At 47.8% G+C, this 137853-nt stretch overlaps 9 protein-coding genes across 18 annotated transcripts; 5 read left to right on the forward strand and 4 right to left on the reverse strand.

The window, feature by feature from the left end:
• Positions 1–6796: 6796 nt before the first annotated feature.
• OCSTAMP (osteoclast stimulatory transmembrane protein) lies at positions 6797–10943 on the reverse strand. Its single transcript, XM_065645945.1, has 3 exons — positions 10900–10943; positions 8943–9987; positions 6797–7138 (listed from the first exon to the last, which is right to left on the reverse strand). Exons 1-3 carry the CDS (start codon positions 10941–10943, stop codon positions 6797–6799), a joined length of 1431 nt encoding a protein of 476 aa, XP_065502017.1.
• Positions 10944–21675: 10732 nt separating this feature from the next.
• On the forward strand, positions 21676–35872 carry LOC135995023 (protein-glutamine gamma-glutamyltransferase 6-like). The gene is made up of 13 exons (XM_065645987.1): positions 21676–21682; positions 23663–23836; positions 24038–24277; positions 27224–27342; positions 28081–28209; positions 28372–28552; positions 28809–28944; positions 30537–30640; positions 30733–30975; positions 32362–32679; positions 33641–33804; positions 34541–34665; positions 35722–35872. Exons 1-13 carry the CDS (start codon positions 21676–21678, stop codon positions 35870–35872), a joined length of 2091 nt encoding a protein of 696 aa, XP_065502059.1.
• Positions 35873–40519: 4647 nt separating this feature from the next.
• On the forward strand, positions 40520–49776 carry LOC135994987 (protein 4.2-like). 2 transcript variants are annotated; one of them, XM_065645947.1, is made up of 13 exons: positions 40520–40616; positions 41622–41807; positions 42509–42739; positions 43337–43455; positions 44184–44306; positions 44696–44873; positions 45255–45393; positions 45780–45883; positions 46198–46440; positions 47255–47572; positions 47880–48037; positions 48478–48611; positions 49518–49776. In XM_065645947.1, the coding sequence occupies exons 1-13, from the start codon at positions 40607–40609 to the stop codon at positions 49666–49668; spliced, it is 2094 nt and encodes a 697-aa protein (XP_065502019.1). In that variant the 5' UTR covers positions 40520–40606; the 3' UTR covers positions 49669–49776. The 2 variants fall into 2 exon arrangements, with proteins under 2 accessions (XP_065502019.1, XP_065502021.1); XM_065645949.1 differs by lacking the exons at positions 48478–48611; positions 49518–49776 and having other exon boundaries at positions 47894–48032.
• Positions 49777–50253: 477 nt separating this feature from the next.
• CCNDBP1 (cyclin D1 binding protein 1) lies at positions 50254–57068 on the reverse strand. Its single transcript, XM_065645950.1, has 11 exons — positions 56940–57068; positions 56803–56862; positions 56201–56280; positions 55500–55581; positions 54958–55054; positions 53712–53785; positions 53332–53408; positions 52591–52844; positions 52120–52180; positions 51046–51092; positions 50254–50658 (listed from the first exon to the last, which is right to left on the reverse strand). Exons 1-11 carry the CDS (start codon positions 57004–57006, stop codon positions 50550–50552), a joined length of 1008 nt encoding a protein of 335 aa, XP_065502022.1. The 5' UTR covers positions 57007–57068; the 3' UTR covers positions 50254–50549.
• A 69-nt stretch (positions 57069–57137) lies between these two features.
• ZNFX1 (zinc finger NFX1-type containing 1) lies at positions 57138–69254 on the reverse strand. The gene is made up of 14 exons (XM_065645946.1): positions 69192–69254; positions 68535–68654; positions 65803–67815; positions 64869–65000; positions 64460–64608; positions 64101–64244; positions 63648–63765; positions 63203–63450; positions 62943–63082; positions 62473–62627; positions 61643–61788; positions 61164–61274; positions 60384–60479; positions 57138–59623 (listed from the first exon to the last, which is right to left on the reverse strand). Exons 2-14 carry the CDS (start codon positions 68587–68589, stop codon positions 57191–57193), a joined length of 5940 nt encoding a protein of 1979 aa, XP_065502018.1. The 5' UTR covers positions 68590–68654; positions 69192–69254; the 3' UTR covers positions 57138–57190.
• Positions 69255–69335: 81 nt separating this feature from the next.
• On the forward strand, positions 69336–76818 carry DDX27 (DEAD-box helicase 27). Its single transcript, XM_065645554.1, has 21 exons — positions 69336–69463; positions 69595–69729; positions 69820–69879; positions 70817–70976; positions 71330–71376; positions 71541–71627; positions 72636–72741; positions 72825–72998; positions 73320–73470; positions 73626–73725; positions 73825–73966; positions 74041–74194; positions 74310–74391; positions 74471–74648; positions 74787–74893; positions 75056–75161; positions 75258–75352; positions 75454–75580; positions 75760–75844; positions 76053–76127; positions 76446–76818. Exons 1-21 carry the CDS (start codon positions 69374–69376, stop codon positions 76459–76461), a joined length of 2277 nt encoding a protein of 758 aa, XP_065501626.1. The 5' UTR covers positions 69336–69373; the 3' UTR covers positions 76462–76818.
• A 733-nt stretch (positions 76819–77551) lies between these two features.
• SNRPB (small nuclear ribonucleoprotein polypeptides B and B1) lies at positions 77552–80112 on the reverse strand. The gene is made up of 7 exons (XM_065645347.1): positions 79973–80112; positions 79739–79890; positions 79184–79295; positions 78781–78933; positions 78246–78384; positions 77942–78067; positions 77552–77728 (listed from the first exon to the last, which is right to left on the reverse strand). Exons 1-7 carry the CDS (start codon positions 79973–79975, stop codon positions 77691–77693), a joined length of 723 nt encoding a protein of 240 aa, XP_065501419.1. The 5' UTR covers positions 79976–80112; the 3' UTR covers positions 77552–77690.
• A 14-nt stretch (positions 80113–80126) lies between these two features.
• On the forward strand, positions 80127–98512 carry ELMO2 (engulfment and cell motility 2). 6 transcript variants are annotated; one of them, XM_065645342.1, is made up of 22 exons: positions 80127–80241; positions 85184–85285; positions 85852–85977; positions 86115–86155; positions 86637–86709; positions 87042–87092; positions 88053–88234; positions 88838–88937; positions 89145–89296; positions 90185–90263; positions 92991–93041; positions 93373–93495; positions 94133–94267; positions 94703–94807; positions 94887–94995; positions 95638–95774; positions 96096–96259; positions 96342–96454; positions 96739–96846; positions 97193–97275; positions 97607–97684; positions 98253–98512. In XM_065645342.1, exons 3-22 carry the CDS (start codon positions 85900–85902, stop codon positions 98451–98453), a joined length of 2163 nt encoding a protein of 720 aa, XP_065501414.1. In that variant the 5' UTR covers positions 80127–80241; positions 85184–85285; positions 85852–85899; the 3' UTR covers positions 98454–98512. The 6 variants fall into 6 exon arrangements, with proteins under 6 accessions (XP_065501414.1, XP_065501413.1, XP_065501412.1 ...); XM_065645341.1 differs by lacking the exon at positions 80127–80241 and adding an exon at positions 80596–80705; XM_065645344.1 differs by lacking the exon at positions 80127–80241 and adding an exon at positions 84633–84651.
• An 81-nt stretch (positions 98513–98593) lies between these two features.
• On the forward strand, positions 98594–111155 carry SLC35C2 (solute carrier family 35 member C2). 4 transcript variants are annotated; one of them, XM_065645600.1, is made up of 10 exons: positions 98594–98836; positions 98911–99061; positions 100195–100258; positions 100480–100552; positions 100732–100900; positions 101192–101275; positions 101616–101791; positions 102480–102609; positions 102756–102833; positions 110776–111155. In XM_065645600.1, exons 1-10 carry the CDS (start codon positions 98726–98728, stop codon positions 110829–110831), a joined length of 1092 nt encoding a protein of 363 aa, XP_065501672.1. In that variant the 5' UTR covers positions 98594–98725; the 3' UTR covers positions 110832–111155. The 4 variants fall into 4 exon arrangements, 3 of the variants coding, with proteins under 3 accessions (XP_065501672.1, XP_065501674.1, XP_065501673.1); XM_065645602.1 differs by having other exon boundaries at positions 101616–101680; XM_065645601.1 differs by lacking the exon at positions 110776–111155 and having other exon boundaries at positions 102756–103651.
• The last annotated feature ends 26698 nt before the right edge of the window (positions 111156–137853 follow it).

Raw genomic sequence — 137853 nt, forward strand, 5'->3', positions numbered from 1 at the left:
GCTATTCTCCACCACCAAACTCCGTCACTGCACCCTGCCTAACACTCTATGGCATGAAAGTGCAGAAAAACATCTGGCTGCAGCTCACCTCTCTAGTTCTGCTGTCTCAGATGCTCCCCCCAAATGAGCATCTCTAACCCATCTGCCTTCACACCTCAGTGCTGCATGGATTGTGCCTTACCCACTGATTCTGCCAATATGATTAGTCCCAAAGCTCAGGGGGTGACTTTACCGCAGCTCCTGCTGCTAGGCAGCCTCCTCCACCCAATTAGTGGTTTCAAAGAGTTTCAGCTGATTGGTGGAGTTGATAATTTCCCAATTTTTCCTGCAGGCACTGCTCACAGTGTCCAGTCAGAGGAGAAAGCTCTCCCTGCTCTGAGATGAATTTGTTTTAATCGCGGAGAAAGCTCCTTCCTCCCCTCCCGCGGAGCCCAGGACCACACACACAACATCAGCTGCTCTTGAGAGAGCAAAATCCATGCTGGTTTTAGGCACCTTTCGTTTAGGAAAGGGCTAGGTGGGACCAAAGCTCCCCCCTCTCCACAAACCCACTAACTGGGGTTGTGAACTTGGCATTGCCGATGCCCTGACAATGCAGAGCACAAAGCATCGGGCACATGGAGCAATTTTTCCTCTGCCCTGGTAAAAGGAAAAGATGACTCAGCCCAGCCCAGCCAAGCCCTCAGCTATGACCTGCTCTTTCCTGTAATTCTCAGAGTTCCCACTTTATTATCTGCACAGCCACGGCATATTTCCAAATAACACAAGATGAAGCTTTCAGCCTTTGAACTTGGCTATTTCAGCTTCTCAATCTACTTCAAAGGAAAACATCTTAGCCAAGCCATGGATCACCCCTGATTAGCTATACCACTGTGCTTTTTATTTTAAAGCTCTTGGGAAATAAATTTACAGAAATGACTTCTCTCCCTTCTCAGATTTGAAGGCACCTCCTCAGCTATTTCCAGGTAGGATGAGGAGTTACAGAAGGTTCAACTGGAAAAGCGTGTAAGTAAGAAATGTGTGAAAATGTAGTACTTTTTCCCACCTTATGTTTCTGTGTTGAAAACATCTCTTCTGGTGATTTAATTTCCTCAGCTGCTTATCTGCAGAGAAACCCAGAACTGTTTCTGTCTTGGTCCTTGGGAAAGGCTGTTGAAGTGATTGAGGCCAACTTCTGACACTCTATTTCATATTTCAGCATCTTCTCAATGTGCTATGACACCTCATGTCGCCCATGAACCACTGGAGTTGCTGGCTGAAATCACACATCTTGGGGCTTCTTGGACTGCCCCAAAAGTGAGCTGGTGCTCAAATCTCCTGTTACCTTCAGAAATCAGTGATGTGCAACGGAGTCCTGAAAAACAAGGGGCTAAGAAACATGCCTGGAGGATTGGCTTCTGTACTGACATCCTGGATTTTAGCCGTCTTCTGGGACAACCAGCGTTGCTTCTTCCTCATTTCCACTCCTTTTCTTGCAGGCTGAAGGCCTGTTACAACTAATTGGGAAGTTTTCTGTTGCAAAATGTGAGGCATTGAGTTCAGAGTGAAATGCTGACACAATCTGCATTCAAAAGAGCCAGGACTAGGGAAAGTCTCCCTATGAATTGCAAATCTCTCCCTTTCTCCAGCTGTCTCACATCTCCAACTCATTTTGAAACATTTTGGTTCCTCCTTGGAAATAATGTTGGTCTCTAGGAGAATTTGCTCAAAGGAACAAGAACCAGCTGTGATGCCAGCTCCCGATTCGCATCACATCTCCTGGCAGTTGCTGCAAGATAATTCTCGGGTATCATTTCAGGAGTGATGAGATGCCTGGTCATCAGCTACTGGTCCTGACAGTTCTGGATCACATTTGCCAGACCAGTGCAGGTCGCAGACACCACAGGAGTGCAGTGATCCTGGAGGTTTATGGATTTGTTCTTTCAGCCCCAACTCAGACAACAGTCACTATTCACCAGTACCGGGCATTGGTTCAGGATAACATGGTGCTGACATCTCTTTGCTGCTTCGAATCAGCATTTGGCAACCTTCGCACTTAGATAGCAGTTTGTTTATCGCCTCTTACCTCTAAAGATAATCTTGTCTGTTTTCCCTACCTCTTGTTTTGGCACCAGCACCTCACAGCCCATCCAAGGCCCCAGGGTGGGCTGTCCTTGGGGGAATGGCAAGGAAAACCCCATCTGAAAGAGGCTTTCCCCCTCATCAACTGTCTTTGAGGAATTTCCTCATCTCTCCCACCCTTGTCTACAAGATAAATGCCCTGAGCTGGAGCTGCCCTCGCTGGGTGGCCATGCAGTGCTTGGCACAGCGGAGCTGCCTTCAGATGGGGCTACTCATGGACAAAGCAGTCCCTTAAATAAGTGCTGACTCGGCAGTTCTCTGCCCGTTGTCTCCCACCGGGCACTGGTGCTGCTGGCAGCACCCTGCGGGTGTGCGGTGCCAGCTGGCCCTGTGCCCCCAGCCTTGCTGCAATGAGCAGCGCTGGTGACACAGACAGCGATTCTTTGTGGCCAGACACAGCACCAGCTTCTGCAAAGCAAGAGATTGCAGTGGTCAAATCAAAGGAAGATAAGATCTCCCCTTCTAGAATACTTTGCATCAGCATTTTTTTGCCTTCCTTCACTGCAGTCATTTTTCATTTGACACTTTCAACCATGTTACAAATCACCAGGACCTCACATCTCGGAAGGGGGCTTCCCGCAGAGAAGGGTGCTCCAGAAACCCCCTCAGGTTCCATGTCCTTAGTGGGTTACTGCAGCATCCAGCTCTATAACAGCAAGCATCAGCAAAGGGCATCTACAGCTACAGTGGGATGCTCTGGCTCCCCCCAGATCAATGGCAACATTTCCACAGGTGGCAGCTGAAGCAGGTTAGAGTCACAATGACAAGCCAGGACAGCAGGGTCAAGGCTGACATCAGCAAAGATGTGGGCTGGCGTTGGCAAGGAGGTTTGGTACCCACCAGCAAATGCTCCCCAGCCTCCCTCAGACAACCCCAGCCCTGCGTCTGCCTCATTGCACACAAACATCTGACCCTGAACTTTCAACTTCACGAATTTTCAGAACTTGAAGCCAGATGTGATGAAATCCTTTTCTGCAGAAAGCAGTTAGAGACAGTAAACAAGCCACTGTGCTAGCGTGGGAGCAGCGCTGCCCAGCAGGGATGTACCCTGTGGAGGACGGGGACACGCAGGACCTGCCCCGGGGGCTCAAGACCCGGTGCTGGGGGCTGGGGGAGGAAGGAAAGTCCCACAACTGCTTCCTCCTGCCTGTAAGACGGGACGGAGGTGCCGAGCAAAACCAAAGGCAACGAGAGCCGCAATGAGCAGAAGTGAGAGTGGGAGTGTTGAGTGGCTCTGAGGGATGAAAATCCCTTAACAAATAACGAGGCTTGTAAATTAGTCCTATTTAATAAAAATATGTGAATAAATTAACTTTGCATGCTGGTTAAATCTGTTCAATATTTCTCTGTTGAACCATTAAGCAAACTGGCAAAGCAGCTTACCTCTCGAGCACATAATATGACTCTATAATGAGTAACATTTTCTATTTTGTCACGCTCGTATCTTGCAGACGAACAACACCTTGCAGTGAGCAAAGCAATTTCCAGCAGTTCTGTCTCCCACCAGACTCCCCACCCAGGGAAAACATCGCAGCCCAACTCGGCACGAGGGACAACGTGGCTGATGTGCCACACAAGCTGTTCCTGCCGAAGCAGGGACCATCGGACAATCCTCTGCTCCTCGGGGCCTCTCTATTTTTGTTCCTGGGGTCCTGCTGGCACCCCCAGGGAGGTGAAAAAGCAAGTTACTACCAGCTCCTTCCAGCCACGCTGACAGGTCCCCTCAACTCGCCCAGACTGCCCCGGGTCCCTTCCGCCCACACTTCTTCAGGTTTAATTCCATACCTGTTGTTTCCCCGTGACTCTCCTCGCTGGTCCTTCACAATGGAAACCATTCAGAGTTCCTCTTCCCTGAGTTTCCCACTCAAGTATTGCATTTGCCACAGTTCCACGAGTTTAGTTTCTTACAAGAAAATCTGGCCTCTGGGTTAAATGGCATTATGGCAAAGAGCCAGCTTTCAACATCCCTTTTCTCCTCAAAACAGATTCATCACATAGCTATGTATGACAATATCTATACTTGATGACATAAATGCAAGCAACAGTAGTCTTGTGTTAGACCTTTTCATATACATTGATTTCTCTGTGATAGTTGAGCAGCCTTCAGCAAATATGTGTTTTAACATCAGTACTTCACCTCTGAAATAACCAGAATGGGTATCAGAGTGACTTTTTCCTTCTTGCATTTAAAAAAACCCCAACCTTCTAACACTAATGAGATGACATTTCACAGCACACTGTAACACTTCACAACATTCATAACCATCCTTTCTAAGTAACAAACCACAGTATTACCATGACAAAAGCCAGTTTTCGGGCTACCACCCGGCTCTCACCTCCTCACTCCTTCACAAGGTGTTCACCTTCCAAACTCACACTCTTCCCTTGCTGATTTCTACATGGCTATTAAAGCTAAAACCCTGCGTGAGGGTCACAAGGTGGAGGAGATGGATGGCGCCTGGGGCACAATCCATTGATTCCTATGGCAGATGTCCACATGAGGGCAGGAGAATTGACCTCCAGATGCAGGCAGGCAACAAGGGCTCTGCTGCCCATGGTTCCCTGTCACCGAACCCGCTGAGACTGGTGTGATACCCACTGAAGAACTTTATAAAACCTTGTCCTTAGTCTCTTCTGCAATATGGAAATGCGAGCACATCTCTGCTTCATGAAGGGTTTATGAAGGCTGAGACTCTGGGGGCAGTGGCAGAGAGGCAGTACCTCACACTGATTATTATCTTTTCAAGCAGATGTAATTAGGCTAATCAAGGCTTGTCTGATGCTGAATTTTACAGTCTAGAAGTGCAAAGTTCCCGGTATTAGTCTTTAGTGGTTAAAATTTAGTGGGAGCTGAAGGAAACTCCAGAAAAGACAGGGAGAACTGCTCTGGACTGGGCTCAGTTTTTCCCAATAAATAGGATTTTTGAGGCTTAGAAGGGGTGCTTCAGGAGCTGCCCCACATGTTGCTCCACCGCCCTGGCTGGGAGACAGGTAGTGCCTGTCTGAAGGATGCAAAGGGACACTCAGGGTAGTATTTAGTCCTCTTAGTCCATCTCTGTGGTCTCATCAACTCTGAACCCCCATATGAACCTGGAGGGCCCATCTCTAAGGCAAAGCCAGTCCCATGCTGGCCCCCAGCACTTCACCATTTCAGCCTCCTCTCCCCATGCTCCAATCTCCTCTGAAGACCCCCCTCAGAAGGTAAGGAGAGGAATTAGATGTTGCTAGAGGGGGTTCCTGAAATGCTACTGGCCATTAAAAATATATATCTATATATATTTCTGAAAGATTGATGCACATCTCGACAAAAAGATGAGTCTTCCCAAGGAAAAGCATTTTTTAGACATGTGCTTGTTGGAAGGCAACATGCTGTTGGGATGGTTTCCTGGCTGAAGTGAATCCTCTGTTCTCCTCCCAGCTATTTTTACCCCTGGCTAAAAATAATTTTGGCTACTTAATGGGCATGTGGAAATGTTTTAGCTTTCCCCAAACAGAACAACACAGAGCATTTTCTACAAAAACTTCATGACAAAGCCACCTAGTTGCTGTAGAGGCAGGAAGGTTCCTGGATTAATCATCAGAACAGCAGGGAATTAAGAAACCTGGGGAGATGTATGCACCAGGGTTTTGTTAGATAGATGTTTAAAAAAACCCAATCCAGACCTACTCTGTTTTAAGCTCCTCAGGAGCTGAGCGAATTCAGTGCATCTGGCTGCAGCTGCCACTTCACTTCTGTAATTTGATCTCATTGAGGCACATTATGTCAAATAATTACCTTAATGAAGACTCTAATGGAAGAAGGGAGGAAAATAATAGAGATGTTTTGAAGAAATGAAGCTGCGAAGTTGCTTTGGTTTTAAACTGGCACTGATTTAGCTCTCTCTCATTTGGCTCTTGCCCTTACAGAGGTGTCCAATCTCTTTCAAAAGTAACATGTTTCAGATGCTGGTCCAGTGATGGATTTTTTGCATCTTGGATACAATACCATAATTTCTGATTTTGAAACAACCTAACATGTAAAACCAGCTCTTGGCTCAGGCACCACCACCCATGCCCAGGATATGCATCTCATTGCCATATTTGCCTTGAATTTATTTCAGTGGTCTGAAATGACACTTTCTTAGGTGAATAAACTACCTTCTAAAGGCTAAAATTTATCCAGTCTATCCAGGTTTCTATGCATGAAACCTAAAGAAAAACTACATGAAAACTTAATTAATCAACTGAAATGAGTTTCCTTTCTTGCTGCCTGAAGGGATCACTTGAGAAAGAAAGGAAGCGTGTACTTGGGTACTTCCTCCAGTATGGATGTGGTGGGGGAGGTTAATGAGCTCTTCCCCCACCCCGACAGCCTGACTCCCACCTATTTCCCAGTTAGCCTTGCCTAATGCTGTGGATATCATCCAAGTCATATGACCTATCTTCCACCATTCCTGGTAGAGATGACTTCAGACCGTCTAGATCAAAAAAAAAAAAAAAAGGTAAATTTAGCCCATTTTTCTCAAATGAATGGAAAATGTGACATTCCACCTTTTTTTTTTTTCCCACAAATATTTTCCTCAGACTCCAAACCCTTGTCCCACTCTGGAAAATTAAATGCATGATCCCATTGCAGCAGCCTGTGCCCGGCCACTGCCACAGGTCCCAGGCATCCCCTGCATTTCCAGAAGTGCCCTTAGTTTCTCACACCGTTCTGCTCCTCCTTGTGCCTCCTGGACAGCTTCTTATAGAGGTAAAGTGCTCGCTTCTCCTCCCAGCTTTCAAAGAAGGAGCCCGCAATTTTCCTGCACAGGCGGTGAGCATAGGTTTGCAGGAACACGGTGGTGTAGAGGATGCAGAAGAGCAGCCCCACGGCAAGCAGCACCGAGGGGTTGGGAGGTGTTGGGGGGCTGATGCTGCAGTGGGCAGAGCTGAAGGTCAGATAACAGTGGTAGCTTCTTTCAAAGTCCTGAAGTGGTAGTTCTTCAGAACGAAGCTGTAAAAGTTTCGGAAGAAAGGGCAGGATCCCTATTTTAGCCTGGAATAAAGAGCGTTTAAAGTTAAATGAGGTATGAATAAACCAAAATCCACTGGGTACTACAGAAACCTCAGCCTGGAGATGTGTAATCACGGTTACAGCTTGTTTGGGTGCATTAAAAGAAGGGCATTGAAGTGCATATGCACTTCAGGCTGATAGAGAATAACAGCATGATGAACAGGCACTGAGTATTTGCGGTTGAGTCACTGGCCCTTGGAGGTATTTTAAAGGACACGTAGATGTGGACATGGTTTAGTGGTGGACTTGGCAGTGCTAGGTTAATGCTGGACTCGATGATCTTGAAGGTCTTTTCCAACCTAAGTAATTCTGTGATTCTATAACAGGTATTTGCTCTGTGAAATTTACAATGAAAGACATAATCCACACAGCAGTATTAGTGGCTGGATATTTGAATATTAGAGGTTTTTTCTAAGCCCTGATTATTTTACTGTAAATTCATCATAAGCAGGTATCCATGCTAAGGAACTCGGGGGCTGGGGAGGGAGACAGGCTGCATGGTAGTAAAGGAAAGCTAAAAAACTAAACACAAACTAGTCCGGATAAAGGATATTAAAACAGATGGAACCTGAAACTGGGGAGTCTTCTGAAAAGGATTGCACAGAGTGACAACACAGCCAGTGAGCAGAGCTTTCTCTCTAAAGAGCAGCCAATGCAATGAGATGAGGAGACAACCTCACAGCTGAGATGTGTTTATCTGCTCCCCCCTTCCTTTAGTGCCTGCACCCCCTCTGTGGCAGGGGGATGGTCCTGCAGGGACACCCGTTCTTCTACCTTGCCCAGGGAAGGGACCTGGAGATATGGGGACATCTGACAGCTATAATACGTGTTAGCAGTGCCTTTGCAGCATCTTTGCAGCATGAAGCACTACTGCTCCACTCCTCCCTCCCAAGGGGCTGTGATTTGCAGTGGGTACAGGCTGCCAGTTGATGCACTGGAAGGAGAAACGGCAGTTGTGCCTATACATCCTCGCCCACAAGCCTGTTACATTGCTGGTAGGTGTAGGGCTAGGGTCAGGGGTTAGGGTCAGGGGTTAGGGGTTAGGTTTAGGGTTAGGGTTAAGGTTAGGCTTTAGGGTTAGGTTAGGATTAGGGTTAGGTTAGGATTAGGGTTAGGTTAGGATTAGGGTTAGGGTAAGGGTTAGGGGCTAGGGGTTAGGGTTTAGTGTTAGGGTATAGGGTTAGGGTTAGGGTTACGATTAGGTTAGAGTTAGGGTTAAGGGTTACGGTTTAGCCTTAAGGTTAGTGTTTAGGGTTAGGGTTAGGCTTGGGTTAGGGTTAGGCTTTGGTTAGAGGTAGGTTAGGGTTAGGGTTTACGGTTAGGGTTAGGGTTAGAGTCAGAGTTAAGTTTAGGTTAGCGTTAGGGTTAGGGTTTAAGGTTGGGGTTAGGGTTAGGGTTTAGGGTTGGGGTTAGGGTTAGGTTAGAGTTAGGTTAGGGCTAGGGTTACGCTCGGGGTTAGGGTTAGGGTTAGGCTTACGATAGGGTTAGGGTTAGGGTTGGGGTTGGGGTCCTTAGGGTTAGGGTTAGGTTTAGGGATTAGGGGTTAGGGTCATTGGGGTTAGGGTCAGGGTCAGGGTTTATGGTTAGGGTCAGGGGTTAGGGTTAGCGTTAGGGGTTAGGGTTCACGTTAGGTTAGGGTTCGGGTTTGGGTTAGCTGGCTGCTGGGGAGGGAAGTCAGGATTGTGTGAATAAAGCTATGAAGACTGCAATCCGCACTGCCACCTCCTGCGATGTGATACACAGCAGGGTCCCCAGGCAGGGAAGGAGAGGAGACCCCAGCACTTACCCTGTATTTGATGCTGAGAGTGACGGGCACCACGGATAACTGAGCCGCCTTTCTCACCGCAGTGTCTGCCACGCTGAATGCAAAGTGGTCCATGGCCACAACCACCAGCATCAGCATCAGGGCCACGGTGAGGAGCACGGCTTGCACAAGGCACAGCATCACTTCTTCCCGGGACAACTTCAAGCCTGTTGATTGAATGAGGTTCTTGGATGGGCCCGCCAGCAGATGAGCTGCTTTTCTGTCCACAAGTAAAAGCTCCAGCTTCCTGGTGATGTAAAAATTGTCAAAGCGGAGGTTGGTGAGATAATTTTTCAAATACCAGGTAGACTCAAAACAGAGATAAAGCATGGAGAAGCCAGCAACCAGCTTGTTGCCTACTCGTACAGAGTCTTTGACCAGTACCTCGACAGCCAAAAAGTCCTTCCCAATTTTTTCACCAGCAAGCTGCATTTGTTGGTAAGTGAAGGAGCTGTTCTTAAGCAGTGAAAACCGAAAATGTCCATTCATAGGACTAACAATGTTAATGGAATTAACATTTTCTTGGATGGCATCCCCAAACTCCCAGGACGCTGTCCCTAGCAGAGCAGTTGAGTTTAAAAGACTCTCTGAGGAATTCTTACAGATGCACTTAATAACCTGCAGTATGGTTTTAATGTTGCTTATGATGTTGGGTGTTATATTAACCACTACAATCATGGTGCAGGTTGACAAAAGAAGCTTCCGGCCTTGTTTGGTACCTAACGTAGGCATGATCATACTGAAGACACAACGGGCAGGATGCACCAAGAAAAGGGTCAGGAGAAGGAGCAGGCTGAAGGAGATGGTCATCGCAATGGAGAGGTGCCAGGAGTATTCCAGGGAAGCAAACATCCAGTTGTAAAAGAGGCCTCCTATCACCACCGTGATGCAGCAACTCTGCAGAAACAAGGTCCACAGCTCTCTGCCGTTTGCTGGGACAGGCTTGGAGTAAATCGACCAGAGGTTTGCTGTGGTCCTGCGCACCTTTGGGAACAGAACGTCTTCACAGTAGACGCGGGCTCTCACCCTGTACAAAAAAATAAGTACCTGAGTGTTAGCAGAGGAGGCACTGAAATGCACTAATGAGGGGGTTTTCTCAAGATCACCACTCATGGGTCTCTATACTGTCCTTCTCTGAGCGCCTCTGGTCTCACTCTACTCCTCTGCTAAGCTGAGTAGCTGGGACTCAGTTCTTCCCTGGAAGCATGCAGGACGGGAAGTTCAAGGCATTTCTTGAAAGATCAAATACCAAATAAAATGCGACTGCTCCTCCTCTAATGTGAGCACAGGAAAGCGTTGTACTATTCTATAAAAATCAGAATAAAGGCATTCAGAGGGGTCAACTTGTTGGCAGTTGCTGCGTGGCTTTAGTGGTTATTTAGAGGATGCTGAAGGGAGAAAGAGGAGGGTCCTAGCTGCTGTGGAAATTGTTAGGCTAGCTCTGTAATTACAAAAGTGTTCAATAGATAAGAGGAGGTAGAGTGGGAGTTTCTGCTCTCCCTGCCTCTTAAGAGCAGACTAAAGAAAAAATCTGCAGGTTTAAGGGTGACAAATACAAAACCGATAAGAGTAAAAAGTTTCACGCTGAAGCTCCAGTGCCAGAGGAAATCTCCAAGGATAAGAACTTGGCCACTGCAAACAGGATGAAATGTCCCGTAAAGCTATTTAAATGTCTAATGAAAACAAACGTTTAGGAAGGAGTATCATTTCTCAGGCCGCACATCTGGAGTGACTCTCCAGAGACCAGAAAACCTGGTGTGGAGAAGGAGCCTCTCTTGGGATTAAACCCAGCCAGGCAATTCCCATCTCCCCTTGCCTGACAGCAGAATCAGTTATCCTTTGAGGGAGAATTTTGAGCAGCAAAGTGGGGTTTTCAGTGGGAAAGGGCCATTCAACAGCTATCAGACAGAGGAAGGAGATTAAAGCAGACACTACATACCCAGCGGCAGAGAGGCGCCCGAGTCTTGCTTGAAAACCCTCCATGCTCCAGTGCTGTGTTGCTCTCTGAGAGGATCCTGAATGCAGTTGCTGAGAGATGCAGGATAGGAAACCAAGGCAGCTGGCACCAGAGAGCTAGGATTCAAAAAAAAAAAGGATGTTTTAAGGCAATTCAGACCAGCAATGCTGGCAATTCCTGAAGCGAGTGGGCAACCCTGGTCTGTGAAGCCTGAGGAACAACCCCGCTACAGGACAGAGCTGGGATACAAAGCACTGTTTGGGTTCTACACTTCTGATCTTACTGTTGTGTCAGGGAAGGCTTATTTTTGTGATACATAGTTGAAAAAAATGAGTCAATGACATATGGACTGACAAAGATGGAACAGACATCACATGGAACATGGGGTGTCACCATCCCTTGTGGGGAAATCAGCTGTTTCATCCCAGCTGACTTCTCCTTCCACTGCCCACCAGCAAGCAGCAAGACTGGGATTTCTTTCAGTGAGAAGTTTTTCCTCTTTCAGACATCAGTCATGGCCCAAAGGGCACAGTAGGATCCAGTAAACCATGTGCTGATAATTGTTCATCTTCTCTGGCAGGCTGCTGCTTGCTGCTGAAACCATGAGCTTGTGTGCAGGGTTCACAAACTGCTTAAAGGCTCATCTCGTAGTTCTAACAGAGGAAGATAAAGCTTCAAACTTGAACCTTTCCAAATTCCCTACAGCCAGCAAATCCATTGCAAAGCAAGCCCTGCCACAGGCAAGGTTCCCAAACTGCTGAGAAGCTCCCAGCACATGTGGTCTCCATGGGACCAACTCGGCTGACCCTCAGGCTCTGCAGGGCACAGAGCTCCAGCCACCAAACCCACTCAATGGGAGAAGAGGACCAGCCTTTGGTGTTTGCTCTTCAGTTATGTTTCCAAAGAAGAGGATCCCCCCTCCTCCGAGCAGCTGGCACACAAGAAATGTGTATCACCACTGCCTACCCCCTTGCACTGAGCTCATGCATTACAGGAGCTTCCCCTGGCTGCCACCAAACCTGCTCCTTTGCTAAGCCACTGCCTGTGGGTACAGGTGACAGAGCTCACCCAGCTGCCGCCGAGCACATTCCTTACAGGGACCTGCTGTCCTGTGCTGAGCTGAGCCAAACTCTTCGGCTGGGTGGGAACCTCGGGGCCCCGGAGATGTTCTCACGCTCTCCTGGGCAGGAGAGGGCGAAGGGCTGGAGGTCAGTCCTGTCCTGGCCACCCCTGGGGATGGAGCACACGGTGCTCTGCTCTGCAGCAAGCAGTGGGACAGCAGCACCTTCCCCAGGGGACATGGCCGGACCCCACGGCAGCAGTGTTGTCAGAGGATGAGCAATCACGAGCACGAGTGGGCAGAGCAAACACCTGTCCGCTTCCGCAGCTCTTCCCGCAGGTACCAGACAAGGTCCTTTCTGCTCCACTCAACAACTCTGTTTTATTGCTAGAGGGTTATTTTTCCCCACATGGCTGGTAGACCAAAGGTTTCCTCCTGGTGCCCTGGAGCTGGTGCAGGGGGCACAGACACTGAATGAGAAACTCTGGCTCCAGTCAGGCACAGGCACCAGCCAGGCAGGCATGAAAGAAAGTGCCATTTGTTTGGAGCATCCATAGCAATTGCTTGCACAGGCCATGAATTAGGTCTTGAATTCAATTTGCAGGCTATAAAGAACCACCCCAAAAGGCCCACAGCTGTATTCTGCAAAATTCATCAGGTTCTCCTTAGTCACTATTCTGAGATTAAACTTCTTTCTCACTGTATTTCTGAGCTGATTTCACCAGCCCCCAGGACCCCATCCAGGCCAAGCAGGTATCTTTCCAGGCAGCAAAAATATGTTAGCAATAGATTATAGAGAACATAAAAACCTCAAGTCTACACCGTGGTGATGAGCGTTTCCTGAGCCTGCTGCATCACCTGCAAAGTCTGTGGGGGAGCTATGCTTGACCAGTGACTCCAGGCAGCACCGAGAAGTGTTTGTATGAAAAATCAAACTAGATTTTTCCTCTGGTTCAACTCAAAATTGACCTCTGCAGGCTGGACTATCCTAAATCTAGGATATCTTCTATTTTATACCCTGAACTGATAACCTCTAAATGACCTAGAACCATCAATGCCTGACTTTGCCCAGGACAAAATGAACAAGCTTGCTTTGCCAAAAAACAAACCAAACCAAACCAAACCAAACCAAAACAAACTCCACCACCACCACAACAAAATCCCACACCCTCACCTCAATTAAAAGTGTGTGTGTTTGTACAGATACACGAAGAAGAATGTGGTGAAGGCTGGGGAGCAGGACACGGGCAGGACCGTGCATCTCAGCAAGGCAACTGTGACATCTTGTGGTCAGATCCTACGAAAGTACTTCAAGGTCTGTGTTCAGCTCAACAACTCCAGAAGTCTGTGGGTGGGAGACTTCTAAGGAAAGCTGAGGAAGCAAAGGACGAACGGGAGGCTGGTGAGCCACGGTCGGCGATGCGTACGCTGTGGTCCCTCGGGATGCTCCGAGGTGCCTTTTCCCACCCTGTGTCACTGGAGATCTCGTGGCCCAGCTCCTGGGTAGTATAAAAGGGCTTTGCTTTCTTGACAAGCTCCAGTCTCTATAGAGCTCAAGCTCTAAAATTTTCTGACATCCCCAATTCAGACTTTTTAGTATCAGAGTCGGAGACAAAGCAGAGACCCACATGCCTGGAACTACCCTGCAGTAACTACAAGAATACGACACAGGGTTTCATCTGTATCGTAGTCAGAAAGTATAGTCTGGCTTTGCTCTGATTAGGGGTATGGAGTGAGCTTGTACCCACCAGGACACAGATTTTAAATCCATTTCTGCTTTGCAGACTGAGGTCAGCCCAAACAAGAACCTCTTACCAAGACATCTGCAAGTTCAACCCGCAGCGACAGGGTCACCTCTGCAGTGGTGACGGTGATGGGGGTTGCGATGTAAAGGAGCAGCTGTGTCACAGGTAGAGCAAGGGATACATGAACCATACAGCTTAAGAAAATGACTGGGTAAAGAAGAATGGAAGGCTAAAAATAGGATGATTTAAGGCTGAAGACATTTCTCCATGGCAATATCATCAGCACCTGTCAATCACGTTATTCTGCCAATTCAATAAATTAAGGGTGTAGGAACTATTAGCCTATTAGTGGTGATTCTTTGCTTGTTAAAATCCCATGCAAATCAACAGCTTACAGTGATACAGAGCCAAGTCATGTCTTCTTAGGTTTCTACTATAGAAATATCCTTTCTGTGACTGATGAGGCATAAATGTGATAAGAGAACCAAGGTTATCCAATCTGCAATAGCTGAATTTCCCCTATCATGCTGCGCTTACATCTGTTTCAGGAATCCATCTCTCCTGAACTTGCAGCATCGCTGCTGGGTGCAAACAGGCTCTGCACAGCCCCAGAATCACTCACTGCTGTGAAGACTCCTGTAGCAGCTCTTCTGTGTGAACAGTTTGTAAAGCAACTTGAATGCTTCTAGCATAAAAAATACTACAAAATGCTTTCCTACTGTAAATAAACCAGGATGATTTTCCTCCAAGTGTCTCAGGAGAACATGTGCATGTTGATCCCGGATTGGATGAGGAGTATCAAAGGAGTAAAGCAGAGATATTCTGGATGTCGAATTTCAATGTGTGAGTGGCATTTCCTGTTAATTAAAATTCACAAGCAGGCTGCTAATGTGAATGGCTTTTGTGATGGTTCTTGGATTTTTACATTCCTAGAGAAATGGTGCATAGGGAGGAGAAGTTCCTTTAGAATAACACAGTCAAAGTTATAGAAGGTTAGTACAACACTTGATATGCCTTTTCCTGGGAATTTTTACATCTCTACCCACATCACAGACCCTTCAAGAATAATGGGGTTGACTTACCATTAAAAGCTGCTTTTGGCAAATTTTAGTACTAGCAGCAGCAAACAGAATTAGAAATTATTCACACAGGCCAGTTCACCCTTTAACTCCAGAGACAATAGATTAAAATATCTGTTTAAAAAAAAAAATAAAATAAAAATCAAGCATGTCAGACTAGTCCTGCTCTCACAGATGCCCAGATATGAAAAAGCAGAATTAGGTAATGCTGTCATCCACATGCATTAAAACAGATCCTCTGGGAAGCCCTGGGAAATGCAGAGGCTGCTGACAGAGCTGGCAGAAACCAGATCTTCAACTAAAGCAGAGGTTTAAGATCCAGGTGCTCTTCACACCTTCCCCAAGTCCATCTTCACTAAGGCAAGACGAGGAGCATCCGTGCAGAATGACGATGCCCAAACCCATCATGGAGCTGACCCAGGGAACTGGGACATTGACACAGGGTGTCCCCAGCAAAGGCGGCTGCCAGGGCTGCACCTCTTTAGCACAGCAGCCCTGAGACTCTAGGCTGGGAGCCTTCCCAGTCTTGTTACTCCTCTGCTTAAAAGGCTCCGTTTTGGCTCAGACTGGGAGTGAGACCTCACTGCCCTCCCACTCCTCCTGGGGAACCACTGCCCACATCAGGGGGTGAAGCTAAGGGAGGAGGAGGCTCGGGCTTTGCTTTTCTCCTCTCATTCTACAGAGCAAACAGGACGATGTGACATGCTAACAAACGTGCTTTATTGTATGTTTTCCACAAACATTAAGGATTTTGTTGAAGTTAAGGATTTTGTTGGACATTAAGGATTTTTTTTTAAAACTTGACTGATTAAAGTTCCACATTCAATTGGTTTTGGTGGTTTCAGTTCAAACCCCACAAGTCCCCACCTACCATGCAACCCGAGGGTAATCCCCACAGCAGCATCTGTGGCTGGTGAGCATCACCCTGCCCGCTCTCCTACCTGGTCTATCAGCAGCACAGGAGCAGGGGAGATGTGATGGACCCCTGCCCTGGGCCAGTCTGTCTTGCCAGTTCCACCAGTTTACATTGTCAGAGAAATCTGTCCCAGCACAGGGATCCAATCGCTCACCTTCCCTAAACCAAGAATCAGACCCTTCATCATTCGGTCCATCTATTTCAAATGACTGATCTTTTAAATTAAATCTTTTTGATTCTTACAGAAAATAAAATAAGTTGGATAAAGTGGTGATTAAAATCACAGTCAATGTGCATTGCTTTCATTGAAAGTACCCAAGCAATCTGATTTTGAAAGATGTTAAGAATTAAAGCCTATTTTTCAGAAGTGTCAATAATATTCCAACGCAACTTGTCCACTGACCTGTGACTCCACGGGCGGCTCAGGAGTGAGTCAATCTCACAAACCTAAGACTGGCCTCACTCACCAACAGTGAAACACCAGCCATGTCCAAAGTTACATCAGAAATTAATTTGATCCCAAACACCCATCAGTGTACTCAGTGCAAAGAACCAGGCAGCAATTACTGTCCCAGGTTTTCCAAACGTGGAAGAAGTTTGAAAACAAATTGTTGCCTTCTTGTTGCCCAAGCATGAAGTAATGCACCGAGTCTTACTGACACATCTCCTGAATCATCCCTTCATAAGAAAATTACTCATGAGATGGTAAGGAGACCCCAACCTTCACATCCTGCTAGAAGCACCCGGGCACGCCGCCTTCCCCTCGGCCAGGTTCTGATACACTCACTCACATTGGGTTGCACATAACTGATCCAGTTGCCTCCACTCTGTTCCCAGGGCTATTCTCCAAAACGAGGCAGGGTATCAGAAGCTAGAGCAGCAAAGCTCACTAGCTCTCATGGGGGCAGAGGCATCTGCCCAAAGATGCTCGACGCTTACAGCGTTGTCCAGTTAACAACCACCTGTGGCAGATGGACTCTGAGAGAGTCTGATTGGTACCTGTGGAAGGTGGAGAAAGGTCTTCAGAGAAAATAGCAAATGGATGTCATAACGCTGACCAGTATTTCTAAAAATAAAATTAAACCAGGGGTCCCATACAGTGTGAGCAGCCACATGGCTTTCCTCCTGTGCATACTCTGACGATTCCAGTGCCCAAGTCCTAACTGAGTGAGTCCCTCCCCAGGGATGGCTTTGTTCATATTTTATTTCATGCACTTAAAGTGACATTTTCTACAGCTGTCAAGAGTGAGGTGTCATTTTCTGCATGGATATTGGCCCATGCAGGGAAGGTCCCCAGCTGGAAGATGCTCTTGGCCCATGTGTTCATAGCCAAGCTAAGCAGCAGAACTCCCATAAGATTCATGAGCAACGCAGTTCTTGCCTACAAAAGAAACACAAAGACAACTGTTGAGTTTAGACTGGACATCAACAGCCTGTGAAGCATGGAGCTATTTGAATATAAACATTTTAAAAACTGAAGGCTTAATTGCTGCTAATTTTAGCAACATCTTAAGTGGGCTTTCTTAAGCCAAAGACCATTCTGCAGATGCTTACCAAGCTTTGATCCATCAAAAACATTAACATCTGTTTAGCCTCAGGAATGTGAGCAGGAACTGGGACTGAGCCTAATTTTACTCCTAAGATTTCCCTGTGCTGGGGAACTTTTCCTGCATCTAGAAACCTATGAAAGTTGAGCTGCTGACACTGGTAGGAACAGGAGTAGGGTCTGGGAGATGCTGAGCACATTCAAGACCAGCTTTGTCACCATTTGAAGCCACAGTGGCTCCAAATTTCACAGGGACAGACTTTATACAGGCTCTTTCCGCATACCTGTGCCTTCAAATACTGCCGAGAACAGTATTAGACTTCAGCCTTTTCACTTTAGCGCATGTTGAACTGGTAACACTCCTGAAAATTCCTTTTTTACACAGACTAATTGTTTTCAGCATTTTCTGTGTCTAAAATCTTACTATATCCTTGACCATCAAGTGTCCAGAAGAAAACGCACTTGAGTAGGGAGGTGTTGAGACTGGCAGCATGAATGCATAGCAGCATCCTATAGTTCCTGGTATCATTAAACAGATAGTGAAGATAGCCAAGTCCTGTATGGTCTTTTCATGGCCACTCTACACTGAACCGATAAGAATTCTTACTTAAGATGGGAGATGGTTAGTGAAGAAACCCAAGCATGATGTATAAACCTGTTTTCAGCTTGTATTTTTCCCTTTATTTCCTATTTTTAGCATGCCGCCACTGAAAGCTGGTGAGAAATCCAGTGAAAGTTTAAACTCATCCCTTTTGAGATGGGTCCCAAACATCTACTTGTTAAGTTCTCCTGTGATAAATTTGCAGATATCAAGGCCTTTAAGATGGTAAACATAACTGACTAACACGAAGATATACAATTAATGTTCTGTGCATGTATAAATTGAACAAATCATCATAAGAAATCTTGTATAGGAAAACAATGAGAAAATTAGAAAAACAAAATCCTCACTTCCTGTAATAAGGGGTTACCGACATCATATCATTAACATTTTACGTTGTAATTTTAAATGAACTGAGGAATAGTTGATTCTTCATTTACTGTTGTGAGTGTCCATGTTATTAAAAAGAGCATCTTACCTTCTATTCAGAGACTGACTTTCATCTGGTTTTCTTTGGAAATCATTCTTTCTGGGTCCAGATGTCTCTACACAAACATTCATAAACTGATTTTTACACATTCAAAGCCTTATACAGCAGACTTTCAAAGTGGTGTTTCTTGTTACACAACCATATATACTAGAAAGCTGCCAGGATGAGTTGCATGATTTATGTCATTTAACTTTGTCTTTTTTGCTGCAAAGTCTGTCCTGACATTTTTCACTTTTGGTAAATCACAGTGAGCAAATGAGGCATAGGAAACTTCCAAAAGGAATTTCAGTAGCGTCCAGTTTGAGAGCCATTTGACAAATATGTTGAGATAATTGCCCAGCTCAACAGATGATATTTTTGCATGCTGATATTTTGCACTTGCTGAAAGTCTTCTTTGGGAATCAAAGTGAGGGCAATCTCAAGTCTAAGGGTATTTTAACTTGAGAAGAGTTAGGAATCCTTCACTATAGATTTTATGTCAGGAAGTCATCTTCCAGAGTTCAAATTTAGTAAATCTTACTTAAACCCTTTACGGGAGGATAGGTACAGGCCAAAAGCTGAGTTCCAGGAACAAGTGAACTAGGTGCAGTCCAGTGAGTGCCTTGGTTTATGGCCAATAATTGTACAGCAGTAAGTCAATCTCTGACTGAAAATGACCGGTGTAGATGAAGGGAATGGGAAGTCAAGCTACTGATCTACTGTACTTTGGACCACTGGGCCAGGAAGACATTAAAATCTTAACGAGTGCCTGGAGTCAGATCTGTGCCCCCGCTCCAGCACAGGGTACCTGTGACTTGTCCCAGGGACTCCTCGCTGTCACTGAGCAGCCTAAGCTCAGGGGCTATAAACTCCTTTTGTCTCTGTGGTGTGCAAAACCGCTTTAGGAGGGCGCTCGCAGCCACCTAGTTTTCCACTGCCAGTCATGGTGTCACAGTACGAGACCATACTGGACATACAATGAGACGAGCTACAGACAGGCCATACAAGTAGCCCACGGTGGAACCCTCTCGTTTTCTTCTGATGTTCCTCAAGGGTCACAAGAGCCAAAAGCTCTTGTCACGGAGACCAAACAATAGAAGCTCAAGCATAGCCTTGGATTTAGAATGTGGATACACCCTTAATGACTTCTTTTTACACCTCATGTATGCGGGAAAACAACCAGACTACACTAAAGTCAAGTGAATTGCAGGAACATGAATGAGAGAAGCTTGTAAATTGCACCTCTAGGGGAATTAAAAGCAAGGCAACACCCTTCCCCTGCAACACTTCACAGCACAGGAAGTTAATGTGTCTAATTAAATGTCCCTACTTGGAAACAGACTCTCAAAAGGAATTCTGCAACATTTTTTGTGGAAGTTATACTGATCTCTTTCTAGCAAAGAGCAGCAACAGTGCAAGTGTAAAGTGCAACAAGGTTACCCTGAGGATAGGACAGTGCAATACGTGAACAACAGGCAAAATTATTAAGCAGATGAATGAAATAAAAGTATGTTTTTCTCTGAAAGTTAGCAAACTGCACTACAAGTCTCTGAAGCAAGGGAAAAGGAGGAACAAAATATTTTGAATCATTTTGGACAATGAGTGGGTAGAACTGAGCTAGGAAAAACACCCACGACAATGTAAAGTCATTAGTCACTTAGGAACCATAACTGCTTCATTCCAAAGCGATTACAAAAGCAGCTGCTGATGCTTTGCTGTGGTGAAGGTGTGGACTGGCAGGTGTCAGTTTAGGATGTAGGCCAGTCTGAGAGAGAGGTTCAGGTGGCTTGGTGAGCACCACTGTGGGTGTGTTACACACAGGTAAAGGAGGTGATTGCAGCCGACACAGAAAAAGTGTTCTGAGATGTAATTACTTACGTGAGTAGCAAGGAAGAAGAAAAGAAATAGTCATACTCCAGAGGGAGCAACGTGTAACGTCTGAAGCAATCACTGTAAGTACTGAATGCCCGAACTTAAGAACTGGTTGATGCGGTTTGTCACTAGGGTTGTGTGTGAAGATCAGGTAACATCAGAGGCTTGTGGCTCTTATGGTTTCCAAGGAATATGATTTAAGGAAAAGAGAAAAAGACCAACTAAAGCAGCTCTGAACAGCAACCAAATCCATTTGAGGTGATTCCTGGAACAAGTTTTGCCAGCCTGAACATCCTGGAAACTTCCAAGAGGAGGAAAGACCTTTGAATTACAATGTAAGTAGAGAAATACCATACCAGATATACTGCTGCCAAGGGTGAGAAGTTCCAGTGTTTCTCTTTCAGGACAGGGCTGGCATGAATGTCATATAAGAACTCTTTTAGTCTTTGTGATATCAAAACAAAGTTTCTCAAAAAGGTGCAAGAAGCCTTTTTTTTTTTTTTTTTTTGTAAAATCATAGAATAGTTTGGGTTGGAAGGGACCTTTAAAAGCCATCTAGTCCAGCCCCTGCCATGGGCAGGGACATCTTCACCCAGACCAGGTTGCTCAGAGCCCCGTCCAGCCTGGCCTGGGATGTCTCCAGGGATGGGGCATCTACTTTAGAAACAGCTGTTGGAGTGTAATTTCTCCTTTTTTCATTTTTATTTTTCTTTGTAACTTAAAATTCAGACTAATTTATTTTTTAAGTCTTTACTCAGTGTTAAAACACGATCAGTGGTAGACTGGCTTAGAGATTGCTCTGATAGAAACTATTCACGGTTAACAGCTTGGGTGGTGTTTTTTTTTTTTTTTAAATAAAACTTTTGCTGAAATAGGAGTATGGAGCTGCTGACATAACAGGTAAACAGATACTTGTTTCTGGGGGGAGTTTATAACTCCACTTAAGTCAGGGGCACTGGAGATAATTTGAGACCCAAAAAATCCTCTAAAACCAACTCACAGTTGTTAAACAAAACCAGAAGTGACATTGACCAATCTGGAAGTTAAGTAATCAGGAAATGCTCCTTTTTCCTTCATAAGGCTTTTACATCCCACCACACTCCTCACTTCCTCATACTTAAAGATAAGTTATTCGTGGCACACCTATTTTCCTTTGTAGGAAGTTGTTCTTCTCTTGGGATTCAAGAGAACCCATTTCCTCTGAGTAAGTAATTTTGGTATCTCCTCCCATAATTACACCCACGTCAAGTAGGAATACTGGCATTAGACACACATACATTATAGGAACTAGTTAATTCATTTGACAAGTTTACAGATGTTAATAACAACTGCTAAGTACCTCTCCCTTCTTTCAAATTTCAGCTGACAGCACAAAAAGATTGCTGGGTTTTTTCTTGTTGTGATTAATGTGACCTGGACATCCTTGAAGAACAAAGTAGAAGGTGTATGCAGTTCTTATAAGCTGAGGGAATGGCGGGTGAGTTCTGCGTGTCATTTGCTTCCCTTCAGCAGGTACTTTATTCAGGACTGTTGCCTTTAGATATGTGCCCTGGAGGTATCTGCTCAGATTTCTTATCTGAAGGAAAATTTATATTGTAGTTTGTTCTTGCACTTCATTTTTGAAGATTGATTGCTGTTATTATTAAGACCTGTTTTGAGATTAACTTTTGAGCACAGCAGAGGACACTTGCCGGGGGGTGGCGGGCAGGGAGGAAAAGCAAAATTCCCATTACTTCAAAAGGCACCAGGCAGAACTCCGCCTAAACCCTTTTTAAAAATTTTTAAAATGCTATTTCAGATATGTGTTAGGCTTTGTATTAACAAAATTAATGTAATCCATCCTAATGGAGCTGTGAGCATGGAGCCTAAAGATGGCAATTCAAAGATGCATTAAAGCCCTAGCAAAGGAAAACAGTAATGACAATATCTCTGCTTTTTAAAGTTTAAAATTAAGATGACTATTGAACTGGGCAATTGCAAAGCAGGGTTCTCTCTCATTTAGTGACAAAACAAACACTTTCAAACCAGTTTTTAAAATGTTGTTTTGCAGGGAAAGCAGCAGCCTACTGCGGTTCACTTTTGTCCCATATATTTATGCTAAAGATTCTCTTTTATCCAGCCCATCAACACTTACTCATATTACTTCTTTGTGGTCTTAAACTACAAACAAACAATTTCTTCTTCCTTGAAGTTAATTATGGCACCTTCTTGCATAAGCTATATTTTACTTTTATTTCTTCTTCAAAGGTTATATGTAAATAGTAGTTTAATATGCAGCTGCACTTTTTCAGATCTTAGTATTTTATTGCTATGCTATACGGAAGCTTGTCTGAAGATCCCTACTATAACAGTGCATGGTGTCATAGGCCTTAGTCCATCCTTTCCATCCCACTCTTTTTTTGTTGTTGTTACTATTTTCTTTTGAATTACCATTAATGGTGGTGGTCATGTCCCCCAATCCCGGCCCCCACTTCCCCCCAACCTCATTGTATTTATGATACTAGCATTAATGAAGAATCTTCACCGACATACTTGCCCTGAGCATTTGCCAAAAGTTGGAACACAAGGCTTGGGGTGTGCTCTGCGGAGTCTCCTCGGGCAGATACAACCACACAGGACGGTGCCCCTCATAGCTCCCAAAGACAGTGTAATTGCTCAAGTTCGAGTGTGGCGATGAACATGAACTATAGAAGGGAAAAACAATCTTGCAAAGATCACATACACATTTGCTTGCTAAAATGGTAGTTTAGCATTTAACGTAGCAAGAGCCACTTTAGGGGTTTTAAACCTCAGACCATAATAACAGTATGTGTGCAGGAGGTCACTTGACATCAGAGAACTCCAAGCACACTATAAGTCATCAGAATTCTTCTAGGACATGAGGACAGTGCCTACTAGAACAGGAATCCCAGTGGTCCAGTTGTCACTTTCGATCAAGCCAAATTCAGCCAGACTGATTTCTTTGTCAAAAGCTCCAATTTATGTCCTGAAATACCTCTTGTTCATTCATATAAGACAGATGATCTCTCACTAAGCATCTTTCCCTACTCTAGGTCAAATGGCATCAGGATATAAGCAGGAAAAGTAAGATGTCTTAATAGCCATTTCTGGGATCCTAAAAAATATATATGTTGAAAATGTAGAGGGGCTACAGGCCTCTTTATTTGGTGCTGACAGTTAAGTGACACTGATTTGCACTTGTCCAGTGATAAAACAGCATCCAGCATTGTATAGGAAATATGTAAGTCCTCAGTGTACGACAGCCCTGCAACAAAGGGCAAGCAAAAATTTCTAATTTTGATCACTAGACTTAATCAATTTAATGGGGCACCTGCTTTTTAGTTGTCCTTCCTCTGCCAAAAGATAACTGCTCTTAGGAACCTCATCATGCCACTCAACAGCAAATTACTTCTTTCCATGCTGGGTGCTTCCTCATGTCTTTTCCTGTGTTTTACAGATCTGATACCAACACATATCAGCTGGCAACCATCAGTAAATGCAAGCACACACCATACTGACAGATATGCCTGCACCGAGCTGACTGTGAGGCGAGGAGAAGCTTTCACTATTACCCTGTACTTCAACAGATCACAGCAGACTGGAGAGAGCCTGGCATTTGTCACTGAAATAGGTAACACTCCCTCTTAGCTTAATCCATGTTCCCATAGAATTGTATTCTTTATCCCTTGTAGTTCTCCTCTTATTCTACTTGGAGATGAATTTTTTCTTCTTGTATTTTTAACGCTTCCCCCCTTAATGTGGTCATTAAGTGTGAGGTTAATATTAAAACCACACTCTGGAATGGAAAGCAATTACCTCTTCTTTCTGGCAGGACCATCCCCCTCAGAATCCCATCGTACGAGGGCTGTATTTAACCTCTCTGAGGTGGGGGCGAGTGGCTGGAGTGCTACCCAAGCACCCTGCGAGTCCGGCTATACGAACTTTACAATATCCAGCCCAGCCAATGCTGTCATCGGACGATACAATCTCTTCCTCCAGGTAACCTCAGGGAACAAGATCATCTCCAGATTCTTGGGGCAGTTTGTGTTACTCTTCAACCCTTGGTGCCCAGGTAGGTACCAACATCTTTGCTCTTGAACGTAACTGACCTATTTGCTTTCATATCTGCACAGTGAGCTTACTCCCTCAAGCTACCTCTCTTTGGGCCACCAGCAGCAATCTTGGCTATCTCTTCAGAGATCTGGTTTTACTACATTAAAAAGCTGCTGCCACCGCTGCTCCCACCCCCCTTATATCCTAACAAAATGTGCTACATGGGGTGATATCATAGACTTTCTTGAGGACTGAACAGATCACTTTTTTCTGTAGACAAGCGCTGACAGATAAGTACAAGTACTTCTTAGAACATACAGTAATGTCCTTGACTTGCACCTAAATCAAAGCAAGATCATTCTTGTAGAGGTTAACTGCAGACAATAGCTCAACTTTATAAAAACTGATGGAGGGCTAGTGTGCATTTCCCATATCTTTCATCATGGGTTGAAAAATGACATTTCTTGCTGCTCAATTTTTTATTTTTGTGGCCTCAGCATGTTGCAGAAGAAATGCAATTTCCTAAAAACAGATTGTGCAAATAAGCAATATCTGTAAACCTAGATTAGCCTTAAAATATACCACTCTAGAGTTAAGGGAGCTCTTAGCCAGCCAAGTGACTAAACAGCTTATGAAAGAAAAGTAATCACAATCATCCACTATTTTTTTCTGTGACCATACATTAGCCAAGGGCCACTAACAAATATGTCAAGAACCAAGAAGAAAAAAAGCTGCTAATTAGCTCAGGCTGTCTTAGAAAACAGGAATAATTATAGAAATATGTTCAGAAAACTCAGACTGTCTCTGCACAGACATTCCTGAGGGAAAAACCTTCCCAAAACCTCCTGAAAGATCACTTGAGGTGTTACTTCTAACTGATGGAAACCACACTGCAGGGACTGAAATATCTGGCAGCTCTTGAACTGGAACACTAGAGTAGCAGTGGTACTCATGAGACCAGACAACTTGTTCTCCGATGAAAACTGAGAAAAATTAAGCTGCACCATCCCAGTTTAAAAATAATGATTTTGCAAAAGAGCCCTCCAGATTTATCAGATGATGCAATGACCACTGCCAGACAAAAGGGAGCATCCTTAAAGGAGGGTGCTGCTGAATAAGATTCTGCAGAGTGGAATAGCTCCCTGATGCTGACAAACAGGAACAGATTCAATTTGAGGGTTCGTTACTGCTATATTGTCATAAGAGAATGAAAATAGAAAAATTATCTTCTCAGTGAAGGATAAATGGCAGATCTGCTCTGTAGATACGGTTCTACATGGGACCTTACTCATTAAGCTGCAAAAGACAGGAATTAATTCATAAACCGTAATATCAGTAAAGAACTACTTACGAAGGAACAGTGGACTAGAGATAAAAGGAAAAGCATTGAGCTGGAGAAAATCTACTGGTGGATCCTTAAGTGATATTTGAAAAAAACCACTCTGATCAAATGGTTCATTACTGACTTTGATATGCTGACATGAAGCAGCATTGTCCATACACAGCTGTGCTGGGACACTACACAGAAATAACCATCTGACCTTAGAGACTAGAGAAAGGATAAGATATAATAAATAATACAAGACCATATGTTTAGGAAGAAATAACAATAATTTCAGTGGCAGACTTCACCAGCTGGAAATCATGAAGAATGTGACAATACTTGTTAATCAAAGAACGAGGATCAAAGGGTAATGGCCCTGGAAAAGGCAAATGCAATCTTGAACTGTGTAAGCAGAACAGTTACTCAAATTTCAATCTTAATGCCATTGTACATTGTCTAAATTACAAGATCTCATTTGGAATTTTCTTTCAGTTTATCTTTCCTGAACAAGAATTATGAATTAGAACACGTTCAGTGTAGAATTACTAGGATAGGTGAACACATGAAAAGCCTTTCGGACAAGAGAAAAATTTTAATTTAGCAAGCCAAAAGCAAGTATTTCTCCGGGTGTTGCAGTTTTGCCCCAACCCCACAACCGGCAACTAAAATCACCTGCGGGCGGCGCCCCGCCGCGCAGGAGAGCAGAATTAAGAAACAAAAGGCAAAAGTCATCTGTTGGGATAAGAACAGTTCAACGAAACAGCAAAAAGAGGGGGAAAAAACCGCAAAGCGAGAGATCCATCCGCAGCCTCCACCGCGTGGGACCCGAGCGCACCCGCGTCGCGACTCACCCGAGCGGTGCCGGAAAGAACCGAGCGGTGCCGGAAAGCACCGAGCGGACCGAAAATAACCGAGCGGTGCTGGAAAGCACCGTTGGGAGCGAACCGAGCGCGGCCGGAGAGAACCGAGCCCGGCGGAGAGAACCGAGCCCGGCCGTAGCGAATCGACCGTGACCGGAAAGCACCGAGCGCGGCTCCGCCGCCGTGTCCCTGCGGCCGGTCCTGCTCTGACACTGAGCGCGACCCGACGTGCGACCGAACCCCTCTGGCCGGTTTTAGCTCAGCTGTCCCGGCTGTGCCGTTCCCCCCTCCACGCCTCCCGTGGACATTAACCCTATCTCGGCCGACCCAGCACAACAGGTCGGATATCTGAAATAAACACAGAATCTGGACACAGAAAATACTTCCCTTACCATAATCGTAACAAAACAATAAGTTTCTTAATTCACTAATGCATTTGTCTCAAACCTGTGGAGAAATCCAGTGAGCTAGCCTGGACTTTTCTCCATCTTCTTCACAAATGTACAGGCTACAGATGGGTGACATTTAGATACTACACAAAGGCTGTACTAAAATTAGGGAAAAAAACGTTAAAGTAACATAGCATGGATTTTTCTCCCCCTCTGCCCCCAGGCCATGTAAAATATCAGGCACTTTTCCTGAACTGTACATGTTTGGGGAGCTGTAACAACGCATTTTCCAAACAGTAGTGTTCCCCATACTAAATCAAGATACAAATGTTTTTGAAAGGTTACTAGTGTTCTCAGCTTTAAGTGTAAAAACATGTCTAACTTGTTTTCAGGTGATGATGTCTACATGGCTAATGAAAATGAGAGACAAGAATATGTTCTAAATGAAAATGGAATAATCTTCGTGGGCAATGCAAAGTACATTGAAGCAAGAGGATGGTACTATGGACAGGTAAGCCATAAGGAATTCATTTGAGCTCCAATAGCATTTTCTCTTATTAGTATTTGTCTCTCTGATAGGTATGTCTGGTTATATGAAAACTGAACAAACCTAGCTAGCCTTACTTGCAGTTTCCTCACTGTGTGCCTAATACGCCTTTGGTGTGAGAGGTGGCTTAGCCGGGACTGACCTCTACGTATGCTTGAAACTCATGGGACATCTGTGACCAAAGCACCCACAGTACAAGTGGCAAGATATTTGTGTGGCTCCGGCACCCCCCTTACTTTTGAAATGCAGTGCCAATGGGCTAGAACCGGCATTCACATAGAATCATAGAATGGTTTGCATTAGAAGGGACCTTTAAAGATCAGCTCGTCCAGCCTCTCTCCAATGAGCAGGGACATCTTCAACTAGGTCACGTTGCTCAGAGCCCCACCCAACCTGATCCTGAATGTTTCCAGGGATATAACTCAAAAGAATCTAATAACTGCAGTTAGAATAAGCTTGGCAGTTTTAGTTCTACTGCAGTCATCGCTTCTGATGGCAAAAAGAATCCTGCCAGGATTTTGCTTTATTTAGTTAGCTCTGTCTTCAGCCAATATTGCAGTGCGAACTGCACACTACCGGCTTCATGCCTCACTGTCCCTATCACCTTTAGGTTGGAATATCTTAGAAAGGAGGAACTGCAGTAGAACCTCCTCTAATTCTGTTTGTGAAACTGTATTTTCTTAAAAATTTGTCTCATCGCAGTTTCAAGATCACCTTCTAAACATCTGCCTCACCATGCTTGATCTGAGCCTGTACTATCGTCAGGACCCAGCCATCGACGTATCCCGAAGAGGAGATCCTAAATATGTGGGCCGAGTAATCAGTTCTATGGTAAGAAATGGACAACTTAATCTGAATTGCACGTGCTTAAGCAGAAAGCATTGGTTACACCACCAAGACTCAGCCACCTGCACCTTAAGCAATAGAGTTAACTGGATATAGTGCATTACACGCAAGTGATTTTGTGCATTCTGTCCATTGGCCTGTTTTTAGATCAACGGAAATGATAATGATAATGGAGTTCTCCTGGGAAAGTGGCAAGGAAGCTTCCATTCACATGAGAATCCATCCAGATGGGATGGCAGCGTGGTAATCCTCCAGAAATGGCGTCAGGACAACTACAAGCCTGTCCAGTATGGCCAGTGCTGGGTTTTTGCAGGCGTGATGTGTACAGGTAAGCTTTAAGAATAGAGAACTGTGGTGAAATTGAGGCATTTGTGAACTCTGGTTCTATTAAATGTACAGAGCAATTAATCCTATGAGAGGAACAGTGCTCTGAAGACTGCAAATGCTGAAGAATCCCAAACCAGACACTTAGCTTTGTTTCTCAGATATTTGTAATCACTGAACTAAAGCTGTGTGTGTTTTTTGTTTGTGTTTGGTTGTTGTTGATGGTGTTTGTTTGGCTTTTTTTTTTTAATGTATTACAGTTCTGAGGTGCTTGGGGATTCCAACTCGTTTGGTTTCAAATTTTAACTCTGCTCATGATGTGGACAGAAACCTGAGTATTGATAAGTACTATGACAGCTCTGGAAAGAGTCTTAATATCGGCAAGGATTCCACATGGTAAATATAATTTTTTGCATCTCACCAATAATTAGAAAGAGGATTTATGACACTTAAAAACATGAACACTAGTAGTACAAAAGCAACTGAGTGGCCAAAATTTAATACAAATGTCTACATTAATACACTAGACATGCATTTGGAAAGAAAACTTTCTTCACGGTTTTGAGATAATAGTTACTTCAAACAACCAACCAGCCCAATTTTTTGCAGTCCCTGACCTCAAACAAGTTGCAACTTTCTTTAAAATGTATGTTTCCACTGACGATGTTCCAGTTCCCGAGGCTCTTTTAATTACTGACACCTAACCAGCCTGTTCCCAATAATGCAGCTGTGTACCTTCCATGCACTTGACTTGTTTGCTGCTGCCATAACTTTCTCTGATCACACATCAGAGTTTCTCAGCTTGGCCTGTCACCCTCCCCAGGCAGATGGGAGCCTCCCCAAGAGGTTTTCCAGCACTCCTTTAGCTAGATCTTCCCTTTGTTGGAGCTGAAAAAGAGAGAACAATCCCAACAGTCTCCAGACTTGGTTATTGGACATTGTAGTCCAGTGCTGTAAACTGCAAGTGATCATCAATCAAGCCCCAAAATTTAAGTAGCCAAAGAAACATGATATTCTTTAAGTAATAGCATTTTATACTTCAGTTGCCCTCCAGTTTTAAAATCTTCACTCTGCAGCCACTTCACTTTTCAGAGAGTGAACTAACTAGACCCAAGGGTCTGTCACATAGCTCAGAGGCTCCATGCACAATGGGCTTCACTGAAAGTGTCATCTTTATTGAGTCTGCTTCCTTTCACTGAGTGTATGTGGTTGAAGGATATGGGAAGTCGTTCACTTCTTAACTTCCTTAAAAACATCAGCCTCTGAACAAAATTCAGCCAACAAATCTTTCCTGGGTCCTCACGTGACCTACATTTTGCCAGTCTTTTGTGCTATTCTTCCCGTGTTTGTGGAACTCATTACCACTGGATGCTGTTGAAAACAAATCTGTAAAGAGTTTTTTAAACAGGACAGAAAAGATTAATAGAGAATAAGATGACTAACGACTACTAAACCAAATGGTCTTACTGTAACGTCTAATTCAGAAAGTCCCTAATTCTCTGACTGCGAGAAATTGTAGAGCATATCGGGGAAGCGTCATTCTATTCACGTGCTGTTCTTATCTCTTTTTCCAAACATCTGCTGCTGCACACTGCTATAGACTATTGGACTTTATGTGCATTTTATCTGACCCAGTATAGCTATTTTAAGTTTCTATTTAAACAAAGCATTTCCCATATTTGAGGGTTACTGAACGCAATCACCAAGTGTTGCCTATACCCAAGGCTTAAATCTTTCACTTAGAGTTCACACTGCTCCCAAAGCAAGCCGCTGGCATCTGTATTCTCTCCCTCCCCGCCCTGAGGTCAACACCTCAGAAGCAGGCAGTAGATTTAACCTTTGAAAGAGGTAGTGAGTTGCTGCAACTAGACAGCTAGTGTCGCATCTTAAGAGAATCTTTAAAAAGCAAACTTCCCTGTTCCTTTCAAATTGGAAGCTGGTATGACTCTATATTACTATGCTTTCTAGACATTGTTCTTTGTCTTCAGGGATTATCATGTCTGGAATGAAAGCTGGTTTATTCGCCCAGACCTGGGAACTTCATACAATGGATGGCAGGTTTTAGATGCAACTCCACAAGAACAAAGCAAAGGTAAAAGTATGAGATAATGGAGCATGACTTAACAGTCCTTCTTCAAACTGAGCATGACTAATAAAGTCTGGCACTTTTTTCCTATGTTTTAGGATTATTTCAATGTGGCCCTGCATCTGTCGTAGCCATCAAAGAAGGTGATGTAAACCTGGATTATGACACCTTATTTGTGTATACAGAGGTGAATGCCGATTGCAACAGATGGATTGTATACAGTGATGGAACTAAGAAAAGAGTTTATTGTGATACTGAAGTAATTGGCAGGTTTATCAGCACCAAGGCTGTGGGCAGTAATTCCCGTGTGGATGTCACCTATAATTACAAATATCCAGAAGGTAAAGGAATTATCACGAATTATCTCCTTGCTATCACAATTATCTCCCACTGAATTTTTGGTGCTAGGAAGCTAGGATAGGTAACCTGTTTTGTTTGAGCATCTCTCCTCTTCCTTCAGAATGGATATTAGATTTCTGGTTTTATGTATTTAGCAGTTTCCTTATTAAGCAACAGTACAAAATATACATTAGTTCCTTACACCGAAGTACAAAATGTAATATATACACAAAACCAGGCTATAAAATATGTTTTACTACCCAAGACAGACAAACCCTCAAGCTGTCATACCAAAATGTCTTCAAACTGAGTCCATCAAGTATCACAAACTGTGCACAGGGAAGTTATACAGACGAATAAGTACTAGTTTTCTGGCATATCTGGCAGAGGAAGTGGGGGAATAATCAAACCACTAATCCAAAACCTTAAACTCCAGTCCTCTAACACTAGAAATCCATCTCCCATATGACCTCATGCTCAGTCTCACTCAGCAAATAAATTCTTTCTTGCTGTGTCCATTCCAGCTCCTCATCTTTCCTTTTGAAGACTCCATTACATCTCACTCCCAAGAGCAGTGACTAATTAGTCTCCCTCCTTGACTGTGTAAATTCACTGAGTTACGCTCTCTTGTGCTTTGCTCTGACATCCATCAGCTACCCAGTCATTCAGTCCTTGTGCTCCTGGTGGACTCAGTCCCCACATTATTTGATTCTGAAAACAAAACTACCAGGAAACAGGAAAGGGACTAAGTGCCATTCATCTGTACTTCAGAAAACAAAGCAGCAAAGGTTGAGAACTGCACAGCCATACATTTGCAGGAATACCTTTATCTTCCCTCAAAAACTTGGTACCTAGGTCTTTCCATCTTTTTTTTTCTTCCTTCGATTTACGGTTACAGATTTCATATAGTAGTTTGCTTAATGTTTGTGGCTCAAAGTCTTAAAAAACAAAAAAAAAAAAAGAGGAAGATGTATTTCACTTTTTTTTAAAGTTTGCCATTCAGAATCAGTGGCCATATTTCAACAATTCACTCCTGAAGGCTTTAGTGCAACCATATTTAATACACAGGCTGGTTATCATCAGATAGCAAAGTAATGCTTATCACACTAATGCATGTTCTGACCAAAGAAAAAGAAATCTTGCATCCTGAACAAATACATATGCATCATATTTAATTTTAGTGACTTATTCACCTTATTACAATATTTTTATTACTTTCCTGCGAAAAACCTTAACAGAGGCCTAATAAAAATATGGGAAACTTTTAGGTATTGCATATTTCTGGGTGATGCAGAGCTGACACCCTGTATTGTTCTGAAAGCATTTACAAAGAGAAGGTGCAATGGCAACAAAACTACAAATTTTACTTGGTTCTCTCCTTTGAACAGGTTCTTCTGAGGAAAGACGAGTTTATAAAAAGGCCTTGGCCAAGATACTTGGATCAAACATCACAGAAGGACACACAGAATCTCCAGATGAAAGATCTTCAGAGACAATTAGAAACCCTGGGATCTCTGGGAAATTCAAGCTGGCTGAACCTCCAGTGTTTGGCAAAGACGTTACCCTAATCTTAATTCTCAATAACCTGTCTTTTGACCACAAGACCGTGAAGGTGGACATGAGTGCATCAGCCGTCCTCTACACAAGGAGAGCAGTGGCAGAGATCCTGAAGGCAACCACTTCTGTGGATCTCGGTTCTAAACAAGGTAATTTTAATGTCCCTGAGAAGCCATTTTGGCCCCGTTCTTAGCCACATGAAGACAAGTGGAAAGAAGAAACATCAGTATCATATCTATACCATCCCTGTAGTGCACCTGCTTGTTCCACCTCTTAATAGCATTGTTCATGATGAAATCTTACAACATTTTTTTTTCTCTCTCTGAAAACTTTCACTAGTTCAACCAGGAATTGAAGGTTGCATGAAATGTTATACAGAAGGTTACATTTACATTATAGCTCCAGGAGCAACACCATATATATGTGCGTGTGTGTATCTGTCTGTGGTGATTATTACCTGTATACGAACACATCTTACTCTTTCAACGAATAAAAAACAGTCTGACGTATGCTTTCTGGCACTCATCAGGCAACACTTTAATAGATATTAACCAGGACAAAGGTTAAAAGTTACAACAAAACTCTCTATCTCTGTTCTGAAGAGTCAGGGCTATTAGAACTATTAGCAATCTTTTTTCATCCCCAGGGGCTGCAAAGACAAACATTTTTTCCATACGCAGCAGAAAAGTTGTAGGATTACAACAATAAGCAGCTGACCAGGTCACTTGGAAAGGATCTCTGTGAATCTTGACCCAAAATTTCTTGTTGACTAAGGTAAAACGAATAGGACAAAAGGAGAGAATAGATAAAAATGGTTATACCTCTAATTATAAGAAATACAAAGGGACACGAATCCAGTGAAATGCAGATGAGCAGATTCTCTCAGTTTCAGGCCAAAATTCTCCATTCAAAACTGTAAGGGTTAAATAGGTTAAAGTAGAAAAGGATCACCAGAAGAGAAAAATGCACAAGTCTTATAAGGAAGAAATATAAACAGACTCCAATTGTCTTCTGTTCTCTTCAATAGTTTCAAAAACCCTCACGATAACTCTTTTTTCTTTAGAATTCTTTGAGAATTTAATGGTTCAAAAATACACGTCTTTATTCCAGGGAAACATATCCGGTTAAAGATCCCTTATTCTTATTATGGAAAATATCTGACTACGGACAAAAGGATCCAAGTCACTGCTTTGTGTGAAGTCATGCACATGCATGGGGCAAAGTTGCTGGTGGAGAAGACAATCATTTTAGAGGACACAAACATTATAATTAAGGTAAACAATTATCTCCCTGATGTCCTGAACAGACAGAAAGAACTAAAGAGTCATTCTGGAGCTCAGATCTTAATATGAGAATTGGGGGATAAAGGCATTAATTTAAGCTGCAATTTCAGATGTTGCTCTAAAATTCTGCCTGCTTAAAGTGAGAAGGTAAGCATGCGGAAGACCAGTTTTGAATATTTGCCTGAACCTGGCCCCTGTTCTTTGGAACAGCTCTGTTACCTTCTTTCTTTCCCAGTCACATGCCACTGCTTTATGTTCACAGAACTTGCCTTCATTTCATTTGTATTCTAGTTACTGGCAGCTCGTGTTGCCTTTAAACAACTTTGCCTACTCCCAAAATACAGACTTAAACCCTTAATTCTAATAATGTTAGGGCCAGTTTATATTGTTTTAACACTTTAATCCTCATCAATGATGTGCAAAAAAAAAAAAAAAAGGCACTCAGCAACCAAAGGTGAGACATGTTTAATGACATGTGTCTGTATAGTCAGGGCTCTTTTTCACTGAAATTGTGCTCAAAATACTGCATACAGCTTGACAGCACTATTTACCTAATCCAAATCCGGCTTCAAGTATTAGGAAAGGCACATGAACTGTCAGTTACATGTCATGGCTCCTACAAACTCATCCTCAAATACGAGAGATCCTCTGCTTACATTTCGACTGAAGTCTGACTCCAGAAAAGTGTGAAACAGTGAATGATCAGAAATGTGTCTCTGTCCTTTAGATTCCTCGGCAGGTTGTAGTGAACAAAGCTGTTACCCTAGAGATCTCCTACGCCAACCCCCTCCCCGAGCCCGTGAGCCGCTGCGTGCTGCTGGTGACTCTGATGAACCAACAGGTCAAGATAAAGTAAGTGAAACCTGCAGCATTTACCCAGCGTTTCTAACACGACCAATGTCTAGTTTCTCAATAAGAAAATATCACAGTTTAAGTGTCATTTTCATATTTTCCATTTATGAAAATAAAAGTGCCACCAAATATATATTGAGATATTACGATTTCTCAATCATGGGGTTTTTTTCCACATAGGAACTTAACTTTAACAACTAAAAACTGCTAACATCCTTCCTTCCTACAAAAGCAGACGGGCATATCAAATTATTTTGTCCCTCTGATATTTCTTCTACAGCTTGGCTTTGTGTTTCTGTTTTTATATACAGGGCCCTAATACTACAAAAATAAGTCTGAGCTAAAGCAAATACGTAAGACACTGCCATAACTCCCTTCATTTCAGCCCAAATGAGAAGCTGCTCTGTTCTCCTATAAAGTAGGAGAAAATCATGCCCTTTCAAAACATAAGAGCAAAATGTTCTATTACTTTTTTGTTTTCCTCTGGACTCTGCTGCTTTATGAGTTAACTCAGCATTGAGCAGTTCATATTTCCTAAAGCTTGTTTTATTATAAAACAGCCCAACTTGCTGTGGTTCTGGAAATATTTGGACATAATCATCGATAAAAATATGGAAAACATTGTTCCAGTGAAAGACTAAGCAAATTTAGGCAAAAAGGAGACACAGAACAAAGCACCTTGGCCATTAGAAAAATCGTATTATTACCAAAATGGATATGAACCAACCAGGCATCAGACAGAGCAATGACCTTTGACATCAGAGTTTTCTGATTCTGAGTTTGTGTCGACTATGAAAACTTGTACCCAGCCCTAACACAGAGGCAGGATGTAGTCCTTCTCATTTCCACCAGCCTATTCAAGAGTAAATGAAGACGGTACTATCTTTTCTCAATTCTTAGTCTACATAAAGCCTCAAACCCTAAGAAATTCTCAAAAACCACGGCTGGCTCTCAAGTAACTGTTGGTGCTCTAGCTACCATGCAGTTCTCCTTCTTGGGAATCTCAAGGAAAGACAATGCAAGCCTGAATTAATTGATTTTTTTTTTTTCCCCCAGTCTGGCACAACTGGCACCAAGGGAGAGATCAAAAATTTATTTTGAGTTCACACCTCGCAGGACTGGGCCCTTACAGCTGCAAGTAGACTTCTCTTGTGACAAATTTTCACATGTTAAGGGATTTGCAACCATTGCAGTAGCACCTGCGTAACGTGATGGAATCAATCTCCTGTCTCAGCAATAACATGGCAAGACATCCTCCTCTCTATAGAGACGGCGACAACAGCAAAAAACTTTCCACAAAAATTGGTGACCTCTTACACTGCAATAGAATCAAGTCTTCTGCTTTCAAGTGCTTAATTGTTTAGTTTTTGTTTGGTTTTTTTTTTTTTGGTTCTCTGTCTAGAAAAATGAAACACCTTCCATGTAGAAATAGTTTAACTGTTTTATCAAATCTCATTGTATTAAGCTCCTGGTCTGACTTTGCCATCAGATAATTAATAGAGTCTCTTTGTGACCATATTCTAATTGTCAGCAATAAACTATTAATATAACTACTCAGAATGTTCTTGCACACTTTTTTATCCATAATCTGAACTACGCACAAGTGTGGAAAAGAAGAAAGAAACCTTACGGCGGGTAAGTTAAAAACACCCTGATTGCTCCAGACATCACTCTTCCAATACAGATGAGTGACACCTGCTGAGGAAATGAGATAAATTAGATTTAGCTGTTCTTTTGGCAATTTAGCCCTTTTTAGGTTAAATTGGAGTGGGGGCTGGGGTAAAGATTTGGTGGTTGTACTTTGCTCCACGTCAGAAACTTCTCACTGTACTACCAGGAGAAGAGGCCAAACTTGCCTATGAGACCACTTGAGAAAAAGCCACCTATGCTGTGCAATGTTGTTTGGTACTGGCACTGCCTTCGAGGTTCGTACTTGCCCATACCTGCTGCCACACACTTCACCCAGCCCTTTATCCGCGTCTTACAAAACCACCGTGTCCACCCTTCTGACTTAGGTCAGAGGAAGTTCCACCTGTTTCTTTTCATGCAGGTGTCACAAAGCAGACAGGAAAAAAAGACCGCTTTTTCTGTTTGCAAAGGCAGATACTTTGCAACACTTCCAGAAGTGCTCAGAAAGCACAGGATGGGCAGAAAAGGTTCAGGACAATATAATCAGAAGGATGTATGAAAATTCACAATTAACAGTCGCACATCCTCATTCCACAAAGCTGCTTAAAGTGGATCACCATCCTCCATGAGGAACACGTTATGCCACCCATGTCTAAATCCCAGCACTGTGTCCATTTATTCCTTCCAGAGTTAACAAGACAAAATAGCAAAGACTTGAATGTTCCTAACAGACAATTTGCCCTTTTCCTCTTGACAACACCTGGCACTGTCCAGCAATGCAGGCCCAGCTTCTCCCAGAAAGAACGTTTCATTGAGACAAACTGACTCTGTGACACAGATTAAACTGAGGTCCCATTTAAATTTCTTTGATTTAAAGCCAACAAAAATCTTCAAAACTTGTAAACTCCTACTTTGTACATCAGTTACAATATTTTGCCACCCAGACATATATATACTTGCAAGGAAGGCAGAAGCTTGTCAAAACCAGTCAGCCCGGAGAAACCGTAATGAAGATTGAAAAGGACACACACATAGAAGAATTGGCATTTCTCCAGGGAAAGGAGAGGGGAATAGGTAGTTTTGCACCTAGCAGTTAAGTCTCGCAGGATCTTGGAAAGTCAGGGTATACAATCCTCCACTAGCCTCAGAAAGGGCCTTGAGGTAGGGATGGTATTTCACAAAATCTCATTAAATCTTGCAAGAATGCAGACTGTCATTACCTGTAACACACAGTACAGGCCAAGCTATTCAAATTCCACCAGTATTTCTTCTCAATGCAAGACAGGAAATTTTTCAGACAGTGCTTGTCACACAAGCTTGGAACGACCTCATCCTAATTAACTATTTGTAAAGGAAGCCTGTTGTTCAAACAAAAATCAGCCCTAGAGCTTGTGCCAAATTCCAAGCTTTGCAAAACTTGAGGTTATTGGCTTCTCAGGGTGTCAGCACTATTAACCGCCCTCAGCAACCACATCCAGTTCTGTTTCAGTGTTACAACGCAGATCTGGCCAGTGCGATGTACAAGAATAAACATTCTTCCTGCGTTAGACGTAAGAGAACTGCTCAATTAAACTAATGATTATTACAGAGGAAAATGTCTAGGTGCCCAAGGAAGGATCAAAATAGCTTTTGCCAAACCTACAATCTCTACACAGCCCTTAGTCAGAAGTCAATGGCAGTTGGTGGAGTAATATACGGCTAATTATTGGTATTTTCCTTTATAAAGATGCAGTTTAAATTGGAGCATGCCCAAGAGGCTGACTCTGCCCTCGTTGCATTCTGATAGCTCAAAAGATTCAAGTAAGCACTAGCTGATATGACACATTCATACTATGAGTTGGTCTTAAAAGACACTAAAATTAGTCTCCAGGATGGCGAATGTTTCTCCCCACCATTCTGTTCTCCTGATCCAAGTTTCTAGTGCCTTGATTCAGGCAGTCAATTAAATTACTACCCTTTTAGAGATTAAAGCCAAACCAAAACAAACAGAAATAGCCAAAGTTGGCAGTTTCAAATCACTTGGTTCTTCTGGCTGTCACCAAAGCTGCATTGCTTTACCACTTGTTATCTATCACTCTTGTGTACTGAATGCAGAGGGTGCTGCTCACTGTAAAAGACAAAACAAAACGCACAGTGTAAGCATTTCTTGTTGCTTTAAGAAACAAGAAATTGCACCAAAACAGGAAAATTCACATCTATTTCATGGACGTGCCATGTCACAGCTGGAAATAAAAGGGAGACTTAGATGTACGTATTTTTTTTAACACTGCATTCAGGAAGAGACCCAGTTATTAAAGATTCTGACGTAACATTTTAAGCTTCTATTTTTATAGGTAATAAAGATGATAAAGATTTTTACAGATTTATGTTTGGACCTGTAAAACAAAAAGAATCCCCCATCACTATAAAGATGATATCACAGTAATATCCAGGCAGGATGGATACTTTCAAGGATCCTATGGATCACTTTTCCTTTAGATTTCTATGAGCATGTTGGGGATGTAGTGAATATGAAGTGACAATCCCTGCCGACATGAGGCAGCAATGTGCTCCTGCCACAAAAGGGGTAATGCCACCCTGGGGCCCGCCAGGTAAAGTGCTGCCAGCAGGCGGAGGAAGGTGATTGCCCTTCCTTCAGCACCGGTGAGGCCACACCTGCAGCAGTGTCCAGCGCTGGGCTCATCGGTACGAGAGACACGGAATCCTGGAGAGTCCAGCAAAGGGCCACAAAGATGATGAAGGGACTGGAGCTCCTCATACGAGGAAAGGCTGACACAGCTGGGACTGTGCAGCCTGGGGAATTTGCCAATGTACATAAACACCCGAAGGAGGGTGAAAAGAGGGCAAAGCCGGGCTCTGTTCAGTGGTGCCCAGCGACAGGACCAGAGGCAACGGGAACAACCTGAAACACGGGAGGTTCCCTCTGAGCACCTGGAAACACTTTTTCACCATGAGGGTGACTGAGCACTGGCACAGGTTGCCCTGAGAGGCTGCGGAGCCTCCGGCCTTGGAGATCTTCAAAAGCCGTCTGGACGTGGTCCTGGGAAATCAGCTCTAGGTGGCCACACGCGAGCAGGGGGTGGGACAAGATGATCTCCAGAGGTCCCTTCCAACCTCAGCCACTCTGCGATTCCATGAAGGCAAACCTATACAAGTAAGGCTATGCCATAAAAGACTAACACTAAGAGAGTTTGTATTTAGCTTAAATGATGCATATAAGCAAACAATTGTAAAGCCTACGAAAAACGTCAAGCTCATTGGACCATATTGTGCAGCAACTATCTAGTATATATCCAAACCTCATTCTGGAATGGCTAAAACTATCTCTGAATGCATCACTGCTTATGTAACATCTGGGTTTCTTTTCCCTATTGTATATGTGCCTACACTGATCTCTACTTTCTATTTTATGGCCTAGTCATTCAATATCTTCAGATTCTTTGACAACTTTTGCAAAGCTGCCTCTCTCATCTTTACTACTCAGAATAACCGAGCAAGTCTTGCCGCGTCATGTCTTCATACTAGCTTCTCAAATTGTTCATGAGTTTGTGGGAGATCATAGATTTCTGCAAAACTACTGGCGGCTCCACAATGAAAACTGTTTCTTTCTGCTTAGTTCCTGTCTTTTGACCAATTATTTATTGATGCAGTGACCTTCCTTTCGTATTACAGCAACTTCAAGAATGTATTTAGTCCAAGTCACCAGTGTGATATTTTTAAATAGTCTGCATTACGCTACAGAAATTCTACTTCTTTTAGTTGTTGCTTTTAACAAGTTTCCTCATTTTGAAGTGGTCCCGCTTTTTTGAATTAGGCACAAGGGCAATGGATGTATTGACCTTTTATTTTTAACTCCTTGAAGGGTTTAGTATCTAAGTAGCTTAGGGTCAATGTTGGCGAGCAGCTCCTCAACACTTACGTTTGAGGTAAATTCTGTGCATTGTTTAGAGCCAAGTTAAGATTTGCATTTCCTACTCTGGGGTCCCCAATGCACAGCTCTATGAAGAAATTGTCACCAGCTGTCTTTAAAGGCTTTACATCCCACTGTGGAACTTAACCTCCCCTGCATGTTGGAAAAGTCACCCATTTCTGCTCTTTAGTGTGGTCTGAGAGATAAGAGCCCTCAACTTCTGCGCAGCAGGCCAGCAAGATAAGCTGAAGGAGAGGCGGCAACATCACGTCCCACCCTGTATAAAGAAATCGAACAAACAACTTCGCAAGTGGATCATTTTTTAAAGAAAGCTGACCGAAGGAGCCATTGCAAAACAGAGCAAGCAGGAGCTGAAGACTTTCACGGTACAGTCAACTAGACATGGGCCAAGGTAAGCAAAAATCACTTTGGTTAGTCCCAAGCGTTTGCCAGTTGTCTGTTGGGAAAAACAACTGTACCTACTCTAAGACAGCATTCATGAGGATTGTAGAAGAGGTGAGCTTCTTACCGGGCAGGAGCCAAGAAAGTGCTCCAAAGGCTAAGGAAGTTCAGTTTGCACAAAAAGGGACAGCGAACAAAAGCTGGTATCAATGCCTAAGAGGAGTTTGAGAGGAGCAGTAAGAGGCAGCTAAGGCAGACATGTGAGAGTCTGGAACCAAGGGCAAGTAAGTTACCCTCAGCTCGGGGATGGGGGTAAGGGGTGGCGGGAGGTAAGCCAGACCGCAAAACTGAAGCAGGGGGATGACTGTTTTAGCCACCTGAGCAAGCAGAGGGTCCAGGTTCCAAGCAACCTTGAAGAAAGTGACAAGATCCATGAAAAGTCATATGAAGGAGAGGTAGCCAGACTGCATACGACTCGCCAGTCTAGAAGACGGCCAGGACAGCTTCATCAGAGAGAAGAAAATATACAAGGTCAGAGCTGGCTCTGCAAAGTTTAAACTGGTGCAGGGCTTGTCTCCTGTGCACAATTTCAACCACATGTCCACATGGAGAGATGCTGGTTTGAGTGCCATCAGTGCCCTTGAGTACACAGAGCAAGACTCCCAAGTTGTCACAGTGCATGCTCAGTGCTAACCACAACATCTGTATCATCTGAACACTCAGGTCTGTTCCATGCCCTCTCCCGGGCAGGAAGGAGCTTTTGCGTAATCACTTAGTTCATTTAATGAGGCTAAGGTATAAGCAAAGGCAGCTCATTAGCTACTTGACACAAGAACAACCAAGCTCAGAGTGAAGGCCCTTAACAGTTACCGGGCAGGAAGTCTCGGAGGCAGGGGGGCACTGTCTGAGCAGAGAAACACAGGACCGGCTGTTTGTGTGTCTCAGGCTCTGGCCCAGGGCCAGGCTGTGGGCACCTCAGAGCCTCACACTCATTCTATGTCCCTTCACACTACAGGTCTGAGCATCAAAAAATGTGATTTCAAGATCACAATGAACAACAATAACCACCACACAGAAGAAATCAGCACTGAAAGGCTTATGGTGAGGCGGGGGCAGCCATTCACTATCACTGTGATCTTCTCAGCTCCAGTACACGGCTACCTGCAGCACCTGAAGAGGACCTTCCTCATAGTACAGACAGGTAATATCACTTCCACACCTATCACAGCTCTGGTCCTCCACCCACCCGAAGATGAGAGCTGGTGGCAAAAGCCAGCTCCGGGGCTGGACAGAGGTGCCCACATTTAGAACTGAGGCCAGTGAACTGATTATCTAAGGCAGACTAGAGTCTCCTGCTGCTGGGACTGCAAGGTGAAAACTAGATCAGATCTCTTTCCAGAAGAGAGACTGCAGCCCAATAACCAATGCAGGTTCACTGCTCTATGATTTGAACGTACTCACAGGATCTCTCCTCTCTCATGGCTTTTCATTTAGGAATATTCAAACTTAGCTAGCCTGTTACCGATGTGTTCTGTTACGGTGGTTTCTAGTGAGACCCCTGAGAAGGGCAGCAGCATTCAGCCCCAGCTTGTTTTATTGTAATCTGAGTGTTTGGCTGTGACTTTTGTTACAAGAGGCTGAATCCCTGAAGTGGCAGGTTTGCACCATTCTGGCTGTTCCTGGTTTCTACAAATCTATGAAATACACATCCCACTTTCAAACATGTACGCCTGAGTGCAGCACTAACCTCAGCAAGATTTACTAGTATTAAGGTGCCAAAGGGTTAAGACTCTCTCACAAGAAAGGAGAGCTATGGCTCCAGACACAGACGAGGTCCCTGCAATCTACACGGGGTGAGGATCCATGTCTGGAAGAGACACAACCAGATCTCTTTGGCTGCAGGATCACATCCTTCCAAAGCAGATGGAACCCGGACTGAATTTCCCATCTCCAGCCTGGGAGACCAGAAGCAGTGGAGTGCGGCACTGGAAGAACAGAACCCGCACTTCTGGACCATCTCTGTGAGCACACCTGCCAATGCTCCCGTTGGCCAGTACACGCTGCTCTTGCATGCCTCCAAGTCTGACTGTCTCCTGGGCAACTTCACCCTCCTCTTTAATCCCTGGTGCCGAGGTATGTGATCAGAAACAGGCAGGCTGGGATCAGTCACTTCACAAAACCAGCTTTTGAGCTCTGGCACTCTGCCCCCATGGAGGTCAAGGTGGACTCACCTGGCGATCCCCACCACTCCTGCTCTGCTCCTCACAATGCCTTAGGAAGGAGGAAGGGGCTAATAAAAGCTCAAAGCTGCCTGCCTCAGCACTTCTGCCCTGTTCCCGGAATACTCCACTGCCAGAGCCCTGTCCTCCTGCTAAGGAAAAAATGTTTGATAAAGCGCTTCCTATAATAAAGATTTTAACATAAGTCAAGATTATAATTGGTCTGATTAAGACCACTGTATCTTTCTCAGGAATAGAGAAGTCAACAGCCAGGAAAGTAAAAGAGGCAGTTAGTGCAATAGCCTAGGTCTGGAGGAACATTTTGAACAAGAAAACAGAAATGACAATCAAATAATTCTTTCCTATCTAATTCAGAATCTGCAGTATATTTTCAGGGCAGAATGCCAGGAACTGCTGAAGTCCCTGGAGTGGAGTCTGCTGATGTAAGAGAGATGCAAGTGCATCTGACACCAGGAATGCTTTCTTCCCGACGCTTTTTTCCTCTGTCTAGATGACGAGGTGTTCTTGGCTAATGAGGCACAGCGTCAGGAGTACATTTTAAACCAAGAGGGTGTCATCTACTGGGGGACTGAAAATGCAGTCCTAGCACAACCCTGGGACTTCGGTCAGGTAAGCAGAGGTCCAATCTGTCTGTGTTCTCTTATAGCCAGCAGCAGAGGAAGGGTGCGTATCTCCTGTGTGTATAGGACACCATCCATTTCCATACTGTGGCTTTGATGAAAGAACTTGGTCTCTGCACTCACTGTCTTTGTCTGAGACTGTGCAGGAGAACAGGGACCTGTGTATGATGTCCCATAACTCCCTGTATGTAATTTTAGCTGCCTTCTCAGGCTGTCCTCTATGAAGAAATGCATTGATCTGTATCTGGGCTTTGTGTGCCTTCTTTTTGTCAACAGATATTAAAGAACTTAAGGGCTTATTAATACTGTTTCTATTTTATAGGTAAAGTGAAGACAACTAAATCTTCCAATTTGCCCAAGGCCGTCTGACACAGCCAGTGACTAGAATGGGATTTTATTCCATTTTAGTGCCACCAGATCACAAAAGTAGCTCCACGCCAACCTAGAGAGTGCTCCAGAAAAGCGTTTATTTCCCTCAATCAGGGGATGAAGTATCATTCTAATGCATTTCCCCACCTTGCTTCAACAAAGCTGTAGGCCTGCCTTTAGCATGTTGTGCCCTCCCTCCAAATCTCTGCCTGGAGCTCTCCCCCACAGCCCACTTACGTAACACTACCAGAAAGGGAGAAATATTCTGCACAGTTACAAAGCCTTGCAGGGATTCCAGAGAACAAATGTTCAGGCCAAACTTCCTGAAATGTTGTGTTCTTGTTTCAGTTTGAGGAGGATATAGTTGACATTTGCTTCGCACTGCTGGATATAGGTGAACGCCATCAACGGGACAAGGATCACACCCAGCGCAAGAACCCTGTTCACATCTCCCGCACAGTTGCCGCCATGGTAAGGAGAGCAGATGGCAGCACTGACCCTAGCAGAAAAAACCCAAATGCACCGCGAAGGCTAACATCTCCTCAGTCCCAGTTCATAACAACCCACTGACCAAAGAGGACGCCTCTCCAGGGCTGTTACACACAACGCCTCCTGCCCATCTCCAGCCCTTCCTGATATTCTTGCAGCAGACAAGTAGTGCTGCAGGAGTTTCTTAGCGGAGTTACTGAATAAATCTCAGGGGAGACTGTTGCACCTGTTCTGCTCAGCCATGACCTTCATGCTTTGCACAAACGCCCCTTTAGTTTCATCTGCCTTGGGAGTAGCTTCGTCAAGCAGGATGAGGTGTAGCTACCAAAGAGAGGCAATTCCTTAATCCATCTTTCTCTCATCCTCTGCAGCTGAACTGTGACAAGCTTAGAGGAATCCTGACAGAATGTGGGACCAGGCAATACTGCGATGGGACACCCCCTTCCCAGTGGCTGGGAAGCAGCCCCATCCTCCGGCAGTGGCTTGCATCGCAATGCAAGCCTGTTCGCTACGGGCAGTGCTGGGTGCTTGCTGCAGTCATGTGTTCAGGTACAGTAGTGGTCAAAGACTTTTGTGTTGAGCAAAGCCTTATTTGGTCTGTAGAACCCCTAGCATATGTCTACATGTGTGGATTAACACAGATCCCAGTAATATAACCTTTAATTTTTAGATAAGAGGCAGATCCTCTGAGTTTCCTCATCAACATTCAGCATCACTAACTTTGAGATAAAAGCATGTCAGTACACACCATTCACTGAATGTATCTATGATAGCTTATTCCCTGAGCGGGCGATGCCTCTTGCAAAGCCCAAACGGCAGGCCTGGTGTCATTCCTAATAGTCCTAGCACCAAAAAAGGCTCTACATCTATCAGCAGAGGCACCCTTAGGGCAGGATGCTCAACTGATTCACAGCTCTTTCTTCTATGCAGTTCTGAGGTGCCTGGGAATTCCTACCAGGGTGGTCACAGGCTTTACATGGGCTCACAACACTAACAGCAGCCTGAGTGTGGATGAGTTTTATGATGAAGATGGGAGACTGCTTACACAAGACAAGAGTGCCCGTGTCTGGTAAGAAAACATGGCAGGGCCCAAGTAAGAATTTGAGACAATACCCGGATCCAGGAAGTGATAAGGGAGGGGAAAGAAAGAGTTAAAACAGCTGCAGGGAGGTGGACAGGAGACAGCTCAGCTGAGATCCTGTCTACATGACCTGTTCTTGAGACATTGCTGCAACACAAACTGAAGAGCACCCTATTACTAGGGTCCACAAAGGAATAACAATAGCCCAGTCCAGCTGGAGAAACTCCACTTGTGTCAAAAACCAAGGTCTCTGCTCTCCTCAACATGCATGGAGCTCTTTCAAAGGAGTATTAATTGGCTGTGGTTTGGCTAAAACTTTCCTGTACCTCAGGGCTCAGTCCCTTGGTATAAGCACATGATGTTGTCTCTTGCAGGACCTTCCACGTTTGGAATGAATGCTGGATGGCTCGAGCGGACTTGCTACCAGAGTACAGCGGGTGGCAGGCACTGGATGCCACCTGCCAGGAAAAAAGCAATGGTAAGATATCAAAGATGGGCTTTGGGAGGCAGAGAGGGAAGCAGAGTGGAGAGCAAATAAAGCAGCTCAATATTCCTCCCTCCCCCAGCTTCCAACAGAATGATGCAAAAGGACAGGACTCAGCCTGTTGACTTTAATCATCATCCATCAGTTTGGCTTGTGCAGCTTGTGTAGCTCTAAGAGCTCTGTCACAGGACTGTTCCCTCATGTCCTCTTGAATCAGATACTTCACCACTCCTACTATAGGTCTAAACTAGGCATGGGTCTGGTTGGTAAAGCATCTGAATCTTAACTGGGCCACATTTTCTCTTCAGGTCCATCCTTCTGCGGGCCAGCCCCTGTTCACGCCATCAAGGAAGGGGACACAGAAGTTGATTATGATGTCTGCTACTTCTTTGCTGCCATCAATGCCAAGTGCCAGGTCTGGATACAAAAAGCAGATGACACCCTAATGCCAGCTCTCAGTGGCACAAAGTACACTGGCAACAACATCAGCACCAAGGGTGTGGGCAGTGAACGCTGTGAGGACATCACACACAACTACAAGTATCCGGAAGGTACGGGGTAGGCAAGTGACTGCTCACATTCCCTGCCAGCATCACGAGTAAAGCACTGGAGAGCAGAGCTATACCACAGCATTAGGGTCATCCACCTCTCCTGCTTCCACTTCCTGAACACTTTGTTCTTGCTGTCCACAGAATCAAAGCACAGGTCATACCCCAAACTTCCTCCTGCTGAATTATTTTAACCAGCTCTCTAGAAGACCAGGCCTTTCTTCACCAGGCACTTTCCTGTCTGGAAAACCTTCTTTCCTGATTTCTGTTACTTTATACTCTGTACATTCACGTCCCATTACCCCTGTAATATATAAAGATATACTTTAGACTCCAGCTTTCTGAAAAGGACTGTTGTGCTCCCAGATCTTGTCTAAACCCCTCCCTTAAAAGGTAGGTCTCCTCCAGAATCTATTACTGAGTGCTGTTTCCTTGACCCAACTCTACCATCGCATCTCAGCCTATGGCACTCTGTTGCCCTGGCTGCAGTCCAGCACAAGAGAACACAGAGCTGTGCCCCAGCCACGGCTGCAGTTAGAGGCAACGGCCTCTTTAGCTCTGACAGGTGTTAGCACCAAGGTGCTTTACAAACTATGACAAAACTTTCCAAGCAGAATGTTTCAGGTACATCCAACTAAAGTCCTTTCAGCTGAAATTCTCAAACTGCTCTAACCAGAAGCACAACAGGATCTCTGTGCTCTTAGAAAGTTATCTACAGCGCTGCCAGGATAATTCAATGCCATCCCTCTGCATTTACTGCTTCACAATAATAAACAGGAAAGAATACTAAAATACGTGCGCTTTTTTTTGGTGACAGGTTCCCTTCAGGAAAAAGAAGTACTTGACAAAGTCTACAGAAAGATAAAGAAACTTGAGAGAACCAGCAGCAGTGAAACACAGTTTAGCTCCATTCCTGCTGCCCTTGAAGAGCCAGTTAACCTTTTCATCCACCTCCAGTCAGAGAGTTCTCTGCTACTGGGCCGAGATGTTCCACTTTCCGTTGCAGTGTTTAACCACAGTGGTATAGAAAAGGCTACTAACCTGGTAGTTGGGATCCAGTCTCTACATTATGATGGTGTGCCCATTACCCAACTGTGGAAGGAAGAGTTTAATTTTATCCTCAAAAGCAATGAAGGTAAGGACTCTATGGGGTGCATGGTTAGAAAAGTATATCAAGTCCTCTCACTTCAGGAAAAATGCACTTAGCCGTAAGTTTACAAAAGGCTGGCTGAATAGTTGATTGTAGGCGATTGAAATAAAACACTTTGGCAACATCACCAGAGAGACTTTGAATCTGCAAATCCAGTTGGGATCACTTAGGTTTTCAAATGCTGCAGCTTTTAGTACAATGTTGGGCACTAGACACCCCTAGGTGCCATGCAGATTAAGACCAGACTGTACTTACCCTCTGCATTGTCATCTTTCACCTCTTTGTATTCCAGCTAACAATCTGCAGGTTTTTGTGCCTTACTCACAGTACAGAGAAGAGCTGGGAGAAAACCATCTGCTTAGGCTGACTGCCATGCTGAGAGATGAGGACTCCTACATATATTTTGCACAGGAAGAGATCAGCATTTGTGATCCCCCTCTCACTATCGAGGTGAGATCGGTCTATCATTCTGTTACTTCAGCAGTGAGAAAACAGCTTTCATAGTCATAAGCAGCAAAAAAATTCTGCTGGGTTGAATGGCTCTCCTCATGCTGTCTTCTTTCAAAGCACTGAGACATCAGTTTGCGAAAGGTGAGATGTGCCACACTGTTGTATACAGTATTCCCACCTCTACTTTTGTCTATGTGCAAACATACAGAAATCCCAATGACTCCTAACTCACCAGCATAGAGATCAGAGGTTGCAGAAAGAAACTACAGCAGAAAACTGTAGTTGAGAAGAAAGTAAGCTGGACTTTGCCTCTTCTAGCAATTGGCAGCTCAGGCTGCAACCTCTGGCACCAAAAAAAAAAAAAAAAAAATTATCTCCCCTTAATCGTAAAAGAAACTTTTTCTGTCCCTCAGTTTCAGCTCATTTTCTTCTTTCAACAGTTTCCAGAAAACATGGTGCAATATCAGCCAAGCACAGCAAAGATCAGCCTCCTGAACCCTCTCATTGAACCCCTGAAGAAGTGTGTGATAGTGGTTGCAGGGCGAGGGCTCATTTACAGACAAAGGAAGTACAGGTAAGTGCAAACTGATTAATCTAAGAATGGTAAATGGAAAAAGAGACACAATACAAGCTAGAGAAACCCTTGCACAGGAAAGGCTCTCCCCAAAAATAAGCAGGCAAAATGTGGCAGGAAGAGACTGCTGCAGCATGAAAGCCCCAGGCATCCCATCCTTTATTTACAGATAATAAAGAAGATTTTCACACTGAGAAAAAAAAACAGCCAGATAACAGAACTTTCAACAGATGTGTAATACATAAGTTGAAGCCAGTATAATATTTGTGAAAGCTTCAACCCCAAAGGTTAAAGGAAAGGCCCCTGCCAACAAAAAGGGTAACAAGAGAGGTACCGTAAGACTTATGCAAAACCACACATTAACTAAGACAACAGTTATGGGTCACTGAAATGAGCTATGAAACTTAGAAATTGTTTGATGTTGAGAAATCAATTGCTTTTTAGCTAGCCACTTGAATAAGCGGGGTAAAACTTTACTGTTTGTGACATCTCTTTCCACCCATTACCCACTGCCAGCAATAAAGAGAGTCCCTGGGTACAATTTTAAGTGTCTTCCCCTTCTCTATAGAAGAACCAGGCAAACCTGACTTAGCCAAGAGTCATCCAAAAAGGCATGCTCTCCTTTACATGAAAAAACCCGCATTTCTCTCAAGAAACTTCATTAGGACAAAGTAACCTTAGATGCCTCTATGGGGAGTTCAACCCTCCTGACATATTTCCCTCTCAAACCACAGTCAGATCACAATTCCATTGTGGTAGTTTAGGTAGCTGCTAGCATTCTTCTGCCCTTTTTTTTTTCCCCTCTCATTTTTTTGGCACCACACTCCCGTCTAGCAAACGCATTTTTCCTGGGAACCAGAAATACAAAGAGGTGTGCTTCCTGTATTATCCCTTCTCACCTTTCAGGCTGGGCTCTGTGCAACCTAAAAGCACCCAAGAGCTGCAAATCCCACTCACCCCCATCCAAGCAGGGCCCAGAAGACTCACTGCACATCTTACCTGCCTTCAACTCCAGAACCTGAAAAGCTACAAAACTATCGACGTTGCAGCTGCCTGATGCCCAGCTTAGAACAGGTCCTGCTGTCCTGTTTACGGAAGAGTGGTCATGATCGGTGCTCTGATCTTCAGCAAGCATAGTTGTTAACAGTTTAATTAAAGTTATATTTGAAACCACGTCTGACTTTGATTATTTGTACAAACTCAACTCGCTCCCATCTGCCACTATGCCCACTCTCCAGTTTTATAAGTTGAACCTTACTGTGACAAAGATGGGCTAAAGGTTCAAGCAGATGCTGCACTTCTCACCACACATACATGCTGAACCAACCACTGCTTAGTCATCTTTGCCTATCCGTGGCAAAAAAAGCAAATCCTAGAACTTTAAAGTGACGATAGACATAGCATTCCTCTAGAGATATACTCTTATCCCTCTACAGATCCTTGATGTTGGTAAAGTAGTAAATATTTCTACCACTTTCTGAGGAAATAGAAAAGATACATAGTTCGCTCTTCTCTAAGGGTAGACAGGAAATAGCAGTAGGGCTGCATATTTTTAATGGTTCTTCAGGCTGCTTGCAAAAGCAGCACAACCCTTCCTGTCTGTATATATCCTCTGCCACCTGAAAACAGATAAAGCCACTCATGCAAACCTAGCAATATTTTATTGTTCTTTGAACCCCATAGTAGCTGTAACGTCTGAAGAATGGGGCACATTCACAGCATTAAGATGCAGCAGTGCACAATCCCAGGAATCCAAGCAAAATGACACCTCCTGCAGCAGCAAAGGACAACTTCCTGGGAAAACTTTACCAAGTGGCAGTAACGTTCTCTCCTAAAAACATTGTTCTCATCATTCTCCCAGTAGCTGGAGAACAGTGAGATTCACTGGAAAAGCGTATGCCAGAGCCAATGGCAGCAACACACGTAGACTTGGAAGAGCTAAAGCTGACCCTGTGTGAAGTTCTTGATTTTGTTCATGTTGTGATCTACCGCGCCAGTTAGAAACTGCACCCAGCCTTCCTCTGATGGTGGACATACGTGGCTTGTCCTGCAAAAGTGGAGGAAATTCATTAGGAAACCTTCCTGGGTGTCTTATACCCATATGTTGTCTGGATGCATAGGTATCATGAAGTCTTGAGTTACCACAGCATGAAAGACAGGACTGCTATAGCCTCAGAGCGCTTTGAGCAAGGAAGAACCCACATCCATGTCTCTAGTCCCAAACCTCAACACATATGTGTGTGTCTTCGGCGGGAACCACCTTCATCCCTACCATCCTTTTCTTACTCCCGTGCCTTTGTGACTGGATAACATCATAATTTTTCCAAAATGCCTGCATTTACAGTCCAGAAATGAGTCACCTTGACAGGAGGCAGAAAGATATCAACCTTCAAAGCAGGGAACACACACTTCTAAAACTGTAACTCATACTCACTTCGTAATCTCCAAGACTTTCTTTAATACTGAGGCCAATTTAGCAGCCTAGAAAGAAACAAAGGGGAAATAAAGTGAGCCAAATGTGGAAAGAAAGGGGGTCAGCAATACTGGAAAAGAAAGGGGGCGTGTAGGAATTCCCAACAAGAAAGAGTAAAACTGCCACAGATCCTGAGGCAGAAGCTACCTCTGCCACTGCCATGCCGGGAGCATCTCCCAAGCTACTGCTGGCTGGGACAAGTGGAAATAAAGACACACTGGTTTTTAAATCATACATTAAAGCGCTTTCTTCTTTAAAAAGATAAGTCTATTATAAATTAGTAACTGATATTAAGACATGAAGTTACAGGTGACTGACTCTAATGCAATTTGGTATTAAGCAAGAGGGCCTTTTTTACCTCCCAAAAAACCAAGCCACTGATCAAAGGCACAAAAGCAGAATTAAGAATAAAAAAAAAAAATTAAAAAAAAAAATCACAGATATGAGAACATACATACTTAATTTATGACGGAAGGGACCCCTGGAAGTCACCTAGTACAATCTCCTGCTAAAAGCAAGGTCTACCTCAAAGTTCAGTCAGGTTGCTCAGAGCCTTGCCCTGTCAAGTTTTGAGTCTTGCCAAAGATGGAGATTCCACTGCTTTCTCTAAGCAGCTTATTTCAGTGCTTAACCACTCTCCCCGTGAGATTTTTTAATTTGCATTTTTAATTTAGATAACTTTTTTTGAGCAAGTCTACATTATCCAAGGAAGAAAGTGGACATGCAGTACATTGGCAGCCTTAGGCCTCACTTCCCTGAGGTACCATCATTGGATGTCTTTATGGATTATGGTTCTAAGTCAAAGCTCAAGTGGCCACGTTCTTCCCTGAAGAAGTAAAGATGAGGGATGCATTTCCACCTGAAGGAAGCTAAGCGTGCAAGAACCAAAGCGGACTCTTCATCCCCAGGAACTTGTTACTGAGACCGTCACTAACACCCACCTCTCCCTGACAGTCACATAATCCCTCCAATTCAATTTCTTTCCCTTCCCTACAGTCAAGCGAGTAGACCCACATGTAGGCTGCAGACACTTACGTTGAGTCGCACAGCCAGCTCATTCACGGGTGGATACATGCTCAGTGCCAGCTCATCAACACTAGAATAGAAGAGAGGGGAGCAATGGAAGAAAAGTCCTGATAGTACGGCTCACCAGTCCTGGTCAAAGTCTACACCCACCCCGAACGTAAGTCAGAAATGGCAGCGTGTGACAAGGAGACATCAGTCATATCCATGGGATGCTCGCGCTGCCTTCCCAGACACCTGCGTGCCACTCTCACCTTGGAGTGAGACAAGGCCACAGCTCCACCCCAAGCTGCAACTTACGTTCCTCTCCTAACCTGCACAACTCTCAACAGCCTATGCCGTAACAGCCTTCCCACCATGCCTGCTTCCACCGCCTGCTCACAGCTTCAATGTCATAAAGGTTTTCCTGACCCATTTGCTAGACCTCAAGAAAGACAGGGACTGCTCTGGAACAAAAAGCAGCATGGGGAGAGACCTGCTTACCTTGGACTGATCTCATTAGCAATGTCTGCAAGATCATCCAGCTGAGCAATCTGCTCTGGAGAATCAGCTTTGCCATGAGCCTTCACTACACCCAAGACCTTCTTCAGGCAAGCTTTAGAAGCCTTCATTAATCCCATGCAGGAGCTAAGCAGCTTCCGGTCAGCTTCTGACCAATATATGTCTCTGTTGCCCCGAAAGCCCAGGTCTTCATCTTCCATGATGTCACTGTAGGGGTCTTGCCCTTCCACCAGAGCCTGAGAAAACAGATGCACTGAAAACCCAGAGCCTGACACTGATTCCAGCAACACCCAGGAGGAAAAGGAAAATCATCTAAAAATCCTACAAATAATTTATGGAAGAATCTCTCTCCCACCAGCACCTCAGTTGCCAGATCCTGCTAATCCTAGCAGGACCAGAGTAAGAAAAACTAATCTCCCACTCAAATTCAACATAGCAAACAGCAAGAACCTGGCAAATAGTGCCATTCTTACACCAACCTAAACCACCCCGCCACCCCTGCCTTCCCTGCAATTTGGGACATGGCTTTATGGACACCTTATTTAAAGTAAATCAGACTTGAGTTTAAATACTCATTAAAATTCAAACATAATACAATAATCTAGCTCATATCAGAACAAATTTAAATCGAAGCCTGTATATGAAACAATCCCTGTGTTCCATCACTGAACCATCACTGCAATCCATCCTGCAGGATCCTCACAGGCTTAGGGGCTTCCTTACATGTTCCATCTCCTCCAGAGCATCCTTGACCACACCCAGGCATGCAGCCAAAACTGATGCAACTGCTGCCTGGTTATCTGCAAAAACAAAAGGATGAAAACTGGCACTGCACTGATTCAAATCAGCGTGCAATAATATTCATTTAGGTTTGTGACATTAAATCTTGAGATTATAGGATCAAACTTTTTGCAGAGCTCAGAGCTGCATTGTTGCCATGCAAAGAATCTGGACTGGCTTCCAATCTTATACATTGGAAAACCAGTCAGGTTTTGCAGAATGACCGAGCCTTCATTGTACTAGCTAGAACGCCTCTTGTAAGTGTTATTGATGTTCTAAGACAACACCTCCTAGTTCCATTGTTCTGCATACACAACACTCACCCCGTGGCAGGTTAGGCACTTGCTCACACGCCCCCCACACACCACCAGTTGATATAAGCTGTTCCTGAGACAACCTGAAACAAAACAAAGCCCCTCACAAAGTTAGACTCAATAACACCACTCTGCTAGACTGTGTTTTTTTCTGCACCAAAGATGATGCACACTAGTAGAAGCTCTGCTGGAAAGATGTCACCAACCAGCTTGTCTCTAGTATCTCATGTCTGTGTAAAGCCAGAAGTGCTGGCTCCTACTGAGTTTAACTATCCACTGGAACAAGAAGCAGGAGACTCTTACGAAGGCCCCTCCAAGTGCTCGGGCATATTATTTATCTTTCAGAATCTATGCAAATCTGAAGTCTGTATTAGAGATTGCTAACTTCTGCTCAATGGCAGTGGTGTGTAATCCGTACAGAGAGGAAGCGGCCCATAGTGGTCCAATAACAAGCTTTATAAAGTTGTGCAATCATGGTGTATGACATGTCACCCCAAGGGCAAAACCAGTGCAAACGCTATCCAGCATGTTCATGCAAATACTGCTCCCAGCATCTTTCCTTGCCACAGACAGGATGAAAATCTATCCCCCATGTAGATAAATGCACCCGACTCAGTCACTAGGACAAGAGGGTACCTTGAGTGTATTCCAACCTCCTAGTTTAGTTGGCTCAGTTGAACAGTTTAGTTGCCTAAGTACAAGGTCAGCTCCTTTGCTGATAGGAGGTGTTGTGAAAAAATCTAGAAGTGAGGACCAGCCCTTCTTTACTAGGAGATGCTTTCGCCCTGAGGTTCTTTTATGGGGCCCTGTTTGTGCTACATCCCAGCCGTGTAGCAGTTATGTCTGCACCCAGTCTTGCACTCCCTTGATCCTGACCTGGGTTTTGAGCCACTCATTTGACCTTCCTGCCATGACTTCAGACCTAGGTCGGTGCAATGGACATGCTGGGCAATCACTGGATGGTGTATGATGCTGGTTACTCTCTCTGGACCTGATCCTGACTTGCTGGCCTGACTTTCCAGCTTGACCTCATCACTATGGGATTATCTGGTGATCTGGACTCTCAGCTGAACCTCACTGCCCTCAGCAGCCCTTCTCTGCTCACTCAGATACTGAGGGATGTGGCCACTGCCCCTTCCTGCCTTGTAACAATGCTCTGCTTCTGCCTCCCTCCCTCAGAGAGCAGCCTGCACTTGCTGCTTCCTAACAAGTATACTTGTAGCTTTGTCCTCCTTTTTTTCTGGAAAATTATTACCTGTCCAATGGAGCACTGAGAATTGTTTCTGTGAGTTGGATCATTCCTTCCACTACATCAGCTGTAGCATCTCGTACTATCTTCCGAAGAGTAGTACCTGGTTGGGATTGAGAAAGAGCAAGGAAGTTGCCACACAATCAGAACAGACAGAAAGCAACTGCTGAAGATGAACACACAAACTTCTCTGCGTGGACACACTGTAAAAATTAAGTTACAGGTATTTTGAAGGAAGCAAAGTATTTCCTAGTTCGAAAAGGACTTCGGACAACGATCTCAACACTTTATAAATATGAATGCCCAATCAACTACGCAGCTTCCTACATTATCACTCTTTCACAGACATCTGTAGGAGTAGACAGACAAGTGGTTCACTCATAAACATGCTGCAAGCCTACAGAGCAGCTGATAATGGAACTACCCGCTTATGATAACTTGCTTCCCTGCAGATGCCAGATCTTACTTTAGTCTCTGGGTTTCTTTATGTAATGGTTAAAGAACCACCACCCTATATAGTGGTGACTGCCCTCCTGTCACTATCTCACCTTGGCCCTTGGGGAGCCAGTAGTACACTGTGGCAACTGCAATAACAGCACTTTGGACATCTTCACTCAGCTTCTGGCAGTCCTGAAACAGACAGGCAAGAGGATTAACCACGAGTAGTGCATGGCTGCACTGTTCTTGAAAAGTCTCACAAGCAATCACATTCAGATTGCTTTGAGAAAAGGGAAGCATAGTACTGGCCATCTTGCTTGAGAAGCAAATGCAGCACAAGAAGATACAGTGAGCAAGCTGTATACATCATCAGCTGGTAAGAAAACACACCCTAGTGGGGTGGTCAGGCATCAGAGAGGAAGAAGTAGTTTAGATCGTTATTCTGAACTGGGGGTGGTTGTTTTTTTTCTCCTCCAAACACAAAAGTGATAAACTTATCTCAACTAACAGCAAAAATCTTACATGTTCTTTGCTAGATCTAAGGTTTGTATTGTCCACTATCAGCAGTCAGCTCTAGATGTTAAAGAAAAGAATGTAAGAATGTTTCTGTTTGGTATGTTTCCCTAACTTACAGAAATTAGTTCTCTGGGCAACTCTTGATTTGCATTAATACACTCTAAATGCACGGCCCATGCTGACACTCCTTGTTTGAGCTGAACCAAATTACTTTGTTATAGTCAAGTGAACCAAGAGGTACCTGAAACTTGCCACATACTCTGCAATTTCGTAGTCTGTGGGGGCTTTCACTCACCTCTGCAGAAGTCAGTACAGGCCCTGAGAATGCCAGACTCAGCTTTGTAGCTTCCTGTGACGTTGCTTGGAATGTCTGACCTAGAAAGTGTTCAATGGAAGCAAAAGAACAGAAAGTAACTTGGGTAAAAGGTAAAAGAACAGAGCAGCTGGACGAGCAATAGCTCTGATGTTACTTTGCTCTACTGCTTGATTAGCATTTCTTTCTTCTAAGCAACAATAAAGAAGAAAAATTCCATGGTATATTTGTGCTGTGTATGTTGCACGTATCCTAGGTCTGCTTTTTTTCTAGTTTTTTTACCTAGCTGGTAGTGACATCCACAACCACATTTTGTGTCCTGCTCCACGACACCTTCACCAGGATGTGCTGTGAGGTTTTAACGGGGACCAAAGGCTTCGGAAACCCAGCTGTGACAGCTGTTGGACGCTGGCCGCTGCTTTGGCACCGCTGGCACCGCCAGCACCGCGGAGTGACAGGCAAAGCCAAAACCAGGGCCGCAAGCCCGGCTGCAGATCGCCCCGCCAGGCAGCGGCACCGCGGCTCCCAGAGCGCCCGGCCCGGCCGCCGCGGTGCGGCCCGGCGCTGCCCGCCCCCCGCCGTACCTAGCGCGTCCCAGAAGCGCGGCAGCTCGAACGGCTCGCGGCCCTCGCCCGGTTCGCCCTCTGTAAAAGCAGAGAGAGACCTCAGCCAGCGGAGAGACCAGACGGCCCGGCCCGGCCCCCGCCGGCCCCGGCCCCACCTCGGACCCGCGCCAGCAGCGCGCACAGCGCCCCGCGCAGCTCCCGCAGCGGCTCCCGGGCCGCCATGGCTGCGCAGCGGCCGGCGCCGCGCAGGCCTCCAGCACCGCCGTGCGTCACACCCGCTTCCGGCGACCGGCGCAACCACGCCGCCCCGCCCCTTCCGGCCCGCCCGCGTCCCGCCCGACAGACGAGGCGTCCCGGGTTAGCGACACTTTATTGGCTGCGGGGGCACGGGGAGGGGCGGACTCCGCTACAGCAGCCGCTGCAGCTCCTGGAAGTTGAGCAGGTTGTTGGCCGTCTCGGACCAGGCCGCGTGAGTCGCTCCGTCCATCTCGGAGGCGAGGCTGTTGCTGCTGTCCAGGGTGTGGTTGGTGCCCCCGATGGGCGCCCCGCACTCGGGGCACCGGCTCCGCTCCATCGCGCCCCCGCAGTCCCCGATCACGTAGATGTGCCCGTTTCGGCACTTGAACCAGTGGCCGCGGGGACAGCCGATAGCTCCGACAATCTGCACCCGCTCGGCCTCAGAGATCCCCAGCCCGGAGCGGGGCAGGGCCGAGCTCAGCCTGGCCAAGGCCTTCTTCACCGCAGCCTCGTCCTCCGCCGTGAATTTCTTCGTCCGTTCCAGGATCTCACGTGCACCAGCAATCTCCGCTGCGAGCGCTGGTGTGATCATTGCACTCGCACCGTTGCACCTCGCCAGGAGGCTCAGCAAATAGGTCAGTCTCTGGATCTCAGACTGCAGGTCAGAGAGCTCCTGTCCTGTAAAACTGAGGCGCGGCTTATCCAGCCACTCCTGGACCTCATCCAGCCGCTTTCTCAGTCCTTGCCTCTCACTTGCATCAATTTTGCTCATAGAATTGGTTAGGTCCGCTATACGTTTGTAGAAGTTAAGCTGGTTCTCAATTAGTCCGATACTCTTTGTCGAGAGATCAGAAGCTTTTAGTTTATCTTCTAACATGAGGTACTTCAGGGGTAGATTCCTCTGCAGAACAGCATTCCCAGTCAGTGCAGCCTGCAGTCTTTGTCTGCTAGACTCAATTTCCTGTGCTGGGCCTTGGATTTTCTCTTTCACCTTTTCTATCTCATCCAGCCGCCTTTTCACAACAGTGCCGTATCTCAAATTCTTTCTGATAGGTGTCTGACACATAGGGCATACCTTAAGCTTAATGACATCATTATCTTCATCCATATAATGGTCAAGGCCATGGGACTCAAAGACATGGCCACAGTCTTCAAGCTGTACAAATCGAGCATCTGGGTCTTCCTCAAAGCCAAAAAAGATCTGGGTGAGTTCCTCACGGTCACAAATAAGGCACTTCTGTGGGCATGGCTCTCCACACAATCCAACACAAGGATGACCACAGCGCAGTAGCTTAGCACACGGTGCATTGCAGCGAGGCCTGTTGCATGGCTCAGAGCAAAGATTGGTGCACTGGTAGTGCTGGCACTGCCACTCGCATGGCTCAGCACATGGAAAACAGAGCTCTCCACATTTCTTTTGACACCTGCTGTGGATGCAGTGGTTCTGACATTGCAGCTGACAGGGAGGACATTCTGTGGTACAGGGCTGCTGACACTTGTGGGCACAGACCAGGATGCGCTTGCAAGGGCTGTTACATGGCTTGTGAAATCTCCCTTCAAAGCAGGTATGACAGGAACCTGAGCACACGTGACCACACTCCAGTGTGGCAGAACACTTGGTCTTACATTCCACAGGCTTCTCATGTTTCATCTCCTCAGTGATCCAGCATTTAACTTGCTGCTTGTGGCCACATTTCAGGGTGACTGTAACCAGTTCGGGACACCACTTAGTGCATTCCTGCCCACAGAATTTGTTGCATGTGTGCCCGCAGATCAACTTTTTCTGGCAAGGTTCTCGGCAAAGAAACTCACTGTCTGGAGTAGAACACGGCACCATCTGCAGGTGCCCACACTTAGAAATAATTTTCTCTACTTTCACCATGCATGGGCCACAGGGCTCGTAACACAACCGCGGACAGCGGTGCCCATCTGCACAGAGCACCTTTTGACAAGGCTTCAGACACTGATATTCTTTGTGCTGTGTGTCATAGGGGTGACATGCCCTTGTGCAAACATGTCCACAACTCAACCTGAATTCACAGGGACGACTACAGCCTCCTTCCGGGACTTTGCTGAAGTCTGCTGCTGTAGATACTAGCGTCTTGGTTTCAGGGTGGTTTTGACAGCAAAGCATCAATGAGTGGCCAATGTGACCTTTCTCACGAAGGGTGTGAATGATCTTGCTCCAGAGAGGAACCTTGCCAAGCATTCTCATATTTCCAATGCAATACAGCCCTTTCTTAGCTCTGGATAATGCTACGCATATCCGATTGGGGATCTGTAAGAACCCAGTTCTCTCCTCTTTGTTGCTCCGCACAAGTGACAGCAGAATAATATCATTCTCCTCCCCCTGGTACTTATCTACTACATGAACCTTCACACCTGCAAAGGTCTTGGCTGGCATGAGCTTACGCAGGCAGAAAAGCTGTCCAGTGTAAGTAGTGAGAATGGTGATCTGAGAAGGTAGATAATCCTGACACAAGAGGTATTTGCACAGTTCCACTACAAACTGAGCCTCATGTGAGTTCTGATGGCTTTTCCCTTCCTGGATTTCTTGTTCAGGGAAGTCATGTTCCACAAAGAAGAGGTTAGATAAAACACCCTGAAACAAGAGAAAGGAATATCAGACACAATTCTAGCTTCTGTCACTGCAGCCTGTTTCCATGTCCCTAATTATCCACTGACGGGAGGACTCTTCAGGAGAGGACTACAATATTCAGTTACTGCATGCTGAGGTGATTGCCTCCTAGATTTCCATAATGTGTTCATCAGACAGGAATTTAAGCTTATTACTCACATTTCAGCCCATTAGTGACATTTCAGTATCCTAATATGAAATCAGTTCCTGTGGATTATTTTATTCCCTATCTTTTCAGAGTTGTTTCTACTGTACCTTTTCAGGTTATAGAAAAGAGTGATTTATACTTTTAAGCTGAATAGATCTTGTTTGCAGATGTTGTGTATAGGTAAAATGCCCAAACAGAGAACCCAAGGAAAGAAGGCTCCAGTAATCAAGTCACCTATCTTACGGTGGAATTTCACATATTATACTTTAAGTCTTTCATTTAAGATTTCTTCCTAAGTTTTAATATCTTACAATTCTTTTGGTCCCTCTTCCATTTTCACTGTTCTTTTAAAGTCATCAGTACTGGATCCATTTCCAGTGTCCACCATCTCTAATGCCAGAAGAACTACAAATTACTTGCCTAATTCTCTAACACACACTTCCTTGATTCAGGTATATATTTCAATAATTGAACTTGATCTAAGAATTTCAAATCCTTGAACACTGTATTTTACAGAAACTCATTTTAGCCAGTAACAGGGGACAAAAGCAATTGCTTGGGTTGCCAAAAACTCACCTTTATGTTCTCATACGTCAGGACAGAGGGATGGTTCTCCAGCTCCTGGTATATATGAGGACAGAGAAGCTGGGCAATTTCAGGACGCATGCGGTGCTGAAACACAAAGCAGCTCTGTCAGTTCTGAGGAAGGTGCACAGTATTTCTCCGTGCATATTCTATTGTTCCACTGTACAGACTGGCTGAATAGAGGACAAGGGCGACTTTCCACTAAGAAGGGGGCACTGCCCAGTCCCCACCCTCCCCATCGCTGCCGCCACCAGCAATTACAGGGGGGTAGCAAAGTATCTTCAATAAAATAATTTGGCAAAGTTTTTGTAATAAGAATGCTGGTTTCAGAGCAAATCTAAGAACACTGTTATAGACAACAAAAGCCAGCACCTCATCCTAACCACTACATGACCTCTTCTGGGTAGTTTTAATACAGGACTGCTGGAGGTAGAATTAACTTCTCCAGGCACCAAGGTAGATGATTATAGCAATTTAGCAGGAAGCAGCCTGAGAAGACTTGTGCTGTCAGTCTCCAGAGTTCTGGAAGTTTCAGATGCCACAATAAACCATGTTCACTGCACTAAAACATGTGGGAACCACAGTGCTGCAGAGTAACAGAAATATACTGGAAGACTGAGGCAGTTTGGCAGCCTTACTATTCTTCTTGTGAATTAAATAGCACATTCTTTTCTTTTAGGCTGCTCTGATTAGAAATATAAACTTAAGTATACTACCAACTTCAAACAACCTAAATGCAAATGCAATGGAGATTTTATAGCTCTTTCTCACTTGGTATTTCAGACGGACAAAGGGGAAATTGACTTTCACCAGCCGTTCAAAGAGAGAGACTTCCAGATTGAAGTTCTTGGCCAGGTCATACACATTTGCACTAGGCCGCAGCTGAAAGAGAAGGGATAGGAGATCCATGTTTTAGCACTTTCCTGTGTATTAGCAAGATTTTTCACTCATCTCTTTTTCTGTCACTGGTTCCCCATAGAAAGGTCAGGCACTGGATTCCTGCAGAAGTGCCAATTATCAAAGTCGGATATAGTCACAACTGAGGTGGATACAAGTACATGTAAAAATGCTTCAGTTAATGGAAAGACAAGTCCCACAGAAGCTCTACTCTGAAACTACACGAGATGGGCCCTGTGGTATCTGTGGAAGCTGGGGAGCAGTAAATCCTGGCAACCCTTCACATACGGTGTTTGTTTAAAAGCTTCTAGTTCATTTGCACAACAATTAGAGGGATTACTCATGGATGTTACCTGCTGGTGATCTCCAATGAGGATGAGATGCTGGCAAGCTTTACTCAGAGTAGTAATGGTGTGAGCCTCAAGCACCTCTGCTGCCTCTTCTACAATGACAATTCGCGGCTCTACTTTTTGCAAGATCTGACGGTATTTTGCAGCACCTGAGCAAGGACAGAAGATAAACCTTAGCAGAATATATTTACATAAAGAGTCTTCAGGGAGGGGAGTAGGCTGTGTCCCATAAAAGACTGGGGTTCTTCCCAAGATTCCCCATTTCAAGACTCAGCTTTTTCAACTTTAAACCAGCACCACACCAAGGATGGCTTCTACACGAAGAGTTACTAGGGAAGGCAGGTGGGGATTAGAGTCCTATGCCTGCCTCGGGCCTTTCCCGAACCCTTCTTCAGACACGAGATACCTACTTACTACATTGATCACCACATGTAAATAAACCTAAAATTGTCTCTCCAAACAGTCATATTACAACGACCTTTACACTCCCATCACCAGAAGGTGTCATGGGGATAGCAGTGCAGATATTAGCTGTGCTTTTACTCACACACAAGAAGTGGGGTCTTTCTATTAGAAGAATGCTGCTCAAGATGGAGGGAGTGCACGAATGCATAGAAACTGCTCATGCAGTTAATTGACAACTTGCACAACGGCCACATTTGCCAAGGGAGTCAGGGATTAGGTACCGATTACAGATTAGGTACAGCTACAGATTAATTCAGAGCCTGACCAAGGCTGTCAAGCAGCATGTGATACTAATCTTCTGGCAACAAGGCCATTTAACCACTACTGGATGCAGTGCAATACTGGTTTGCTTCCCAACTGCTGTGCACCTGTAGTTGTCATCCCCACAACTTGGGCCTCCTTGAGAATGCAGAGATCCTCCTGCAGCCTCAGTTCCGTCAGCCTTTCTGCTGCTGCCTGATACTGCTGTTCGTACTGCAGAATCCTCTGTCGAATAACCCCCTGATAGGTCCGCAGCCAAAGCCTGAGAAGAAAGTGGCATTATCACACACAGCAAGGGACACAGGATAGTGATCCAGAAGTTCTGAGTAGATTCAGTTCAAAACTTCCTCTCTGTCTTTTGGGTAAGGGATTATTAGTTTATGTACTTAGTCCTGAACACGCACAGTGGAGATGACAGCACTGCCCATGCAATACAGGGAAGGTAAGAACAAGCACGTTCAAAGAAGGAGCTGAACAGTCACGGACAGAAACACTGTGGCTTGACAGAATGAGTCTGCAAGCTGGAACAGTCCTAGGAAACGCTTGCCTGACAGACCCTGTAAAATAACTCTGTCACCTGTAAAGCCTCCAGCGGGAGCTCAGGTCAAGTTGCCACAAATCCTGAATAGCCTCGGCCTCTAACTCTGTCATTGCACTTAGTTTACGGAGCTCAACCTTCATCTTCTGTTTCATTTTCTTCCTCTGGGCAGCAGTTATCTGCAGAAAAAAAAGCTCTCCAATAAGCAGTTACAGCACAAAGATCCTTCTGTATTAGCATCCCTGTGTTATTCTTTACACAGTCAAGCAGGGCCAAAGCATGCTAGTGCACGCAGTTACCTCCCACTCCATAGCTTTCTGTTGTGGTTGAGCTGTTCCTTCTTCTTGGTCCTCCAGCTTCATAGCCAACAGCATGCTTGCTAGTTCATGAACAGCTCTGTGCTCTTCCTCCTTCCTTCCCTGAGGCTTTGCTGCCTCTTCATCCTCAATCACTCTGTCAGCTTGAATCAGGTCAGCCTCCTCTGGGATCTCCAAAAGCTCCTCTTCTGCTTCACCTTCCCAGTGTCTCTCCCTCTCCTGCTGACCACCTGTGAGAGTCACCAGTCACATGCAGTAAGCCACAGCCACTCCAGCAGAATCACAGTGCAGCACTCAGCACTATGTGGAAATTAAGGTTAATCTTCTTTCTACGGCCTTACAGTATCATGCGACTTTCAATGTCTGTGAAGTAGCAGTGTCTCTTTTCTGGCACACAGCAAACACAACCATAGAGAATTTTTTTTACCTGGATCCTCAGCCTGTGTGTTCTCTGTCACGTTCTGGGTGAAGACGGTTACACCAAGGCCCAGCCACTCCAGAATCACTGAGTGTTTTGAAGTACTGTAGTGAAACTCCTCATCATCCTAATACAAGGAAAGTCAAATCAGCCAGGCCTATTACACTTCAGAGTCTTAGGATGATGCCAAAGCAGTTTAAGAGGCTTTCATTTGGGCACTTGTATTGTTACACTGAGAAAGATCACTTAGAATCTCTGCGGTTTAAAGGAGCGAAATTTAAAGCCCCTGCCTGCTCTGCCTGGTACAGACTGCTGTCACAGCTTGCTATTCGCTCCTTCACTTTCCTAATAGCCAAATGATGCCAAGAAGAAGTGTGCTTGGGGAACCTCAGACTCATTAGCAGAAAGGGTAGTAAGCGTACATTGGGACTGCTTGACCCAGAAGAAAGGGACCTCTCTTACCAGACCATTCATCAGACTGTTCCAGTGCTGGGGTGCAATGAATGCTTCCAAGTGGCGCTCATGCAGAACTCCGTATGTTGTGCACTCTAAGTGCTTTGCTCCTTCAAGGAGCTTCTGCTCAACCTGTTTCATCTCACTGGTTATCTACACGTAAAGAGAAGGGAGGCATCATCATACTCAGAGAAATAAACTTCAGAAACAGCAAGACAAGAAACTGATAAAGTGAACGAGGACAGAAGAATTAGGAGTCTGACTTCAGTGTAAGACAAAGGGAAAGAACAGGTGTGGAGCAAGTTTAGTTAACTCCTCCAGTCCACAGGAGACCCAGTCCCATCATCTCCAGTGAAGTCCGCACGTACAATCACATAGGCTCTGCGGAGATGCATTGGCAAGTTGTGTCGGAATCCACACTTCTTCCTCAGCTCCCTCAAGGTGAATTGCTTCAGGACCTCACTGCTACTTCTGCCCCCAACACGCACCATTCCATTCTTTTGGAATGTGTATATTCCTGGGAATGAAAGAGAAATATTAGTACTAAAGAGGCAAGCTCAGTGTTTTGCAGTAGGACAAAGGGTAGGGAGAACACCCTTTGTCTGAAGATGCTTCACTGGATTGGTCTGAGTGAAGTTTTCTTACTGCATATGTCAATGGGGCTAGAGCGACTAGAAAAAGCCAAAAGGGCAGGTCATCATGCCAGAAGATGAGGAGACTAGGAGTTACACTAGGATTTATACCTGACCCTCCATCAAACTTGTCAGGTACTCTTACCTTCCAAGAACTGATCCAGTGCATGGTTAGTGTAGCAGACTATAAGGATGGGAGACTTCTGGACAGTGCTTTGCCACACATGCTTGTTTGTCAAGAGAGCCTCAACAATCTTCAAACCCACATAAGTCTTCCCTGCAAAACAAGCTCAGAATCAGAAAAAGATAATCCACCCTCTACGAGGTGCCTTGAAACACAGGAATCATCAAAACCAGATAGAAAACTTTCTTCTAGCCCGCAAATCTGGTCTGTGCCAAGAAAGCTGACCTCAGAGGCAACTAGTTTGCAAAATGTGAATGAAATAGTATGACACTGTCTTTCTAGCCTGTAATTGGACAAGGCTATGCTCAACAAGAATGTTGTTTTCTGGTTAATACCCTAGATCTGGATCCAGGGCTTCCTCTGCCACTGCATCCCCCAGCCCACTCTGCTACTGGCTTCATACAAGAAATTCGGCTGCACATGAAACATCCACATACTAGTGGAATACAAGCAGCAATGCTTGTTGAGTTCAGGTACCATTTGAAGATACTACAGTTAAGCTTGTAATGTTTTATTCAGACAGGGGATCATGGCTGAACACTTCCAAGGTTCTAATGTGCTATAAAGACAAATAGGACTGTTGTACAGCAAAAGGTACCATGTTATCAAAGATAGCTGAAAATTTTTTCAACCCAATACACAAGCAGAGCCAACAGCACAGTTGGTGTCTACTTGCAAGTAGGCCAGCGATGCACAAGATCAGATACGGGTATTTGAGGATATTTTAATCTTCTTGTCCACAGCTCATGCTAACTGGGTTACCCAAGCATCAGTTAGGCATGGGACTAAAGCTCTGGAGACAGTACACCTGGCTTTCTCTGAAGTTAATCTCCCTAAATGGCAGAGTCAAGGAGAACTCCTTAAACGAAAGAAAATTAAAGCAAATGTTTCTCACCAGTCCCAGGAGGTCCTTGGATAATAGCCAGCTCCTTGGTGAGTGCAAGACTCAATGCCTGCATCTGAGACTCATCTAAGCCCAACGCTTCCATTGAAGGCCACTGCTTGGGATCTAGAACTTGAACACTTTGCCTTCCCAAACCATCAGGGTATCTCTCTTCATCTGACAGGGGATCTTTCGTCAAGGGTGCAAAGTTGTAGGCAGTATCCATTGTCAGGTATGCTGGGCTCTTCACCTGTGCATCACATTCCACAATGTACTTCTGGAATGGGATATCTTCTTCCTGGATTTCCTGTAACCCTTCTAGCACATGCCGGTAGGCCTCAAAGTACGCAGTTGTCTCTACCATGAGGAAGGAGTCTGAGGGCTGAACCTCTGCCAGCAGTGCCTGGCTCTGTGCATTAAAACATAGCTGCACAATCCCGTCAGCAACATCTGCATTATCACGATTAGAAATAGTAGCAAAAAGGCATGTCTCAAAGTGATCTTTGGACAAGCAGACCAAGGACCCATATAGCAACCGTTTGGAATTCTGCCATCTTACAAACTTCAGTGGCTTTACGTCAAACTGGACCTTGTAAACAATACCAGTTGGGGTACAGAGAGGTCTAATAATCCGTGTGTCAAAGTAGATCCTGATATCATCAAATTTTTTTTTTCTCAAACCTTTGTCCTCAAAGCTCTGCAAAAGCTCCAAGATACCTTCCCTTAAAGGCCTTACAAAGTCTTCTCTCAAAAGCCGGAAATGTGTGTCGAGATAAATGCTGGTGCTCTCATATCTTCCAGAAATAATATTGGGACGTAGAAAGGGTTTCTCATCATGGTGTACCTCATTATGTGTCGGATAAATGGTCATCGTACGATAGCTTTCTTCTTCACAATCAGTCCGAGGCTGCATAAGAGTATAGTTATCAGCCCTCAGTGTGCCTTCACGTCTCTTCTCCTGCAGATGCTGCACGAGCATCTGGACTTTATTTAGATTGTTCTCCGTTTCTTCTGTGATGTCCACACCAGAAGCTCTCAGGGCATTTATGGATGCTGGCAAGACTGTCAAGAGAATGGAGATTTTCTGCACAGAGCTGGCTGGGAAAATACTGATCAGGTCCTGAAGAAGTGAAATGATGTTACTAATGTGGACAGGGTACTGATGACGTACAGCAGGGACTGCTTCTGTCATCATGTCTGACACATACTGTGGCAGACAAATCTTGAGAAAGTTGGACTCCTTCACCACTCCAAGAAGCTGCTGGACACTCTGCCTGTCCATTCGAGAACTGCATGCTTTCCGAAGCACCTGGCAAACGAGCTGAAGGAAATTGGGTTTCATAGCCGTTTGGGAAAGAAGTTCCTTCAACCCCAAACTGGAAGCAAGTGTGATGACAACTTCTGAAGGGTCTTTCTGGAGGAGACTTTCTAGGAATTTATAGCCAATCCTTTTGACTTGCTGAGGCTGCTTACTGAGCTGGGCACCACCTGGGGTAGGGTTCTGGTAGAAATGAGGATTCTCCCGAGGTTGCATCCTCTTTCCCCTACCTTCATTTTCCTGACCATTCCTGAGCCCTCTAGCTCCTTCCTGGGCTTGTCCGCCTTGATAGATCCTTCTCCTACATTCATTTTCTTGCACATTCCAGGGTCCTCTAGCCCTCTCATGTGTTTGTTCACCTTGATACCTCCTTCCCCTTCCTTCATTTTCTTGCTCATTCCAGGGTCCTCTGGCCCTCTCATGTACTTGTCCACCTTGATGCCTCATTCTCCTTCCCTCATTCTCCTGTTCGTTCCATTGTCCTGTGGCTCCACTGTTGGCCTGTCCACCTTGATTTCTAGGTTTATTTTTGCTTGATTGAGGAACTCTCCGAATCCAATGATCACATCTCTCTTCTCTTTGCCCAGGTGGAAGAGTATAGTCACTGGCTTTGGGGCTTTCCCCTAACTGAGCTGCCTGGCTTGACAGATTATTTGTTCTGTTTCTGCCTCTTCGTATAAAGCCAGTATCCCAACGATCTGTGTGGCCTTAAAAAAAAAAAATAATAAAAAGACACTCCTTTATTATAAATCAACCACATTAACACACTTCCCAACACAAACACATGAGCTGATATTCAGCATATTTTGGACATTTGGCATCAAGTTAGAAAACTACCATTATATTTGCACCCAGGCTTTCAAATTGGTGTTTCCTTTGTGCCCCTTTTTCTCATTGCTAAAGAGAGCTGTACCTAGAGTTCACTTGAACTGTTAAGCCATGAAGACATTAAAAACCTAAACCTTTCTCCACAGAACAGAAAGCAAAATTAAGAAAGGCCAAAGATGAAGCTTCCTGCCCAGAACAGGATTTCCCCAGGAGGTAGCTGTCACCGAAATAATTACAAAGGCAGCAGCAGCTGACTTTGACTGTACATAGCACAGTTAGAACACAGATGTGGACAAAGTCCAGCCTCTCAGAGTAGCAGGAAGCATAAACCATATAGCCCTTGTCACGCACTTAACACTTAGGGAAGCACTGAAGATCAGCAGAAACAGTTAACGTACTAGCAGAAACAGTTAGCAAACATTGCTGCATAGTCCCAACCAGACTCCGGAGGCAAGTAAGGAAATGCTGGAATTTAGGCTTGAGAGGAAATTTCACCATACACGGGTAGGGAAGGAGTGGGTCCCCCCGGCACCAGCACCAGCACCACCCCCCAGGCCTTCCCCAGCCTTCTGCCCCGCATTCCCCGGGCAGCCCCCACCTCTCCCTGCAGCTCGGGGCTGCCGGGACCAGGGCTCTTCCCCGGCAGCCTCCATCGCTCGGCCCGGTGACTCCTCCTCGTCGCCTCGCAGCTCCCCGCGCACCGGCGGCAGTTCCGCTCCTGCACAAAACACAAGCGCCGTCGGGCTCGGCGCTGCTGCGCTCCTGTACGGCCCGGGAGCCGCCGGGTCCGCCCCGCCGCAAGTTTCACTTTCCAGTTCCCCGTAAAGCCCGCCCCGCCGACCCCGCCCTTCCCCGGCCCCGGCGGGCAGCACCCCCCGGCCTCCCCCGGCCCCGTGCCCTGCGGGTTGCGCCCCGCAGACTCCCAGAGCCCCGGCCCGCTCCCGGGGAGCAGCACCCCCGCCTTTCCCCAGCCCCACTCCCGGCGGGCAGCGCCACCCGCCATCCCGGAGCCCCGGCCCGCTCCCGGGGAGCAGCGCCCACCGCCTTCCCCCGGCCGCACTCCCGGCGGCATCGCCCCCCGCCCTCCCCCGGACTCGGCGGGCAGCGCCCCCCACCATCCCGGAGACCCGGCCCGCTCCCGGCGAGCAGCGCCCGCCGCCTTCCCCCGGCCCCGTCGGGCATCACCCTCCCCCGACCCCAGCCCCACGCCCACTCCTGATCCCGGCGAGACGCGCCCGCCGCGGCCCCTCGGTACCGGCCGCCGCTGCCGGGCAGCGCCCCGCACACGCCGCCTCTCTCCGCTACCAGCTGCCCCGACGCCGTCGCTTTCGGCTCCGCTCCGCCCAGGGGCGGGGCCAGACGCCGCCCCGCCCACAAGCGTCATTCCCCGCCCCCGGTCACGCGGCGGCGCGCGGTTCCGGGGGGCACGGCCCAGCCATGCTGCAGCGCCTGGGGCTGGTGGGCACGATCGCCGAGGGGGACGCGGGGCCCGAAGACCCTGAGTCTGGGGGCTCCGAGGATGAGGAGGTGGGGCTGGGCAGGATCGCTTGCCTGGGCCGTGGCCGGGCTGGTGCGGGGGCTGGGTCGGATCGCGCTGGGCCGGGGCGGCCCGGTCCCGTCCGGTCGTCCCGCGGTTCTCATCGCTCGTGTTACCGCAGGAGCTGCGCCGGGTGCCGGGCCCCAGACGGCGGGGCCCCGCAGGCGGGGACTTCAGCGCTGCCTTCGTCTTCGGTGAGGCGGAGGCCGGCGGGGAAGGCGCCTGGGCGGAGGCGCTGCGGCAGCTCCGCGGGAAGGTGAGGCCGGGCCTGGGGCCGGGCTGGGGCTGCGGCCTCCGCGCCGTCCCGGGCCCTCCTACAGCTCCGCTCTTCTCATTCCCTGCCCAGAGAGCAGCCACGACGCTGGATGAGAAGATCGAGAAAGTGAGACAGAAGAGGAAGTTCCAGGTCAGGGCCTTTCTCGTTACTGAAAAGCCTGGTGTGGTTTGTGCTCCTGCTGCGCTCCCCCGGGGTGCAGCCCCTGGCAGCCCCCGAGCCACAGGCTGCAGCTCATGGGGTCAGGGCAATTTGGTTGGAGGGGTCTTAAAAGGTGACGTGGCCCAATGCCCACCATGGGCAGGGACATCTGCACCAGCTCAGGTTGCTCAGAGCCCCGTCCAGCCTGGCCTGGGATGTCTCCAGGGATGGTTCATCCACCACCTCTCTGGCCAACCTGGGACAGGCTCTCACCACCCTCAGGGGAATAATTCCTTCCTCATGTCCAGCCTGCATCTCCCTCCTTTAGTTTAAAACCATCACCCTTTGTCCTATCGCAACAGGCCCTGCTAAAAAGTCTGTCCCCATCTTTTTCATGGGCCCCTTTTAAGTACAGAAAGGCCGCACTAAGGTCTCCCCAGAGCTGCTCTTCTCCAGCTGAACACCCCAACTCTCTCAACCTGTCCTCCCAGCAGAACTGTTCCAGCCTTGGATTATTTCTGTGGCTCCTCTGGCCCCTCTCCAGCAGGTCCATGTCTGTCCTGTGCTGAGGACCCCAGAGCTGGACCAGCACTGCAGGGGGGTCTCACCAGAGCAGAGCAGAGGGGACAGTCCCCAAACCTGCCGCCCCCGGGGCTGGGGACACAGCCCAGGGTACAACTGGCCTTTGGGCTGTGAGCGCACATGGTGGCTCTTGTACAATTTTCATCACCTTCACTGGGTTTGCAGCCACACCTGTTTCATTGCCAAACTGATGAGAATGCAGAATTGTTAGTGCTTAACGTCATGCAAAATCATGGATCTGTGAATGGGCTCATAATAATGATAAACAAAAGCTCACTTTGTGAGCTCACTTTGTTTCTTTTTATTCCGTTCTTTTTAAAACTTAAAAAAATATATATTTTTCTAGGAAAGAGAAGCTAAACAAGCAAAAGTGAGAGATGAAGATGCAGAGACTGAGGATAATCAAACCAAAAAGGAGGGGTGTGAGGATTTCAGTAGGGACGAAGAACAAGAAGATGTGGAGTCTCAGTATTCACTGGATGATGAAACTATCTTCACAAAAGCAGGTATTAGCAGTACACAGAGAGATGGTCAGGAGCAAGAATCTGACAGACTGTTGGCTCACTGGAGTCTGTAGTGAAGCCTTGCTGGGAGTGGGCAAGAACCTCTTATTTTTGTTGTCTTCCTTCTGCAACATTCCTTCTGATTTTGGTCAAGCTTATTTTGAGCGGTAGCCATAGTACTTTAATTGAACTTGTCCCTGAGGAAGGATATTTCCATGGTATTTTACTCCATTGCATGCCTGTACTTGTTTCTGAGGCCTCTCCCTCAATAACTCAGAGCAAAGGGTATGAGAAGAAGGTAGTCGCCATATCTCGTTATGCTTGTTAATTCCTGTCATATTTCTCTGTCTCTGCAGATACAGTCAAAGTGAAGGAACGGAGGAGATTGAAAAAGGGAGAAATGGTGAGTGTTGCACAAAATGATACCGAGTCATTCTCCAGCATTTCTTCTGGAGAGATTTGACTTTGGTTAAAAAACTGTAGTTCAAACAAGAGCCCAGAGCCCTTTGATAACATGTTGTGCTGCCACCTGTGTTGTTCCAGTTTTTTTGTTGTTGCTGTTTCTAGGAAGCAGAGAACTTTTTTGAAGATGCCTCTCAATATGATGATAACTTGTCATTCCAGGACATGAATCTTTCACGACCTTTGCTAAAGGTATTTCCCTGGTTTAGTTATTACATATGTTACTCTGAAGAAGGTCATACAGCCTCCCCTCCACCAATCGGAACTGTCAAACTTCGGTTCCGCCTCTCTGAGGAGGAAATCATGTGGGTGCTAGTGTCACAGTACTTTAGGAGTCTCTCAGGGCAACCTGTGCCAGTGCTCAGTCACCCTCATGGTGAAAAAGTGTTTCCAGGTGTTCAGAGGGAACCTCCCGTGTTTCAGGTTGTTCCTGTTGCCTCTGGTCCTGTCGCTGGGCACCACTGAACAGAGCCCGGCTTTGCCCTCTTTTCACCCTCCTTCAGGTGTTTATGTACATGGATAAGATCCTTCCCAAGTCTTCTCTAGGCCAGACAGTCCCAGTTCATGTCAGCCTTTGATCATATCATAGAATCATTTAGGTTGGAAAAGACCTTTAAGATCATCAAGTCTGACTGTTAACCTAGCTCTGCTAAGTCCACCCCTAAACTTTGTCCCTAAGCACCACATCTAGATGTCTTTTAAATACCTCCAGGAATGGTGAGTCAACCACTCTCTGGGGCAGCCTGTTCCAATGCTTGACAACCCTTTCAATGAAGGAATTTTTCCCAATATTTAATGTAAACCTCTCCTGGTGCAACTCGTGGCCATTTCCTCTTGTCCTGCCACTTATGACTTGGGAGAAGAGACCAACCCCCAGTGGGTTGCTACAATGCCTTTCAGGTAGTTGTAGAGAGTGATAAGGTCTCCCCTCAGCCTCCTTTTGCTCCAGACTAAACAACCCCAGTTTCCTCAGCCGCTCCCCAGAAGACTTGTCCTTTAAACCCTTCACCAGCTTCATTGCTCTTCTTTGGACACGCGATGTGTGAGGTGCTTCAGTCCTTTCATTGTCTTTGTGGCCCTTTCCTGGACTCTCTCCAGTATGCCCCTGACTCTCTTGTACTGGGGAGCCCAGAACTGGATGTAGTACTCCAGGTGTGGGCATACTGGAGACAGAGTTTAATAGCTCTATCTCCTTTGTAGGCAATCACAGCTCTTGGCTTCAAGCAACCAACCCCAATTCAGAAGGCTTGTATCCCGGTGGGTCTTCTGGGGAAAGATATTTGTGCCTGTGCTGCTACTGGGACAGGTAGGGCATTGAGCAGGGCACAGGAGATAAGGAGAGTTAGCTATTCACAATAACTGGTAATTCTTCTTAATTTTCTTCCATAGGTAAAACAGCTGCCTTCATCTTGCCTGTCCTTGAGCGTCTGATTTACAAACCTCGTCAAGCTCCGATAACACGAGTATTGGTTCTAGTGCCAACACGAGAACTGGGTATTCAGGTGCACTCTGTCACAAAACAGCTGGCACAGTTCAGCAGTGTCACAACTTGCCTTGCTGTAGGTGAGTATTAAGTTGCTTATGTGAACTGTACAGCTCACAGAAAACTGCTATACAGAACTGGGAATTCTGTATTGTAAAACTGGAGGCTGTATGGTTATTGCAGGTGTGCTTGTAGTAGGTGTGCTATGGTTTAAAACCTCACTTTCCAATACTGTGCTGTATTTTTTGTTTGTTGGCTTCTGAGGAAAAAAAAAAGGTGGGATCACTTCTAATTGTGAACATGGTATTAATCTGAGATGTTTTCCATTCCTCAGGCAGTGTGGATCTGTGTACCCTGCTGAACCTGCTCAGGGAGTCAGCAGCCTGTGTTCACTCTTTCAGGCGGTCTGGATGTGAAGACTCAGGAAGCAGCTCTGCGCTCTGGGCCAGACATTCTTATTGCCACTCCTGGGCGACTGATTGACCATCTCCACAACTGCCCTTCTTTCCACCTGAGCAGTATTGAGGTGCTGATTTTGGATGAAGCAGACAGGTAGGCTAAGCAGGACAGCAGTGAACAACGAAATGGTAGTTTTCTGCTTTTCTTTTCCCAGGTTATGGGGTAGTCTTTGTTGCCCCGCCTTATGTAATATTTCTTAGCTAGAACCAGATGAAACCACCTTCCCTTGCTGTTTTTGTCCTGTATAGGATGCTGGATGAATACTTTGAGGAACAGATGAAGGAAATAATCAGGTTGTGCTCCAACCACCGTCAGACAATGCTTTTCTCTGCCACAATGACAGAGGAGGTAGGACAGGCTGCTGAGAAGGCAGAAAGTTGAACAGAAGCTCAACTAGCCTTTTACCAGAGATTACGTGGACTTTTTTTTCTTAACCTGTTTTGGTAGGTAAAAGATTTGGCTTCTGTTTCCCTGAAAAATCCCGTCCGGATTTTCGTGAACAGCAACACGGATGTTGCCCCTTTCCTGCGGCAGGAATTTATCCGGATCAGACCCAACCGAGAGGGGGACCGTGAGGCCATTGTATCAGGTTAGTGATGAGCAAAGAAAAGCTGGAATCGGTAGGTGACTACGAAGCAGGCTCCTGAGAGGACTCTCTTTCAGCCCTACTGACACGAACCTTCCCAGACCATGTGATGCTTTTCACCCAGACCAAGAAGCAAGCTCACCGCATGCACATCCTGCTCGGGCTGATGGGTCTGCGGGTCGGGGAGCTTCATGGGAACCTCTCCCAGGCACAGCGGCTGGAAGCGCTCAGGTATTAGCAGTCTTAGTTGGCAGTCACAGGCAAAAAAGAAGTTAGGGGTTGGAAGTTTCAGGGCCAAAGTAGACTGCTGTTATTCATTGCTAATGCACTTGCTGTCTCTGCTCAGGCGCTTTAAGGATGAGCAGATTGATATTCTGGTAGCTACAGATGTGGCTGCACGCGGACTTGATATTGAAGGTGTTAAAACAGTGAGTATTTATTTGCAGTGCTGAGCTTTTAATGAGTCCTTTAATGTTGTTTTCCCTACTAACACTGTTTCTGTTACAGGTAATCAATTTTACCATGCCCAACACCACCAAACACTATGTTCATCGAGTGGGTCGGACAGCAAGAGCAGGCAGGGCTGGTCGTTCAGTTTCACTTGTGGGTGAGGAAGAGCGCAAGATGCTGAAGGAAATTGTGAAGACTGCCAAAACGCCAGTGAAAGCAAGAATTCTCCCCCAAGGTACACACTTCACTGAGGTAAAAAGCAGGAAAGCAGTAGGTGGGGAGGATCATGGTACAGAGGGACACTAAAAGAAATGCTGAAAAACAAGACGGACTTTACATGAGCTGCTTCTGATGTCCACACTATTGTTTTCAGATGTCATACTAAAATTTCGAGAGAAGATTGAGAATCTAGAGAAAGATGTGTACGCAGTTCTGTGCTTGGAGCGTGAGGAACGAGAGATGCAGCAGTCAGAGGCTCAGGTAAGGGTGTTATTTTAGAGGGTGTTTTTAACCCTTTTTTTTAGGATCTGGAGTAGATAGTGTGTAAGGAGGTTACCCTAATGTACTTAAGCTGCCTACTTTAGAAAGGGGAGAGATGTTTCTAAGCCACTACAAGCCCACTTCTTGCCTGAATTATCACAGATCAATAGGGCAAAGAAGCAGCTGGAGACAGGAAAACAAGAGACTACAGGTGAAAGTTTGGAGCGGAGCTGGTTCCAGACCCGTGAGGAGAGGAAGAAAGAGAAATGTGAGTCACGATACTGCTGCCATGTTAAACACCATAGCTGCAGCTGGACTCTCTACTAAGAGGCTCTTCATTCTGTGTTTTTCTTCGTCTCTCTAGTGGCTAAAGCCCTGCAGGAGTTTGACCTAGCATTACGAGGCAAAAAGAAAAGGAAGAAATTTATGCAGGACAGGCAGAAAAAAGTCCAAATGACAGTGAGTATATCTATGGTCAAGTGGGACCCTGGGTGGACTGTCCTAGTTTTCCCTTAGCACAACCTCACATTGCTGTAAATTTGCATTTTAACACCTTCCAGCCAGAGGAGAGGTCACAGTTTGAAATCTTGAAATCTCAAATGTATGCTGAGCGGTTGGCAAAAAGGAATCGCCGAGCAAAGCGAGCCAGAGCCTTGCCAGAAGAGGAACCAGCAGCAGTGCCAGCAGGTGGAGACTTGTTTTACAGCTGACTTACCTTACGTCAGTTGCTTTGCATGTTTGAAGAGTCATTGCTTTCCCTGATGGTCAGGCTAATTCTGTGCTCGAGGCTTCCGAGCTCTAGTAAACAAGATGATGCTGTGGCCTTCTCTTTGCAGCCAGTGCTCTGACTGTTGTCTCTGTATTAGGCCCCAAGCGGAAGAAGAAGCTGTCTGTGTTTGATGAAGAGCTCACCAACACAAGCAGGAAGGCTCTGAAGCAGTATCGTGCCGGGTAATGTCTCAGTAGTAATACATCAGTCCAGACTTTAGTAGGTGGGATTTTTTTTTTTTTTTTTTTGTGGTAATCTCTGGACTTTGGGATACTTTGATATTGGGGGCAAAGGTGGGCGGAGCAGAGATTCTTGCAGGAAGTACCTGTGCTATTGATGTACTTTAGTGGTTTTTGTCTTACGTCTTCCCCTCCCCTCTCTCTTAAAAAGACCATCATTTGAAGATAGAAAACGCTTGGGGATGGCCCAACATAGGAAGGGAGGAAACTTCAAATCCAAGTCCAGGTATAGCTCCCTTTACTTTCTTATTCATGGTTTGTTGTTTTGGTTGGGGTTTGTTTTTTGTTTGTTGTTTTGTTCCCCTCCTCTGCCCCCAGCTTTTCCTCTTGTGATTGTTTAAAGGTCCTCGCTAAAAGGTTTGTTGGTTCTGCAGTAGGTTACCCTCCTGCTGCAGGTCTGATGCTGGGGCAGTCAAGAATACTGCCTTGAATAGTACACTGCTGGGCTTGGGACGACGCTGCCCAGAAAATGCTCAGTGCTGTTCCTTCACTGTCATTGAGAGCTCAGCTGATGCAATGTCATTTCAAATATCTTCTCTTTAAGGTACAAGAGAAAATAAGGATTGTTGGCAATTACCAAATGGGTAATTTGGACAATGCAGATGTTTCAGATGCTCTCTCAGGACCTGGATTTCTTTGTACTGCGAGGAGAAAACTTCAGTAAAATTGAGCAGTTTTTCTTCATGTTTTGGAATAACTTTGGGATGTTTGTTAATACCTAGTTGAAGACTGTATGAAAACATCTTCAGCAGCCCATGCAATAAAGGATTGATTTTTTTTTTTTCCTAAAAAGTTTGTTGTTTTATAGGCTAGCTAGAGCAACTAAGAGCCGGGATATGTTACATCTTTGTATCAGACTTTTAGTCCATGTAAGTAAAGTTGTCTTTAGGGCACAAACTGGAGAATGCTTATTGCTATGTTGATGTACTTCTGTGATCTTGAGTAATTAATATGTCTGAAAAGGATACCTATGGTTGAAAGCCTAATTCTAAAATAAGGAAAGTTTTTCAGACTACCTGCCACAAAGATGGCTTCAGAGGTAAGAGTGACAGGAAAGGGGAGGTGGGGGTCAGACAGCTTTCTCCTAACTGAAAGAAAGCAGCTCTAAGATGAGGCAAGAAGGGAAGACTACAACCAGAATGCAGGCGGTTTTACATTATTGTATGCAATTAATGATGGGTTTGCCCATTCTGGCTTTGCAGCTCCACCTATAAAGACGGAGCAGGTTTACTGCAGGCTCATAAGCAGCTGTAATGCAGAGCATCAGAGATCACGATGCCTAATACAGGCACCACTGCACTTGCTCCACTCTGAGTAAAGCAGGGAGAATTTTGATCAGTAAACCATACTCAATTTTATCAAAATGGTAAATTTTCTTTGAATTTTTACCATCTCTACCCTCCCAACAATTTTTTTTCTTCATCAGCCTTGCTAAATTTCAGTGATCTGCTTTAATTCCTGTAAGGAACACAAACCAATATAGACCTAAGTGGTCCCAGCCAGCTGTTGCCATCTGAGCTGCCAATACTTATTATTTATTGAGCTTTTTGCTTCAAACCTGTTCTTCGAGGGTGACCAAAGTGCAGCAGTGAAAGGTCACAGCTGCACTCCTGAAACAGACTGGTACAGCCGTGACTCCAAGTACTGGGTTTTCCAACTTTATTAAAAAGGGGCAAACTTTACAAGCAGTAAATATAAAATATACATAGCAAAGTTTTGACAGGTGGTACTGCTTGGTATATTTCCTTAATCGGTCTTGCCACAGTTCAAAGGTACAGTATAGAATATCTTATGGCCTTGGTGGACGCATGCCAGGTGGAGGGGGTCCTGGGAATAAATGAAAGAGTTGAAGAGGAAGCAAGACTAAACCGGAAAGACTTTTTGCCATCCTCAAGTGGTCTTAGGGCCCTTTTTTGGCACTGAGGCCTTTACTGACAACTAGCATAGCTAGGGAGGCACTGAAACATAACACCCCTCGAACATTTCGTTTATATTATAGCTCCTTACAGCTTCTAGGCATTTAAAATGAGCTCTGCTTACCTCTCATTCCTGGGGGCGGTGGTCTCATGCCTGGCGGGGGCATCCCCATGGGAGCACCGCGGCCGGGGGGCATGCCCATCGGTGGGCCCATGGGCGGCCTCATGCCTGGGGGGGGTCCCATCATCCCTTCAGCAGAGAGAGAACAAGCATGTAAATCACGCTGGATGTTTGAAGCACTAGTTGGATAGTGAATAATCCTCTATAATACCAGACCTTCATCAGATTTGGATAAATACCTCTTTATCGCAAATTTTGCCACATAACCCGAGCCCCTTGCTGCCCTACTCTGTAGAGTAACTCCTACCTGGCGGAGGTGCTCCCCTGCTCATGGGGGGAGGCGGGCCCCCGCGCCCTGGTGTGTACTGAGTCGGGGCTCCCGCTATGCTTGCAGTGGCTGCTGCGGCAGCTGCTGCCACTGTTCCACGACCTTGAGGTGTCATCACCTGTAAACAGAATAAACAGGTTCACAGAGAAAGAGCACATCAGCTTTACATTAATAACTAAAAAATAAGATTTAAATCATTATCCCTTCAGAAAAGTACACTGGCCTCCTCTTAACGTATTAATTGATGCTACAAACCTGTAACACAGTTCAGTGGATGCCACTCGAATTCTGTGCAAGAAGCTGCACTTTTTAAGCCTCCTCTTCTACCAAAAAAAAGAGTACCTAGGGGAATCTAGTACCAAACAAGCCTCATGGGCTCAAACTCCCTGGTAACAGAAACTAAGATAACAGTTCTTCTACTCCACCAATTTTCTTGCATCACGTTGGTACAAAAAATTAAAAGCCACCTCAGAATATACCAGACAAGTCCTTCTAATGGGTCACAGTGTCTCACCTGTTGGGATGGTCCCCCCACTCCTCGGACTGGGCCAGCTAGTCCTGCTGGGGCCTGCGGCATGGGCGCCCCGGCCGGCACGCCCCTCCCGGCTGCTCGCCCAACGCCAGGTCCTCCAGCAGCTCCGGCCAGAGGCACTCGGGCAATTCCAGTCTGAAAACAGATCCCCCCAAAAGAAAGATCTATCAGAACAAAGTCCCCAGTTCTAGGGACAGCCACTGCCCACCTCTCTCCAGTTAATGTCCAAGCCCACAAAGGGATCAGGACTTCCTCCAGTGAATTGATTTGGACTCAGACATAACAGCATCTGGAAGCCCAGGACAACACTGCTGTAGCATTTTCCTGCAAAGAGGAACGTTTATCGGGCGTCCTCTCTCCTTAGTTCTGTGCTCATTCTCCTTACATCTTTTGGAGGTGGCCCTTCCACTGTCATGGACACCAGGTTTTCTCCTCGCAGTAACACAAGACCAAGGACTCGTTTCTCTTCCCGCTCTGGCTGTTTTGAATTTTTAGGTCTAATGAGAAAGAAAACATTGCAAGACACAGAAAAAAATATCAACGCTGCCTTTTGAATCTGCAATAGAACACATGATGGGACTGCTCCAGAGAGAAGCTACCGCAAACCCCACATTTTTGTATGCCTCAAACCGAGTATACAGACAAGTTCAAACACAAGACATTTCTTGTCTCTGTGATGCTTCACCCTTTTAGTGACTGTGTTGGCATCACATAAAGGTGTATTTTGGTTATTAGGGAAGGATTGGAGCTAAGTGCCCCTTGAGCCTTCGTAGCCTGGGGATTTGGCTAACGAGGCTCAAACCAAACTGTTTCTGCAGGAGCGGCAGCAGACGCTGGTGCAGCGGCCCCGAGCAGCCCCACGGCCCCGGGGCCTCCGCCGCAGCGGGACCGGCAGCGCCGCGGGGAGCGGGGCCGGGGCCAGCGGGGCCGCGCCGCTCACTTGATCTTGCGGAACTCGTCGCAGTCGCAGAGGATGAGGTTCATGTGCTTGTCGAAGGCCTTGAAGGTGCCGATGAAGACGCGCCCGTCCTGCAGGATGCACCGCATGCGGTAGTCGATGTGCTGCAGCATCTTGCTGCTCTTCCCCACCGTCTGCAAGAGACCGCCGTTACCCCGCGGGACGGGCCGGGACGGGCCCCGCCGCCCCGCGGCCCCGCCGGAGCGCCCGGCTCACCATGGCTGCGGCTGCGAGCGCTCCCGCTCCGACCGGGCCCGCTTCGCCGGAAGCTGCTACGCGCGGCTACCGCCGCTTCCGCCCGCCCGCACGCGGCTGCCCCGCCAGCGCACCGCCCCTTCCGGCGCGTGTAGACGCATTTCCGGGGGCGGGTCCAGGCCGGACGGGGCGGGCGGTGCCGCCGGCGGAGGCGCGGCCGGGGCTTCGCGCTCGCTCGGGCGGGTGTCACACGCAGTCGCGGCGCCCCTCCGGTGTTCCCCGCCAGCCCGGTGCGCAGTGGTCCGCACAGCTGCAGGGAAAGCTGCTCTGCGTGAGCCGGTGGAGACCCGGCCCCGGGCGGTCACAGCCGGTCCTGGAGGCGGGCCGCTGCTAGCACGGGGCGCTGCCGTGAGCCCTCCCGTGGCGGCCCGAGGGAGCGGAGGGGCGCAGGGACGAGGGAGACTCGGTTAGCGTAGCTCATGTAGGCTGCGGACGTGGCTGTCACGCTCGAGTGGTGACGGGACCGGCGGACGGAGCGGCCGCTGCCTCCGCCCGGGTTCGCTCCGCGCCGGGGCGGGGTCGGCCGCCCGAGGTCTCCATGGCAACGCGCTGCGGGCGCGTGACGCGCGTGTCGCGGCCAATCGGCGGCGAGGCGGCTGAGTGACAGCTGGCGGCGCCAGTGGCCGGCAGCGCCTTGGCGGGGCCGCCGGAGCTGCCGGGCGGCCGGGACGCGGAGCGGCCGCGGCGGGGCCGGGTGAGCGCAGGGCGGCGGGCGGGGGCTGCGCGGGGTCCGCGGGAGCCGGGCGGCGCGCCGCGGGTCTGACGGGCCCGGTCACCGGTGCTTCTTTCCTGGGCCTGCTGCGGCGCCGCGGCCCTTCCTGTGGCGGCCCGCCCCTCCGCGAGGCTCCGGCCTGGGGCCGCCGGGTCCGCTCTGCGCCCGTCCCGCCGGCGGAGCTCCCGCCGTGCTGCGGCCGCCGGAGCCGCGGCTCTCGGTGCTTGCGGGGCCGCCGCGCCGTCCCGGCTCCCGGGCGTGAGAGCGGGAGGGGCCGCGCCGGGCCGGGCCGGGGGCGCTGAACCGACAGCGCCGCGGCAGAAAAAAGCGTTTAGCGCCTTAAATTGAGTTTCGGCCCGAGCTTCGGGAGCTGCTGACCGACGGGCTGCGTTCAGCCCACCCGACTGATTAAAAATAATAAAAAAGCAGTTCTCTGTTTTTGCCTGTTGCTATCAGTGTCTGTCTGTGCTGAGCGGTGGTCTCTGCCCAGCCGGGTTGGAGTGTGCAGGGTAAGAGTCCAGCGTCACAGGCGTCCTGTTTTACAGCCAAAGTGCCGCCGGGAAGGCCTTTGGAGGAACGTAGCATCCCAGAGATGGAGCATCTGAGCTGCCTGGTTCTGTGGTTTCTCTAGTGATGAGTGTTTCTCTTTGCTGGTTATATGAGGTAACAGAAAACTGTACATGGCCCTGGGGTTGGACTCTGCTGTCTGCTGACCTCTTACGCTGCTGGTCGGGTACTCTGTCTTCTTTGCATGCTTACCCAGCTGGTCACTCTCTGGCATCACCTCCGCCTTTGGCTTGGCCTGTCGGTACCACCATCTGGGGATTGCCGAGAGCTGACTGGGACGTTTTGTTGCATCTACAGGTTTCAGAAGCTGCAGCTATTTGCTTGTTGACTGGGGGATTCTACCAGGCAGTTTTTCTTTTTCATGGAATGTCCTTTCATCATCCTCATTTTCATTCTGTGTGGAGCACGCTTTGTTCTCTCTCTGTAATGAAAAGAAGATTGAGTTGTGAATAGGGAAATTCTGTTTCAAATACTCTAACTGTTTTAGCTTGCGGCTTCTCAGAAATCTCTTGAATGGTGTGTTATTAGTGGCTCTGCTGCTTTCTCCTTGCCTTGCAGCTACCCCTGCACCACTGCTTTGTATGAAGGAACTCACTCTGTGGAAGCAGAGTGGTTCATCTTTGATGGATTTCACCTTGGCTGTTGCCTGCCTGTATAAAACTGTGAGAATTGCTTACATGCGGTTGTTGAGAAGAATGTGCTCTGAGAGACCCGTAAGTGACTGATAATCACAATTATGCAAAATTGCAGTCTGTGCTTCTTCCCGAGAGCTTCTGAACAGTCATTTTATCAGATATATCACCAGTGCACTGCAAAATATCCATTGTAAAATTTAACATCTGTCACCTCTCTTGCCTGCAGAGATAGAGTGAAATATTTTCAAAGAACACTTTTGGCAGACAACCTCATGTTAGAGGCTGACCTGAAGTACCCTTTTCATTTATAGTCGGGTCTTCGTGTCCCTCTTCTGGAAAGAATCTTCCGCTGAGCCACTGATCTGTGTGGGTACTTCAAAGGGTTGTTTTACCCAGACTGTCTGAAGAGTTTCCTACCTTTTAAAATTTTTAATTCCTCTTTCTTGGGGTTCTATTTAGCAAATTCATTTTGATATTTGAATCTCTTCCTCAGTAGGCTCATGTGGAGTCTGTTCCGTGGTGCTGCTGTGCAATGAAACGGTCCTTACACTCTGTTTCTTTTACTGTGTATTTGTTGTGCACAGAATACTGATCGGAATATGGAACATACTTTCCAGTGATGAGTGGGTGCTCATTTATGGAAGAAGTTTGAGGCAGAAATAGTCTAACCTATCATGGTGAGTTACTTTCTGAGTTTGTAGGCAGCTGAAAGCTTTTTTTGAGACGTGAAGGTAGTGTCATACAACTTGGTTAATGTTTTCAGTGGCGAGGATGTCGAGAGAGCTGCAGGTAGCGTGCATTGTCTCTAGGATCTGTGCACCTATGTCTGCAGTACTTTTTCTTTATGAAACAGGAAAATGTACTTATATTTATATACTTACATTTATAAGGCATGTAGGGACATGGTTTAGAGGTGGACTTGGCAGTGTTAGGTTTGTGCTTGGACTTGATGATCTTAAGGGTCTTTTCCAACCAAAATGATTCTATGATTTCTGCAGAATTCCTCATAATATCAATGGTTTTGCTTTGTTGTGCACTTCCTCTCCCTGAATGATGCGTGTTCTTTGCAAAGGAGAAGACAAGTTAGAGACTTGTAAAGGCTTCTACCTTTAGTAATCTGGGCATCTTTATTATGCCATATAAAGTATTGTGTTTTCTTGTACTCTTCAGTAGCAACTTGCAGTGTAAATTGCAGTACAAACGGAAGACTGCAAGAGGCTGAAGGGAGAATTGGTAATTAGATGCTAATTACTCATGGGTATATTGCTTATTGTTGCCCTGCAATAAACGGTGACAGAGTTGCAAATTCAGTTCTAAATACCCAAGCAAGTGATCTGTGAGCCTCGACTCTTCACTGTGCGTTTGCTGTGCCTTGAACACTGAAGGGATTTACATGGTTTCTAGTTGTGAGTTAGTTCAATTGTGGGAGAGGTAATTATCTGCCCGGTTATTGCAAGACACTCTGATTATTGGAGGTGACGTGTGCTCATGTCATAGGACCAGGATTTCTCAGGCTTTCAGGTTTAGGCCGTCATAGGCTTTGGTTGCTGAGTGAAGAACAGTGAGTGGAAATCACATACCATTTGGGAACTGCCTATCTGTTTCTGGGCTTAATGGATGGAAACCTGTATATGCTGCAGATCTGGGGGTGTCGTGCAAACTGGGCACTTTGTCTGGGGAATATGTACAGAGCTGTGCTACCGCTTGTATACTAGTAATTGCCATGGTGTACTTAAAGATTTAGATGATGAGTTATCCCTGTTTTGAGCTATTTCTGCAAAAGCCATTTGAAAGTCTGGATTATTTATTTGTGTGTGTGTGTAATTCAGGAAAAGGAAGTGAGGAGGACTGATTCGTAGTTTTATTAGGTTCATCTGTCTCTTTGTGACACAGAAAGATTGTGTAAGCTCCGAATTGTTATGGCTGATGCTAGAGAGTACGTTGGTTCTGTCTTGTCTCTATTACACTGTACTTGCATGTTAGAGAAAGTCAGATTTTTATGCTCAGGTGGGACTCTTCTGACTTGCAGTATGACATGCTTGGCAGACTTTTCCTGTCCTCAGAAATATGAGGTATTGGGCGTTGACTTGTGAACAGACTGAGGATAACTGCTATAGGTAGGCTTGCTGTGGATACTAACCCCAATAATAAGTGCTGTACAGGGGGCTGCAGTCTTCTAAATATATCTGGGTTCAAAGCATTCCTGTCTTTATGCAGATTCCTAAGTGCTTTGTTCTGCTTATGCAATGAGGCAAGGTGCTGTTCTGGTCCTGGGTTCCTTACTCTTTATTGTCTGAAATCCTAGTTCACTGTGGACGAAGGAAGACCAGCACTCCTCATCCTTAGTTCCAGCAGGCAGGGCAATGATAGTGCTGTGACTGCCTGGGAAGGGTGCACCAGGAGATCGTAGCATTCTATGTTCTTAAGTGAGGAAGCTGCCTCAACTGGAGCTAGAAGATAGTCATAGGGGGCTGATTAAGTGGTTTGTGTGTGTACAAATGCAGAGAAATGTTAGCACACCTGAGTTTTCGTATCTCTCCATGCAGTGATAACAGTCTCTGCGAGGGAAGGAAGAGGCACGTGAGCTTCATTAACTGAGATCACAAGTGGATTTCTGGGTCATCATCTTATCCAGGCCAGGCATACACACCTTTTGTGATAGATTCAGCTCATTTCATAGAAGTTCCCTTTCCAGAACAGTCATGGAGACCAATTTCCTGGGCCAGGTATCTCTGCACCTGCTTGGTCTTTGCTGATCTGTGGAAAGTTCTCTCTTCTTGCCTTGCATCAGGAAAATTCTGAAGGCTGCTGGTTTTTCCTTTCAGACCTTAGCATCTCTAGCTCAGGATGAGGCTTAGCATCTCTTTCCCAGTTGATACAGGAAGTCAGGAAAGTATGTTAATCACGAAACCATGTCCCTGCTCAGTGCTGTCTCATCTCTGTTCTGGGAAAGGAGGATTGGGTTGCCCCACTTGGAGAAATGGGAGCTGGGAAATTGTATTTCGGATGCTTGCCATCTCATTCAGGGTATGCTGGAAATTGAGTCTCGGGAGGAGTCCTTAAGGACAGGACTACTTCTGTGTCCTGTCAGATCTCATTTTTGGCAGCTTGAAGCCTTTGTTCCTGAGAACAGCTGGTGAGGAGGGTTGTCTCGCTCCCACCTGACTCTCTCGCTATGGCTCTGTGGGAGAGAGCAGGGCTGCTCCCTCCACCCAGCAGAGGGTTAAAAAGGAACTGAACAAGTACATTTCTTTACAGCCTCTTACTGCCAGATGAAGCACAAACCAGCATGCCTGACAACTGTCTGGGACCAAACCCTGAACACAAGCTTATGCACTAAGGCAGATAAAGGAGTGAAAGGTAGATCTCCAGAGCAAATGCCGAGCTAACTTTTCTTCTGTAATGGGTATTCGTGTTTTGGATTTATGATGTTATAGGAAGGGAATGGGATAAAGATAGCTGCTGCTACTCTGCGTAGGAGCCTGTTTGGGCATCACAGTATCTGAGAAATGTGAATCACTACACACCAGCCCATGGCGGGGAGGCTACCTGGACAGTACGTTCCCCCTCTTGTGTACAGAGAGGAGCTGAGCGTAGGGAGCTGTTGCTTTACTAGTCCTGTGAACTGCACTGGCAGTGACAGTGGATGGCAGATGGGGCTTTGCTGGTCAGGGTGACTCTCCTTCTTGTGTGAGTACCCCAACAAGCTCTCAGAAGTATTCCTTAGGTGATAAGGTTGGGCATACAATGTCACAATGTGCTGGTTTAGTGTGAGGCCTTGATCTCTGGCACACTGGATGTTTTGTCCCTAGCTGGCCCAGCAAACGATAAGGCCGGTCTTATGCAGTGTTTTGAAGCTTGGTGTTAGATGCAATGTAGCAATTGAAATATTTTTTAGAGTTGCTCACTATCCTTTCTCTCAACAGGTGTGGGGGTGTATGCTGTTGTAAAGGCACCAGGAGGAGTCTGGAGCAATGCCACCACCTTCAGACATTGTGAAAGTAGCTGTTGAGTGGCCAGGTGCCAATGCCCAGCTGCTGGAGATAGATCAGGTGAGACCTGGTAACCAGGTGTGGGGGGGAAGTGCACCACAACCTTGGTACTGGAATGTGGGAAGCATAGAAATGGGCAGTATTCCTTTCTGGTTGAGAGGAACATGGCTACTAAGGATTCTTTCTTTCTGTTCTAGAAAAGGCCTCTTGCATCCATCATCAAGGAGGTCTGTGATGGGTGAGTAGTTCTCTGGGAACCCTTGGGGAGGAAGTCTGTTCTGACAAATCTTGCTGTGGAAAGTCTCTGCTGCTTGTCAGTGTGCTGCTAGCACGATCCATGCTGCCTGCTGCCAGTTTTGGCTGTGGCATGGACCAGGGTTTAAATCAGAAAGAAAAGGATCTTCTGGAAGACAGAGGCCAATTCTGAGTGTGTGCGTATGTATGCCCCTCAGATCAGCGTCTCTGAGGACTGGCCCATCTTGCTGTTCCTGAGGTGTAGGCCTCTTCAGACATTTCACAGAGCTTGACTTAGAGCAGGTTGAAGTACCATCCTCTCAAGAGGAAGGTGTTTTCTCTCCTCTTTGGAGACCTTATTTCCCATGCTAAAGCTTTACTTGAAAGTTCTTTTCCACTCCTCTGGGATCAAGCTTCTTTTCTGAACTGAGAGCCAGAAGAAAGAGGAGGAAGAAGCTTATGTATCCTTCTTCTTCCTCTGCCAGGTGGTCATTGCCAAACCCTGAATACTACACTTTGCGGTATGCTGATGGTCCTCAGCTGTACATCACAGAGCAGGTCAGTGTGAGAGGTGGCAATTTGCTGATGTCCTGGCCAAGAGTGCAGCATGCCTTGGACTAGTGTCATGGAACAAAACTGTCACTGATCCTTGAGGGGCAGCATCTTTGCTGTCAGAAATACTCGGACTGGAATGGTGGCATTCAGCGGAGGAGCCGTGCACATCTCCCTTTGCATGCCATGGGTGCGAGCAGCCAGTGACTCGGTTCAATACCCTCAGCAGGGTTGCGTGGTATAGGAACCCTTTTACTTGTGCACACGAATGGTCACCGTAGATCCAGTTGCATTCTTTTCCCCCTACTTTTCTGCAACGTGAATTTGTTTTCTTTCAGACTCGCTGTGACATCAAGAATGGAACTATCCTACAGCTGGCAGTCTCCCCGGTAAATTTTTCCTCAGATCCCTTTTTGTCAGTAGCTGTCCTTGTATGAGAGGCTGTTTCTTGCCTCTCAGCTTTTCTTTCTCCTTCTCCCCAAACTGCAGGTGGCTCACCTTTGTTGTGGGCCATTCTGCATAATGAGGCGCACACTCTTGTTTTCCTTCCTGGTTGTGGTGTGTATCTTTCCTTTGGATTCTTTGCTGTTTTATAGGACTTTATGTAAACAAATACAGTCTACATTTTTATTGCGTCTTCTAGAATAGCGTGTTGTGAGGCACCTGACAGACACATCCTCAATATGAGTGCAGTTAGTATGGTCAGCTGGAAAGCACCGGTGCTGGTGACTTAATGCAGAAATTAAAACGAGACAAATTTGAAGCAGGGGTGGTTGTTCCTGGTGAATTCTTGCTATTGTGACTTCAACAGTTGTCTTTTGCAGACTTGCCGCAGCTTCCTTTTTATTGAAATTCTTAAACTTTTTTGTGCAAGTGTCATGGCACATAGCTGAGAGTGAGTAGAACGGGAAGAGGTATTTGCGCAAGAGGTGGTTAAGAGGATATCATTGCTGTGTCTGAGAAATCTTACAGAATGTCACGTGGATACACAAAATGAATTTGTGCTTCTCTTTGAATCTGAGAGATTTCTTGTAACATTGTATTTCTTCAGAGGTCTTGCTCCATATTTCTATATCCATCTCCACTCACCTCACCAAGATGAAAAACAAGCATTCACTCTAACATGTAAAATAGCATTTTACTCGCCTCCTGCTTGGCTGTAACTGGTGCTGAGTGCAGCCTTTTCTAGTCTATCTTAGACTTGCTGACCGCTGCTACTTCTGTCATTGCTGGTGCCTCCCAACCCCAGCTGTGCTGTCCGCCCATCCATGGGCTTCTCACAGAACGCTGCTGCTGGCAGGACTCAGCTGTGGGTGACTCGTCTGTAACCAGCGTCATCTTTCTTTCAGTCCAGGGCCGCTCGCCAGCTGATGGAGAGGATCCAGTCACACAGTATGGAAGCCCGACTGGATGCCATGAAGGAACTGGCTAAACTTTCAGCAGATGTTACCTTTGCCACAGAGTTCATCAACATGGAAGGGATCACAGTGCTGACACGGCTTGTGGAGAGCGGAACCAAGCTTCTGTCCCAGTAAGTTTCTTGTATTCCAGGACTCTATAACAGGGCCTCAAATAAGGGACTAATTTAGCTTGCTGAAGTGTCATTAAGCAGCTAACCTCATAGCAAATGCCAGTCTGTTAAGACAAAGTCTTTCTACTCATTTGCTAAACCTCATGAGGCAAAAGAAGAGACATTTATGATGTATGAAACTTGCATTGAAAGGTCACTTTGATAATTTAAACAACTTTTATTACTTGCGCTCATAATCTACTCCAGCAGTTATTCATCTGTGGTCTAAGGGAGAAGGTATCCTGTGAAAAATCCATATGCAGTTGCACACAAAAACATTCCTGTAGAACTGGTGGCATGTGCATGCTGGACAGCAGCAAGCATGTTGCTGGCACTTGTATATTATGTGGTCAGTACTTTCTGACCTGCATCATAAGGAGAGTTGCTATGAAGGCCAAAAGTCTGTTTATCTTAGGAAAAGGAAAGGGCCAAAGAAGGTATAGCAGAGAAAATTGTTTTATTAGGAGAAGATGGTGACATTTTTCTCTTATCCAGCTTATTCAGATTGAATAGAGTTTTTCCTTGCTACCAGATCTCTTGTAACTGCATTCTTAATTTTCTCAGTTACAGTGAGATGTTGGCTTTCACCTTGACTGCCTTCTTGGAGCTCATGGACCATGGTATTGTCTCGTGGGACATGGTCTCAATAACCTTTATCAAACAGGTGAGTTTGGGTAAAGGGGGTGAATGGATGCTGTTTCTTTTTGTGCTTTAATGCAGCTTCCAGGATGAGCCAGATGACTGTGAGAAGCTGAGCACTCATTCAGAGCGCAGTGCACCCAGCGTTCTGAGCCCTGTCTCCTTTAGCTTGTCTCAGCACGAGGTTTCCTGGATGGGCACCTGCTGACCTGCTACTTCATCTCTTTTTTAGATTGCAGGGTATGTGAGTCAGCCCATGGTCGATGTCTCCATCCTCCAACGATCCTTAGCCATTCTAGAAAGCATGGTGCTGAACAGTCAGACCCTGTATCAGAAGATAGCAGAAGAGATCACCGTGGGGCAGCTCATTTCTCATCTGCAAGTGTGAGTGTCCACCCAACAGTGGTGTGATTTAAATCAATTTTATTAACACCTGTAAATTTGAAAATACATCCTTTTGCGTTTAAAACACTTGAAGATGCTATTTCTAAAGTATTACTGGTATGACATTTTACTTGAACTTTAGGATTTCTAACAGATTTTTTTTTAAAGTGAGACCTTGGAAAAATATGTTCTGTGTTCTGGAAGCGCTTAAGCATGTGAGTTTATGTCTTGAGCAAAGATATTTTGCTTTAACAACTGTACTGATGGTTGCTGAAGAAAGTATCTATGCAAGGAATATTGTAGAAAGGGAAGCTGGAGAGTGAGTTGGGTCTTGCTGTTATTTGTCTGGCAAGGCTATCAGGAGGGCACAATCTTTAACAGGGGATAGGTTTTGGAAGAACAGGTCCATGGAAACAAGTCTGAAAGAGATGTGCAAACTACGGAGGCTGGAAGGCAATGCTGTGAAGAGAGGCACGCTTCCCCCTTGGTTCCATTTGTGTTTGGTGGCTTCTGCTGCCATGGGGGAGAATAGTTACTTGCTCCATATGAGTTTCTTGCTGTTTCTATATAATAGACTGCAGTATAACTGGGCTTTACAGAGCTAATTTCAACATTGGAAGCAAACTGTGGTGGTCCTGAACTCTGACCTCTGCTGGGCTGCAATCTGTACTGTCTTCTGAATAATGGAGCCCGCAGTCAGCAATTTCTGTCAGCTCTTCGCAGGCCTTATGAAAAGTTGGATGGCATGGAAGCAGATTACCTGAATCCCACTTGTCCGTTGAATGCACAACGGCTGTAGTAAATGTTCTTACAGTACAGGCAAAGCAGCAAGCTGTGACATTCTATACTGTCTGTTCTCTGATGCTTCTCCCATTTTTGTCTCTGTAGCTCAAACCAAGAGATTCAGACATATGCCATTGCCCTGATCAATGCCCTCTTCCTGAAGGCACCTGAGGACAGGAGACAGGTTTGTTCTTGCTTTTTGACTTTAAACCTGAATAATGGTTACTGGTTGGCTGTTTATGTGTCAGAAATATTGTCTGGGCACGGCAGACCTCAGACCTTGCCAAGAACTTATGTAGCTGTTTCAGTGTGGCAACAGAGGAGAAGTACCACCATCTTACTAATAATGTGTTCTGGAGCAGTGCATCTATGTTTAGGAGATGCTCAGAAAGGAATCTGAAAGGCTTTGAGAGGCAGAAAGTAATCCTCTATACAGCATGGAAATTTTTTTTGAAGAAAGATAATTCCGTATGGGAGAGGTAGGCTGGGTAGAGTCCTTGGGATTGTATGTACTTACTAAACAAACTCCCCCACTTCCCCCTCCCCCAAAAAAGGGACCTTTCTGAAGTCATAGGGGGATATTCCCACTGGTAAATGTGAGAAATGAGACACCTGTCCTGCTGTGAGGAAACCCTCAAGGTCTCAGCTACGTGCAAGATGTGCATATGTCTGTATTGTGTAGCTTTGCTGTGTTAAGCCTTTCTTCTCTAGTGCCTTGTTTGTGCCTTATTTCTGGACTCCGAGCTAAATCCTGTCTGCTTCTCTTTGTGCCTTTTTTTGCTTTCTGCCAGCAGGACAAGCTGCTTAACCCACTAGACCTGCCCATCACTGTAAGTAACTCAAGCCTGGGGGCTGGTCATGTGGAACTGTAGGTATGTTAGCTTTTTGCCAGTTATGCCTCCTTGTGTCTCAGAAACGATGCAAACAGGCTTCAGATAGTGGGTGAGCCTAGGGAGAAGGGCGGGAGGACTCCTGGGGATGCACTCAGATTGTGAAGGGAGAAGAATCAGTAGCAGGAGAAATCTTGAATGACTTATTGTGCACATAAGACAATAAAGATGATTGTAAAAGGAAACTGATGGTACAAGGCTGACCAGGTGAACCAGTTTTAAAACTGGAACCAGTTCTTTAGCAGTCTGGCTCTCTTTAAACTTACTACAGCCTGAGTTTATACCCCAAATCTCACTAGTGTGGGATACCCCAAATCTCACTCAAGACGTCTCTTTCCAACATAGAGGATTCTGTGATGGTCTGACCCCATCAAGTGGCAAAGTGGGCATTATTGGACTCTCAGCAGAACATAGATCCTTTAGCAGTGGTTAGGCTGTGTGCGTGCTCATGCTTCTTACTATGCTATTTAGAATCGTTTAATTGTCTTTGTCCTTCCCACTGTTTATCTGCTTCAGTCACCTGTTACTTCATCCCATGTATAAACTAATTCCTTCAGAGTAAGGATTCTGTGTTGCATGCTTGAACAAATCCTAGCAACAGGCCTTGTTCTATTCTCAGTACTAGATCTCAGGAATCATACTAAAAAATAGTGACTGGGAGGGCCGTGTGTTATCTGTGAAACCACTTCCTATTTCATCTAGGTGCTTCTTAGATACCTTCCATTTGGGCCCTGACGCATTTTGGTTGTAACATGAACGCTGCTGAACTTGCAGCCATTATGGCTTGGCTATCAGCCAGCATATCACTTTCTTGTTTTAGGAGGTTTCTGTCTGGAGCAAAAGTGATACTAGGAACTTGGAATGAGGCTAATATACACATTTTATCAGACTCCTCATAAAGCTTCTCAGGAGCAGGGTTGATATGAGCAGTTGGAACAGTCTTGGATTGCTCAGAATGTACAGCTGATTGAGTGCAATTGTCCAAGGCTGCACATCTGCTTTTAACTCTCAGTCTACACTGCACAGGCACGAAGAGAGATCTCAGACTGGCAGTTCTTTTGGACATCTTCCAGATGATGTATTGCCCAACAGATTTTTCTTACCCAAAGATTTTGCTTATAACAGCAAAATTCTGATTATATTCCATCTTGACATTAGCACTTGTGCCACGGTCCTGGCAGGTGTAATGAGATCGCTGGTGCTTTAAAAACTACATCTTCACACTTTACAAGGAATGCACAGGTTAGATTTTTGCAGGTAAACGTGTAATTGGTCCTAGAACTGAAGGCTTGCAGCAGATACTTGCGTCTGCTGTGACTGTTTGTCATCATGACTTGGTGGGTGGGAAACCCTCCTCATCTGGGAAAGGAAGCCATGCAGTAAAGAGGGAAACGGGAAGCTTTTCTTTAAGCATAAACATTATTTACCCTTTATTTTCATAAACCGAAGGGCTGCTGCAAATTGTCTTTAAACTGACTTCTAAATATCTCCTTAGTAACTGACACAAAGGAAGTGTAAATTTCAGAGGAAGATTTTCTGAGAGGGAGGAGACCTGTAAACTACATCCTCTAGCCCTTGTTATCCTGGGTGTATACCTAGGTATAGAAGGTTGTGAAATGCTAACCGAAGGAACCTCTTGTAGATGACAGATTTTTCTGCGCAACCCACAGTATGCTCTCTGCTGCCGTATCTCTTGATATTGAAGAATCATTAGATGTCCAACGTTAAGCTAGTTTTTCTTCTGTTCTTTGCCGGCCCTAGTGCCTTTCTCTACATTAATGATGTTTTGTAGGGGAGCCATCCGTGAGTTGTGCCATGGTAAAGATGACCTTTGCATCTCAACTTGATGCTTGCTCTGTGGTGAGATGCCAAGCTAAACGGACAGTCTGTAGTAAAAGCACTTTGTTGTGTGCCAGTGCTACTTCCAATTCATAGGCTGCCATCTTTCTCTCCTTTCTGTACAATGTGGGCTTTTTGTTTATATTTCACTCATGTTATTTCATCTCTAAATTCCACAACAGGAAATGGCTAATGCATTTGCCCAGAAGCACCTGAGGTCTATAATACTGAATGTAAGTATGTTTGGAATGATGGAATGCTTCCTAATGTTCTCTCAATAGAGGTTTCACTTGTGCGGAGTGTAAATTCTGCAGTCCTCAGGGCACTTCCAGAAAAGTGACTCTTTCAAAGGTGAAGTTGGAGCCACTTGTTCAAAAGGCAGTTATCAGGATGCTTCTTTCTGCTGTTACAGAGCATTATAATTATGCTTCTGATGCAATATGGAGGTTAAACAGCTGAATCTTCATACGCAGAGATGTACACATAGCCTGGCATATGCCTACAGCTAATAGCTCAGTTTTTATTTGTGTTGTCTTCATTTCTACCCTATCCTTTATCTTGCAGCATGTGATCAGAGGAAATCGCCCAATTAAAACAGAAATGGCGCATCAGCTGTACGTGCTACAGGTCCTGACCTTTAATCTTCTGGAAGAGAGAATGATGACCAAGATGGATCCCAATGATCAGGTCACTATTAGAGCTGAGTAAGATCTGATAGGATGTACAAGGGGGCATATTCCTGAACTCTTTAGCTCTGTAACATTTGCAGTAGATGATACATAAAGTTTCAAAGCCACCCCTCATGTTTTAGTCCTTGAGATTAGGGTGTGCTCATGAGTATCCTGCTGTATGCTATGGGACTTTTAGAAATGTAAATGGTCACTGGAAGCTGTATATTCCTTTCTTGACCAGTGGGATGCCAGCTGTCAAACTGATTACTCCACCTCCATGGAGGGCACATCCCTTATCCATTTCCTTGCAGTATACAAGGAAGCTGAGTGTTTTTAAGGTGTCTGTTACTCAGTTCTTGGAGGTATTGTAGTCTTGAGTGAGAAATGACTTAGCATTATTTGAATGCCCAGAAATTGCCTTTAACTAAGCTTGGAGCAGTTAAAGGAAAATGCAAACAAATATTTTGCTTTACGCAGTATGCTGAAACTTGCCATTTTGAAATTGATTGCCTCTACTTACATAATGTTAATGACCTTTGGCATCTCTCTGTATTCACTGTGTGAGCTCTGGAGAGGTGGGACTGTGCATTATGTGAAAATACTGTCCTAGTGATTGATCACATGTTACCATTTCCCTGCCTTCTGTCCTTCAGGCACAGAGAGACATCATATTTGAGTTGAGAAGAATCGCATTTGATGCAGAGTCTGACAGCAACACCAACCCTGGCAGCGGAACAGAAAAACGCAAAGCCATGTACACCAAGGACTACAAGATGCTGGGATTCACTGTATGCATCTAGAGAGAGCGCTGACTGTAAAGCACATAAAGGCAACCTAAGCAACCTCTGTTAGACTTGTGGGGACATAAGGAACAGAAATAGCTGTTTGCTTTAGCATACTTCTGTATCTAAGTTTTAGAAATTCAGCCACACTCAGACTGCCGGGGAAGATTATTATGAACTTGTTGATAGTTAAATGCCAGGGCTCATTAGGCACATTCCCTGGAGATGTTTACTCACCGTACACACCTGTGCTATGAAGAGCTTGGAATCGACCTCTTCCCAAAAGTTTGGATAGCATTGTGAGCAGGTGTCCAAGGTTACCTCTTGGGTACATGTGAGGAGCGCTTGGTGGCCAGATGGTTGTAACATTCATTCAAAAAAGTTTCTTACACAATTTCTGTGAGCTAATTTGTTTTGGCTTTTTCTACACACTCTTCACAGAATCACATCAATCCAGCCATGGATTTTACTCAGACTCCTCCAGGGATGCTTGCATTGGACAACATGCTCTACTTGGCCAAATTTCATCAGGACACCTATATTAGGGTAAGTGATGCTGCTGGTTTTTGCAAATACCAACACCTCAGCAGCTCTTCCTAGTGTGTGTTGCATCCTCTTCTTGTAGATTGTTCTGGAGAACAGCAGTCGGGAAGATAAGCATGAGTGTCCCTTTGGGCGCAGTGCCATTGAGCTTACCAGGATGCTTTGTGAGATCTTGCAAGTTGGGGAACTCCGTAAGTACCGTTTTTTTGCCACAGCTTTCGAGGTTGCTAGGCTGATGCTTCTGGAAGTAGCTTACAGGCTGACCAACATTCACAAGCATTTGTACTTGGATCTCATTTCTGCTGTGTAAGGACAGGAGGAGCCTGGAGTTGCACTGTCAGTGTAGCAGTGATAATACCAGTATCAAACTGAAGTGAGAGCACTCTGGTTCTCCTGGAAAACTGACACAAGTGGAATGTTTCAACTTCCGGAATCTTCAGCAGGGTGCCGTATTAAAAAGACACTCTAGAAACCATCATGAACTTGAGAAAAGTTTCATAGCCCTGACAATCTCAAAACAGCATTCTGACACAATTGACCGCTATAAGAAATTCTACCAGAGGAGAGTGAGAAGCAACTGCAAGCAGTCATTTGGGGGCACTAATATGAAAAGGGCACCTGCATCACAGGGGCTTGCACGGTGATGCGTGGGGTTAGTTGCCATTCCCCATATAGATTGTCTATGGGGGGACAAAATACTGAACTGTCTTAATCTCTTTGAGTTGGTACTATTGTACACCATCAGGTTTCTGCCACTGTAGTGGATTTTAGTTATGCTTAGTAGCTCTTGTGCAATGTGCACACATGGTTGTGGTTTCTGTTTCTTCCTGAAGCCAATGAAGGCCGGAACGACTACCACCCCATGTTTTTCACCCATGACCGTGCATTTGAGGAGCTATTTGCCATCTGCATACAGCTGTTGAACAAGACCTGGAAAGAAATGAGGGCGACAGCAGAAGATTTTAATAAGGTCAGAGTGGAGAAGAGGTATTTTGTAGAATCTTGCAGAACAGCATGTGTTTACTTGGCCTGTAAACTTAGTTAAAGAGTAGGGTGCAGAAGGTATGACGGGGCATTGACGTGGGCTGTAAGGGAGGATGGTCCAACTTTTATTTGGTATGACCTGATTTCATTCTTTGTTATTCTGGTTCTTTAAAGTCACTAGTATGTTGACACTCCTGGCCTCAGTTATGCTGTCAGTTCTGTGCTGCCACTGAGCTGTGCCCTGCTTCCCTGCTGCCATTAAGCAGCAAGAATGTGACTTGCTTTTCTCCCTGCCCAACCTTTTTAGGTTATGCAGGTTGTGAGGGAACAGATCACACGGGCTCTCCCCTCTAAACCAAACTCCTTGGACCAGTTCAAGAGCAAACTGCGCAGCCTGAGCTATTCTGAGATTCTGCGACTACGCCAGTCTGAGAGAATGAGCCAGGATGACTTCCAGTCACCGCCTATTGTGTAAGTGCCTAACAAAAACAGTTGCCTTCTGTGCTTACTGTTATCTCCATTTTCTGCTTTATCTTCCATATTTGATTGTCAGGGAGCTGAGAGAGAAAATCCAACCTGAGATCTTGGAGCTGATAAAGCAACAGCGCCTGAACAGGCTTTGTGAGGGAAGTAGCTTTAGAAAAATTGGAAATCGCAGAAGACAAGGTAAGGGAACAGTGTCTACTGCATTTTTTCACATGAAGAACTGTAGGCAAATAAGATCTAATTGATTAACCTGTCAGCAGACATGTTGCCAGAAAGGAAAGCTGGTTACCTGGGTTGTCTGTACAAACCAGTAGTTCGGAACAGATGTGCGTTTCTAAGAATACAGCCATCCCCTCATGAACAGGAATTGGGGTCTGGAGGGTTTGGGTGGGGTGACTATAACTTAGTGGTTGCTCAGACCTTATGTGGATGATCTTGCTCAGCTTACTCAATGTGTGTTCCAGAACGATTTTGGTATTGTCGCCTGGCTCTGAATCACAAGGTGCTACACTATGGAGATCTGGAAGATAATGCCCAGGGGGAAGTGACCTTTGAATCTCTACAGGAAAAAAGTAAGTCCCGATTACTGCTCTGAGGATGCTGCAATGTTCTGTGCTCTGCTGTCCGGAGGCTGTTATGAGTACCATCCTAGTGACTGACAGAAGAAGAGCTGTGGCTGAAGCCCTGACTGAGATGAGATCAACTTTTGGTCCCTGCCCAAATCCTTTTGAGTCTTGGAATTGTTCGGTATTTCTTATAGCAGCCAACTGTAGGGATGTGTTACTGGTAACGTGTTTTGGAAAACTGCAGTAATCAGCTACAAGAACAGGAACAATGCTCAGTTGCAAAGACAAAACAAGGTTCTGTCTCTTCATGATTAGGATTTCTTGTTTGTGAGCTTTACTTTTTCACTGTTAGTTCCAGTTGCAGACATTAAAGCCATTGTCACAGGGAAGGATTGTCCACACATGAAGGAGAAAAGTGCACTGAAACAGAACAAGGTAAGTGCTCTCTTTTTTGCCAGTAATTAACATCTAACGCTGTAGTTGAAGACTGTGAAAGAAGCAACAGGAGCAAATGGTCTCCTGCACTGCAGGTGTATTGTTTACAAAACCCATCTCATAGCTGCTCCTTTCCTAATACTCACTTGTGATTGCCAGGTGCGGTGAGCAGTCCGGTTGTGCTGTAGGCTGTTCAGAGTTGCTCAGGGTACTGACACGGGAAAGGGCGCTGAGCTGCAGCAAGACAGCCCAGCTCCTCTGGTTGGATTTGCAGGCAGAGGTGCTATGATGTTCTGTTCAGTCAATGAGTGAAAGATTCTTTTCCATTCAGGAAGTGTTAGAACTGGCCTTCTCAATATTATATGATCCTGATGAGACTCTGAACTTCATTGCGCCTAATAAATATGAGGTAAGAAACATAGCGGTTAAGCGGTGGAACATATAGCAATTAACTTCAGAGATTAAGGAGGATCAGTTGCTTCTCATTAAAGGCTTGAGCAGGTTCTCTCCCACCGGGTTCATTCTTAGAAAATGTTGCTGATGCTTAGTCTGAATCTTTTTTTTTTTCCCCCAGTTATCTTTCTCTTTAGGAAAAAAAAAAAAAAAACACTATGCTAATTTCCCTTAATCTGGGCTGCTACTTCCTTTCCTCCTGTGCAGTCACTTGTTCCCTTTTGCACACTCTATAAAACACTGATGCGCACAATAGTTTTGCTTTTTCTGTTGTTATGCCACAATAGAAACTCTTGGTCCTTTCCTAGGGCCTCTAGGTTCCTAACTTCCCTTGGAAATCTGTGGGCACTGTTTTGGGGTGGTTTGCTGCTTTTTTTCCTGCCCCCCCCATAGGTTAACTCCCCTCCCATGTTTCCTGTTTTGGAGCTGTATAGGAGTATCTGTAATTGTTGAATGGATGGAAAGGTTCAACATAACCTACCATTTATACCTGGAGTTGTGAATTATCCTCTTTTTCTCCACAGTACTGTATCTGGATTGATGGGCTTAATGCCCTCTTGGGGAAGGACATGTCCAGTGAGCTGACCAAAAGCGACCTGGACACGTTGCTGAGCATGGAAATGAAGCTGAGGCTGCTGGACTTGGAGAACATCCAGATCCCCGAGGCGCCGCCGCCCATCCCCAAGGAGCCGAGCAGCTACGACTTCGTCTATCACTACGGCTGAGGGGCGGCGGGGCGGGGCGGGGCCGCGCGCGTCTGTAACAGCCAATAATAACCAGTCGTTGCTGCGCTGCCGCCGCCTCTTTCCGCTCGTCTCCGCCGCGGCCCCGCCCCTCCGCCCTCTGCCCCCTCGCGGCGTCACCGGTGCGTCCCGCCGGCCGGGGCCGCAGCGGCCCGGCCCCGCTGCCGTTCCCCCCGCTGCCGCTGCCGTGCCCGTGCCCGGCCCCGCTGCCGTTCCCCTGCCCGCCCGCCCCCCGCGCGGGGCAGCCGGGGCACATGGCGGCGGGCGGCGCGGCGCTGGGGCGGGCGGCGCTGGCGGCGCCGCTGGTGCTGCTCTACTACGGCTTCTCCATCGGCATCACCTTCTACAACAAGTGGCTCATGAAGGTGCGGGGCGGCGCGGCGGCGCGGCGCGGCGGCGGGCGGGCGGGCGGCGGTGACGGCGGCTGTCGGTCCCGCAGAGCTTCCCCTTCCCGCTGCTCGTCTCGCTGCTGCACCTCCTGCTCATCTTCGGCCTCTCGGCGCTCGCCCGCGCCCTGGCGCAATGCCGCTCCGGGCGGCCCCCGGCCGCGCTCTCCTGGGCCGACTGCCTGCGCCGGGCGGCCCCCGCAGGTACGGGGAGGGCAGCGGGCCGGGGGCGGCTGCTCGGGCTGTTCGACCGCGGCTTTCGGGCCGGGCTCCCGCGGGGGCTCCAGCGCCGGAGCCCTGGAGGCTGTGCCGCCTCCCGGTGCCCGGCGCTACCGGGACAGGGTAGCTGTCGGTGCTACTTAAGGCTTTAGCTTTGGAGCTGGTGTCCCTATTGGTCATGTAAAAAACTATTTAGAATGTGTAGAGGCCATACTGAACGTACTTTTCTGAAGGAACCCCTGGCACATGAGAACTTCGAGTGAGAATCTTGTACAGTGCCTCCATAAGTTTTCTCTGCGAGTTATTCTCTAACGTTGGTATCAGTCCATGCATTTATGTTATTTCAGCAGCTTTCTCTGTTTGGAACTTGGTCTTTAAGCCACAGAAGTTCATCATACATGACACACAGAATTGCTGTCGCTGAGACCAAGGAGTGAAGCTCCTACACGGAGCGCAGAACTCCAGCTACTTCAGCAGATCTCTGACTGTATATTATGTTGGTTCAGACATTGTCATACTGTCTCCCACAGAACAGCGTCTGGTTTAAGGTCTCTGGCAAGATTTGCAATACCTTACATAACACGCCCCATAGTTTCTTGAAAAATGCTTTCTTCACATATGTAGCAATACTGCCTTTCAGCGGAGCATGCTACTGGATCAGCAAAACTGTTCGATAGGCTGTAACAAGAGCTGCACCAGGATCAAGAGTATGTGCTGAGGATGTTGCCAGACTTGCTTCTTCAGGCTTATTGCAGTAGCCCTTTTACTTATCAGTAATCATGCTCTGATACATTCAAAAAAGACTGTGCGAATCTGTGGTGGCTTTTGGTCACAAGGAGGGAAAGGGTTATTTCTGTGCTTGTGTAGTGTATGTGCAGTGATTGTAGTGCTGAGCCCAGCTTAAATCACGGGGAACAGACAGAGACATGAACAGCTGAGGATATCTGAGCTATGTTGGTACTGAAGAGTTACCTGAGGAAAAAGTTTGGGGTTTTAATGGTCTGCTCTGCTCTCTGTGTTTGTGGTCAAGTAGCAGTGTTTGGTTATTAGTGTTTGGTTTGGGTTTTTTAATGTAGTGGAAGACAGTTAACTTCAAGATTTTTTCTTTGATTCTTTAGCTCTGTCAACTTCCTTGGATATTGGGCTGAGTAACTGGAGCTTCCTATATGTCACTGTCTCCCTGTGAGTACAAACACCATCTTCCCTGGGAGCCCTGTGGGTTCAGAAAGTGCTTTTTTGGGGTCAATATGTTGAATGAGTGTATGGCTTGGTGGGGTTGGCGTGCAGGGTCTGTGACAGCTTGCTGGTAGCAATGTAGAAAAGTGCATGCTCTGGTTCCTAATAGCACTTTGCTGGGAAGGACTACACTGGAGGAGACTGACAGTGTATTTTGGTCCTTACAGCTACACGATGACCAAATCCTCTGCCATTCTCTTCATCCTGCTTTTTTCACTGCTTTTCAAGCTGGAGGAAGTGGTAAGGGTCCTGCGCAATGCTCCAGGGAGGGAGAGGGTCAGGCCTAGGGAAATAGGCAGTACATGTACAAGAAACATCTAAGTACATGAAGAATGCAATTATGTGGGTTAATCTGAAAGAGGAGAGGTGTCTGTTCAGCTCTGGGAGTCTGTAGTAACTTTGTGTTTGCTCTCATCCAGAGGGTGACATTGCTGCTGGTCGTTCTGCTTATTGCTGGGGGGCTCTTCATGTTCACCTACAAGTCCACACAGTTCAACGCGCAGGGGTTTGTGCTGGTGCTGTGTGCCTCTTTCCTTGGGGGTATTCGCTGGACTCTCACACAGATACTTACGCAGAAGTCTGAGCTGGGTACGTAGGGTGTCAGGAGGTGGGTGGCAGTGCTGGTAATGGGGAGGGGAATAAGGAGGTGGTAGCCCTTACTGCAGAAACAAAGCATCTTGTGTAAGGGACAAGTGTTTGAAACCTGGGGCAGGGGTTATCTGTTGATGGGTAATGAAGGTGGCTTGGCCTCTGCAGCAGCACAGGCCTGGGTATTACAAATAAGGTGTATGTCTAGGAATGGTACTAATAAAGGGTCTAGGAGCTTTGTTATTTTGTGGCTTATTGCTACCTGGTCTGTTATTGATTCTCCTCTTTCAGGGCTCCAGAACCCCATTGATATCATGTTTCACCTGCAACCGCTCATGTTCCTGGGGCTCTTTCCACTCTTTGCGGTATTTGAGGGTGCGTGAGTTAATTAGAGAAAGCAGGGATAGCTTCATAGAGTGGTTGGGGAGATTGCTTAGCAGTTTGTTGTTTGAGATGGTCCATTTAGATAAGTGAACAGCTATGAACTTTATCAAGTAGATAGAGACCTGGAATTACAAGGACCCAGATATACTTTATGCTGGCAGAACATTAAAGAATGCATAGGAATAGTAGCCTGCTGCACTTGTGAAAGTGACAGCTACGAAGAACTGGCTCCACATCCTGATATTTGGCTGTGAGCAGCCCACCCCCATCTTGTTGTGAGGAGTCCTGGGAGATGGGAAAGGTACTCTGCTACTCACTGTCTTGTTCCTAGGCCTGCCTTTGTCCATATCAGAGAAGCTCTTCGGTTTCCATGAAGCAGGAATGCTGTTCTCTCTGGTAGGGAAGCTGTTCTTGGGTGGAATTCTTGCCTTTGGTCTAGGCTTTTCTGAGCTCCTCTTGGTTTCCAGAACGTCTAGCCTCACCCTTTCCATTGCTGGCATTTTTAAGGTAAGGCATGGTTCCTGTGCTAATACTAGAAGGCAAGTACCGAGTCATCCCTAATGGGCCTCATGTGGTGTGAACTTCCTTACATCCTTAGAAATAATCTCCTGTTATTTTTGTTCTACTTGCACCAGAGCTTAATGCTTTGCCTTGTAGTCTCTGCAGTGAAGTCCCTTGGTCGCTGACAGCAAGGGGCAGAGACTAGTGGCTGTTGTATGAAAAATACCATTATGGTCCAAAGTTTGGTGGGATCTGGGATAGACTAAAACACTTGGGCCTCATGAACAGTGGATGGTGCAGGAGGGAGGAGGGATGAGAAGGGCGTGCTCTTGGATCAGACCCGGATATGAACAAACCGCTGTTTGAGTTATATCTTTAACCTGGTTTGACACATTCTCTCCTCCTTTGAGGAATCTGGCACTCATACTTTAAAGTTGAATGGTGACATGTGAAATTTGGTCTGGAAGTCATAGGATTCCCATGTAGCCAAGCCATGCAGTCAAGAGGACTTCACATTGCAGTTTAACAGGTCATTCTGTTTCTAGAAACTGTATTTAGAACTCTCTGCACATGGAACAATGTGCTGAGGGAAATTAGCAGCCTGGCCTCTTGATCTAGGCTTGAGCTGTAAAACGTCTCATGCGTATCTCCTCAGGTCCTGCCCTGCCACTTGTCATGTTTTTTGTTTCCACAGGAAATCTGCATTTTATTCCTCGCCACACATTTGCTGGGAGACCACCTTAGTCTCTTGAACTGGCTGGGCTTTGCTGTCTGTCTGTCAGGAATCTCCCTTCATGTCATTCTCAAAGCCATGAATTCCAAAGGTGATTCTGTTTTAAGTCCCTTTGTGTTTTTCTATAGGCATTCTCGTAGCTTCACTAGGAGCTGTGTTTAGTTCCAGCTCCTTGCCAACGGCAGGTTTGGTGTGTACTCTAGCGAGTTTGTCACTAAATGGGCTGTCTGCATGCAGGTGAAAAAGCACAGAAGCTACACAAAGAGGCCAGTTCTGACCCTGACCTGGAGCTGCTGCTGCACCACACTGAGCATGGTGAGGAGGAGGAGGATGTCAAAACCCCACAAGAGCAATGACTGAACACAAGCACGAAGTCCCCTGCTCTGTTCTCACCAAACCTGCCTGACAACTATCTGGGAGAATGTCCAAGAGACTCTGTGACCACCCAAAGGAGAGCCAGGGCCTGGGGAGAGAGCCCTGCTGCTCAGTTACCGTGTGGATCTGTAGATGCTGCACAAGAAACAGGCAATATTCCTTTCACAGAGAGCAAACCTGGCAGACAAGCCCTGGTTCAGTAAAAGTAGAACAGGATGGTGAGAGTGGGAAATGCCGTAGAAAGCATATTAGGGAATCCTGAATCTGTGTATTGAGACTGTAGACCATAAGCTGTAGAATGCGTGTGGACATGTCTGGACTGTAGGCTGAGTGGTTAAAGGATGATTTTAGTGTTGTTTCGGCTTCAAAAGAGAAGGTGGATAATACCTCCCCATGCTTTCTTCATGGTTCTGCTAAGTAGGAGCTTCCATCTTGGTGGGAGCAGATGACTATGTATAAATCTGTAGACTTGTCTCAGTGAGAGGAGCCTTTGTGCCTGATGACCTCCATGTTCTGTGTGCATAGTAAGGAGAGAATTAAATGCTGGTATTTGGGACCAATCTAACATAGCCAAGTGACGTTGGTTGGAGGAGCAGGGATGCATGAGTACTCATGGCTGTACAGGCCAAGGTGAGAGAGCGCAGTGTCACAGGAGATTTAGCTTGAGCAATAAGCTTATCAGAAAGTATGTGGGTATTGGTGGGGGGATTTTTTGGTGTGTTTTGTTTGTTTGTTTTTTTAATAAACTGTTTTTCTGATTCCCTTTTGTCTGCACATTATGCACCTATGCTTCATCAAGCAGAGGTTGTTTGTCTTCTGAATTCCTTTCTGTTTATACCCACACTGACCTTGCTGCTGCATGCCCGATGATTTTTGTGGCCTGTCAGACAAAATACTTGCCCAGGAACAGGATTCTTGATCTCTGGGACCAGGGAGACCTTCCTGTAACCTGTCGTTTTGTGCTAGCCACGAGAGCATACTGACTCATCTGCCTTCATGCATGAACAAGACACTGTATCCTAAGGAGGCTTTTAGTATTGTGAGGTTTTGTAGGAATCTTATCTCTTTGCCTCATTGGAATGGATCAGTTAGTGCTGCAGCCTTGTCTGGGAAGGGGGAATGGTGCAGGATTTCAGATGTGTCTTTTTCATTTGTGCTAAGCCACAAGTGGTCTTGGGCAGGTGGCCGGTTTTTTGCACGGCAGAATTTTTGCCTCTTTGAAAGTTGTTTTTGATGCTGGCTTTTGGAGTTTTTGGAGTAGAAGTAACTCAAGAACACTTCCCAAAGGGATAACAGTGTGATCTTTCTCCTGAGAGGAGCTGCGTATTAAAGTGAAATCACCATGTTCTATTTGAGAGCCTGAACCATTCTGACTAGACTGTCCCTCTGTTGATCTTGCTTCATAGCTTTCAGAAATTATATCTTTCTTGATGATTTTAATCAAGAGCATATACTGCAAAACGCTGAATCATAGAATACCATGTTGGAAGGGACCTCAAGGACCATCTGGTCCAACCTTTCCTGGCAAAAGCACAGTCTAGACAAGCTGGCCCAGCACCCTGTCCAGCTGAATTTTAAAAATGTCCAACGTTGGGGAATCCACCACTTCCCTGGGGAGATTATTCCAACTGATTCTGAAGAAGAAAACTTTTGTTCATAATCATGTTTAATGATATTCTAATAGACACTGGTAACTTGCTCCAGAGCAGACAGCAGGTGGTGCAACTGCTTCACATAACCGGCATTCCTGGCCAGGCTGGCACAACACGGGATCTTGTGCATCCACTCGGACGCCTGGAGCTGAGGATGGCTTGGGCTGTCCCTAGCTGGGTTTTCCAGTTGCCGGGACTTGTGATGCTTCCGCGGGATTCACCCTGTTTGCCCCACTGATAAGCATAAGCTCAAAGTATGAAATAGTCTGTGCTTGATATGGGGCGGCAATGCTTTCTGCACATAATCTGTGTTTAGCAATGCCGCAGCTGCTCTTTGCATTTCACTTTCCACTCTCATAGAACTGAAACTCGGCCGTCCTTCTGCTGTGCAACTCTCAGACTGGGATTTCAGGTCCCTGTAAATCCAAGGTAAAGGCAACTTTGTTCACAAGCTGGGATTTGCACCACATGTGGTGCTCAAAGATGGAAGTCAATTGTGCCAATGCAAGCACTTGTGAACTATAGAGCCCTGTAGGCTGTTGCTTCCAGTCTCGTTTCCTCTTTCAGGTAAAGGAGATGCCCTAGAACGTAGTGTCCAAGCTTAGCATTTCTGATCTGGACACAACTTTTTGGTGACATATATGATGCTGTCATTCGTTCCAGTGAAGTGTGCTCAGAACAGCTTTTGGGACAAGCGGTTCTGCAGCCTTTGCTGGAAAGGTGCCTGCTGCTTGCTTCCAGTGACACTAGGTAGATGTCTGTTTCCTTGTTCAGTAAAATTTTGTTCTTTTCAGAGATAAAGTTAAGAGAAACCTGGAAATAAGAATATAGAAACATCTACTGCTTCATGATTTTGCAACAGCATATAGTACAGGTAGACAGTCCAGTTTGCTTGTGAGACTGACCAGGCATCATTCATCTGGCCTGAAAAGAATCATGTTCTAGTTTCTTCTAGTATCCAGATCGGAATGGCAAAGGATCTCTGATACTGACAATCTGATGTCACTATTCTAGATGATTTAAGGAAAAAAAATAGCAACTACATCTCTGTATTTATGGGCATTTTAGCTTTTATAGGATATGTTTGCCTATTAATGGTGTTGGGTACCAGGTTGATTGTTAGACGTTCAGTAAGAAGAATGCAGAAAGGATGGATCATAGACTGCAACAAACATCTCACAATAAACTTCTCAGGCTGTAAGGGGTAACATGAGGAACTAGCAGTGAAGAGCTGTTCCTGCAAAAGTGTCCAAGATATAGAACTTAGTATATCCAAAGGGTGTTTAGACTCTAAAAAACTAGGGACAGATATCCTGATGAGGAACTTGAAAAAGTTACACTTTCCTGCATACCTGTGGGAGATAAATTTAATGTGTACTTGACTTTTCTACTGCTTTGAAGTTCTTTTTTGTCTGTTTTATGCTAGAACTACTCCTGCCATTCAGATGAAATGGCACATTGATTTAATAACATCATTTGGGATAGGATGTTCCCTTCTGGCCAAAGCTCCATGATGTTAGAATCACAAGGTCGAGATTCAGTCAGGCTTCCTAGAATAAGGTGGGAAGGGGCAGCTGTTTCACAGCATCTTCAAGACTCATTGCATGATAAGTCATCAGAGGGAGAAGACACAAGCCCCTGGGTGGGCATAACTGGAAAATGCAGTTTCTTGAACGCTGACAGCTTTGGGAGTCTTCTAGTGCTAAGAGTTTTCAAGTCACTTTGCTATGATTTAGTCACTGAATCTCTTGTTCCTTTAGCTTCAGCTTGAACAGCTAGATTGAGAATTGTGCAGAGGTCCATCTGTGCACCAGCCTTGAGTCAGATCTCTGTGAGGTGAAGGCTCATCAGCCAGCCCCAGCATGCTACAAGGAGGTGAGAACAGACAATGTTCACCCTTCAGCACCTCATTCCACAAGTGACCCAAGCAGGAATGCTAACAAAACCACATGCCTAGCAGGGATGCTAAATGTATGTGCCCAGCTATGCATTAAAGACATGGTCCTGCCCTTTGATTGAAGAGAGGATCTTGTAGTCCTACTGGGAACCGTGCAGCTTAACCAGTTTTGAGGGTCTGCTGAAGCCTCTCTGCTGCAGCTGGGGGTTCTTTTAGCATCTGTGCATCAGCATGTTTGCCTGAGTGACAGTGCTGGATCTAAATTGTTTTCTCTAGCCTGGAGCATTCCTGCTGAGATCCATGTGCACCTGTGTTCACATTGCGGTCATGCACTGGAGCCATGTATGCAGGGGCAGCTGTAGATCTGTAATTTAAGAATGGAAATGCACCTTCTTCACTGGAGATTCAGAGCTCCAGTGTAGAAGTTTGCATTTAAAAGTGTAGTGTTGGGTATAAATGTCATTGCTGCAGGTGCCTGACTGAGGTTACTAAACAATAAGCAGTGAGCAGCTCTGCTTAAGTCTCTTCATCTTCCTGCCATTAACTGACCATACAGAGAAGGCTTTTGTACTCTAAACTGTTGTTGAGTGCTTGTTGTTGCCTGGGAAACGTAGAAGGAAAATGAAAGGATCCTATTGTTTGTGGATTTGTCTTGTTTTTGTAACGGCTTCTGGTGAGAGCCTAAACTTTGCAAGGGGTGAGCACAGTGTCTATGTTCCGCGCTCCCCACAGCCCCTGTGCCGCCGTGGCTGTTCCTGGTCCAAAATCCGCTTGCTCTGCTTTTGCTCACCCGCATCCATGATGTCTGTCTGCTCTGCATCACTTCTTCAGCACTGGCAGGAGAACCTGATGGAGGATGGGCAAATCCTGCGATCTGTGCTGAGTGGAACTCACCACTCAGTGACCTGAGACCAGTTCTCCCTCACAAATTTCAAGGCTCTGATTTGAGATGCAGAGGTGAAGCACAGAGATGACAAAATGCAGCAGCAGTGTTGGTGCTTTGGGGAACTCGACAAAGGTTGACGTTAAAGCAGTGAGGCACAGCCGTCCTGTTGGCCAGAGCTGTCTTTCCAGCTCCCTTCCCCCATCCATTGCACCTCTGAGCCTTCCAGAAACGATTCTGTTCCCTGCATTTGGAAAAGCAACAAGTTAGGGACAGGGTGTCCGTGATGAATGCTTTCCTATCACTTTTTGACCTTTCCTGCTGCTTGTTCCACTCTGCTTTTTCTTCCCCGGCTGTTGCGTTGGAAAGTCTCTGTGCTCCAGAGCTTCACCAGACCGCGTTGGCTCTGAGGCTCACCTGGTGGGGGCTTCCAGCAGAGAGGGCCCTGTGGTGCAGGGCAGAGCCCGCTGTTCTGGGCTGCTTTGGTACCCACTCTCAGCAAGAAATGGTTTAGAAACTAAGTGGAAGCACTGGCTGTATGGAGAGCCCCTTTGCTGGAGAGAGCACGCACGTGTGTTCGTACTGTGCACGCTGTCCCCTGCCAACGCACACGCTGACATGCAGCAGGAAACAGGGCTGTGGCTGAATATTGATGGCGTTTGAACAAATTAACCAGCGGAAGGAAAGCTGAATGAATCTCAGAGGTGCTGCGCTCCTTCCGCAAACTGTTCTTGCCTGTAAGACCAGGTGTTTACATGTGTGCTGATTTCAACCCTCTACCCACTCCCCTGGGACGCCTGTTTATTTGAAGAACAGATGTTTGGCTTCCTGCTGAAGTTTCAAGGCAGTGAACAACCTGAGGGCAAGGAGAAAGTGTCCCTGCAAACCCTGCTGCACTCCTCCGGTCTCTGCCTAGCAAACAAGGGACACGCTGATGGTGGGACAGCCGCCGGGCTCCAAACATGCAGGAGCACAAAGCCGAGCGAAGCACAGCACCTGGTGCTCAGCAGTAGGCCTGCCTCAAGCTGGGCTTCGTTTCTGGTTTCAGCTGAATATCTCTCTGGTTTTTATTACGTGGTTTGTGTTTGGTGCCTAGTGAGGTAGGGAAAGGGGAGCCTGGGTTGAAGACGGCTGGAAGGCTGGTCACCATTCAGCCTGGGGCTGAAAAGGGCTCATGTTCCTCTGCAGTCTTTGCAGGGGCAAACAATTGCCCTTAACTCTGTAGCCCTGTTCCTGCACTGAGGCTCTTCTTTTTTCATCATTGGGGTATGCAGGTTTTGATGTTCACAGCCCCGGGTCTCTGTACTCCAAGGAAGTTGAAGGAACTGTCTGCACCCCATACTTGGAAATCTCTTGCTTTGCTGGAGTCGTGCTAACTTGTGAGGTTCTGTGTCTTCTGCCTCAGGACGTGGGTCTTTGGCTTCCTTCTGATGCTGCTGAAGTTCTCCCCAGGCACTTGTCCTTAACCTGCCAGTGGCTTGCTCAGTGATCACAGCATCTGACCCCACATGTGCAGGGTGGGGTTGGATTCCACTTGTCGCTCTGCTACTCCTCTACATCTGTTCTCTTGGATTCATTCAGCAGCCTCACTTTTCCAGCCATCCTTGGGTCGGAGGCTGCAGTTGTGCTCCCATCCAGCAGTGCAGTTATGCACTGGCAGTCTGATGGACTTTGGTGTGGGCAGTAGGGACAACGCAATGAGAGAAGAGCACATGTGAAGACAGGGCTTGGAGGAGTATTCTCGATACTGCTCCTTGCACCAGCCTCCCAGGAAGGGAGGTGCTGCCGGCAGGGGTGACCCTGGCTAACCCAGCAGCCACCCCATGTGGCAGTGCTGCCTGCTGGGTTTGGGCAGAGGCAGGTCCAGACTGGGAAGCACTGATGTTCCTGGGTCTGTCCCCAGTTGCGACCAGAGGCTGCTTGTAGACCTGGGATGCCCTGGGTTGTTCCTGCTGCAGTCCTGTCACGTGGGGACATCAAGCACAGAAGCTTGCAGGTGTCAAGGGTGCCCCCTTACACAGTACTTGTAGCTTGTGCCTGCAGTTTCATAGATGTTTTAAGGCCTGAAGTGACCATTCATTTATTTAGGGACCCTGTGTAATTCCCAGTAAGAAATACCATTGTTCTGGTTTGTCTGTAATGAACCCAGAGCATCTCAGCTGATGTATCTTCCATGACAGGGTGGAGGATGTGAGGAGGCAGAGCAGATGGCACTTCTCAGGTAGCACGGCCCAGTGCCATTGTTTCCTATTTACAGTTTACTTGTCTACAAGCTCCAGCCTCCTGTATTAACAAAGTTAAAGACCTCTTTCACACCAAGTATTTTTTTCTCTGTGAAGTGCTTATAATCAAATCACCTCTCAGGCTCCCTTTTTGGCAAGATAACAGATTGAATTCTTTAATTCTGTCCTTGGCAAGTGTTTTCTCCAGCCTCCAAATCACATTTGTAATTATTCTGCACCTCCTCCATTTTTCAGAATCCTTTTAGAAATGTGGGGACCATATCTGACTCGCAGCACCATGCAGGGGAGTGTTGCCAGCCTGCTCCCACTCGCTGCTCGCATCCACGTCTCTGAGCTGCCAGCACATCCCCTGCCGAGGGTGTATGGGAGGTGAAGGGCTGTTTTAAAGATCTCCAAGGCCAGAGGCCCCGCAGCCTCTCAGGGCAACCTGTGCCAGTGCTCAGCCTCAGTGCTCACCCTCATAGTGAAAAAGTGTTTCCAGGTGCTCAGAGGGAACCTCCCGTGTTTCAGGTTGTTCCCGTTGCCTCTGGTCCTGTCGCTGGGCACCACTGAACAGAGCCCGGCTTTGCCCTCTTTTCACCCTCCTTCGGGTGTTTATGTACATTGGCAAATTCTCCAGGCTGCACAGTCCCAGCTGTGTCAGCCTTTCCTCGTATGAGGAGCTCCAGTCCCTTCATCATCTTTGTGGCCCTTTGCTGGACTCTCCAGGATTCCGTGTCTCTCGTACCGATGAGCCCAGCGCTGGACACTGCTCCAGGTGTGGCCTCACCGGTGCTGAAGGAAGGGCAATCACCTTCCTCCGCCTGCTGGCAGCACTTTACCTGGTGGGCCCCAGGGTGGCATTACCCCTTTTGTGGCAAGAGCACATCGGTAGCTCACGTGAAGATGCAGGGGGTACACAGCCACAGGGCAGGAGTGCAAGAGCTCGCCCTGTCTGGTGCTGCAAGAGGGTTTGCTGGGCCAGAGCTGTCCTGCAAGACCCACGCAAGCCTAAGTAACCCTGCCATCTCATCTTGTGCTTTCAAGCCTCGCAGAGCTGTGTAATTGCTGTATCTATCACAGCTCCTTGCATTAACAGGCAGTAATTGGCACCTGTGTTAAAGAGCCTGGTTTCAATTACTGCTGAACGCAGCTCGAACTCCAGAGCTGGGAGATGACGTGGAGGAGGAGCAGTAATGCTCATGTTTACTCTTTGTCTTTCCACCAGGTGCTCCTCTTCCCCCAGGGATGAAGCAATTTTTGCATTTCTTGCTTGTGCCTTGAATCTGCAAAACCACCAGCAAGGGCTGCATGGGAGCAGAACGGGGTGCCTCTCCGGAGCACAGAGAACTGGCACAGTGCTCAACTCCATGTTCTTCCTCACATGGATGTTTCTTACAGAAGCTTCTACTAAAAATCCTACGCTGAATAGTGGGGTAGCAAGGTACGGAAGGGAATTGGTTTTGGTCGATGGTGGTGTTCCCCCAGCCCCCTGCAACAACATTCCTTGGAGCTTTCCCAGACTCTCCCCTCAGCCGTATGTGTCTGTCTGGCTTCCACTGCATCAGCGCTCACCTTCTGCTGCCATTCATCATTACTGATCCAATAAAATACAGCACTGTTAAAATGCACAGGGAATTGTTTTCTGTGTTTTAGAGCCCTGAGCCCTTAAGTTTCCATTTGTTCAGTGGATGATGAATGCACAGTTGTGGTTGGTGCTGGAGCCAGGTGGAGGGCTGGGACTCTTGCTCCTCGAGCTTTGCACCAGGGCCCTTACAGGTTTGTGAGGCAGCAGCTGCCTGGGGCTCCCCTTTCCAACAACACTTCTGGTTCAGTTCGTAACAGGAGTCAAGGGAGGGGTTTGGAGGGCTAAGTCAGAATGTTTGTGCTTTATTTCTGTGCTGTGGGGAGTTTGATGTCTGATATCTGGGAGGGGAAAGGGAGCTGCTGTGTGGGATGCCAGGGCGATTGGTTGTGCTACAGGAGCAGGGCTGGGAGTCTCTGCCCTTCAGCTGCCTGAAGGACTGATTCAGACAGCGGATGGGAGCCCTAACGTCGGGGAATGGGCATGAACGGAGATCCTCAGCGCAGCGAGGGCAGCGGAACGAGGCAGAGGGCTGGCTGCAGGCGCCTGGGGAAGGACTGTGCTGGCATCCAAGGAATGCTGGAGCTTAGTGGCTTCCCAGCGGCGGGAGAAGTCAGCTTGATGCTGAAGTTAGGTGGCTCTTGTGAGACAGCCATTGCTCAGAGCGAGGTCCAGGGCTGCTGGGAACAGGCGCTGACCGTCCTTGGGCGGGCGGGCCCTGAGCACCCCCAGCACCAGCGATAGGGAAGACACGACGTGTTCGAGATGGCGGCTGTTGCCCAGTGCTGGGAATGGCCCTTCAAAGGTTATTTACCGCTAATCTGTGTGTGCTTCTGTGCCAGTCAGTCCCTCTTCAGCCAGTGCGCTCTTTGCTGCATCAGTGCTGTTTTTGCCTTTCTTCTGCCCAGTAACCTAGAGGCAAAGGCTGCACCACGGTGCTTAAACCGTGGAGATGTGGGGAGCATGGCTATCACTGCAGGGTTTGCTTCCTTCTTTCTCTATGTGCCTGTGTTCTTGCAAGTGTAGTTTTAAGTCAGGCTTGCAGCACTTTGGACCTGTCTAATGGTTTTAACACTGGATGTAAGCCTCGCTGTGTGACTCTTGTCCCACAGTAGAGTCTCAAGAGTCCTGTCTTGAGCAATAATAAATTCCTGACCTAAGCTGCCCGGCCTGCACGAGTGATGCATTTCGGTTTTTCCCCTCCTCCCTGTCTCTTCAGGCTGCAGACCACTGGGAAGGGCCTGTGAGAGGCCCCCAGCTCTGTTCTGCTGCTCTGAGGCACAGTACAGCAGCCATTCCACTGCCCTGTGTCTCTAGCGCTTGCATAAGTAGCAGGAGTAGGCGCAGAAGGAGTTAAACAGTGCTGGGAAAATTGGTATTTAATCCATTGCTGTCCCTTCTAGCAAACCTAGATGGGAGAATGCCTCCCTCTTGGAAATAGCGCCTCTCAGAAATGGAAATGCAGGATGGCTGAGGATTAGGGTGCCTATCACTGGAAATGGGTTTCTTATCGTCACTCTGAGCTGAATTGGTGGGACAGCCTCTGAAAATTGAATTACCTTCCCTGTTTCTGTCCCTGCCATTGCATCCTTCCTGTGCCCAAGCTTTGCACCTGCCTCCCCAGCCTCTGGCGTCCCTCGTCCCCATCGTCAGCAGAGCAGGGGCTGCCTCCAAGAGGGCACGTCTGTGGAGAGGGACTGTCCCAGTGGGAAGGTGGGCAGGACTGGTGACATCTGGGAAGATTCATCCTTGGAATTCTTAGGCCGAGAGGATGTAGTCTTTCTTTCCAAGCTTCCCTCTGACCTTGTGAAGACAGTGGTGGCTTGGGAGAGCCTGGTTTGGGGCGGCACGAGGGAAGGTGTGAGATGATCAAAGCCATCAGGCACAACTGGAAATGAGGGCGGGTGATGAGGAGCTGGGTGTGGGGCAGAGGGGGAGGTGAGAGTAGTCGGAACAGACCAAGGAGAGACCAGGTTGGACACATCAGAGCAGGAACGAGGGTGACTCTGCAAAACTAGGAGCAGCCTGAACCCCGGGTTGTTGCTGTGCTGGGTGGAGGCATCTTGCTCCCGTCAGCGCCTAGGCTTTGTCCTGGGGTGGCCAAGGTGGTTCTTACAGCCCCTCTGCACAGTCTCTGTGGTTTGAAACATCCCACAGCACAAGCACCCACCAGCCCAGGTGTCCCCGCTGAGCGTGGGGGTTCACAGCTCCCCAGGCCCAGAGCAGGAAGGCTGAACGCAGGTTGAACATGGCCAGAGTGTGGGTGTCCAAGCAAAGAGCCAGGGATTTATTTTAAGATTTTTATTTCCAGTGTTTGGTTTGGGAATAATTCTATTTTACTGAGCTGTATTTTACCATAGGTTGCCAGTGCCTGATTTCATCCCTGTCTCTGTCACAGTATGTTTTTTCTGAGGAATTTCCCATCTCTGTTATTACGTGTGAGCCATAAGCACAAGAGGTGCTGAGTGTACACCTGTCAATGCACCAACTTGCAGTCATGGTGCTGCTCCAATGCATGGCTGCTGCCCTTGATTCTTCATCTGCCAGAACACATCAAGTTTTAAAATAAAAAGTATTTAGATCTAATGGGGGAGTTTTTTGCTGCTCTTACAGAGCTGCCATCCACGGTTGATGGAATCTGAAGCAGAACTCTTTTTCAAAATAGTCCCTCTGTACTGAGCTGGAAAGCATAAAGTAATTGCTGGCCATCAGGGCAAAGCCCTAGCCAAGGGTCTGGTTCCTCTTGAAAGAGCAGGCTGCGCTCAGCTTGCAGAGGCTTGCTGTCTACCCTGCGGAAGAGCAGAAGTCTTCCCTTCTTACTAGGGTGTTCTTGCCGTCTGCTGAAGGACTGACTCAAATTGCTGACAAATAATGAGAGAAAGGTCACTTTTAATCATCCAAGTGCTTCCTTACATGCTGAGGGGTGAATGTAGCCAGGTCTAGCTGCATCAGAGAGGTGGGAGCCTTTATTTCTGCAGCAAAGGGATGGACAAAGGCATGGTGTTATTTGGGAACCCTGTTAAAGAGCTAATTCCTGAAGTGGGATGCAGATCTGCTCACTGATCCCTAGTAGCATCCACATTTGCATGGGAGGACACACCAGTTTGTTACGCGTGACGCAGGCTCAATCTGAAGCAGTGGCCTGGAAAGCAGGGACAGGGATGGGGGCAGACCTGTGGCCACCACAGAGCAATCGTTAACGCAATTTTGGAAAGCTTCCATGTTCCCAGCCTCACATGCTTTGCGCAGCCTCAGACCTGACCCCCGGCCCTTTGCCTGAGGAGTGGAGCCATGGAGTTATTCCAGGAACATTTTGCAAGGGGTTGTTTCCCCAGCTTTTGGTCCAGGGCCCAGTTCCTTAGTGTCCAGGTCCACAGGAGTGGTCTTGGGACACAGAGCTGCCCCTGTGTCACCTGTGGATGGGAAGGGTCACCCAGCTGGGCACAGCTGTGCCTGGACTGGATGCATATTTTGCCCTATGGGGCAATCACAGCCCCCTAGGTTTGTCACGTGTTTAACAGTTTATCCAAAGCAACTTCTATTTCATTTTGGGCTAAAACTGATAAATCAAGGTGACTTTGGGGAGAGCAATAATTCCTTTCGCAGGATTTGCATAATCCTGGCTGGTGATATGATAATGGTGTTTGTTAAAGACAGAACACAATGAATTAATACTGTTAAGTTGCTGCTGCAAAATGCAAAGCAGGTAATTTACTGTGTGTGCAGGAAGAGCGGGAGTGCAGCAGGCACGGCTGTGGCAGCATCAGGCGCAGGAGACTTGTTGCCACAGCACAGCTGGGGTGTAGCATGGTCAGCAAGTTACCCCTTGTGCTCTGCTTGCTGCAGCTAGAGGCTGTGCTGAGTTTGTCCAGGGCAGGATTACCTGTTTCAGTCCCTTTCTCCACTGTCTGGGGCTGGGACCCTATCTGCCCCCCACGTCATTCCGGAGAGCCAGCTGCGCACGGCCCGTCCCTGCTGGAGGAGGGACAAGGGAGCCGAGGTGACCTGCACCACGGGGGTGTGGAAGGGACCTCTAGCTGGGCACAGAGATGCCATGGGTGGTTGTAGTAGTGGGGAGATGGGTTTCATGCCACCTTGGCCACCCCCAGCAGCCAAGAGGCTTTGATGCCATTCAGCCCCTGAGAGGTTTTCCTCCTGCTGCAGAGTGGAGGTCCTGTGGTACGTAAGGCAGCCTGGAGATGTGGTGGCTTGAGCCTCAGCCTTCAGCTTTCACCGTGCACAGCTGGGCTCAGCTGAGGGACGTGGTGCTGCAGGACAAGCAAGGAGGAAGAGCCGGTATGAGGCAGAGGTGGAGAGAGGCTTGGGAGCGGCGCACGGGCGCCTCGTTCCTTCCCTGGGCCGGTGCTGCAGCTCCAAAGCCATCCTTGCCTGCCAGACCCCACTGGAATCCTAATGCACCATTTATCTCTGCAGCTCCACAGCTCTATCAGAGGGAGATGCTGTGCAGGAGCCAGAGCAGGATTTCAAGCTAATTGGATTCTGTGTCTCCGTGGTTTCCCATGTAGGCAGGTGACAGGGATTAGTGCAGAGTTTCTGAGGAATAGAGGAGAGCAAGGATGACCTGTGTAGGGATTTCCTCCTGCATAGACCCTGCTGCTAGCTTCAGCAAAGGACTTTTGTGGACAGGCTGTGGAGGTGGAAGGACCCAAAGCAGTGTATTTGCACTGTAGCAGCATCACTGTCTGAATCACTTGTACTTTTCCTAAATTTTTGAGCCAGGTGCAGGGAAGGAAACAGCTCAAACACCACCTGAGCAAGCCTGACAATGATCTGGTCTCTCCTGCTGACTCCATGTGAGGGGAACCAGGCAGGGAAATAGAAAACTGGTGGCTCCTGTGCACAGCCAGCCCACTCCTGAGTTGCCCCCTTTCCTGTCCCAGGCGCAGCTGCTGGCTGGGAGCAGCGCACGTTTGAACCTTCTCCCTTCTCCCCAGTTCCTAGCCTTGTTTTGGTGCTTGTCAGGGCGGGAGCAGGATTCACCTCATTAACACAGATTTATTCCTCTATAAACATTTCATTCCTTTAATTGCAAAGCAGTCATGCTGCAGGCAGCAGTGGTAATGGCTCTGTTTGCACTGGGTGTTGCCAGGTGTGTGAGCCCACAGCGCGCGTGGCACGTGGCTGAGTGCGGACACAGTTGCGACATACGTGGTGTCTGCGGGTAGAAATGTGTGCTGTGCAGTGCAGGATCAGCCAGCCTGGATGAGCGCGTGGCCCTGAGCGCTATCCCAGCTGGCCGGTGGTGTCCCCAGTTCTGTGGCAGGGCTGGAGTGTCGCCCTCACTGTGCCGAGGAAGGGCAGAGGCCCAGGGCGCCAAGGCCCAACTCTACAAGCTGTGGTTACAGAACACGGAACGGGCCCATGTGTCAGCGGTCCCTGTGCCCGCGCTTGCTGTGCACCCTGAGAGCTGCCATGGTGCTGGGTGTCCAGCATCTCTGCTGGGCCGAGGGACAGCCCTCAGGTACCAGGGTGGTGAGATGGTGTCCTGGGGCAGCGAGAGAGAGGCCAGATCTTCTCAGGGCCTCCTGGCCTCTCTGGGGCAATGGAGTGTGCCTGGGGTCGCCGTTTCATGGCTCCTGGTGTGACAGTGCGTATCTTGGGCTCCCTGATCTGCGGTCTGTGGAAAAGCGTGTTCCCCAGGTCCTGTTGCCTTGCCAGATTTGGTGCTTGCTCAGACACCACAGACTGAGCTGTGCAGAAAGCTGTGGGTGGAAAGAGGGTCTGAGCCTTCCCATCTAGTCAAAGCCAAACCAAGGGGAGATGTTTTCACCACCGGTGCCAGGGAGTGATCCCCTGAGGAGGTCTGGCATGTGGCCTGTTCCTGCCCTTGCCACTTACTCCCCAGGGCGCTACCAAAATGCCACCACCTCCCAAAAGCCCCCAGCAGCCCGTTCCTGGCAGCAGAGCGGCTCTGGGGGCAGCTCAGCCCCCGCGTCGCTGCGGAGCAGCACCCGGTGGGCAGCGTCTGGGGGCTCTGAGCGCGGGGTGGCCGGTACCTGCCAACGCTGCGGCGGTTCACGGGCTCTGTTCTCCTGCATGCTCATCCGAGTGTTAATTTTATGGATGCCTTTATAAATCTTGCAGCTTTCCCCTGTCCACAGGCTACATAGATTTCATCTTGTTGAGAGGTGACACTTCTGGCCTTTGGTACTAGGCTATCAATTTAATACTCCGAGAGTAATAAAAAACATGGGACCATATTAACTCATGATTACTCTGCTGCTCCTTCCTGTAACTCTTTCTGTGCCATCTGAAATCCTAGGATGCTGAATAAGTGCCTCAGCTGCTGGCCGAGCTCCTGGGACAGCAATAGCCAGATCCAGCCTCCCAGCTGGAACAACTGCATGATTTCCAAATTGTGAGCTGCTCTTCTCCTCCTTGCCAAGGAGATGGAGGTTCATGCCCATCTCTCTGTTAGACCTGGCTATCTGGCGAAATGCTTGTATCCCACCTCTGAGACCCTCCTGTGTGTTCTGAGCAGGGGACATCTGCAAGTCTGCCAGACACACAGTGTATTGATTTGCCAGGCTGAAAGGAAAGGTATTTCTGTACTCGCTGTGAGACAGCCTTGCTGCCGACAAGCCTACAAGAGCATGTTTGGGTCATTCCATCAATGTAAAGGTTAAATGTTTAGCTGCAGCTATTGAAAACAAAGCAACAGCACCAGCAACAACAGCAGCAGCAGCAGCAGAAGAAGAATTGGATGCCTTATCAATGCCTGGATTTAAGATCTGCATCTACGCACCCAGCAGCTGCAGTGCACTGAGGTCCTCACTGGATGGTGCCCAGTGCATTTCACCTGTGGGCAGATGTGCAGCAGCTCAGCCCCACTTCACCCCAGTTGACAGCTGTGCAAAATGGATTTGTGGACACCAATTTTTGCCTAGCGATTTTGAATAAGCGCCTGATGTTTTAAAGCATGTCCGTACAATTTCTGCTCTCCCTGCTGATTAAGAGAGCCTCTTTATGTTGTAGCCTTACTTTCAGCCACTCAACCTCTGTGAGAATGCCAGTGACCTACTCTAAGAGTTGTCTGAATATAGGTCTTTTGTTGAGTAAATGCAGACCTGGAAGAGTCGTATTTTTCTACCCTGCACATCTCCTGTTTCAGTAAATCAGTAGATTTCTCGTACATTTAATTTGTATTGTTCTGAAAAAAACACTTTGTATTTTCGCATCGTAAAGCAGTTTGTCTTTTGGACAGCATGGCTCACAGCTTTCATGACTTCGTAACAAGTTGCAGAATGCATATTAGAAAAAAACAAAACCTCATCATGATGCAATATCTTTAACAGTCCCATAACACCCGAATTCCCTCCACACAGGTTCCTCCCTGCGCTCTGTCTTTCTGTGTGCCTTTTCCCATCGCCTGTCTCCCCAGGTTGGAGCCAGGTGAGGGGCTGCAGGGCCTTTGCCTGCTCCGGAGGGGTTGTTCAGTTCATAGACCTGCCTGCAGCATCCAGAGAAGTACTAGGTGCTCGGAGCCAACGCTTTGCTCCATGAGGTGCGATGGTTCCTGGCAGCACCGGTGTGAGCGCTGGCGAGAGGCTGTGCTGCAGGGGCAGGTCTAGGTGCTGTGGCTGCCTTGCCGCGGCAGCTGCCACCTGCTCAGGGACAGTGCCAAGTGCTGTCACTCGGTGCAGGGTGTTGGCATTAGGTGATGGTCTGTGCAAACTGCTCTCTCTACCCTCTGTCCCCCTTCTTCTATTGGTCTCTGGCAGTTGCTGCGCCTGTTAGATGAGCGTATGATCCGGTACGATCCGCAGCCAGCTGGCCCTGGTGCTGAGAGAAGCCCAGCAGGCTGATCCAGTGGGAGCTTCATGAAGAGCTCGGGGGGGAGCAGCCGTGGCCCCGTGTGCTGCCATTGCCCAGCGCCGGCTGCAGATGAGCGAGGTGGCTCTGGGGCACAGGCATCAGCGAGCACCCAGTCCCAGCTGAGCTGTCACTGAGTAACAGCAGCAGATGGAAGTGGAAAGCCTTTGAATTCAGCACATGATCAATACTAAACTGATTTTTGGAGTCTCTTATAAGATTACCCCAGCCTCATGCCTCCAATTGTAAAAAAATCACTCAGCACACTAGGGAGATGTGAGAAACGCTGCAGACACCCTCTAGGATGCATAGAGCCAGAGTAAGTGACTTCGCAATTGTTTCTTGCACTAAATAATTCATCCACTTTACATTTGGGTTTATTGCTACCCCTCCCAAGCCCCTTCCTCAGTTCCTTTCTACCAGTTTCCCTCTCTTGTTCTGAAATTCCTCTGCTGGGTAGTTCCCATTACCGTGGTTCCCTACCACACACATGTGTGTGCTTGTACACATCAGAGACACAAATCTGTCCCAGTCCACCTTTTACTGATTGCCATACCAGGGAGAGTGGTGCTGGGGCAGAGATGATGCTGTTTCACTGCTCAGCATCGCAGAACTGAGCTGCGCTCAGTCCGGGCCTGGCCTGGCTTTGCCACCTTGGTCTCTGCCCCACTGCTGCTTTCACATGGTGCCAATATGTGGAACTGTTTGGAATGCATTAACAATGCTAATAGGATTTCTGTACTAATTAGTAATACCATTTGAACAAACTCTCTCTTTATGACACAAATTATCAGCCAGCCTGGCGCCGAGCGGCTCTTGCACGGGCCCAGGTCACTGCAGCTGCTGAAAACAGGCTGCCAGGAGTCCCTGCCGTGGGACGGAGCTCCTCTGGCCCTGCCAGCTGAGGCAAGGCTGCTGTGTGCATCTCTGAAGCCCTTGCAGCACAGTAGCTCCTGGGGCATCCTGCCTCTGGATCGTTTAGCGGAAAATACCAAGTACAGATCATTGTGTGTCTCTTTGAGCTGAAAACTGTTGGAGGCTGGGAGAGTGCAAGGAAGAGCATCACGCCTGCCTTCCTGTCCCTGTTCTGCTCCAGGCAGTTGCTGTTGGCCACTCTGGAGATACAACATGGGCTAGAAGGACTCTTGGGCCAGACTTTTGCTCCTCCTTGTGGAAACTCTTTTGACTGTGCCTGGAGCTCTGCAGGTGCCCTCCTGGGAGTGTTCTCATTTGGACAGGTGGGTGCTGCGAGGCTCTGATCCCACCTCTGATCACTGTGAACAGCAGGAGAGTTGAGATCAGGATGGCTGTGGCCTGACCTGAACTGCATCTTCAGGAATAGATCCTCCTTTTCAGGTGTTGCCCAGACATCTCCGTTGGCTCTTGTAACATGCCTTCCAGCAAGGCAGCAGGTGACCTTGTGGAGAGAAATGATCCCAGCATCAATATGCACACTGTCCCCTAGGGATCTATGAGTACAGGACAAATCCTGCACCAGTCCCTGGAGCAGAGCACTCTGAATACCCTGCAGATGAGAGCTGGTGGCACTTAGCACCTTTGGAGGCATCCCCAAGGCTCTGGGTTTGCTTTCTTTCCAAGGTGTGTGACTCAGCTTGACGCCACACGTGTCCCATGGGTTTAGGCATGCAGTGCCCGTGGGGTGGGCTGGTGACAGCAGCCTGTGGGTCTGGGGTTGCACATGGCCATGTCAGGCTGAGCTGACAGACCTGCTGAGAAATAAGATGAATGGGCTGAAGTCAGTGAAAATTATTCTAATTTATAATCTGCTGCTTTGTGGAGCTCCCCAATTAATTCTCTCTAGATACATAAGTAGGCCACATGTTTGCTTTGCTTCAAATGTAATAAACATTACACTCTGTCCCCTGCTTTCGGTGCTGGTTCCTGTCAGAGCATTAGTCCCTATAGCTAATTCCTCACACCTGTCTCCCAGGCTCCTGGGACCTGGGCTGAGCATGGGGCGGAAACACCAGGCTCCAGGAAACTTGTGGCATGGAGAGATAAATTGCTGATCAAAGGGCTGGTGCACAGTTCCTCTGAATATTTAGTTGCAGGCAAGGCAGCCCAGCCCGCTGGGGAATGGGCTTTGTTCCTGACGAGCTGTTTGCTGGCTCCGCTCTGCACAGCGAGCAGCTGGGCTGTGATGGGTGCGGAGACCCGCGAATCCTCAGGCCACTAGGAAGCGCACGGGGTGGGTCACTGGGGTGTAGCACCAGCAGGAAGGATGTTCTTTGCAGCTCTGATGGGGCCTGATGTCAGCCCAGGGCTGCTGCAGAAGCCAGTCACTGGCCTGCAGTGCAGAACCTGTGCTGCCCGGTGCAGAAGTGGCACCTGCAGCCATCTCTGCATCATTGTTGCTGCCACTGCCCTTGCCTGGTGCTGCAGGCAGGAGCTGAGCACAAGGGTGCAGAGAGGTTTGCATGAGAAAAAAAAATGCTGCACCTTGGGCTTTAGTTTCTGGTTTGATCGTTTTGTGACTGATCACAATCTTCACTCTCTCCGCCTTGTTTTCTACTTCCCTTTCCAATAAAATCATTGTGGTCTCTTCACCTACCTAACAGGCGAAGCCCATCTCACAGGCACTAAGTGTGAAAATGGGTTGAAAAGTCCAGGTTTTGTATTTGCCATCACATCTATCGCAGAGGATAAATTCCAAGACCGCCAGTGTTGAGGCAGCAAGTTCTGATCTGGAAGCATGAATAAACTTTTGCTGAACTAGTGACCCTCCTGTTTGTCCTGCCGCTTGTGGCTTCAATGGTTCCCGGGCATCAGGAGACCTTCCCCAGGCCTTCCTCTCCTTTCCACACCCAGGAAACATCCTCCATCCTTGTGTACTTGCCCCAGCCTGCTCAGCAGCCTTGCTTTGCTCTGGTGCTTTCTGCATGTGGAGAAAATGTAGAGCTGCTTTCCTTGTTGAGATGCCTTTGGTGGAGAGTGAGTGAGCTGGAATTGGCGTGTGCTGGGTGAAGGTGCCCATTGCCATCTGGTTTGATGCGGTGATGGATTATTGATTGCTGTGCAGAAAAGTGAGGGCAGCTTACTTGGCACTGTGTTTTCACCACCTCCAGTAGAAAGAGAACTTTAAAAATCAGTTTAGAGTGTAGCATAATAGTGAATTTCGGCACCCCTGGCACTAACAGCCAGGCCTTTCTCTCACCTGGCTGTCCCCCTCGCGTCCACAGCTGCTCTGCTGGCATCAGTGCAAGCAAAGCACGTGTCTGACCTCGGGCTCCCGCCCTGCCCCGGGTGGTGCAGAGCCAGCCGTGTCCTGCAGTCTGACTCAGGGCAGGGACAAAGCCCTTGAGCCCTCTTAGGGAAGAGGTGCCAGCTTCTCACTGCACCACAGCACCGGCTCTGTGCTTGCCGTGAGCACGAGGAGGCGGCTCAGCATCTGCAGAGCCTGAGCACACCGGGGCACCGCTTCCTGCCTGCCCTGGGCGTGGGCTGAGCATCCATCCTGCCCTCCCCAGGGAGGTTCCAGCTGTGCCAGCCTGGCCTCAGGGCACATGCCCCCCTGCTCCCTGGAGCCCCAGGCACTGGCACATGTGTCCCCTGTGCCAGAGAGAGCAGCCAAGCAGCAGCTGTTATCAGGCTCACGCAGACCTTCCCATCTGGCTGCTCTTCCAAGGAGCGATCCGTGCTCCCGCAGGTGCCGGCAGCCGAGGTGAGCGCTGCAGCTGCTCCGTCTGCGGAGCCCTGAGAGGAGCAGCCCCAGCCAGCCCCTCCGAGCCAGGCTGGTGCGTCTGCACCACCGGGACAGGACAAAGGCCCAGGAGGAGCTGGAAGAGGTAACAGCGCGGAGCACCCAGGACCACCGAGCCCCACCAGCCTTCTCAGCCCCAGGTTCCCTCACCTTTGGTGGTACCTCCCTCATTCTCAGAGTTCCAGCGTCAGACCCTGCTTGCACCCAGCCTCCCCATCCTGGCCTGGCTCCTGTCCTGAATATATTTTTACATTTTATGACTCTCAGAGGTTTTTAAATTTAATGGGTTCTTTTTTTTTCTTTCTTCCTTCTTATCACCTGAGCTGGATCCTCTCTGAGCTGCTGCCAGCTCCAGGGATTACAAGTGAATAATTTAGGTCTGATGGTGCGTTTGAAGTTTAAGAGAAGGAAGCGGCATGTGCAGCTTGCTGCTCATCCCTGCCCCAGGGCCATGGCGCAGGCTGCTGCTATTTCTCCAAAGGCAATTGCAGGAGTTCCCCAGGAGCCGTGCTCTGAACGTTGCATGGCCCTGCTTTGGCACGGCCTTGCAGATCTGGCATCCTGGAGACCAGGGCTCCCGGGGCACCGTGGGGCAATGAGCTGGTGTTTGCCCAGCAGCCCGTCCAGGCTGCTGCTCTGCCGTGTGTGCCATGGGCTGAGCCGCAGCACCGCGCCTGGGTGAAGGACTCGGGACCTTGCTTGCCAGCCTAGGGCCAGGAGGGGTTAAACACCAACCAGTGTGTGTGTGTCCTGGCAGCTCTGGGGCATAGTGAGGAAGGCACTGGGCAAACATGACCTGCTGGAGAGCTGGCCGAGGGGCTCGCTGCTGCTGGGCCAAAGGAGGGGTCTCTGGGGGCACCAGCCGGTTGTCTCCAGACACTGGCGGAGGAAGGAGGGACTTGCAATGTGAGAGCAATGGCACTGCAGAGCTCTCGGCTGGCATGCTCCTCTTTGCTCAGTGCAGAGCAGCGCACGCCACCGCTCGACTCTCCCGGGATGCATTGAACTCCCCAGAGTCCGGCAGCAGATGAGGCTTCCCGTGTCCCGGGAGTGTGCGCTGCCATCAGTGGGCTCTGTGCTTGCATGATATCAAGTGTTGCTAGTTCTCAGGACAGGGGATGCAGAAAGACACTCTGGGAAATTATTTTTACCCCCTGTGATTCACAGTTTAGGAAGCTATAATGTCGCTGGTGTCAGGGCTGGTTCAGCAGCAGCCCCAGTGGAGTCAATCTTTTCCTCACACGTGTACTTTCCTTGCAAGGTGGCTCTGACAAAATTTGAGTATAAAATTTAGTGGTTTCCAGGAGCTCTTGGAAGAACTAACAAGCATATCACAAGGTCCAGCGCTAAATCCTTCCCTGCTGGGATGCAGCAGAGAACGGAAACTGTCAGGCAGTTTGAGATCCACTTAACAGCAATTAGTGCAGATGAAAGAAGCACTAACGCAAAAGCCCCAGTCTCTGTGCCTCCGGTGGGAGGAGGAGAGGAATGTTTAAGAGAAAATGTAAACATGACAAAATGTGACTGTGTATCCCACAAAACAATGAATCATTTTAACATTTCAAATCCTTTTCATGCAAGTAGAAACAGTTGATCAATATGTGACAGAATTAAAGACCTGCAGTAAAACCTTGGAGCTGAGGATCTGTGAGAATTGTGAATACAGACTCATCTGCAGAATTCTGTATACAGCATAAAAGGAAAGGCAAGCGCATGTACAAGAGCCAGAAACTGCAACAGCAAAGTCTGCTGGACACGAGGACTCCTCTGCCCACCCATGGCAGAGGAGAAACCATCACCGGCAGCAGATACCGAGCACCAGCAGAAACTGGGAGTATTTCCCAGAAAACTCCAAGTTACAACATATGTGACCCTAAACCGTATCATTGTAAAAGCCTGCAAAACAGGATTCAGCATGTGTGCTCATAAAAGCTGCAGCCACAGCCATGGCTCTGGAGGACTTTCAGCCAGTAAGAGCAACTCAGAGACTTTACCCTGTGAAGTGGTGAAAACAGTCAAGAGATGCCATTCCATGACTCTGTGCCACAGCTAACTTCAGGACAAAGACAATTTCAGGGTAGGTTAGTAGGACGGTATCACTGGGAAAAGGAAAGGAAGGTGTACAACAGCTAAACAGGTGAGTATTTATGTGCACAAAGGGTGTGATGGACTATGTTTGAATCTATTCTAAAAATACCTACACTGGGCCATTTGAAAGTAGTAGGGAAGACACAATTGCACAATTTGGAAATACTAACATTTTTAGAAAGTTAGGATTGCCCTCTGGATAATGGTAACTGAGTAAGCAAAGGAGCTCAATGTGATTTACTTACAACATGCCTTTTGGGAGGTTCAGATTCCTGCCGTTGCACTTTGGAAATGCTGGAGAAGCTTATCATATACGCAGAGAAGCCTGCTACTGGGAACGGCAGAACAATAAATGGCATGAGGGAAGCAATCCCTTTAAAAAGAACTCAGTACACCAGGAGCTGCCAGGGGGATGGAGGAGGCCAGGAGTTGACTGGATATGCACAGATGTTGTCTGTTAAAAGCAGTGGGTCTGATAGGGGCAGTGGCTGAGCAGGATTTGACTCAGAGGGGACTGGGCATGATGAAAGATCAGCAGAGCTGGGGCTGCAGCTGCACCTCACAGAGAGGCACTGGATGGGGGTTCATGTCCCTCCAGCGCAGGGGGCCTGGGCTGGTCACTCCCAACCGCATTGTGTGGTCTTCCCAACACCGAGCTCACATCCTGGGATCAACACTCATGTACTCCAGAAGCGGTCATATTATTCTGCCTTTCTGGAGTGTGAGTCCAAAGACCATGCCAGTACCAGAAATAAAAAACTATTTTTCAGCTTACATCCTCTCCACAGCTTTTTGCAGCCAGATCATGGCTTTCACTGCACCACAGTTCTTCTGCCATTGTAATGGGAAGATGGTAATTGCTTTGAGCCCTGTTTCTCTCTGCTCTCAGCTGGCGTGTGTGTGTCCACAGCCACAGAAGTGTGTGTGTGAGTGTGTCTATGTGTGTATGAGAGAGTGAGTGTGCATGCTTGTGTGTTTACTAGGGAGAGAATGACAGAAGGAGGCTGTATCATGCTGCTCCTGCCAATTAGCCCTGTCCTAAGCTTTCCATCTATCTGGGACCCTTGGATGTAGCGCAGACCTCATAGCCTGAACCTCTGCCTTTCCTCCATTTTCTTTGCTCTGGTTTGTTATATTGCATATCTAGGGCTTGGCTTCAGTTATCCACTCTCTCACAATGCCTGGGTGGTGAGCCGTGCATCTACCTGTAGGCCTTGGGAGCCGACAACGTGGCATGAGTGCCTGTGCCACCGGCGGCAGGGCGTTGTGCGAACACGTCCCACAGCAGGACGTCATCCTTCCCCCCTCCCCTCTCGGTCCCCCTGTCTGCCAGCCTACCAGCAGAGCCAAACAAAGTCTGGGACTGGACCAGCAAGGCAAATGCTGAATGACTGCTACAAATAACTGCCCCAGCCATTAATTTTTATAGGCTGAATAGCAGCATTTCATGCTGGACACAACCAGCAGTGGAGATGAAAGCTCAAGGCCAAATAGACATCACAGAGCCAGTACAAATGCTATTTATTAAAGAAATACCTGGATTGCAGAGGAAGCAGAAAGGTGTGTCTTGAAAGGAACCTTTAACACCTGTAAGTGAAAAGCAACAAGGGCTGGGAATCAAGAGGAGCTGCCAGAGGCAGCAGCTAATGGACCTGGTCCTGGGGTGAGCTGGCAGCAGGGAGCCAAAGGGTAAGTTGTGCTGCTTCATCTGTAGCCACAAAAGCACGAGCTGAGTGACGGGGCTGCCCAAGCTGAGCTGAGAGGCAGGAAAGTGCTGCTGGAAAGAGCAAAGCCCCAGGCTGCCGTGGGGAACTGCTGTTCTTTACCATGGTCTGTGCAGAGAAACTCATGAGCCCATACTCCTGTCAGCAGGCACCAGCATTTCTGCACCCTTCAGCAGGGACTCCAGCTCCCACCTCACGGTCCATATCCAGTACCTGAGCGGCTGAGCTCACCTGAGCAGACTCAGCCGCCCAGGCTGGCTCCGAGCCCTCCTTCCCCATCGCTGCAGACAGGCCTGCCCTGTGCACAGACAGGGCTCCGGCTTCCAAAAGCTCACCAGTCCCTTTCTTCCAGCTGTACATGGACACTTGCGGGGCTGAGCAGCGCACAGGCCACTGTTACCTTCTTCTCCAACACCTCCCTGGCCTCAGGCTCTGCATTTTCCCTCGCCAGCCCCCCAGCTGCACAGGTTCTCAGCTGCGGCTGCCACACGCACATGCGTGTCCCCAGCCCGGAGTCACGCTGAGCAGCAGAATCTGCTGCATTAGGTCGATTTCAAGAGCCCCTCCAGGTCAGTTAGCAATTACCTGCACCAGATACACACTTGGAAAGGAGCTTCTGATCTCTTCAATGCACTCGTTTTCCTCTTTCAATTTCAAATTCGCCTCACTGGAAATAGGCACTTCAGCCTCTTTTACAGACCATGGTAAATTAGGATTTTGTCCAGTTCTGTTGGTTTTGCTGATATAGATGTTTTTCCCTACAGAGGCAATGCCGTGGCCAAGCTGAGGTGTGTCCAGACCCCCTCCATCCAGACTCTTCCCGCTGAGTCCGCAGGTGATATTTTGGTCCACGGAGTGTTTCTGCACAGACCACTGGCCCCAGCGTGTGCTGAGGAGCTGCTCCTGGGATCGGCACCCTGGTGCCAAAGCTCTTGTTATCAGTTCAGGCTGGTGCCCTGTGTTGCTGAGACATGGCCAGTGAGCAAAGGCATTCCCTCTCCTAGAGAGTCAACTGCAGTGCAGGGGTCCCCTCTGCATGCTTCAGGCTTGTCCTGGAAGGAAAAGGACTGGAAAGAAGGAAAACCAGTGTTTTATGCTGAAACCTGACTGCCAACAACTCGTCACAAGGATGTTTTCTAGAGTGACATATTCATGCTGGGCTCTTCCAACGTAGCACTGGTCACACTGTGGGAATGCTCCAGCCAGTTCTTGCTGCTGCTCAGCTGAGGAAGACGCATTCTCCTGCTAATGCCCGAGGCCACGCTCCCAGGGGAAGGGAGCTGCACTGCCATCTTGCCGCCGGTGCATCTGCAGCAGCCTCTGAGGGGGGCAGAGCCGTCCCAGTGCTCCCCTCCATCGGCTCGGCTGGGGTGGCCGGGGACAGCTGCCTGCATGCGGGTCACAGCCTGCTGGGAAGGGCTCTGACAGTTTGCTGCTGGCCTCTTCACGGGGCTCCTGGGGCCTCCTGTGAAGCCACACGGTGCCCTATCCCAAACCGGTGGTTCAGTGCTCAGAGGCAGAAGCAATTTTACATAAAGTTCAATTAAATATTTGCTTTATAATTGCGCAACAAATTATTCATAAAGGCATTGGAATCTAATCACAAGGCTGACACTGTGGAGTCTGCAAATGACACGGTGCTTGGGGAGAATAAAGATGGGGAGGAGCTGCCTGGCTCTGGTGGCAGGCGGTGCCGAAATGTGTGGGACAGCGGGAGCGCTCCCAGGAAAACACTCGAGGCAGCACCGAGGAGCCTCGGCAAGGCAGGGCCGCTGGGCTGGCGGGAGTAAGGGGCGGCGTGTGAGAAGTGGCTGTGGGCAAGGGACTGGGGTTTTTGGCCCACATGTGCCCAATGGACTTAGGGCAGCCTGGGCTGTGCCCCTCCCAGCCATGTTGTGTCAGCTCCAGCTTCATGTGGGCATGATCCGTGGTGTGTTAAGGAGTGTCCCCAGCACTGCAGGACCTGGGTGAGCACAGAATTGCTGCTGTCACCTGTTGCCCCTGTCTCCAGCGGGAATCACAGCACTCGGCCTTTTCAGCGGTGCAGAGGCCTCTCCTTGGCCATGGGGTTTGAAGAAAGTCCTGTGTTGCAACCAGCCTGCGGGGTCCATCCTTCCAGACCTGTCCCCGAGCAGCATCCAGGAAAAGGCAGGAGGCAACTGGGGCAGGTAACGTGGCACCCCACGCTGCAGCGCCCAGGAGACAGGCACTGCGAGGCAAGGACATGCGGCTTGCGAGAGGTGACTGCTAAGCACAGCAGGAGCAAATGTGAGCCCCCAGGGACCCTCTGCAGGGAGTCTGGCAGCAGGATTTGCTTCCACGCAGCCTTCATGTCATCCTGAGCTGCAGCTCTGGGAGCAGAGCCCTCTCTGCCAGTCCTAACACCCAGCATTCAGCTCCTTCCAGGGTGAACTTGAAGGGCAGCAGACTGAACCCGGCACCCCATGAAGAGCGAGATTGGTGGGACTGAGCTACGTGAATCTCTGTTTGCTCTGCCGAGATGAGGTGGGGTGAGGACAGACAATGAGAACAGGTCTGCTGTGCAGATGCTGAGCCCAGCTGCCTCTGCAGCCAGACATTGCTTTGGCCAGCAAGCACCCATCCATCCCAGACCCTGTCCCCTGCTGTCACCCTGGGCAGTGAGCTGCAGATTGACCCGCCTGCCAGGGAGAAACTGCAGGGCACCCGGCCTTAGCTGGGCCCTGACTGACAGGGGAGCTGCGTCCTGGACAGGGAGCTGGACTGGAGATGGATTGCCTGCCAGCCAAACATGGACATGAGACAGGGAGTTAGATTAATGGGAGCTGGCTCTGCCAACAGAGAGGTGAGTCACAGAGCTTGTCCTGTGCTGCATCTGTTTCTCCAATAGGGAAGAAGTAGGAGGATTTAGCGAGATTAATCTCTCATAGAGCTGTGAGAATAGCCAGAATTCATGGGCTTCTCGGGAACAAATTTCCAAGTAAGCAGACAGCACGATGACTTGCTCCATGTGACACAGCACGGATCTGTACTGGTAACTCTGGAATTCCCTGCCACTGATCACAGGTAAGATTGACCGTACTCCCATGCTCACGCGTGAACCCTGCGAAGTACAGGCTGCACAGAGACACCAAGAAAGAAGTGGCTCGAAAGCACTTCTTCCCTGAATGTTCCTGAAGTCGTCTGCAGCTGCTCTACCCCAAGCAGTGCCTGGGCCCTGCACAGAACACATGAGCAAGTGGTAAGAAAGAATTGCTTTTGGCAGCTGCGAGGGTTTGGTGACACATCAGCTGGGAGAGTTTGCCAGGTCTTGGCCATCTTTGCACGAAGGAGGAGCAGGGAGCGGGACTGGACAAGAGCCAGAGCATCTTTCCTGGTGTGATCAGCTCTTCCCTCTGGCCAGCGGTTTGTGAAACAGCAGGAGTGACAAAGCTGGTGGCAGCTGCGAGCGAGAGGGGGGAGACAGCAGGTCAGTCATGGCTGCTTTTTGGCAAGAGGTGATGGGGAGCTCTCGGGCACCCCATGTCTGCCCCTCCCTGCACCAAACTTGCCAGGGAGGAGGATGAGGCCAGGAAGAGGAAATCTTGGTAAGCAGTTTTTATGTTGTGTTTACAGGAACTGTGGGGAGAGAACCTCAGTGCTAGTGAAACAGGGAGATTTTCTTAAGGCAAATTTCCATCCCATGTTGGAAGTCCTGTTTCTTTCTGATATTTCTTTAGTTGTTCATGTCATGGCTCTTCAGTCTGAGCAGTTTTACAAATGTGTTGTGGAGATGAAAGCACCAGGAAAAGCTCCTCAGGATCAAGTTGGAAAAGCTTTTAACTTTCAACTCCTTACAAAGGCACACAGAGGAAGGGGAGGGGGGGAGTGCAAAGACTGGGAAAAGGAAGAGGAAGGAGCAAAAAGAGATAAGGAGAATAGATGAGTGAAAGGGACAGAGCAGAGAAGACAAATCGCAACAAGAAAAGGAACAAGTCACTAGCAGAAAGAAAGGGAGAGAGAGGGGGAGAACAAAGCAAGGGGGCCTGGAGCTCAATGAGATGGGGAGAGTATATCAGAATAAGGGAAGAGTGCTGCAGGTAGAGGAGAGCTAGGAAATACAAAAGAGCTATTCGAATGCTGGGCTAAAGTAATGATGGGAATAAGAGGAAAGGAGAAGCCAGATGAGGACTAAATTCCCATGGAGATAAAGGGGATGGCAGCGAAGTCAAAGGATAAACCCATCCATCCTTCTGTTACTGAGAACAGAAGACATGACATGAAAGTGACTTGTTGACTTTTGAGAGAGGCTGTGGGACAGAGCTGCGGCGGCTGGTTCAGCATCTGGGGAGTCACGGTCACCAAGGGAGTGCTCATGTCACGGGTGGTCCTTGTTCTGCTGCTTTGCATCCTCCGTCACCCCTGCCCCACTGTGCGTGGTGTGGCCCCAGGCCTGTGCTGCTGTGTGACCTGGCATGTTCTGCAGCACTGCTGATTTCAGGTCTTGTGGAAGGACCGTTGTAACGTGCCTCGTTACAGTGCTCTGTGGGGCTCGCTGGGTGCTGGGCTGGGCAGGCCTGGCTGCCTTAGCAGCACCTGCAGGGCAGCAGGATGAGGGCATCGAATCATAGAATCATGGAATCATAGAACAGTTTGGGTTGGAAGGGACCTTTGAAGGTCAGCTAGGCCAACCCGTCTGCAATGAGCAGGGACATCTTCAACCAGATCAGGCATGGAGCAGGTGTGACACAGGGGAGGAGGTGATGGCAGGAGAGACAAACCTTCCCTGGCTACAGGATAAGGGGCTCTTATCAAAAACAGTTTGGCAAAGGACTACAGGTAAGTGCTGGAACCACCTTCACCCAGTATCGCACCAACTTATTGGATGTTTTCTTCCAGGTGGGCTCAGCTCCAGCTGTGCTGTGAGAGGCGACCCCGTGGCTGTCCCAGGGACAGGATCTGGGTGTTCCCAGCGCCTGTGTCAACACTGGTGCAAATGCTCAGCAGCTGTCCTAGGGCTGGACTGGCACTGAGCTAGGTCTGTGTTTGCAGACAGTGTTAGCGGTGGAGCAGCTGTGCTCCCGGCTTTGCTCCTTCCCTACAGGAGCATCAGGCACAAGTGGGATCTACTTGGGCAGCAGTGCTCGCAGCTGGGAGGGTTCTCACTCACAGAGTGGGACTGAGGACATTTCTAGATGCTTCCATGTCTGAAGGGGCTGGTATGGAGCATTTCCCAGGTCTTCAGGGCCCCATTGGCCTTTGAGGGTGAGAGTCATGCAGTAGCATGGGGATGGGAAGCCTTGTGCCAGCCAGTGCAAAGGTAGGGAGGCCAGCTGCCTGCTGCTGGATGTGTGTCCTGCTCATCTCCTGGTCCTGGAAAGGAGGAGTTACTCCTCCTGGTTTCATGCTGCAGGAGTTTCATTCTCTTTTGTTTTCCAACCGCCTCTCCTTGACCTGCAGGCCACCTGCCTGTGTAGGAAGTACCAGAATCAGATGGTGTTGGGTTACCACTGTTTCCTCCAAGCAGAGGATTTGTTCACCTTGTGAAAGATGCTGCAACAGGGCATTCCCTTCTCTGGTGTTCCGTCTTGTTCTTTCCAGGGACAAAGTGCAAGGCCCAATACCAGAGATTGCTCTGGAAGCAGGAGAGCATTTTTTCCAGGTAAGACGTGAGACCGTGGACAGTGGAGACTGGAAAATGTCCCACTGGGGGCTGCTTGCCTGAGTTGTGGCTAAATCCTGACTTGCGTGATCAGATTTATCTGTCCCAAAACGATACTGCAGCCTCACCAGCACTGAGCTTCTTCCCTGCTTCCACCTTCCACCTGGCCTCGTCATGCCGAGTGGTCTGTAAGCCTGGCGCTCTGCTGTGGATCCTGCCGGTGTGTGACTGCTGCAGGCAGCAAGCTGTGCAGCCATCCCTGCCCCTGCGACCCAGCGCTGCTGAGCCTGGATGGTGCCCACCACAGGTCAGGCAGGCTTGGATGAGGCACCTGAGACCTGAGAAGGGCGCTGAGGATACCAGCTGCCATGGCCACCCAGGTGCACATCAGGAGGAGTCTGCCAGCCCCAGTGCTGCCCAGAGCCCCTAACAGAGCTCCTGCCAAGCTGTCGTGGGCCACGGGGATCTGGCCCCATTCAAGGGCTGGGGAAGGGGCAGCCGGGGTCTCCCTGGCCTGCTGGATGCCCCAGCACCCTGCCCAGGGCTGCGCGCCCATGCACAGTGTTCGTGCGTTCTCAGCCCTGGGCAGCGCCTGCCGTTGGGCTGCGAGGGTCCGGGCTGGGGGGGGCCGGCGCTGGCCCCGGCCCCCGGGGTGGCCCCGGCCGCTCGCGGCGGCCCCGGACAGGCGCGGTCCCGGGGCGGCGAGGCGAGGGCGGCGCCGGGGCGGGGGCAGCGCGGGAGGGGGGCGGCTGTCCCCAGGGCGGGGGGGCAGCTGTCCCCAGGGCGGGGCGGCCGGGCCCCGCAGCCACGGCCCAGGCCCCGCGGCGGGGTCTCCAGGGCCGGGCCCCGCGGCCGGTCTGTAGGGGAGGCCCCCAGGGCCGGCTGCCCGGGGCCGGTCCCGGGCGGGGACCCGGCGCTGCATTCTCAGAGTCTCCAGCAGAGGCTGGGCTGGGCTGGGCAGGGCTGGCGGGGAAGGAGGGAAGGAAGGAGCGAAGGCAGCGAGGGAGAGGAAGGCGGCTCTCGCCGCACATGCATCCCCAGCCGCGCTGCCCGCCGCCCGCGCCCCGCCTCGCGCCGTGCCCGCCCGGTGCCGCCAGCCGGTGCCAGCAGCCGGTGCCGCCAGCCGGTGCCAGCAGCCGCCCCGCTGCCCGCCGCGCCGGGGCTCCGCGCCGGGGCGATCCGGCGGCGCCGCGCACGATGCCGCGGGAGGCCGAGCGCCCCGCGCGGGGGGGCCGCGGCCGCCGCCCCAGGTAAGAGCCGGCGGGTTCGGGCGCGGCGGGGCGGGCGCCGCGGGGGAGCCCAACTTCTCCTTCCCTCGCCGCGGCGCAAACTTTGCTGCCGCTCGGCGGGGCTGCGGCGGGCGCTCCCCGCAGGTGAGCGCGGCTCGGCCCTGCCCCGGGACCGCGGCGCCGGCAGCGGCTCGAGCAGCCCCGCCGCGCCGGGGTGCCCGGAACCGGCGCCGGGGCGGGAGCGCTGGATCGCTTCGGTGTGCGAGGGCGGGTGAAGCCGGAGATTTTACGCCCTTTTGGGCATCGCTGCCAGGGTGCTTAGCGTCTGGTGCCCGGGGCTCCAGCACCGGCTCTGCCAGCAGCAGGGTTTCAGCATACCCTTCCGTTAAAGTGCTCGGGTGCCTAAAGAGCTGCAGCTCTTTTTTGAACCGGTGGTATCTGAAAGCATCCTGTTTGGGCTTCTTCCTACCCAAGAGCTATCTCCGCATTTTTCGTACTGAGACCAGAGCCCTTCGTGCTAGTTACCACAGGGGCTGTGCTCGGGGAGGTGTGTGAACATGCACCTGAGATGCCCGAGGAGTCCTGCCCGAGTCCTTTCAGCAGGCAGGGTAACATCTCTCTTTACGGAGCCACATTTTTCTAACAACAAACTAAAAATAACTGTGCTAAAACTAGCACTTTCCTCATTTAAAATGTGGTTCCCAAATGGCTGTGCACAGGCCTCCGGGAGCGAGGGCTGCAGCCACGGCGGCTGCTCCGCATGCCCGGCCACAGCAGCTCCCAGGCCCAGCGCGGCCACGCCAGGTGCGTCCTGCTGAGCGTCCTGTGGCTGAGCTCCTGCGGTCGCTCACGGTGCCGGCAGGGAAGGAGGGATGATGCAGTAGATGCCTCTGTTCTCTTTCTTGTTTGATTTCTGACAGCTAAAACTTCCCTTGCAATCTGGGGAGATCTGTGTTGTCTTGTCTTTTAACCTCATTTTATGCACGAACAAGACTAGTTGCAGGGCTGATGGTGTAGATAGCAGCAAGGAGAGGCAGGCTGAGAGTTCAGCCGTAAGTTCATAAGACAGTGCAGTGCATCTCCGGGAAGCCTTTGGACCTGAGAGAGCTGAGAAGAATGTTTCCAGCAGAGCCCTGGTGCTCCAGAGCTTGCTTGTATGGCCTGAGGAAATAAACGGGAGATGTGCTGCTCTGTGTCCCTGCTACTAGGCTGGTACTATGCTGCTAAAATACCATGTGTTGCAACAACAGCCAATACCACAGTCTTGCATGCCACCAAGGAAATCTCAGATGGTGACTGTTTCTTTGGGAGCTGTTTCTGTCTCTTCAGAGTACCCCATATTCAGAGAATGGCTGGAACCTGCAGTGTCTGTACTTGTAGATCTTGTGCCCGGCTCAGACAGAGCCTGGGCTTTGCCAGGTTTTTCCGTGGGAGACTGGTGGATGCTCTCCACCTCGTTCATGAGTGCTGGGTAAGGAGTATTTGCAGCAAACAATTACCAGCATTGGAGATCATGATCCCGGTACATCAGTTTTCAAATGCTGAAAAATAAATTGCTTCTCTGGCTTTGGTTATCACATAGCAGGGGGAGATGGAAACAAGTCTGAAATGGTTTTCCTGTACTGATACTCTGTGTTCAAAGCCAAAAGGTAGTTCTGCTGCCCATTGATGAAATCCCCCAAAATGTTGACAGTGCCCTGAGTGCAGCACAGGGTAGAGCCCACCAAAATCTGAATCAGCTGGCCCAGATTCTGTACTGATTTCTGTGCCGCACGCACCTCCCCGCTCCAGCGAGGTGGGGTCAGAGCAAGTGAGGCTTGGTCTCTGTATGAAATAAGTGTTGAAATTGGTGGGCTTGTGAAAGAAAAAGTATGTGCTGTTTCATAGGTTAAAAGAGCCAGCTTTGTTCCTGCCTAAAAGAGGAATAAAAAATGGCCTTCGCTTTTTGGTGCATTGACACTTTATAATATGATATGGTGATTTTATACCTAGGACAGAGAAGTGGCTACTGAAACAAGGTCGATTTTAAAACTCTTTTTCAAAAGAAGCTAGCAGGTTTCCAGAAAAAAATAAAAACACTGCCAGTGGGTTAAAAATAATGGTTAAAGTCGTATTTTTCCTAGCTCAAAATGATATTTTCATGATTTAAAATGCAATAACATACTTGAAAAAAAGACATAGTTCTTTGCTTGTGTGTACGAATTCTCAGAATAGGGTCATAATTTACTGTTTGTTGTGTATATTGTCTGATCAGCTTTTTGGATTTTGCACTTTGAAAATTATATTGAGCTAGCAGGCTTTCTTTCCTAGAAAATTTTACTTTCCTTCTCCTAATCACTAGTCCATAGTAGAAAATTTGTTTGCAAATATTGTGGGGGAATGCTTGAAACCCCTTTTGCTACCCATGGACTTTATTTCGTTACAAGGATTAGATTGTTCAAGGATGCTTTGAAACAAAACTGGACTTTAGGTAGGATTTGATATGATGTTGTTCTTTTAAAGTATTATTACCTATTTTTCAAATAATTATTTTTATATTCTGAAAGCCTTTACTTGAAATGTAAAGAAAAACAGATTGAAGAAGAAATAGCGTGATGATACTTGTGTTCTGTCGACATCAGGTCGCTAAACAATATTTGTATGTAAGAATACAATGATGTATGGATTTGTGTCGTTATCTTTTAACCATATGGTTATGCAACTGTGTTTGGGTTTACAAGCAATGACACTTCTCTGCAGATAAGTCCACACGTATCCTGAGGCACAGGCCATTCTGAGTGATCAGCTTTCCTGAAAAATTACATGTAAAGATTAGGTGGGTGTGAGTCCCAACAAGATTCCTTGCCTGAGGTGGGAGGTGGACACGATGCTCGCTGGGTCTTTTGTCTCCACTACCAGTTTATTGAGTTGCGGGGGGGTGGCCGATGGGGAGGTTGGAGCCGTTCCGCTGTTTGTAGCCCTGAGCCCATCCTACCTTGTGCCCTGGGCACCTGCCAGCCGTTCTCTCTCCACCTTGCAGGGCTCCCCGCGCTCGCCCGGTCCTTGGGCGCTGTGTGCGGGCGGCTGTGCCCCAGGCTGCAGGAGGTGCAGAGCTCTGCCCCTTGGATTGGGCTGCTCTGGCACTGGCAGGGCTCGCGCCTGCATCTCCCTGTGAGCCGTGTTTCTTGTGCAGCACAGTCCTGGCTCCACCCCAGCAGAAAAGCTGGGTCTTTGTGGCTGAGTTTGGGCGGAAAATTGTTGCCTATCAGCCTCCCCTGCTCCTGTGCAGGCCTGGTGTATGGGGAACTCGTGATGGGTTTGGACTGGGACTCACCCGTTCACCTGGCATGGGTTGGATGCCACTACCTGCCCCTTGGGGCATCAGTGTCTGCAGTTGCATCCAGTTTGTGGGTTCATTTCTCATCCAGGGAGCTGGGGGGGCCTCTCTGTTCCTGCCAGGAGCCACTGCAGAGACCCATTCCCCTCGTTCACAATTTCTTTTTCGTTTAATGATCACTTTTTATTATTTGCAAAGTCTATAAAAGGAATACAGCACATTACAGTAATTTTCAATCTCATCCTTTGCAACAACTCTGTTTTCAGAGACTAGTCCAGACTTTACTTTAGTCTGGCTCTGCGTTTCCATTTTTCTTTCTTTCCATTGTCTTTCCTGCTGTGGCTGAGAGGAGATATCCTCCTGTGCTATCCCGTTGAGGAAGGGTTGGATGGCACTTTAGTGCTGGTTCTATAGTGCAACAATGCCTGGGTAGCAAAAGCAGACCTCCCCTGAGGTTCTGCAAGGCCTCTTTGAACAAAAAAGGGGAGGACGGACGGTGCTAAGCTGGGGCACCCACATTCTCCTGGAGAGTGGGGGTAGTTGTGCCCTTAGGCTTAGGAAAGGCTCCCAGCCCCAGGCTGGGTGGGGACTGGATCATTCACTGCTCCTAAACCTACAAGCAGCGTGGAAAAATCAAGGTGCTTTCAGAAAGTGGTTCCTTTCTGCTGAGTGCCCCATCTCAGGACAGCTCACTAAATACATGATGTTTATAATACTCATTGCAACCCAATGACATCTTTTCAGTAACTGGCAGCCCTTCTCTTGATTCCCAGTCCCGCCTGGCTTCTCTTGTCTGTGGGAAATCTGAGTTGCCCCCTCTCTGCTGGGCCCATTCTGCGTTCACTCGCTTCTTGCCCCTCACCCTGGCTCTGGCAGTGCCATCAATGAGCCTGGAAAAACAAGCCCGACAGAGCTCATTCAGTTTTGACTTGGTGCTACATTTCCTAATTTCGGATCTTCGCTCACACACTGCAGGACTGAGACGCTGGGCAAGGTGCCTGTGAACGCTGCGATCAAACCGTTGTGTGCGGGGCTGCTCCGCGGAGGGAGAGCGGCCTCGCCAGGCTCACCTGCTCTGTCACTGCGGTTGCTGCGCTGACTTTGGCCCTGGCTGGCGCATGATGGAAGCTGTGGGTGTGCTGGAGGCCATGCCGGATCCGCAGGTGCCTCTGTGGAATCGTTTAACCAGC

Source organism: Caloenas nicobarica, chromosome 15, assembly GCF_036013445.1.
Source record: "Caloenas nicobarica isolate bCalNic1 chromosome 15, bCalNic1.hap1, whole genome shotgun sequence".
In the NCBI taxonomy this organism is placed as follows: Eukaryota; Metazoa; Chordata; class Aves; order Columbiformes; family Columbidae; genus Caloenas; species Caloenas nicobarica.

Coding starts and splice junctions, on each gene's coding strand:
- OCSTAMP (XM_065645945.1), bottom strand. CDS start 10,943: ATGGAGGGTTTTCAAGCAAGACTCGGGCGCCTCTCTGCCGCTGG. Junction 9,988..10,899: donor GGGCGCCTCTCTGCCGCTGG/GTATGTAGTGTC, acceptor TTTTTTGTACAG/GGTGAGAGCCCGCGTCTACT. Junction 7,139..8,942: donor CTCTCAGCATCAAATACAGG/GTAAGTGCTGGG, acceptor TCTTTATTCCAG/GCTAAAATAGGGATCCTGCC.
- LOC135995023 (XM_065645987.1), top strand. Junction 23,837..24,037: donor GGCATTTGTCACTGAAATAG/GTAACACTCCCT, acceptor TCTTTCTGGCAG/GACCATCCCCCTCAGAATCC. Junction 34,666..35,721: donor AACCAACAGGTCAAGATAAA/GTAAGTGAAACC, acceptor TTTTTCCCCCAG/TCTGGCACAACTGGCACCAA.
- LOC135994987 (XM_065645947.1), top strand. Junction 43,456..44,183: donor AACCCTGGGACTTCGGTCAG/GTAAGCAGAGGT, acceptor TTCTTGTTTCAG/TTTGAGGAGGATATAGTTGA. Junction 45,394..45,779: donor GACAAGAGTGCCCGTGTCTG/GTAAGAAAACAT, acceptor TGTCTCTTGCAG/GACCTTCCACGTTTGGAATG.
- CCNDBP1 (XM_065645950.1), bottom strand. CDS start 57,006: ATGGCGGCCCGGGAGCCGCTGCGGGAGCTGCGCGGGGCGCTGTGCGCG. Junction 55,582..56,200: donor CTGTACTGACTTCTGCAGAG/GTGAGTGAAAGC, acceptor TGTCTGTTTCAG/GACTGCCAGAAGCTGAGTGA. Junction 52,845..53,331: donor CTCTGGAGGAGATGGAACAT/GTAAGGAAGCCC, acceptor CTGTTTTCTCAG/GCTCTGGTGGAAGGGCAAGA.
- ZNFX1 (XM_065645946.1), bottom strand. CDS start 68,589: ATGGAGGCTGCCGGGGAAGAGCCCTGGTCCCGGCAGCCCCGAGCTGCA. Junction 64,609..64,868: donor ACTGGATCAGTTCTTGGAAG/GTAAGAGTACCT, acceptor TTTCATTCCCAG/GAATATACACATTCCAAAAG. Junction 63,083..63,202: donor AGAAAGCTATGGAGTGGGAG/GTAACTGCGTGC, acceptor TTTTTTCTGCAG/ATAACTGCTGCCCAGAGGAA.
- DDX27 (XM_065645554.1), top strand. CDS start 69,374: ATGCTGCAGCGCCTGGGGCTGGTGGGCACGATCGCCGAGGGGGACGCG. Junction 70,977..71,329: donor AACTATCTTCACAAAAGCAG/GTATTAGCAGTA, acceptor CTGTCTCTGCAG/ATACAGTCAAAGTGAAGGAA. Junction 75,581..75,759: donor ACCAGCAGCAGTGCCAGCAG/GTGGAGACTTGT, acceptor TCTCTGTATTAG/GCCCCAAGCGGAAGAAGAAG.
- SNRPB (XM_065645347.1), bottom strand. Junction 78,385..78,780: donor TGGGGGGACCATCCCAACAG/GTGAGACACTGT, acceptor TTCTGTTTACAG/GTGATGACACCTCAAGGTCG. Junction 77,729..77,941: donor ACCGCCCCCAGGAATGAGAG/GTAAGCAGAGCT, acceptor ATTTATTCCCAG/GACCCCCTCCACCTGGCATG.
- ELMO2 (XM_065645342.1), top strand. CDS start 85,900: ATGCCACCACCTTCAGACATTGTGAAAGTAGCTGTTGAGTGGCCAGGT. Junction 87,093..88,052: donor TACAGCTGGCAGTCTCCCCG/GTAAATTTTTCC, acceptor TCTTTCTTTCAG/TCCAGGGCCGCTCGCCAGCT. Junction 97,685..98,252: donor TTGCGCCTAATAAATATGAG/GTAAGAAACATA, acceptor TTTTCTCCACAG/TACTGTATCTGGATTGATGG.
- SLC35C2 (XM_065645600.1), top strand. CDS start 98,726: ATGGCGGCGGGCGGCGCGGCGCTGGGGCGGGCGGCGCTGGCGGCGCCG. Junction 99,062..100,194: donor GCGCCGGGCGGCCCCCGCAG/GTACGGGGAGGG, acceptor TTGATTCTTTAG/CTCTGTCAACTTCCTTGGAT. Junction 100,553..100,731: donor TTTTCAAGCTGGAGGAAGTG/GTAAGGGTCCTG, acceptor GCTCTCATCCAG/AGGGTGACATTGCTGCTGGT.